Source organism: Spea bombifrons, chromosome 4 (genome assembly GCF_027358695.1).
Source record: "Spea bombifrons isolate aSpeBom1 chromosome 4, aSpeBom1.2.pri, whole genome shotgun sequence".
NCBI classification, from domain to species: Eukaryota; Metazoa; Chordata; class Amphibia; order Anura; family Pelobatidae; genus Spea; species Spea bombifrons.
The window spans coordinates 102,269,055-102,413,233 of NC_071090.1; the positions used below are offsets into that span (position 1 = coordinate 102,269,055).

Here is a 144,179-nt window from a genome sequence, read left to right on the forward strand (position 1 = left end):
CTAAAGTGCTGCCCTGCAGTATGTGCGATGTTTAGACTTATAGAAAGGAACTGATTAGTCCGTTATACATCCCACATATTACAGGGCAGCATTTTATCTGGCCTGGTCGGCAACATGTAAAAATTATGTGTCCCGGAATACATGGCCGATGTGGTCACCCTAGTAACCACGGCCTAGGGTGGCAGGTCTGCTACAAAACCAGGGGAAAGATCACCCTTTTAGGGGATCAAACGACCTGATGTCACCCCGCACAATGGGCCGGTTACAGGGGAAATCTTTGATCTCCCCAATCGGCTTACTTATGCTATGGAGGATGTGCCGGCTCTGGACAGCCTCCACAGACTGCATAGTCAAGCCTTGTCTTAAAGGCGCACAGAGCCTTTTGATACATTTGGGATACCAACTGCGGAGGGGGGGGCTAGGGGCACTCATAAGGGTCACTAATTGGTTGAGATTAGCGGCGGCCAAAATATATTTTTTCTGTTTTGTTCTAAGACACAGTCTACACATTTGGGCTGCTTGTTTAATTTTACCATGAAATATAAAATGTGGTGGAGATCAGCGTTATAATTAAGTGGATATAATTATTTCATGAGACTGGAGGGTGAAGACACACAAGTCGCAGTAACATGAAAAATCCTTTTAAATGTCTTTCTGAATATTTCTATGAACAACACTCTCCGGGAACGCTAAATCCGTTTCCTTTGTTACAACCCAGAACCTCATCTGAGGCCACATTGCCAACTATTCAGTTATTGGTCAGTGCCTTTATTTATTTATCAAGTCCCTTGCTGTTTTACCAAGTTCTACAGAATTCAGTCCCACTTCAATTGAGGTCCGGACGGGTCTTGGAGTCTGTTTGGTGCTCAATGTATTCTATTTCTAATTTAGTTGGACTTGGTCAGTGTGTGTCACATTATAAGTGGACTCTTGGGTCATGGGTGGACTATTGCCATGGGTGGACTATTGTCATAGATGGACTAATGCCATAGGTGGGCTATTGTCATAGATGGACTAATGCCATTGTTGTACTTTCAGGGAAGTAAGTCATTCAACAAAATTGTTTAAGTAAACTAGTTTGCCCAAAAGTGGTTTCTTGACATTTCAGATTAACCATCAGCTGAAGAGAATTATTTTTGTCCGGTTGAGGAATACGCTGCAGGCACCTCCTATGTGTGTTATTGCTGTTTTTGTATGTCAATTTTATTGTTCATTTTGGCACTACTGAGCCTGCTGGTGTTCTATAAAGAAAGAAAACGATTCTGTTCCATTGTGAGGTCATTGATATAGATGCCTGCGCCAGTGACATCATAGAGAACTCCACCACAAAGTCTTCCAGCATCTCTGTGGATTCTTTCTACTCTACATGATACATTTTTTAAACAGTTATATATCATTAAAAAAATAACACCAGTGACTAAAGGGTTTTTTTATGTTCCTTAGTGACCTTAGGGGCTTTGAGTAAGTCTCTAGCAGAAGTATTTTTATTTATACAATTTTATTTAGGAAAAACATGTTCTGCTGATTCTATGCACGTTATCGTGAATTCTAGAGCTATAAACCCGTCAACCCCACAGGATAGAGAATGGCCCTAGCACCACATAATGTGGCATACTATCTGTCTTCCGCATCATAAGCCTTTTTGCAGACACTGTCCCAAGAAATTGAGGACTGTTGGAAGCTATGGATAATATGGAGTTTGGGCCACAACCTGGCCACTATTTCACCAACACGCTTAACAATATAGAATTCTAAATGATTCTGCTGTGCACCGGCAGGACACCGTGTTCCACCAAAATTATGACATCATGACCACTTTATACTCTGGTTCCACACTGTGCATGTGGTCTATATTTACAGGCAATGAGTAGCAGATCCTTCAGGACACAGTCAGGACTCTCCGGACCAAATTAGCTGGCACGTATGGATCATATCGAGGGCCATCTTTACCATGGGGTAAAGGGCTGTCTCTTGGTAAAGGACCATCTTCACCAAGACGTGTGTGATCGCATAAAACAACAGGGTTTTATGTGATCACACACGCATGTATAAATTATATGTGTGGGGCCCAATAATAGGTCTGCCCAGGGCCTGTAAAAAAAATAAAAGAAAAACCGTCATAAATCTTGCCTCCCAAACTCCTAGAACTGGGTTTAAGGTGCCCGGACAAGACTTCATTTCATTCATGGGTTCTGCTGACGATGAAACCAAAATGTTTGCACCCAAAAAAAAATAAATATCTGCGTTTCAGCTGTTAGATATGGGGTGTGAAATAAGATGGGATGGTTTTCAGTAAACAGGTGATTAAATACGGTTCCATCCAGCCTGAGCAGGGCTCTCATCCAGGCAGGTGGAATGGTGTTGGTATCTACATGCACAGAAAGGACTTTCGCCAACTGCAGAAATTAATACTGCATCGGTGCCATGAGCTGAGATAACAACGTTTATGGTATCAACCATTTCAAAAGGTGTCTTTCATTTTCTGCACTATTCCAACTATAGACCACCTTGCTTTTTTTTTGGGGGGGGGGGGTACGGCTAACAATTGGGACAGTATAGTAGTGGTATCAAGAATGGAGGCTTACATGGATAAGGTTCTATCACCAAGCAAACCATGCAGTGGGAGCGGATAAGTCACAACTTTTCAAAGCACATTTTCTCTCAATTCTTTCATATAATCAGAATTAAAATTTGGAATGTCTTGAAAAATGTAACTGTAAAAGTAAAATTTGCCGTGCTGTATTTACACCATCTACACACAGACTAGGGTAGACTAGCGGTCCTGGAACTTTAAGGCCAATGGCCACCATATTATGTTTGTATGGAGGTTGGCTGGGTACCCGTGGCCCTTTTTTTATGTTGTGTTACGTTTTAATACTTTTGCAGCATATGGCCGTGCATATCAACTGGTGGCCGCACACTCCAGGACTCCAGGACTATATAGAAAATATATTTTTTTCCATAGGACCTGGTCTTTTGTATGGGTCTTTCAAACCAATACTGTTATTATAAGAGATGGTCATCCATGATCCAGTGGGTGTTGTGTATAAAAAGTGAGTCTGGAGCAAAGATCGAAAAGTGGTCTTCTGATGATCCACGCAACCAATGGATTGTCCAATCAGCAGGAGCATTCCTAATGTTTTTAAATTATATCCATATTGTGTGGGTTGGTGTGGAAACATGTATACTTTAGATGGACACCCGCCTGCTTTGGTAGACACATCACCCCTGGATGCCTTGTTTATTTGACCCCACTGCTCAGACGGGATGTTGATTGTGAGCAGTGGTGCAATAACCTCTACTTTTTTGGAATTCCTTACCATTTGCCTCCGATACTCATTCTTTACCGTGTAAGATACATCATATAAATGAGAAAAACACGTATTACATATATGATGGCTTTACCCATCCCCAAGCATGCCTTTTCACAGCCATGTCACACTTTTCATCTACACACATCTGTCAGATAAACCGGGTCCCTTTCCACAACCCTTCGCAATTGATCCTATTGTTCTTATACCATTCCGTACAGATTAGCCATCTTCTGTCCAAATTGTGATCAGGACCTTGACGTGTTTTTAATGGCTGTCCTTTTAACCACCTGATAACCAGAGAACAGGTACTGCTCGTGGTGACTGAAAAGAGGATTTTTTTCATGGCTTTGAGTAGTTCTTCATCTTCTAGTAATTCTTTGGAATTTATTATACAATTCTCTGTAGGTGGATGTTGGGGGGAAATCAGAGATTTACCACCATGATTATTTTTGGAGGCCCCTGGCATCCTTGTGTCTCTTTCCAGAGACAGATGTGTCCCCAACGCAGGATGGGACCTCTGACCCCACTCCAGACACTTGCATTTAGAGAAACATAGAATTTGAAAGCACATCTGGTCTGGCATTTCTCCTCCTGCTGTAAAAACGTCAAACGCTATTCAGTTCTTGTTATTGTCTCAGATTCAGGATAGCCCAAGCAATGCATATTTACATTTCCTCATCGTATTAACCTCGACCACTGGATGACTCAATGGAAGTCATCAATGTCCTCCAAAAAAAGACACTCAACAACCAAGACATCTTTCATAGAAGAATACAATTTAACGGCAGATAAAGACCCATCTAGTATTTGCACATTTTATCTGCTTAAAAAACAGACTTGGACTTGTTTTATAATTGGGATTTTTTGTTGCTGATGCATCTTTAAATTCCCTCACTGGAATTGGATTAAGGGTAGATTTTACCTAAGATCGATTGGATGTAGCTGAAACACCTAAGCTCAAAATTTTTGAGGGATGTCCACATACGTTTGGTAATATAGTATATATATATTATTGGTTATATATAAAATCCCACAAGGGATTGAAACATTGAATTGTTGTAGACCATGATAATCATATAAAGACTGTTGCTCTGCGATCAAAGCCTTGGCGTGCTGTCATTCTCTGTTACTATTTAATGGTTGGATGATGCACCAGGCCAATAACTAATGATGTTGTGCGTGGGACAGGAAATTGTTCAAACGTGACTTCCTGTTTCACAGGGATATAAATATTAGGTAACACACAGGCCAAGTTCCCCTAGCCATTCATCACAATGGGTAAGACCAAGGAATATAGCTTGTGACGTGCAGCAAAAGATTGTTGGGCTTCACAAAATGGGAAGTGGCTATAAGAAAATAATTTCCACCATCAACTGGAAATGTTATGAATCAGCCTGGAAGAGGATGTGTCTATATTGTCTCAACGTGCTGCGAAGAGGATGGTTTGAGTGGCTAAAAAATCTCCAAGGATCACCGCTGGAGAATTGCAGAAGTTAGTTGCTTCTTGGGGTAAGAAAGTCTCCAAAACTACAATCCGACGTCACCTACATCACCACAAGTCCTTTGGCAGGGTTACAAGAAAAATGCCTCTACCCTCAACCGTCTTCAGTTTGCCCGACACTACTGGAACTTCAAATGGGATCAGGTTCTCATCATCAGGTTCCTCATGCCCACAGTTAAATATGTTGGTGGCACTTTAATGTTTTGGGGCTGTTTCTGCCAGAGGACCTGGACATTTTGTTAGTATACATGGCATCATGGACTCCATTTAATATCTGTTGGTATTTGATAAAGACCTGGCTGCGTCTGCCAGAAATCTTAAAATTGGCCGCGGTTGAATCTTCCAGCAGGGCGATGATCAACACAAAAATGATTTACTGACCATAAAATCAAGGTCCTACCGTGGCCATCCCAATCCCCTGACTTGAACCCCTTAGATAACCTGTGGGGTGAAGTGAAGAGTCTATATATAATGGATGGAGGCTGTTTATAGGTGTCATTTTTATGTCAGTGTTTGCTGCCCCCTGATGGCAGGTGTTTTCATGACTTAAAAGACTAGCATATCATCCTTAACAGATCAACTAAACTGGGTGAAGGTAAAACGCTGAAGATATGGAGAGAGGAGGATGGAATTTATAGCCAAGAGAAAACACTTTCAGGAAATGAGGAAGGGGAGACAGTTGGAAATGTGGGATGGAATTGTGTATAAAGTGCAGGGAAAATTGATAGCGAAGCTGCATGGGACATTTGACTGCCCCTTTAAGTTACTTTAAATGTCTTGGGGGGGGGGGGTCTTCCCGGTGCATCTCATAGAAACAAAACAATATCTGTATGTGTAGGTACTGGGCCAGGCCTGGGGTAACAGGTTGTATTCAGGACAGGCTAGTGAAATACATAGTGTATTGGCATAACTCCATGGAACCAAATCTAGGGTATAATACACAGGTATAACCTTACGCTTAGTTTTCTAGGAAAAAATTATTTACAATCAAGTATAATCGCAGTCTCCAGATCAGGTCGCCAGCTGATGATCAGTGATGCTGATAAATGATCAGTGACCTGAAGAGTCTTTAATCATTGACCAAATTTGGTGACCAAAAATGTATCTAATCGGCGATGAAATAGTAATCAGTTATGTAATAAAAATGTAAAGATAATATATATATATATATATATTTTAATAATGTGTGCATTTTTTACCTTATGACCTGGATGACCCCCCTCTCTCACTCTGACTGGCACTGATGGGAACAGGAGGGGTCATCGGCTGACAGCAACTGACATAGAATCTCCTTTAAATTTGTTTTATTATTTTAGTTGCGACACAAGAGAATCACATAGAAGGAGTTAACGCTGCACAATTGCGCTAATGGAAAAAGGCTGAATTGTGCGTATTAAGGCAATGGTACTGCCATCTGCATATATGTGTCCCCATGCACCTCTTTTCCAGGAGTTTAGAATGTATGATGGGTATGGGGGTATGACAGGGTCCTACAGCAGTAAAAGTCACAATAATCTGTATAAAAACTACAGAAATTTGTTTATAAATAAAATTAACATTTTTTTTCTTTTAGAAGCTCTTCTAGACGCTTTACTCATTTGATGATTCACAACTTCTTTGTTTAATCAGCTTGTTCAGATCTGTTACTGTAATGATCACTATAGCTCTTGTTGCAAACGCAACCAGAGACACATTGGTCACTTTCAGCTTCCGTATAACTCAGCGAGGCTGCTTACATCAGAGTGAAGGCAATCTTCCCTCAACAAAGATGGCGGCAACGTCATGCATTCTCTAATGACGCCCCTCACGCAACACCAACGCCCCTCCCCTTTCCCCGCCCAGGGAAATTTGCACGAGTTTTGAGCGTCCAAGATGGCGGCGGTGGCGGAGAAGGAGGGTGTAGAGGCGGGAGGAGGAGGGGGATCTGGGGGCAGCCCGGTAGGGGGTGGAGACAACCGGAGCAGGTGAGAAAAAGGGGTGTGTTTTAAGGTCTAATTTTACAAGAGGGGAAATTGGTTCGTTATGAGAACAATGTGGTTTTATTACCCTCCACCAATCCCATTGACTGGCCGCAGTGGGTCGCAATCAGCGCTGGTGCGGAGGGGGTTAATTGAGCACGGGGTGGGAGAGGGGTTGTTTATATGTGGTATTTACTTGTATGGAGTTCATGGAAGTGGATACCAGGCTGCGGCAGGTGGGGGTGGTGGGTGAGCGGTGATGGGGTGCTGTTTGTAGTTTGTGGGGTTACCCTTTGAATGGCGGTGAGTGGCCCCTGCAGGTCCACAGACACCTTCAGAGTTCTTGTTTGGGGTCTATCCAGAACCTACAGTCCCTGTTCAGTGTCTTCCATTAGATTGTAAGCTCTTCGGTGCAGGACCCTCCCTGCCTTTTGTTTCAGGGGCAAACACTGTCTATCTGGCCAAATGGTGGCTTTAAAGTGCGCTCCTAGTTACGGGTCTGTGTGCTGTGCACGGCGGGCTGGGAGTCTACGCCCCGTCCTGTGTTTGTAACACGGCTTATAGACGTCTCCTATTGTTTATATGTTAGTTTGAGTCATGGCGGCCCCGTAACGTATGCTTTCTGATTATATGGAATGTTATTGTGGCAGCCCTATTATATCAGAATAAGTGCCAACGTATGCCACAGCCCTGTACAATACAGCGATCAGTTCAATGACTTCTTCTCCCAATGCAGGATGCTAAAGGGGGGACAAGGGCGCCAATAAAACAAGGCGTTCATACGGTTCCGGGCATCTGTCGCGCATGGCTTCATACGAAGGACATACATTATGTTTACAATAATAACGTCTACCCCTGTACAAGGAGACTGATGATGATGATCTTGTTTATGTAGTTCAGAGCGATATCCGTATGAATGAATGAATGAATGGGCTTCTTTATCAAATGATCCGCTAATGTAATTGGTATTGAAGCTGTTTCCAGGCCATGGGCCACCAAGTCATCAGATTCTTGTAGGGGGAGGGCACGTGGGTACCCCTTGCCCCAGTTTGAAATATTGAGGTTCAGAACTCCAGGAGAAATCCCCTCTTGATCGGGATCTTGCCGAGATTTAGTCCGTCTTCTAGATTTTTTGTTATTCATTTATTGTTGTTATTTATGTTGAATGTGTCTGTTTCAGTGACTCCATCCAGCTGACGACAGCGTCCGGTGTGGATCCGGAGTCTTCCAATGAAAAGGAGGGTCTGGTATGTACTGTCATTCCCTGTACCTTGTGATATTCTGTATTCATATAACGGGGCTTCAATGCTCTTGACTGTTCTTTAGTGTTGAAGATTAGAGACACGATCCAGTGTTTTTCACCTTGTGAGTCTGAATGGATGCCCATAAGGGCCAAAATACTCCAAGAGGAGGAGGTTTGAGTTGGCTTTCACAGCTCCGCTCTTGGCAAGCTGGTCCAAGGCAGACGTTGAGCTGGGCCAAGCCGCTGTAACCGTTCTTCTTCTTAAGCTTGGGTTTATTAGATGGGATGTCTCTCGCTGAGCCGCAGGACGCTGCCGGTATGCTCATAGTCTCTCTCTCTCTCTCTCTGTGGCAGGAAGGGACAGGTGATGGTGAAACCATGGACACGCAGACCGGCTCAGTTGATGAAGATAATGGGCGCCAGCTTGGGGAGATCGAGCTGCAGTGCGGCATCTGCCTCAAGTGGTTTGGCGCAGACCACTTTGGAATAGATACTACGTGAGTATTACCCCTGAACCCCTTCGTGCTTCATTCACATATACATCTCCCCGATGTGTGTGTGTGAAGGAGGTGGTGCCTGATCATGTATTCCTCAACATGTATTCATATTACTATCCAAAGCCCCTCCTGCCCCGGAGGGTGTATAACTACCCTATAGAAGAATCGATATTTTAAACTATATTAAACGTAAAGTATATTTAACCCTTGATGCTACACTGCTTATGTACCGGAGCTAGGTTTGCTGCTTTTCCAACCCTCCTCTTATTTATTGGACTGCGTGTTGTGGCACAGTGCATGCTGGGAAAGCACAAAGCAACGTATACAAAAATTATATTGTTGAGAATCTCTTGCACATACAACATGATTTTAATTTATAAGTGTGACAGAAAATGGCTGGTATATGTGAATGAATTATCGTAAAAGCTCTCGTGTAAAAGCTTATGGAAATTCAGTTTAAACATAGATTTAAATTGTTGTCACCGTTCTACTCAATCCTAAGGAATCTGTTGCTTGATTAGTTCTGATCGTTCTGTTGATGTTTTTTTTTTCTTTTTATATCATTATTGTAGCTTTTTATTTTAATAGTCCCTGTTTTATTCATCCTGTAGGTCATGTCTTCCTTTTATGACCAACTACAGCTTTCACTGCAACATCTGTCACCACAGCGGGAACACTTACTTCCTCCGGAAACAAGCTAGTAAGTGTCCTAGAGGATCACCAGACACCAATAGTGTGATCGGTAAAGCGAGCGTTCTGCTTTTAATTCAGCTTCTACACTATACACCGCCAAGGGCCGACTCCGGTGAGATTCACCTTTTAAGAAGGGTCTTGTTGGCCCTGTATCCTACTGGATTAAATCAACCCTTTTTCTTGAAGGCGTCCTCAGACTAATGCATTGTGCAGGGCCAGCTCAGCTCTTGTTGCCGTAGTAGGGTTGTTGTCCTCCACCATGATGGGTGATCTATAGTAGTCTCATGTAATGTTGTCCCCATGGGTTTTCTGCTGTCCTAAGAGGGTCTTCGTGGTTGAGGTTCTTTAGATGACACCTTAATTGTACTTTCTTTCTTGGTAAGGGTGCGGGTGAGTATTAAAATGACTGAACATGCAGGGTGGGCTGATGTAGTAACAGGAGGTATTTGAGAATGCCTTGGTAACCAACAGAACATTAGATGTGAATGCATGCAGTAGAGCGGATTCTGATGGTGCCGCTTTTCTCCAGTCCAGGACTGCTTGGTATATTTTTGTCTGAAGACCTAATGACCGGAGAACGTGTATTTGTGAATGAGAGCCCAGCCGGTCCTCATACGAGCGTTCTTAGACTATTCAGTTCCCCGCAGATTAGTGTCTTGTATAGGTGACGTTCTGGAGATCTTCGTTAAGAGTGGCCGTTACTGTAAGGAAGCCCCTCCACCGGCGATCTTGAGTGATCTGCTCCTAACTACACCTCTCTGAGGGGGCCGAGACTGTTTTACCCCGAGGGTGGCGCTGAAGAGTGACTTGTGGATATTAGCAGATGATTGGGATTCTGTTCACCATTTTAACGTGTGTGTGTGTGTGTGTATAATATGCTTTATTCTGTAACTTTGGTTTATTTCAGACTTGAAGGAAATGTGTCTTACTGCTCTGGCAAACCTAACGTGGCAGTCTCGTAACCGGGATGAGCACCCAAAGACTATGTTTTCTAAAGATAAGGTACGGTACCCAGCGGACACCCAGGGTGTGTTGTAAGAAAGTCTCACAAGTAAACGCCTGACCTTGATACAGTTTGAGGGGCTAGCTCTCACGACCCAGACACCTCATGGAGATCAGGACATGCCACGGATTGCACCAGCATGTGATGTGATCACTCAGGTTTTGACATTTTTTTTTTCTCTTTCTTTTGCATTTAAGGATATAATTCCATTTATTGACAAATACTGGGAGAGTCTGACCACCCGACAGCGACCTGGGAAAATGACCTGGCCGAATAGTATCGTGAAAACTATGGTACGCGTCGAAATTTGCCACGGCAACGATTACTGCATTGAGCATTTTACAAATATTTCTGTTTTTGCAAATATCCGCTATTTGCGGTGTAAACGCCGACGCACGCTAATGAACGTCTCCAGCGGCTGTAAGAACTGAAATCTGTTGGGATCTGCCCACCTAGCTGTGTAAACCGCTCATGATTCTTAGATCTCTTTGCTTATGTCCGCGATTCATGGGATTTAGAGCAGGACAGAACGGCATCGTCCCCGCCGCCAGCCTAACAGGCTTCCAACATCTTTACACGTTTTGAAATAGTTTATAATTACAGATTTATTTAATACACTACGTGTGTGAATGTCGTGTATATCTGTCCGCTCGCCGCCTTAAACTCTCCTCCTCGTTTCAGACTAAGGAACGAGACGTCTTTTTAGTAAAAGAGCATCCTGATCCCGGCAGCAAGGATCCAGAAGAGGACTATCCAAAGTTTGGCCTCCTTGACCAGGTGAAATCCTTTAGTTTACAGTAGTTTTTTTTTTGTTAACCTTTTTAAAGGAGATCAATGTTACTTGCGTCACTTTAACCCCTTCAATCCCAGGGGGTTTTGGTACCTCGGGTCCCGGAGCAATTTTGCCATTTTTGCAGTTTGTCAGTTCAGCGATTATTCCCCTTTCCTGTGAATAGTGTACCCATGTAAGCTATATATTTTTTTCAAGGAGAGATAGAGCTTTCTTTTGATACCATAGTTGGATGATTAGCTGAAAATTTAGGATGAGAAATTTAGTAAAAACTAAACTTTTTTTTTTTTTTTTTTTTTTTTTTTTTTAATTAATTTTTCCTCTGAATCCTCACAAAATTAGTGATGGAAAATCCCCTCCAAGTTTATCAATTCAGGTGTCCTGATTTTAGAAATCTGATATGGTGCGTACGTACCGGTACGTCCATAGGGGACTGAAGGGGTAAAGAACAAAGTTTTTTTTAATTGAAATTAATTCTAGTTTTCCATAGTGTTTTGAAAGCGCTGTATGTTTATCACGTGTGTCTGTGTTCTAGTTCTGTTATCCAAGCCCAATGTACTAGACATTAACAAAGTGTCTTGTGGTAAATAGAATGGTGCAGGTGATTCTTTATGGCAATGACCAGCTTAAGTCTGTGTGATTAAGACTGAGCCCTTCTGTTTACCCCAGCCAACATTAGTCGGGGTGCAAATGACTAATATTCAGCTTCCGGAAAATATTTAACATACAAAAGTGAGTACACGGGTGAGACAAATGTAATCTCACAACCCTTCCCCTCTCGAAACCTGTAGCCCCCCAAAGATAAGGTGAAGCCCCCAAGAGATGGAGAGACAAAAAAGGCTACCTACCCACCCCTGTGACCAAAGCAGCATTGAGAATGTGTGGAAACCTTTTCTTAATATGATACTTGATTACAGTGTGACAAACTTTGATATAACGAAACTTTTTCTGTTTCAGGACCTTGGAAGCATTGGCCCAGCATACGAACAGAAGCAGAACAGCGCTGTATCCGCTGGAGGTGGATTAAATGGTAAAGAAACGTTTATTTTTTAGCATGTGAGCCAAGGGGCTGGTACAGTGCAGCATTACCATCTACCCTACTGGTGAAAACAACCTTTATTGAGCGTCTTGGACAAACGACGCAGAAGAAGTAAATTGTGGAACACTTTAGTGTTAATCAGTAGCGTAAATATGTAAAGCTGGGTAAAGGAGATCGCTGAAACTGGGGGTAAAAGCACTAACGTGGTGCGTCGGCTTTTAGGTTCTTCAGCAGCCAGCAGTTCTGCCAAAGGACGAGGAGCCAAGCGTAAGCAGCAAGACGGCAGCTCCACCAGCGCGGCCAAGAGGACGAGGAGGTACAGCCAACGAGAATAAATGGCAATGGGTTTCAACGCTACTGTTTCCTGCTTTTAAGCTGGATTTCACTATTCTTTACCATTGCCTCGCAGCGACCCGCTCTTCTCAGCACAGCGCCTCCCTCCTCATGGGTATCCTCTGGAGCATCCATTTAACAAAGATGGCTACAGATATATCCTGGCGGAGCCGGACCCCCATGCCCCCGACCCTGAGAAGCTGGAGTTAGACTGTTGGGCAGGAAAGCCCATTCCCGGAGATCTGTACAGAGCGTGTCTGTATGAACGGGTTCTCCTCGCTCTACATGACAGAGGTGAGGAGGGGGCGCCTGGTTAACAAACCCCTCCATCTGTATAGATGCAGAACTCCTTTTCTGTTAATCCAACGTGTTGCTTTTCACAGCTCCGCAGTTAAAGATATCTGATGACCGACTAACTGTTTTGGGCGAGAAAGGCTATTCCATGGTCCGGGCGTCACACGGCGTGCGGAAGGGATCCTGGTATTTTGAGATATTTATTGACGAGATGCCACCGGACACGTCTGCGAGGCTTGGGTGGTCTCAGGCTTTAGGTGAGGAGACTTTTAATGCTCTGTACGGATCGGGCTGTTTGGGGTATAATTGTTGAGTTATAATATGAATATGAATAATGTATTTTGGCTTTCGTTCTGCAAGGGGATTCTTCCTTCAGTGGGTCTTTTTTGTTAAGGGCAGGACAGAGACCTCTGATGGCTGTTCTATACACTTCATATTTCTTGTCCTAACTAGATTGCAAAGAAGTTTTATGGTGGAGCAAATCTGTTATTTTCCAGGAAACCTCCAGGCTCCGCTCGGCTACGATAAGTTCAGTTATTCCTGGCGTAGCAAGAAAGGAACCAAGTTCCACCAGTCGATAGGAAAACACTATTCCGATTCCTACGGACAGGGAGACACCCTGGGCTTCTACATTCACCTTCCGGATAGCACAGAGACCGCGCAGGCGCTGCCCGACACGTATAAAGACAAGGTACGGCCGGTGACTGCTGCTCGCTATGGATATTGTGTCTTTTTAGGTGAAAAAGTGCTTCAATAATGCAAAAGTAATTTAATTTGTTTTATTTCCCCTCCTGTCTCTTGCTCGGTTTCTCCAGTATGGTATTTGTGTTGGGTTGGGGATTATGGTCAATGTAAATTATTTTATTTGATTTATTTTTTTACGCAAGGCTTTGATCAAATTCAAGAGTTACCTCTATTTTGAAGAAAAGGATTTTGTAGACAAAGCGGAGAAGAACCTGAAGCAGACTCCAGGTAGTGAGGTGAGTCCAGGACCCCGCTCACCCACTCGGGGTCTTTTAACCAGGCCCGACGCGGTCACGTCGTAAGGACTAGTAATGGTTTGCATGTCACCAGGGTACACGCGGCGGAGACTCTTGAACAATGTTATATTACTCGAGTAACAATCACTAGTGTTTGTCTAAACAGCATGGGAAATATTGTTGTAATTTCCCATCTCGCTGTCTTATTTGTTGCCCTTACTGAGATGGGGGGTCTTGGGTTGAACATGGTGGGGGGGGATGTGTTGAACATGAAGCGATTGTGCATATTGGACTAATGATCATTGTGGTTTATTTCATTGTCACATCTGTGTGTTTGTTTGTGTGTCTTCTCAGATTGTATTTTATAAGAACGGAGTCAGTCAAGGTGTCGCCTATAAAGATATCTTCGAGGGCGTTTATTTTCCGGCCGTCTCGCTGTATAAATGCTGCACTGTAAGTGTATATACGTTCACGCGTATGTTTCCATGCGCTTCTGTGTACAGCTGTAACTTCTGTGTTGATCCGGAGACTGTTGGCTTCTCATCGGAATTTTGAGGAACTTTTTTTTTTTCCCACCTTTTCTTTTCTCTCAAATACATTTTAGAAAGTCTACCGTTTTTTTGTCATTAGTTTCTGTTAATTTGCCCATTTCTGTCCCATTTTAACCTCGTAATGCTATAAGAATAGTTGCACATGTGATATATGCAGCCAAGTGGCACTGCTACTATGTAAAAGTGCAGACAATAAAGGGTCTTTCTGATGGGTATCTCACCCTAAACATGCTGATGTAATGTATCTGTTAGAAACCCACTTCATGTGTATAGCATGGTGCGCAGCTATCTTAATTTCCTTATCTCGCAATCTACATGATTTTTCCTCCCCATTATGTTCTCTCTTCCCCATGCTTAAGTTGTTTGGTTCAGGCAGGCTTGGTAAGAGTGGGTGAGGAGAAAAGTGGGTCTGGATAGGGAACTGAGAACTTGACACAAGGGAGAATTCCGATAAACTATTTAACTTGTGCGAAATATTAAAAAAAATATATATCTTTATAATTCTTTGTTCCTCTAGGTTTCTATAAATTTTGGGCCGTACTTCAAATACCCTCCAAAAGAAAAGTCGTTCCGTCCTGTGAGTATCTCCTTCACAGTAATCGGCTTTATTCTACAGATTTGCATCTTGACGCTAGGTTTTCTTGTCTGGATACGCTGGTTTAGTGTCTGAAGTTCGTTCTGCTAAAGTCCTGACCCCATCTCTGAATCCCCTTGCAGGTGAGCGACATGGCGTGGAAGGCTGTGGTGGAGCACACTCTAGGAGATGTCCTCTACCACGTGGAGACTGAAGTTGACGGCAGAAGAAGTCCTCCCTGGGAGCCTTAATTTCCCCGTATTCCCATTGTTCACGTTTCTAGTAATCCAAGAGCGTCACTAAACTATAATGGAAGCGCGGCAGAAACCCAAAGTTTTATTTTGTATACTTGAATGGTCGTTGAAGTTCCTTTTCCACCTATGCCTCGTGTCGTTACTACATGGTCGGTCAGGCAGGGTTGAGGCTCTTTTGGGGCTCTCAGCGTTAGATGTGTTTCCCAGGACTCTATGCTGTCGCAGTACAAGGACTTGGCCCTCTTACCATTCGTGATCATAACTCATCGCCAGCCAAGCGACTCTGCCTTATCAATCGTATCATTCACTAAAGCAGGAGGTTGCGGGAGGCAACTTATAGATCCTGCATGTATCTAGTTACATGTGAGCTAATCTTGTTTTTCCTAAGAAAAGAATTAAAAAAAAAAAAAAAAAGTCCCTAAACCCATTGAAAACAATGCATTTTGACACTTTGTCATTCAGGGGTTAAACAAAACTACAGATCTCCTGCAACCTCGCCTGCTTTAGTGAATAAACCCCCAAACCTGTCCGCTAACAATGAGAGGTTCCTGATGTCATTATACAGAAATGAAACAGTATACCCTCCCGTATTCCCGAGTAAATCAGCGTTGTGTGCTCCTGGCCTGTTAAAGCCCTTAGCAGCACCGATGGGGTGAATTGTAGCTCCGTCCCTGCTGCTGATCACAGGGCTTTATTCCAGTTCATGGCTTTGAAAATTGACTCGTTTTCCCTCACGCTCCCAGGTGCCCCTCTTTCTTTTTTTTATTTTAAGTTACAATAGGAATTAAAATATCTGTACTTGTGCTCTGATTTTGATAGTCTATCCTTCATACAGTCTATATGACGATTGGCCTTCATTTCAGTTACACTCAGAGGCAGAGACTCTTGGCAATAAGTGTTATCATCGATGGGTTGGTATTGAATGTTCTTCCCGAGTGCCAAGTCCTTCATTTACGTCCTCCAGCTATGGAGCTCCTGATGTAATGAAGAAACTTTGAAGCCATAGATGGACTTCCTGGTCATTACTGGACGTTGACCTGAACTGTATCGCTAAAAAACAATGGTTCACGGATGTAAGATATTGTTACTCTGCTAGGATATTTTTTTTTTTAATAAAATGTTTTTACTTATTTGTGTGATTTTGATTTTATCTACATTTGCAGCATCATACAGAAGTCTAAAGTGCTCAAGAGGAATTTCTAAAAATCTCACTGATCAAAATATATATCTCTCTCTCTGAAAAAGCTTACTCGCTGGACCCTTCACAATGCATAGTGTAATCAGGGAGCTGAAGTGTGGCAACTTCTTATAAGGGGCTACTCTTGGGAACTATTGGCTGAAAATCATTAGATTTATCATGTTCGGTCCACCGAAGTCCAGTTAAACCTTGTGGGAAAACTTAAAGCCGATAAGATGAATACGTGTGAAGGTCTATTGGGAATTTGCTCTGGAAACGGAATAAATGGCTGTCGCTCCTGTGTTTCCCGGAGGTTCTGCCGCTGATGTGCGTGGAGATCGCGGGCTCTGAGATATGGAAACTGTCAGCATTGGGTCATCTTTTATACTGAATTACTTATTTTTTTGTAGTCTCTATATATGTCATTGTTAAGCAGCCCTTGTATTAATAAAAAAAAAAAAATTAACATTCTCTTTTCAGAAATCAGAAATCTGTGGTGATCCAGCCTGGGATGTGGTTAACGTGTTAAGGTCTAGCTGTGAAAGCTGGTGGTGTAAGAGCTTTTGTTCTTGGGTCATGGTCAGCTGTGGGATCCACGCATCTATGATGTTCTTCATAGCCATGGATTATGGCTATTAAGCCACGTAAAAAAGTATGCCTGGTTAGGCTTCCGTGATTGCTTACGAGCTTCCACCCGCTGCGTCTTACTTTATTATCCGCAAGAATAACTGTTACTTATCTTTACTAAGAAAAACAAATCGGCCAAATGCATCGAGACACTTTTTATTACAATTATTTGCATTAATACAGGAGTTTATCGTGTACAATGTATAGGAAGCGGCTTTGATGCAGCCCCTCTTGGTGGAGTTTGCAGAATATGTGGGTTTTAATCCTACTTTTGCTCCAAAACTTTTTGTGTGCTCGTAAGAACTGCTGACCCTGAGGCTATTCATGTAAAGAATGTGAGGAAGATGGGACGTGATCGTCGTTCCTGTACATTCAGATACTCCTAACCGTTAGTGAAGAATCACAGTGGACAGTTGATTAAAATCTGAGTATTAATATCCTTCTACAAGTTAAATACATACATAAATAACAATCGTATTCTTTAACTCTTAATCCCGTGCGGCATAAATATTAAATAAAATAGAATAGCATTCTCTTCTCACAAGTGGCTCAATAAATATATACTTTAAAATAAAAATGATTTTATAAATAATACAGTGTAAATAGCAAATTGATTTCATATATAAATGTAGGAAATAGGTTAAAACGTTATTTTTAATCTGCCACCTGACTACTAGTGTTGGATAATTTGGGTCAACGGCATGAATTTTTTTTTTTTATTGCAGTCCCTAATATGGCCAGCGGGGGGCGATGGTTAACGCCGGGTATGAAATATGCTTCTGGAGCTATAATAACTCAATGACTCAAAGGTAAAGATACGCACATTTACACCTGAAGCAAAGTATTGTATGGATTGAGGCATCTGTTTGATCCTGGATAGTCTTCTAAATCACAACATTTCAGGAATTATACGTCAATCTGCGATATACAAGACATTGGAACATAGAAAACCCTTTACAATGTAAAATCACAGGGTCAGCAGTTATAATCTGTATGTATTGTTATCGCTATCCTTTTATTCGTAGAGAACCTCGATCACATTAGAATGGAACCATCTGACCTCCGGCAGGTTGAATCTATATCAAGCTTTTGATGCTAAATGTCATCATCAGTACAAGTTCTGGAGATAGCGTCTATAAAAGGTAGAAAATTTGGGCAACAAAACAGCTAAATAGCCAAATAAAGATACAGGTAGGGTATAGAATTTCAGGAGGTGCTACACTTTCCATAGCATCATCCAAGTTTTGATTAACGCTGAATCGAGGGTAACCTGAAAACCTGCCCCGTTGAATTGTCTGGAGGGAAAACAAAGCATGTCAACCTTGATGAGGTCAGACTGGTTCCTAATGTAGTTAATAGCGATAATAGTGTTAAAACAGAGCCAAGGCCAACCAGATGATTGACCTTCTTGGCCACAGCTTTCCTAGAGGTCATTTGGCGTACTGGAAATGTACTATTCTCCCGGATCATTCGGGAAAAACACGTGTTGAGTTCGGAGAAGGAAAGTGAGGTCCTAGCAGAGGGACATAGTAGGGTGCGTTGCTGTGACTCTACAACGGAGATGTTTGGCGAAATCCACTTGCGTCTGTGACAAAACCTGGTTGATGAGAGACTTTGGCAGCCACCCCTGGAAAAGAGAAGAGGAATACAGCTACGTTAGTTACCTTTACCTCTGTGAAGGTATTAAACTTTACTAACAGCCCCGCTAATGGAGAATGTCTCCATAATAACACAGCTTCCTAATATATTCCATAATTGTGCCTCCCTATAATCAAATGGACCCCCAAGCACCACTAATATCCCAAACATTAAGGATAATTCTGTTTGCGCACAGGTGAGTCAGTGTCAAAGAACGTTATACACAGGTTTAGAACTCCGAGAATTTAGACAAAGACTTCTTTCAACCTATATTACTAGGTTACTCATTCTAACTGTCCAACTGCGCTCCTCAGGGGCGGTCCTCAAAACCGACACCATTGGGGATTCTTCAGAACTAAGGTATCATTTTTTCACAAAAAAACTCTGTACTATGAGCTCAACATTAAACTGTTTTACACAGGAATTCTTTCCCAGTATTTGCACCGTGTTCCATTCATTCACATGTGTCATTTATGTATATTTAATACATACCTTTAAATCAATACTGAGTAGCCAGGTTAGTTTGGTCTTTGAGTGATCTTCAACCAACGGATGGAGTACCATACATGTGGGACCATTCTCTGCCCTGGGACAAATACAATATACATGTTTAAAGTTGTACCCTCTAAAGTAGTGGTTTTCAAAATAGTTTCCAAGGACCCACCAACAACGCAGGTTATTAGATCCCATCACCTTTGTACAGGTGGATCAATTCATTGCTCCGTATAGTAGTAATGAGCTTACCTAACGTATCCCTTCTGTTCTGGCATGCCTCCAAATCGTGTTGACATACCGGCAAGGATGCAGGTAGACCCTCTTCTTTTGCTGCACCTAATGCTTACAAAGTCCCGCGGGCCTATGATGTTTCCAGCCGTCTCTGCTGCCTTCTCATGCGTTATCACGGTGTCCTTCCCTATCTTCTGCAGGATCTGCAGGAAGAACAATAATTATATTGTAATTAATCTTAATAATAGCCAACGAGGAACACATTAAAGCCCCCTTATGTCTTGTTTAATGCAGAAGTCAAATGCAACAAGTCCACAAAGGTTTCTGAAAGGCTTGCTGGAAAAGACCAACTTAAAGGGCATCATCATCACCAACATGGCAAGGAACTTGGCCAGACATTAGTTTATCTTATCGACAAACTGATAAAAAATAAAAACCATGAACACAAGGTCTCTCATAAAAGGTCATGATTATTGTTGGGTTACAACAGCTAAAACTGATCCAATGTTTCAGACATCAGCAATTATTAAACTGGACTCTGAATCAATCTCCAAGGTAGACCAAGTACTCGTCAACAGAAAAGTGAAGCATCAGCGGAGAATGACTACTGGGACGTAACGGAAATATAAATTATCTTATGTTTCATGAACTTCCAGGAAACCTAATAAGTTTGAAATTAAAGCCAGACTGTATGTACTGTTAACCCCATAACATAAGCCTATAACGTCCTGTTGTGACCTTATTCTCTACTCAGACCTGACAGAGTCACAACCGACGTTTTTTAATGGAACCCCTAACACATTGACATGCCCGTTGGCACCGATACCTGTTTTAAATTACTATAAACAACTGTAGATTACCTTAACTTCTTTGACATTGGGGTTCCACTCTCCCATTTGCTCCATGTTGTCCACGAGTTCTTTGTAAACATTGTCCAAGGGCTGGTCTACCACTGCTTCCAGCTTGAAGACCTTACCAATGTCCGGGAGGACTTTGCTTAGAACTTTATCTCCGTTTTTCTGCAGACATTGAAAAGAACTTAGCGTAAGATATCAAACGATTCTGAGGTATCTGGAGAAAAGCTTGCAAGGCTAATATTAGAGTTGGGTCCCTGGTAAGTTTGGGCTACGCCGCACAGCAGAGTAGGTAACCAAGGTTGGGGGCACATTGATCAGGATCAGGAATGTGGTAGTACGATTGATATACAAAATGTATTGCTCTAAATTATTAAGTTGACATGGGGTTGGAATTATGAATAAAGTATAATACCGCCACAATCTCTGTTTTCCATCCGTCCTGCTCTCCAAGGATGCTCATGGACTTCTTTAAGGCCTCCTCACCCTGTGTGATGTAGGACATCTCAACGTCATTGTAGAGCTTCTCCTCAAGTCTGGAACCTTTGAAAGATAGTTGGTTGTTAAGCAAGAAAACACGGTTTCCATGGTAATAACAAGAACACCTTGTGTAACTATGTGTTTTCATTCACACCTATTTAGGGACAGACAGACGCCAAAAACATGAAGACGTTATGCTAACACGTAGATGGGGACTTCTAATAACTTACTCAATAAAGAGCTTCGCCTTCTCACTTGATTAAGCCATTTACTGGGCCCAGGCCCAACTAAAGCCAATTTCTCAAGTTCGTGTGACAGCGCCACAGCAGCAGTTCGTCTAAGGCCTGGGGGAAAAAAATTAAAGAACGGTAAAACCTTCATTCAATAACTTTTTTTTAAAACACACTAGATACAATGGTACATTTCAGCTTTATTCCAGTGATGTGCATCAGTTTAAAAAACCAAAAAGACTTTCCAATTTATTTATTAGACTAATGCACATATCAAAAAGTTCCCGCCACAGCTGTCAGGTGTACCAGGTTTCTCTTTTGACCTCTTTGATCTCAGTGGAGGTTGTATGAGGCTTTAGTGATGGACCTCTAATAGTGTGATAATTACAAAATAGACCAATAGGAAGTATATTTCGGTTAAAAATCACACAATAAATGTACAGCCATGGCTGTCAGTAGTGTCGGAATATTTTATCACAGGGCGCTCCTTACTCGCCTCATTAGTGCCTGATCATTTCTAAATGTTGAGTAAACAGAGACATAATCCCCATAATCCCATAAATCAGCATGGGTTAGAATGTTCTTTTTCAGAACAATCTAATATTGAGTAAAGACGGAGTTTGCAGAGTAACCGTTTCCATTCCCTGGCTTGGTTATGAATTATGAACCCCCAGGGGTTTCTGCTCCGGTTGAGTGTTGCCTTTCCTAGGTGGACCTCAGTTGACATCAGAAGCACCATACGTGAAGCTAGAGCATCGCCACAAATACAGACGCGTTTCGCTGTTTTTGCATGTTTTGTAATCGTGTTTACCACCATTTGTAGAGTAAATATTTGTATGATTATGTCAGGCCCAGCGTAACGTTCTGATGTTCCCATTTCCAAGCCGTGAGAGCAAGTTTTGAAAATAGCAAAGGATCAGGAATAGGCGCCTAAAAAGTATCTAAACAGTGGGGGTACAATCAGTGGGAAATAAATTCCAAATAATCATTCAAAAAAAACAAAAACAAAGAGAGGTAAAAGAGTCAAATCTCTGTTTATTCTTAATTAAATAAAATAAAATTCATATAGAGCAGAAGTGGGAAGTTATCCCGAATATGAGCAAATAATGATGAGAAGGGGTTCGATTAGGGTAGTGAACCCCTTTTCATCATTATTTGCTCATACTAGGGACGATGATCTATACGAATTTTATTTTATTCAGTTTATAATAAATGGTGATTTTAGCAGTCTCTTTCCCCCCCTCGTTGTTGTTTTTTGAATAAAATACTTATTATGCAATTTTTTTGTGACAAATATTACATATATATTCCTTGTATGGAAGTATGGTGGGAGTCCCCTACTGAGGGTGGTCAGATATCCCGATGTATGGGAGACGGCTACCGTTTGTCGCAAGAATTGTCTAGAAAAGCCTCTTAAGCATAAAAATAATGTATATTTCACGTCTTTGAATACCATGCAATGGAAGAACCATACAATAAAGACTTATTGAAAATTGCACTTAAATAATATATCATCGACAAAGAATTAAAAAGAAATACCTACTGTCAAAAGCATCCACATTCCACCCAGAGGGACTTTAAAAGAATATTGGCAGCTATGCTTATGGTACTTATATATAATTGCATAAAAACCTGGTTAGTTTAGTATGGTTAAATCTGTTACAGAAAAGTCGCCTTGATGATTTAACTATGCATTATACAGGGCCAGCTTAACCCTTCATTTAGGACAGACTTGCCAGAGCCGGCCCTTCGTTGAATCTTGCAGCTTTCTTGCAAACACTCAGTTTAGTAAATAAGCCCCTCCAATCCCCAAGCATCAGGTATATAATGAAATGTTTTAATACCCCTGCCTATTGAGAAGGATGTAGATAAGCGGAACAGCCACTGATCAGAGGTGGTAGAGGCTAATACAGTAAGGGAATTTAAACATGCATGGGATAGGCGTACGCTCCCAAATCTAAGATGAGACCAAATATTCCAGATCGTTCCAATACCCCCCTAGTCCATACAGCAAAGCCCAACAGAGGACAGCATATTTTATATATATTCAAAACATGACAACATTCAATAGTAACTGATACGCCATGCTCAAAATGCCACTGACACCAGGTTTTAAGGATGTCCCTGCTTGAACACAGGTATACACTATAGTTTAGCAAACATCACAGAATTAGATACTTTACCGGTCATGTTGCGAAGATGCCTGTACGATATCCCAGCGCAGAGTTTGAATGTCGCCGGTAACATGTCTTGGATCAGATTTCTGTACTGGAGGAATTCAGCAAGATAAGAAGAAGGAACCCCAGCTGCGTCCGTAGGTTCTATGGATGTGATCTTTAGAAGTCAGGAATCCGATGCCTTTAGATGGTTGAAATATCTGGATATATATTTATATGATATTTGGGTTATTCTCGCTGGTTTATGTATGCGTTTATAGCCGATCAGGATCTGGGACTTCTACGTCTGAAGGTCCACTGCCGGTCTGCTGTATGCGTGATGTCTCTCGTTGGGTAGGGTATCTTCAAGGGTTCTCTATAAGCGACGTCTCAAGCTGATGTGTGAGCTCTGTGAGTATATTAGATCTCTAAAGCTGGTCAGGATCCAGGATTCTGTTTAAATCCTCCAGTCTGAAGGATGCTCTACAGGAACGAGCCAGATAAGGACATCACATTATTTAGTGGAGGCCACAAGGAGCAAGGACAAGAGCTGAACAAATATGTCAGCTGATGATTAAACTGTGATACAGCACTGGAGGCGAACATGAGGCAATCACCAGTTTAAGGTTAACTATTATAATGCCAAGATGCTTCAGACATACGTATATCCATAGAAATCCATAGGAAATAGGGAACACCACCATTTGATGGCAATATTTTCCCGAGCATTATAATTGTTCAGAACTAAACAAAAGTAACCATCAGCAACATAATTGCCCCTGGCAAGTGGCTCAAACCCTCCAGTCCCTCTGCAGCCACCGTCCATGCTGCTGATATTAGGATATGACATCATAACTCAACACCCTGCCTATTAAGGGCATGTGGTGCCGGAGAACAGAATGCTATGGCGGCTGTGCAGGTTCTTTGCAGTCCTCCATAGTGTAGGTAGGGAGGTTGGGATGATCAGAGATCTCCGTTCAAACTGGACCGTTGCGCAGTGGCTCATCATGAAACCTAAAAAGGTGACCTGAGATGGAAGGGGAGCAACTGGCCCCTGGGCCTCTCTAATTTGAGACTACTAGAAACATACATTTAGACAGAAACGGAAAATTCCCCCAACGTTGGTCTTTGCTCGTGTCAGAGAAAACATACACTCGCGAGCAATGTTAAGAAACACCTTTGTAAAGTTCTTTGACTGGTGAGCCACCAGTACAGGTTACAGGATATGCTTTTTAGCTAAATAAACTGATTTTTTTTCCAGCTGTTTTAATTTGGAAATTTGTATAGTTTTTTTCTTTTGAAATTCTTTGAGTTTCTGGCCTCTCAGTAGCGTACGCGGATTGGACACAGTCCATTAAAAAAAAAAGATGTTAAGAAATTAGAGAAAAAATGTAAATAAATTCAACTAAAACTCACAAATTGAGTGCAAAAACCTCTTGATGGGATTCTCTTGAATAATTGTGTATAAATTATTAGGTGTTTTAAGACATTCTAAAAGAGAAGAACAATTGTTTTTTTCTTAGGAAGGGATTGAGAATGAGAAGAGGTCAACCTCCAGGATTAAAAAATATATATATAGCACAGGGGGTAGAAAGAGGTACCCCCCACACACAATATTTTGCCCACTGAACCTGTAGGGCAATTTGGTACATGAAATTAGGGGCAACTTAAGGGAAGTTTTAAAAAAAGGAAGGTGATTTTAACTGAAACAGATAAAATAAGTAAGGGGAGAAACGGTGGAAACCAATGAGTGGAAAAGGTGAGCTTGGACTTTCCACTTGAAAAGCCGTGCATTGAAGACGTTGTGGATTTTATGGATGGTGGAGAAGAATTTCTGGGTCAGAGTGTTCTGTGCAGCAAATTAAAACAATAACCGAGTCTGAGCCTTTCCAGATGGGTGAAGGGTAGACTTGATAAGCCAATTGGTTCTGACCTACTAAGTCATGTGATTCAATTAATGTATTTGTGTAATGATGTCAGAATAAAGCATCGGTGAAGATCGGTAGGTTTGGGGCACATGGTGGCTAAACATCAATTGAACAAACCCCATAAGAATAAACATCATGTAGCTCAGTGACAATAATATATTATTAATGTACAATAATCATCGAAATGCTACTGTAAATTCAATCAATATTCATCTGTCAAGTCAATACAAGACGTTAAGAGGGCTGCCTCCATCTCACGGAGTTCGGAAGAATAAAAGGTGATTTGGGGAGAAATTGTGAAGGTTGGGTAAATTAAATAGGGGAGAAACTAGATAATCTTTGTAGGTAGGAGATTGAGCACCACCCATCCTACCCAAATGCAGGACAGGAGATTTGGCAATGCGGGTTTAGAGGGGTGAAATGTTATTTAATAACGTGTATTATGATCTCAAAGAATATAAAAGAAATGGTATGGACTGACTCATCTGATCAATAGCAGATGAGTCAAGAAAGTGTTCCTTGAGGCTCTTTGGAAGGAACAATTTGAGTGTATATCTGTGACACATCTGTAACACATGGGCACATTGTGCAAGTGAAAGAGTCACTATGTTTCGTGGGAACAAAATGTGAAGGAACCAGGAGACACCAGAGCCAAACTAGTCTACAGAGCAGGGCTTTCTTCTGGCCGATCTGGTTGCTTAATCTATTATGTCCTTATAGATAACGTTTCTGTACCTCTGCTTATATGCTTCATCAGTGATCCACTATGGCTCCTCCAAGCACTTCTGCTTCACACCCAACCCTTCACGACATATGAAAGCACTTGCAACCCCCGGCTTCAATAAAAGCGGGTACCTGCAATCGCAACGGGGTCTGAGAAACGACGCCGCCTGGTAAAACTCTGCAAGAAGGTTTCCAGACTTATCTGTGCCGCGGGATCTTGTATCAACTTACTGCTACAAAAGAAAAGCAGCCTTTGATAAGCTAGAATCACAAGCCAGCTATAAAGATCCCAACGAAATTAACACATTGTCTAGACTGGATATATCTTCTAATAACATAACAAGCTTTATAACAAAGGTCATAGAAAGATTTTTGTACCATAGGTCATATTTTTTTTTCCACCAACACACAAAGAGTTGCTTTAGATTTTCCCAGAAGTGCCTGGTCTCCTGTTCATGGAAACGGAGATGGTAAGCTCATAAGAACGTAGAGGCATGTCATCCTTTGGCTTTTTGGCCAATCAACTCAAATTCGACAACTGGTGAAGAAACCGCAACTCAGGGAAAACAAAAGTCCAACTAATCTTAATAACAGAAAAATTTTGGGTTTTTTTACATTTATTTTTGGGAGAATTCTGGATTTTCCTTCTGAAACAGTCGAGTTGACTGGTAGAAATACACGTTATTTAAACAAACGTCCGATTACCGACACGTATACTGATTTTAATAGTAATACAAAATCTCATGTTAAGAAAATATAGGCTTAAGTAACATTGAGTGATAAGATTCAAGGATAAAATAATATTTGTGAGATGAGCGATGGTTCATAGTCCACGTACATCATCATTGCTTTCCATGACGTCAGTTCTTCCCCCTGTGTTGACCTCGACCCTGCAAAAAAATGGGATCGGATGTCTAAAAACGACATTCTGGAAAAATCTCAAAGCTTGTTTTTGTTTCCCGTCACACATGTTGTTTTAAAGTGTCTGAGATGGAACATTACGAGTAGACCTCTTTATTTTTAGATTTTTTAAAGAGAGGGATAATTACCGGTACCTTTGATTTTTGAGATCTCATTATAAATGTTATAAATGCTCCTAAAAGGTTATTTATTTATTTATTTATTTACACCACTTACTATCATTCATGGTTCCTAGTTTAATGTTTTAGAGAATTGTTAATGTGGAATTAATGTCGATGGTTTGTGTGTGAACACCAAGTGGCTTCTCCAAAAGCAGCCTAGTAGGCCGTGAGACGCCGGTGACTGCAGATGGCAAATGATAAGGAATAAGGTATAGAGGGTCAGGCAAATAAGTTGTCTTGTCCCGGCTGACAGAGAGAATCCTCAAACAAAACCTGAAAGCTGGAAAACAAGGGACAGACGATGTATTTTATCGATAATACAAAGAATAAGATATAGAGGACAGTAGGAGATAGTATGATGCCAACAGGACCGTGAAGACACCTAATAGCAAGCACTGAACAGGAGGCCTAACATGACAAGTTAGTGAGTAAATGAGAAGATTATGGAAAAAAAATAACAGCTGAACGCAATGAAGCAATCGGTCTCGTTCTGTTTGCACCTGATGATTCCCAAGTTCTCCGAGACTTCTCCTTTGTTGCCAACATTGATTGAATTTGTCCATAGGTTGTATGGCGCCCCAGTAGAGGACTGGCAGATCGTTTGCTCGTTTAATATAATACATTTACTGCTGCTTTTGGTTTTCCTGCCTCCTGGTCTTGGCTTGATGTGTCTCTGCTTGATGTACAGCTTTGCGTTTCAGTAGTTTTTCATTCATGGGCACCAAAGTTCTGGTTCGCCTGCTCATAAGCCTCTAAGTTGGACTACTGGATAGGACTGGAGTTAGAATATTATGCGGATCCAGTAAATTGTCTAAGTGTCTAGAATCCCATATCTTGCAAACTGTATTTTTTATTTTTTTTATTCATATTTTGGATCTGGTAACCTTTGAGTAATCCACTTCCCAAAAATCCACTTAACCATTCCAAGTGAACAAATTCGTACCAACTTTTTTTGCCAAGGTCTGTCTGGAATCTCTTGGCTTGCTTATCTTCCAAAGAACCATATAAAATGTTGAAACAGTGAAGTCAGATTTCTGAAGTCTTGGCAACATACGCTGCAACCTCTTTGGGGCATTTAGTAACACATCCTTGTGAATACTTTTAAGAGGTTTATGATCTGAATGGACTATTACAGGTCGGCCATATGTATTGTGATGAAATTGCTCCTTCCCCAACATTCTGTTGTTGTCAGTGTTTTCACACCACACCACACCACAAGGTCCTTCTTTGGGTTGTAATATTTTAAGACCGCCATTTGATGGCATTATGGACTCAAAGGTTGTGTTCTGTACCTCTCTCCATTTTCCAATATTCATTGTCTCCGTGATTCCCACATCTCTGCTAAATGACGTCAGTATATCGAAAGGTCATTAACCATTCCCAAAAAGCTGTGGACCGCACACACATTCATTGGTGAAGGCTTTTTCTGAATCACCTTTACCTTTTCTGGGTCTACTTTTAATCCTTGAGAAGTAAGTAGATCTCCTTTTAGTTTGATGTTTTTTCTCCAGGTTGAGCTTTTTTTTTTTGTCCTAAAGCTTTCTAAAAACCAATTTCATTTTTTTTTTTATCATGTTCCTGTATTGCAGCATACACATACCCGGGAACTTTCTGGCTACTCGGAGCCCTTCCCTTGCAGGATCCCGGTGGGCAATCCCGTAGACGTCACTGGACTTATTCCCTTGGGCATTCAAAGCCACCAATATCACCTAAACGGGGTTACAAATCTTGTCAAGTATGTTAGATTTCTCATCCAACTCTACATGCCAAAATCCATTTTTTACATCGCATACATTTAATCTTTTGGTCTTTTTTGACAAATCTGGTAAAATATCCACAATTGAAGGCTTGTATGGTATGTAACTCCAAAAGTGCCTGGCTGCCACGTGGTTCTGAGTGGCAACCCATTGCCATGATGTTATGAAATTGCACTTGCTGAACTGCGTACACCGTCTTTTACCATTTCCAACCTGTTACGTTCGCTTGTCAATTTAATTTTGCATTTATCCGCAGGTTTTAGAATGTTCTGATGAAGTTTGCAGATGATAGTTGGACCACAGTTACATTTTCTGCTTTGCGTTGTAACGGCATCCACATTATATCCACCGTCCGAGACTCTGTCCTGTGTAACCGTGTGCATCTTCTTTTTTGTCCGTTTGCATTCTAGCTGACAATGTCCGCTCTCTCTCCAGTTTGAATGGTTTTGCTAAACAGATAAATGAGTTACTCACAATGTTCTCTGCTGTATTCCAATAGGGGTTGTTTAGGGGCAGGTGGCATGACGCAGGGTAGGCCTCAGTATCTGTGCTATAGCGAGGGTAACCGCATTTGCTCCCCAAACAGCTAAACAGCGCCATCTTTACACCAACACGGCTAAACTGTGCCATATTGGTCCCCAAACAGCTAAACAGTTCCATGTTTGTCAACAGCTTCCTATAGCCATCTTTGTCCCCAGCTTCTTGTTGCCAACCATGTCCCCAAAAAAAGCTTCCCATTGCAAACCATGTCCCCAGTTTGCCGACTTACCTGACCGAAATCTTCAGAACACTGGACCTTGCTTGATCCCTCCATATGCCCTGACACCTTGCTGGTTTCCCACTGCTACACTGGCACCACTCAAGAAGATTATTGAGCGACGCTGGCGGCGTCCACAAACATTATTGAGTGGGGCTGGCACCGCCCACAATTCATTTTCCCGGATTAAGGGTGCCCAGGGCCAGGGATGTGAAGTCCCATCGTGGGACAGTCCCGGCAAATCCAGGACATGTGGTCACCCTAGCTACAACCATACCTGGACACTCTGTAGGAGGTCCTGTTGACGTCATGGGACACAAGCCATTTTTGGAGGGGAAGTGGGAGGGGAGTGTGGAGTGGCGCAACACCGCTCCCACGACCCAGAGCTTCCCCCACAGTGATCAAGAGAACCAGAGCGTTCTCAGGCATGGCTATAGCTTCCTCCAGTTCCAGTTTATCATCCCACCCCTATCGCCATGTTTAGATGCCTCATGATCCACCAACTGCGGTATACCCTTTGATGATGAAACCAACTCCTTTATTGCAGGGCACTTTGATAACCAACATACTGGATTCTCCGTAGGGCAGAATAGATTTTTACCTAGGGACAGAGTGTGTGTAGGATGTAGTGGGACGGGGTCTTCTGGCATTTGATTGATTTAAATATGGCTCTGAATATCAAGACAGATGGCTATCCATCTGCAGCCTTCTTACTACTTGCAAACGAAAGTTTTAGTTTATAGTCTACCTCTGCGTAGTTAAGACCAAAGACCAATAAATGTTTTCACAGCAGGAAACATGGGCAGACTAGGTGATCTGAATGGTTCTTATCGGCCATCAGATTCTATGTTTCCATGTTACACCTCCATACCTGGGAACTTCTGAGCTCCGGCTACCCGGAGCCTTCCCTTGCGGGCCGCGGCCAGGACTGCCCACTGACGTCAGCGGGCGGTCCCATTGACGTTGGTGGGCGGATCCGCTGATGTCAGTGGGCGGATCTGCTGATGTCGTGGGCCTTCCCGCTGGGGAAATGGATGGAGAGCAGGGCATGTCAAGAACCAGCCACCCGGAGGATTTGGGTGTCAAACCCGGAGAGTTCCCAGGTATGGTCACCTCCTTCCCCTGAAGCCCCACTGTTTTTTTGGGGGCACCCTATAGTCCTTCTATGACTCCTATAAGTTTGATGTTTTAAAGGAGATCCTAGTCATACCAGCCACGGAATCTTAGCCCTAATGTCGATTTGATGTTATTATCCAAGGACAGGCAGACATTGTCACTCCAGATGCCAAGCACTTCACTTCCAATAATCCTCTAGGTCTTCCTTTCATCAAGGGGGGTTTCAATCCAAAACAGCTGGTTTGGCGGAGGCTGCCGTGTCCCTGACATTTACAGCGCTAGCAAATTAAACAAAAAAAAAATCAAATGCGTGTTTCTAAATCGTTTAAAATCACTAGACGATTATATGTAAAACACCTTATGTAACATAGCTGTATTCGTTTTTCTAATCTACACGCACACACACACACACACACACACAAATCCACACACACATTCACACATACATACACACAAACACACAAACCCACACACACATACACAGACACACACACAAACCCACACACACATTCACACATACATACACACAAACCCACACACATATATACTGTATTTATGGACTAAAGATGTGGTCTATATGACATTCGGGTCTGGATCTGTGCTGTTGCAGTATGATGTTCATATATATATATAATTTTTTCTTTTTCTTAGCGATGTAGCCGCGAGGTGATGTGTTTCCAAAGCAACCACAATCATGAATGTTTCCCTCGCTCCTGTTCTTTTTTTTTTATCTCCCTGTGCCTCTGTATACTCTGCACAGGCGCCAGACTGTATACAGATGCGGAAAATGCAAGCGAATTCCCACCCCGCCGGCATTCAGCGCTGACTCGGACCCCCTAAAACCTTACAGGTAACGCATCGTACATCAGTGCTTTATTTGGGCTACGGGATAGAATGTATTGTAATGCATTGGTCGCCCATCTGCCTCTGAAAGGGTTAATTAAAAACCAGAAAGAGGAAACCGCTGGTGTCTTCTGTAGATATGGATAGAGACATTGATTCAGGGTATAGAATATATAGGAATGAAAGGGTTGATAAGACCGAGCCTCACTAGCCAATATGATGCGCTCGAAAGAAAGCAACGCTCAAAATTCTATTGTTGGATTCCAACTGAGATATTTCTGTGTGTGTCAGCATTAGGAAAAATGATAGTTATATATATTGTAGCCAAAAGAGACATTTCTGACGCTTGTTCTTTTATTTAAGGGAATTAAATGATTATTATGTAGGTAAATTGGTGATTTTTTTATGTCACCTCAATACACCTTTGAGTGACCTGGTGACCCTCTTTGAAACGGGGCAGTTGGCTAGTACAGGGTGGGTTTCTAGACACATAGACCGGGGGGGGGGGGTTCATTGTAATCCACGAGCAGCCAGTCTTATGATCAGAAGCATGAGGATGACAGAAATGGGGTTTATTCAGATCTCATCCGAAGGGAACGTATTCAAATTCCCGATAGTTTGGGTTTTTTTTGCTCAGCTATCACGCTAACGGGCACTCGGCCGCTGTATGCACTTTAAGGCATATGATAGCGCCTTTGCAAAAGCACAAGAGGGATTCGGCATTTGCCCTCTTTCCTCCTCCCCAGGTCGTCGGATTTCCGAACACATCTGCTCTGTCCCTGCGCACATGTAGTATATTCTCCGCCAGCTCTAGCGTTGGCTCAGGCTGGAGTTTCAGGGGGTCTAACCAGAGCCCCCACCCCCCCGCTTAAATGCACAGAAAGCGCTCCCATTGATTTCCGTTTCTGCTGCTGATCGGCTGCTTCAAGCAGTCTAAGGTGGCTTCAAAACAGGAGACCATGGAGGGGGTAATGCCCTGCAGCCCTAGAGCTGCAGCTTCTCAAAAAGTAAATTCTCTTTTTCTTTCAGTAAACAATTGCGTATTAAAGTAGCAAACAGTAAGAACTACTCGGCCCACCTAGTCTGCCTATTTTTCTGCTACAAAGACCTCTAACCATTTTGGGTTCTTTGTCTTTGGTTTATGCGTATCCCATACATTGTTTCAATTCCCTCGCTAATTTAACTTCTACCACTTATGGTGGGAGGCTGTTCCCCTTATCTGCCACCCATAAATGCATGAAATTAGTTGTATGGTCTTCCTTGCCTCCAGAGGTCATGCGGTTCCTTTCTCGCCAACTGAAGCACCTGTGCCTAAATACATTTTAATATAAATATATTATTATTATTATTATTATTAAAAGATCAGTTGCTGGAAGTGCCCTGCTGGTCCCCTCCAGTATGCTATTTGAAGGGTAGGCCTGCTGTAATGGCCTCAGAGATACCATCTGGTTTCCAAACCCCACTTCACTTGGGCAAACATCCGATATTCAACAAGAAGGCGTTTTTATTACTAGTCTCAAATTAAAGTGTATTTTCAAAAATATTATATTATTTTAACAGTCCTAGTTTTTGTATAATATAATGTTTTCAGGCAGCGGTATATTAGCCATATCGCTGTTATTTTAGCCCGATCTACAAGACAATCACCCTGACTCCTTATTATAATACCTGATAATAACAGTAGAATGGCTCAGTCTTAATTCCTCAGTCAGAAACTCTACTAAAAGTTTATGGAGGAAAGGACTTTACTAGCATGGCCATAAAGAATTAGCTCAGTGTGGTGATTGAGCAGGGAAGGTCACCCAAAATATCACATGACCGACAACAATGGCCGCCTCCAGGTCTGCAGGTAAAGGAAGTTTATTGGAACAAAAGGAGATAAAACCAGGTTTTTGGGAACGATAACTTGCCTTACTGTATACAGCGCTGGGGTTTATGCTCAAGTAGAAAAATAGATCTTTTACCAAATTTTGAAATTGATTAAACCTTTATATTCCATAAAACACGTCTGTAGAGGTGGATTTAAAACATTAAGTATGAGCTGATTCGATGTAAAATGAGGACCGTCTGTATGTTTACATTGCAAAAAAAAAGCCATTTGCTTGGCCTTGAAATACCCAAAAAGGCACGTTTTACAGCCTTCAATTACTGCAGCCATGAAATCTGTCGTCTGGCCGGGCATCTCAATGAATCCGGAAAGCACAGCTAACGAGCTCATAACGTGTCCAGAAATATTCATCGATTCTATGCAAACGTGCCAAATTTCTAATGACATTCCTTTAAGAATATGTGAAATTAATAAGGGGTGTCTTGGAAGAACCCCGATAATCTGCTTCAGAATGCGGCGTATTGCTCTCTTCTTTAAGGCCGCCTGTTTGGCAATGAGCAGCATAATCTGTGTTTATTTGCAGTCACTATAAACAAGATGTTGGCATTTATCATGTTTCTCTTGTTCTGGGAGGCTAGACAGACGGGAAAGAGAGCGCTCTCCATTTTTTTGGATTCAGAAGGCTGGGTGAAGACCCAAAATCAGGCCTTTATATATAGGGGGTAGGTTTACTATATTAGGGATGCTTGACTTTCATATAAACCACCAGTTAGCTAAAATGTCAGTGACGTAGGATTGTAGATCCTGGGATTGAGCTGGCGGAACTACGGCAGTATATGTTAAAACTCCAATAAGAATACTTGCATTTCCATATGATGTTGAATACATCTCAAATGTGTTTCTAGGAGTTAGGGTGCAGGTCACTCGAGTCCCTCCGCACCAAACTCATCCAACCATGTCTTTATGGAGCTTGCTTTGTGCGCTGGGGCGCGCTCATGCTGGAACAAGAAATGGTCTTCCCCAAACTGGAGCCACAAAGTTTGAAGCCTACAATTGTCTAGAATGCCTTTGTATTCTGTAGCATTAACGTTACCCTTCACTGGAACGAAGGGGCCCAAACCCTGAAAAACAACCCAAAACCATTATCCCTCCTCCACCAAACATTACTGCGGGCCCTGTATATTCCGGCAGGTGCCGTTCTCCTGGCATCCGCCAAATCCAGATTCATCCATCAGACTTCCAGATAGGGAAGCGCGATCCATCACTCCAGAGCTGCTCGGCCTTGGAAACCCATTTCATAAAGACGCTCCAGACGCTGATGTTGCTTCCTGGGGCAGTTTGAGACTCTGTAGCGAGTGATGTTGAAAGCAGCGAAGCTCTTTGAGTGATCTACGGCTTCGTGGCTGAGCTGTTGTTCCTCCCAGACATCTCCGCTTCTAGATAATAGCACAGGGAACCGGGGCTGACAATTCATGAACTGACCAAAGGTGGCATCCTATGACAGCGCCATGTTTAAAGTCACTGAGCTCTTCAGTACGACCCCTTCTACTGCCAATGTCTATGGAGATTGCGGCCTGTGTGCTGTATACACCTGTTATCAATGAGTATGACTGACACTCCCCTCAATAAGGAGGGGTGTCCCAATACTTTTGGACATATGACCTGCTGACCACATCGGCCATGTTTTCCAGGACACATATCATTTTTACATATTGCTGACCAGCCCAGCCCAGATAAAAGCAGTATGTGGGATGTATAGACTCATGGAAAGGAACCAATTGCTCAGCTATACATCCTCCATGCTGCAGGGCAGCATTTTATCTGGGCTGGTCAGCTATAAAATGATATGTGTCCTGGAAAACATGGCCGACGCGGTCACCCGATCACCGAAACTCACCTATAAATCCCAGGGCAGGACTGAGTGCTTTTTATTTGGGATACATAAATATGAAGCCCAGTAAGAGGGAAAAAAGCCCCTCTCTATCTGAGAACACAGTTGGAAACCCAAACAAAACGTGATTATCTCCACAACGCAGCCAGTTTTAATTAGCTCGGCCTGTTTCTGAGAACTTCATTTTTGAAGGAACATTCCTGTCATAGCAGGACATCCCAAAAAATTACATTTACTAATAAAACGCGATTTCGCGTGCACAACGCTATAAAAATGCCATTACGATAAAAGCAGCTGGTTTCCTGTTTTATTTTCTATTTTGCAAACGGACCATATATTACAAAAGGCTTTACTTTACTACTTTTATACATAACTCCCAAGTGTCCCATTTTAAGTTGGACAGTCCTGATTTTTATGCACTGTCCCTCTGCACAGCTGGGTTAGCCCCCCATATTAAGAATTTTAACAAAAGATCATTCAATTTGTTAGATCAGGTTAGATCAACTGTTTTTTTTTTCCGTTAGATCTACTCTAAAATATGCAATATTAACAATCTTTTTCAGGGGCGGCTAACCCGTAGCCAGCCCCCCTCAACAAAAAAATTCAACAAACTTATTGATTATGATAGCTCTGCATTAGATCAGGTTTGATCAGACAACATTTTTGTTAGATCTAGTCTAATTACTGAGATATTGCATATTTAATGAGGGGGGCTGGCCCTCCGCAACTGAAATTTGATTTTTTTTTAATTGATTTTGGTAGATATTCATTAAATCCGGTAAGATCAACAGTTTTTTTCATTAGATCTATCATGTAGGAGGGGGTACTCACAATCCTATTTTGTGTGCGGGGGATGGGAATACATACGGTTGGCCCCACCTCAACTGAAATTTGGAATTATTTTTATTGGTTTTGGAAGATATCTGTTAGATCCGGTAAGATCAACTGTTTTTTTCCGTTAGATCTATCACGCAGGGGGCGATATTCACAATCCTGTTTTGTGTGCGGGGGCAATAGGAAATAAAGCATTTAGAGAAATAAAACCTATCTTTTAGCTTTGCATAGCCCCCCCCCCAAAGTTCACGGTACAGAGGTAGAGCTCAACGGGACAAAACTCCAAATTCAGTTGAGGGGGGCCAACCCGTATGTATTCCCATCCCCCGCACACAAAATAGCATTACAAATATCGCCCCCTGCATGATAGATCTAACGAACAAAACAGTTGATCTTACCGAATCTAACGAATATCTTCCAAAACCAATTAAAAAAATTCCAAATTTTTGTTGAGGGGGGGCCAACCCGTATGTATTCCCATTCCCCGCACACAAAATAGGATTGTGTATACCGCCTCTTGTGTGATAGATCTGTCCATGGCTCGATAAAGACCGTAAGGTAGAGACGTTGCCCTTGAATTAAATGCACCTCACTTTACTACCGGATTGCTGAGCGACTTTATTTGTGGTATTTTGGGGTGCTGGTGGAGCCCGGTTCGAGCACCGGAAATATCGGAGTGCAGAAATTACATCAAACCTATATGTTATTCTCCTGCCCACCCTGCTTACGACTTGACTGAAAAAAACCATTCATGAGGCCACTTCTGCCTATGATCTTCTCCATCTCCTCCCATGCATCCTACTTTAAAGCCTTTGCAATAGTTCTTAGGGGTGCTGGTACAGCAGTCCCACCATGAAGTTTGGATGAAATCTTTAGTTCTCATTTGTATCTGAGAACCTTTTTTTGTGTTTATTAAGCAGAATTGCAGGAAATGGGTCAGAAGATCTGAGAAAACACTTACTTCGTGAGGCTGTTGAGTGGGTAGATGCTAGCACGGCGGGAATCGAAACATTCACACTCAGAGATAGTATGATAACAGTAGTTATGTGCTTAGAGGGCATCATGCTAAGCGAAAGAACAACGACGAGCGGAAGGCATTAAATATTGTAGGGTGACCGGCATTATCTGCTGACCTGGGTCTCACAATTGTAGGTTATCATGAGATATTTGTGGTCAAACCTTGTTTTTTATGCGTCATTGTGTACCTCAATGAGGGGCACTTGTGTTTTAAGGTCGTGGTTAGGGGGCAGGACTTTTTTACGTAACTTTGTGACCTATTGATAGCTGCGCGTTGTAGCCTCTATAGGGTAAATGGGCCAGTTGGGCTAGACTTGTGCATTTGTATTCGGGCGGAAACGGAAACGAACACAAAGGGTGCGTTTTTGTTGTTCAGCCTGAATACCGAACATGGAGGCAGCAAAGCGTACACGAAGACAAAGACACACAGCACAAAGAATCTTCGTGTTCGTCTTTGTTTACTAATCTCCTTGGTCCCTTCCCCATCTAACGGGAGCGGAAATCCGCAGGTTCGCCACCAGGAGTTAAAGGGCCTTGGTTGATGCTAGAAGAGACCCCTGCGGACGACCAAGAAAGTCGTTCTTATGGCCCTTTAACTCCTGACGGCAAAACTACGGATTTCCACTCCTGTTAAACTTTTCACTCTTGGAGCGGGGAGACAGGCCGTCAGGAGTTAAAAGGGCCGTGAAAGCAACTGTAAGCGACCAATAGAGTCGCTTGCACTGCCCTTTAACTCCTGACGGCGGAACTTGGCCTCCAAGAGTTTTTTGCCATTTTTTGTAGAAGGGGTTAATACACGGTTAACGCAGTATGCACTACGCAGCAGCTTTGGCGCCGCGATTTTAAAGGTCCGTACCGCATTAACCCCGTATTAACCCCTTATACAAAAAAAGAAACCAAACACGAATATTCGCCTGAACTGAACACAGGAACGGGCGAATATTCGCGGAATTCGAAGATTTTTTTCCCCACAAAGACGAACACGAAGAGTTGGCCGAAGCCCAAGTCTAGTTTGGGCAGATAAGAGATTTCTCTTGTAACTGCTCTACTGAGCAGGGACGCCAGAGGGCGATCTTCCCCCAGTTTTGCATTGGCCTAGGCCAGAATATGTCACTGGTCATGAAGTAGCAGTGTTTTTTTTGTAGTCGTTGTAAACTTTGGGGTTTTTTGTGTCTCGCCTGTATTAAAGCCGACAATAATAATAAAAAAATCTGAACCATTTGTTAGGAACTTAAATATTTTACCCCCAAAAAGTCGGTCATCTGACAGCTTGGTCATTACAATGGTGTTTTTCACAACAGCACCATGGGCCCATTGGCTGCAGAGCTTCTGCTCAGATAAACATAACTTAGTCTTATTTATGTATGTATTGCAGGACACATGATGAGTAGCGGATGACAGAACCTGCGCCTTGTTACCAGATCACCATGAATCTCTCGCCAGCCCATCACTTAAGCCGAGGAAACGTCACCCAAAAGCAGATGGAGGTTGCTGTGGACCCTGGGCCGTGGGAGCCTCAAACTATCGTGGTGGTGGTCATTTTTGGCCTCGTGTGTCTGCTCCATTTGACCGCGTTTCTCTACACCCTGTGTTTCCAGAAATATGGGAATTCGGAAGCCAAAACCTTGGTACATTCCTTACCCCAAAGTGGAGAAGACGGGGAAGAGTCAACGACCCAAAAATATCCATCCCATTCAGTCACCGAGCCCACCTATATTCCACATAAAGACAAAAACCCAATACTGATATACTTGTAAACAGGGCCCAGGACTAACATTCTGAAATGTCTTCAAATCCATAGCCTGACATTCTCTTCTTAAAGCGGACATATTGTTTAAAAAATGGAGTCTGGTTGACGCTCAAAAAATTTAATTGGGCCAACAATAAAGACCGTAAACGTACGTAAGCCTTTTGGGACCTCAGAGGTCTCTTCTTTAGATGAAAGGTCCCAAATGCTTGTGTAACTTTACACCTTTACTTTGTATGCCAAGTAAAAGGTATTGACGTCAACCACAGCTTTAATTTCCTCTTGGGCTAATACAGCTTATCTAAAAAATAATAATATTTAATAGCATAAGATCAAACTTCTCAACAGTTTTCAGAGTCTTGCACCACATCAGCACAGGTTCATATTCAGAGCTCAGGGTATGGAAACTGAATGCTGGACCTCTAGGACAGTGTCCTTTATTGCCAAGTAGGAGGTAATGCCCAGGTCCTAAAATAAAACATTTTTATTACCACGTCCAGCTAGTCCTGCCTACCGTGACCTGGTTTTGTCCTGTTCTGGCTCCCGTATGAAAAGGCAGGAGGCGATCTCCTTATTTATTTAAAGTTTAAGAATAATTTCTCTAAAGATATCTTTAAAACCCGAGCTATGATGATCAGCACTGGGGGCCATTAGCCTGTGCTGAATGAACTAGAACCGGGCAAGCTGGCTTAGGTCAGATATGAACCAAGTTAGGGCCAAGCCAACCCTGAACAAAAATCTTGAGATCTTGAGCCAGGTTGCTTCAGCTTCTCCTCTCTTTGGGTTTTATTCACTAAAAAGAGAGTTGGCAGGAGAGTTTGCTAGAGAGTGAAGGTTTCAACTCCCTCACTTCGCCATCCATTACGAAGGGCGAACACCAGCAAGCGTCTACAGAAAGAAGGGCCCTGTATAACGCATAATCCAATGGATTTCAAGAAATCCACCAGCCAAGCTCACAGTGGTTGGCCCTTCATAATATATATAGTACAGTCAAAGAGATGAAACCACAGTTCTCCTTCGAACTCTCTGGTCTACTCTTCCTTTAGTGAATAAACCCCTTTGCAGCCCAGACTGAGTTGGACGTCAGGCTAGGCCAAGTAGAGCCAATGCCTGGTCACCCGGCTATAATACTAACGTCTCGAATGGCCCGGTTTAGAAGGAGGGTTAATCTCTTTCAAATTTGAAGACGTCGTCAGAATATACAACGCATTTAAATATACAGCTTGGAATTCATTGCAATAACGACATGGCCACACTCCGATTCGCTTACTTAGGACGGCAAAGGCGGAGTGACTACGGACAGCGGGGCGGTGGCAGGGAAGACTGTTCCTTCTATGTATTCGTATGTTTGTGCTTTTGGGGGTAGGGGAGCCTAGGTGATGGCAGCGTGATTTTGCCTTATTTTGGTGTCGTACTGTTTGGGACCCAGCTTCAGTGAGGGGCGGACATGCTGTTCCCGTGTTCTTTTGCTGGTAACTTGTGCAAGCAGTATGTCAAATCGGGTTTCTCGTTCGTGCTCATGACTGTTTCCTTATTTTTGAAAATAAAAATGAATAAAAAGATTTTAAAATCCATGGCAAATTTGTTTTCTTTTACCGTACATTGACAAAAAAAACCTAATCTATTTAAAATTAAAGTGATGTTTAAGTAGAAAACAAATATCTTATAAGAACCATATTTATCATCTTAGATGTGCCCTGGGAAATATGGCACAGATACTAATGTAATACTTAGTGAATAAAAATATTATTTTCATGATAAATGCCTTTTAAAATAGGCTTCCTATTAATTATCTGAAATACCAGTTATTATCTGAATTATCTTAAGCACCAAATAAAAAAAATACATCAAGGGTATTTACTTTGTTTCATATTTGAATTAGAGTATCCCAAGGGGGTAAATTGTCCCTGTTGCCAGCCCTCTATTCCAGGACCCCTGCCACAAACCAATGGAACTACCTGACTTCAAGGACAGTAAGAGTGAAATCAAATGTTCAAGTATGCTTCTGAAAAAGATATTTTGGAAGATGATGGCTCCATTGGATATACACTAATTGGCCACTTTATTAGGTACACCTGCTCAATTGCTCGTTAACACAAATAACCAACCACATCACAAGAACTCAATGCATTTAGGCATGTAGACGTGGTCAAGACAACCGAGCATCAGGAGGAGGAAGAAAGGTGATTTAAGTGAACATCTCTAGGGTTTACAAAAAAAAAGAGAAAATATCCAGTGAGCGGCAGTTGTGTGGATGAAAATGCCTTGTTGATGTCAGAGATCAGAGGAGAATGGCCAGACTCGTTCGAGGTGACAGAAAGGCAACAGTAACTCAAATAACCACTCGTTACAACCAAGGTATGCAGAATACCATCTCTGATCGCACAACACTCCGAACCTTGAAGCAGATGGGCTACAGCAGCAAAAGAGCACACCGGGTGCCGCTCCTGTCAGCTAAGAACAGGAAACTGAGGCTACAATTGGCACAGAATAATCAAAATTGGACAATAGAAGACTGGAAGAACGTTGCCTGGTCTGATGAGTCTCGATTCCAGCTGTGACATTCAGATGGCAGGCTCAGACTTTGGCGGTTCAGGCTGGTGGTGTAATGGTGTGGGGGACATTTTCTTGGCACACATTGGGCCCCTTAGTACCAATTGAGCATCGTTTAAACACAACCGCCTACCTGAGTATTGTTGCTGACCATGTCCATCCCTTGACCACAGCGTGCCCATCTTCTGATGGCTACTTCCAGCAGGATAATGCACCATGTCACAAAGCTCATATCATCTCAAACTGGTTTCTTGAACGTGACAATGAGTTCACTGAACTCCAATGGCCTCCACAGTCACCAGATCTCAATCCAATAGAGCACCTTCGGGATGTGGAGGAACGGGAGATTCGCATCATGGATGTGCAGCCAGCAAATCTGCAGCAACTGCGGGATGCCATCATATCCATATGGACCAAAATCTCTGAGGAATGTTTCCAGCACCTTGTAGAAAATACACCACGAAGAATGAAGGCCGTTCTGAAGGCAAAAGGGGGTCCAACCCGGTACTAACAAGGTGTACCTAATAAAGTGGCCAGTGAGTGTATGGAATGGATGTTAGTAAATTACTTATCTGCCATGCAGGACAATAATTATCCAGAGAATGTAAAGAATGCTGGGAAATCCCTAATTTGCATTATGAGCAAGCAAATCACTGGGGTAAATTATTTTTTATCAATAAAAATGAGAAATCATTTGAGGGAATCAGCGAGGGCACATGGGAAGATTATGGAAGATCGGCATGGAGAACAGCAAAATCTTTACGTACGTGGCAAATTTTCAGCATAAATAACATGGGTTAAGTAACAGACATATAAACGTTTAACAAACCAACAGGCGGTATATCTGCAATTCCAGCCATGAAAGCGGTGAGTGCAGCATGTACCCCAATTAAACAGTCCTTAAAAGAACAAGCCCTTGGAACGAGATACGGTTATCGCACAACAGACCACACATTATGCGAGGGATGAAAATAACACGTATGGGCTAAAAATGCCCCTCCCCGTAGGCTTTTTATTTATTTTACTAAAAACTGTTTTTATTGAAACTACCTGTTTTTTTGCTTGTCAACGATGTTAAGATATGTAATCAAGTTGCAGTTCTGAAGCTCTCTCTATTCTCACCAACCCTTGCAAAGGCTGCTTTACCTTCCAACCATCAATCAGTAACTGAGCATAATGTAATGAGGAATTCATGCATTCATACATACACACACCTATACACCCACCTATACACACACACACCCCATCATATTTTTATTTGGTGCACTGACCTTTCAAAATTGAGCATTTTTGAAAAGGGACAGATCCGCAGATATCGGTGATAAAAGCCTTGTAAAAGAGGAGCGGCACAGTCTATAGCGTAAGAAGCTCATGCGCAGTCTGCTAAGAGAAAGCAGGTGGACCTCATCCAAGCGGGACTCGAGCGCAACCTGCAGTTTCAGATGATCCCGGTTTTTGTTGCACAGAAATGTAAGGCTGTGAAACTGTTAAGCAAGGATTCTAAAGAAAAATACAGTTTTAGGATGTGGAATATTCGGCACCTTTATTTCTTTAAAATAATGGTTTGAAACGTACATACACGTCCAAAAAGAACTAAGAATAAAAGTGACAAAGACATGGGTTTGTGGGAACAATATATATATATTTTTTACTGCAAATTGTATTTTATCTGACAGTATATAATGTGGTTTACCTTTATGGGGAAGAGCCAAATCTGGTGTGATATTGTGGTCTGGCTAAACATTTTTTTTTTCTTTTACTTAAGATTTTGCAAAGATCCAGATAGTTTTTACAATGATGTGGATTAGTAAATAACCACAATATTAACTACAGGAATAAAAATATTGTAATTTGCAATCAATGCAGAATGTCTTGTTATGAATTGGTGAGACCCTGAAGGCTCAAATTATGCTAGGGATATCCAACACGGCTCTCAAAGATTAAAAAAAAAACACACAAATAGGCATTCAAATAGCTAGAATAATAAAAACAAAAATCCTAGAACTTAATGAATTGGTATCCATGACTACAGGACACTATATGTGTAAAAAAATAAATAGCAAGCATAAAAGCTTTTTTTTTTTTCACATTTCCCTTTTTTTTATATATTTTAGATACATGACTTAATACTTTTATATACTGTCCCTTTAAGCTTCTTCTGTATATGGATATTCGAAGCTTGACGATAATAACCTTTATTACATTTCATAACCATCGACAGTTTGTACATAGGGTCACGATGTGAGGCTATAATTACCCTTTTTTGCATTTGATACAGAATATTCGTGAGGGTTTTTAATACGGTATTTTCAGAAATAATTGCGTTTGTTTCCTTCTCCATTTGGTTAATCGACAATACCCTAACAAGCAGAGCTCGGCGGCCATTTTTAGCACCATTTTCTGGTTACCAAATATGACAACTTTTAAATTGATAAAATACGTAGACCAAGCTTCCTTGGATCCTACCTTATATACCCAAATGATAAACATGGCTAACACATTCTCTCCTTGCCTTCTGGGTTATAAATATATCTATCCCTAATCAAAATGGAATTTCAATACTAAAACCATTTAAATATGACATTTTCTCTGGATCGGACATCGAAGATCAATTGGCGACCAGGAGAATTCTCATTGGCTGAACGGTGAAATCACCAAAGCCAAAAGCATGAGGTAACTTGTAGGGTTCCATGCATGAAAAAGATAGAAGTTTGGTAAGGCCTGGAAAAAACGGTAGCTTTAGCGGCCATATTTATTAAGGCAATCAGGAGCTCGATTCAGGGGCAGATCCTATACCTGGAACAATCACGGAAACCGGCTGAAAGTTTCTCATCATTGCTTCCAGTTTTATACTTCGCAGGGTGAAGGGGTTTTAAATATGTGCCAACGCGTTTTTAACTTTTTTAAAATTCACGTTTTAAAACGATATTCCTATTACGTTTATAAAGAAATTCCTCGTTGGATCATCTGTAGGCACAGCGATCGCTTTTAAAATGGGTGCAGAGAACACAATCGTTCAGTTAGGGAATTCAGAACCCCTTTTCAGGTTCTATCAAAATGCCACACCAAAATGGAATAAAATGGCGCCATTTGCGGATGATTTTTTTTTTTTTTTACATGTTGTCTTACCAAGTCATAAAAAAAATTATACAGAACATAAAAAAAAAAAACTTGTATATCGTTAGCTGAACATAAACCTTTTTGCAGCAGTGATCTGCATTGAAGTGAAAAAACAGTCAAATATCCATCCCTCCAAAAAGGGTAAAATTGTTTCCGCCTGCAAGAATACATTTTTTTTTCTCTCTCAAGTCCTTTGGGTCCTGAAGACCTAAAATATATATATATATATGTATATTTTTTTCATGTAAAAAGACAATTTTCACTTGCACAGTTCATGGTTAAACCTGAGAAAACAGGGAAGGGATAACAAAAGGACGTCTGATATGGAGGAGTTCCACAAATTAAAAAAAAAAAAATAATAAAGTCTGATATGTTCTTAAATTTCCCTTTTTTGTCAAGAGGGAGCACTGGCGGTCGCCATCCTGCCTTGGAAGTGGTGGTTTGTGGTGTTGGCATTGGCGACGGAGGAGTCATTTGCATCAATGGTATAATCTGTGTGCTGAGGGCAAAAAGAAGAAAACACTATTTAAAACGGGGAACAACGGGACGCCCTAAAAACATGCGCTGACAATTCCTTTAAATGCCTTGTTAGACCTCAGGCTTGTCCGAGGGGAGCCCCTCCATGCCCTTTGTCTAACTATCACAACATGTTGGTGCGTATCCAGCGTATATATAACTATAAACATTTCTGCGCACCCATTAGCCTTAACTCGATGTTATTCAAACCACTGTCAAACCCAAGTCCCACACCCCTGCTTCAAGAATGACAGTATCCAAGGGTCCCTAGGATTCTGCTCTTCATCCTTAACCCTCATAAAACTAAAGAGAGTTTTATTAAAACAAAAAGCATAATCAAGAATATAGCATAACTTGCTTATAGAACCTGTAAAACCAGGCCATCTTCCACCATCATGCAAAAAGCTTTCTTGAGCCATTCACATAGTATATTCCTCTCCTAAACTGCCTAGATCACAGACTGAAGACGGATCATCAGCTCAGTAGATCGGCTTTAATCTGTGTTGTAGCAGAGCCGCCCTCCTGTTTCACTATGGTATTGTTTTTCACCCCTTACATGTCTCCGGAAGATCCTTTGCAGTAAGCTCCTCTTCGGGGGCTCAGGAAGCTGCCTCCAGTCTAGGTCAGGAGAACGTGTCCCATTTGGTCCAAAGACATTGAGGTCCTTAAAGCACTCTGTCTCAATCATCTGTGAATTCAAAACGATCGGTCAGGAGAAGGATCCCAGCATGAAATGGATCAGTACGGTTTGCAGGGCCAACAATAAATATAAAAATTGGTGTACTTCTTATGCAGCCCTTTCTAGGTTGTGGTCACATCTCATATGACCCCGCCGAAAATCAGACCAAAGTGGTCTGTCTCCAACATCTTTTACAAATAATAAAAATAATCTTTATTTGTAGAAAATGAAGAGGTAGAAATAAGTTTTTTATGAAGTGTTGGCAATTGGTAACTTCACCAATTACTATGAAGGGCCAACACTGTAATTTTTCTTGAGCAAGAAGGGTTAAGCTGGCCCTATATAATGTATAATTTATTGGGCTAGGATACTTTGAAGAAATCTCTAGATTCAGCTATACGTTATACAAGGCCAGCCAAGATGCAGCAAAAACATTTACCCACCTCGTTTTGCCACGGTATCGGCACACAGCCCGTTGCAAACTTGACATAGAAATCATTATCGGTTTGGTCCAAGTTGACTCCTTTGACTGTAGAAAACTGTTCAATATCCAGGACGTCCTTACAGTATACGGCTCGGGGCTGCAGGGGGCAGTAAAGAGTTAATTACAAACCAGTAATCTTAATGAATGGAGCATGCAAATCGCCTATATGCTTTGTTGACATTTGTGTAAATGGTTCATCACCGCTTAGCATAGTTTAGTAACAGATTTCCAGCAAATCCCATCACACCTAAGCCTGATTTGTGCACCATTTATGTTATAGATATGCAATCATATGTATATATATATATATATATATATATATATATATATATATATATATATATATATATATATATATACACACATATACAGCGATTCTCCCACCCACTCTAGACTCTCCAATTTCACGGGTATTTAAATATCCTCGGTTCTTACGTCTGGCACAAAGGACGGTTTCATTATTCCGGCTTCCAGCCTCTTAAAGTTGATGTTCCTGAGAAAGGGATGCTGCTTCACCTGGTGGGCGCCATGTTCCCCGCAGCCCAGCCTCTGCTTCGGGTCTTTGGTCAATAGCTACCAACAGGGAAGACAGAATTTAGAGAGAGAAGGAGAAGACCTGACCATCCTTGATCAAAGATCGTTACAGCACTTCTATCCTGACATGTAGTATTGTAAGCATCTCCCCACCACCATGACAGTAATATAGAGACTGAGAATGGATGAAAGGAGGTACATAAGTGTAATTCACAAATTCTCCTATTACAGCATAACTAAATTAGTTTTTTTTTTTTAAATAAAAAAATATTAAGACAGATCTATGCAACCTCGCTTTAAAGTGAGAGACGGGCGCATGAAGTGATTACGGGGTCGCAGCCGCTGGTCAGGCAGCACTCACCATCCTACAGATGGATTTCGTGTGTTCTGAGAATTTATCAGAATAGGATTCCTGCTCTTCCTGCACTCGCTTCTCCACTTCTTCTCTTTTCACCCGTTCTTTTCGCGCGCGGAACGGAGACTGTCCCTCGATCATCTCGTAAATCAGACACCCCAGACCCCACCAGTCCGGGCTAAATGTGTAGCGCTCATTCTTAATCACTTCTGGAGCTGGCGGAAAGACAAGATGTTTCAAAAACGATGCTTTGTACATAAAATGATGAACACAGAGGGGAGAAAAACAACAAACAAACAACAAAACACAAAACTACAAGCAGAGAAACCCCTAAAACGGGAACAGCTATTAATCCAAGCAGGCTGAGAATGTTGCTTGGTAATATATATTATATATACACACACACGCTATTATATATAGGACCTTGCCTTGTATACCTTATTGTTGCTGGGGGGTATCTGTCCGTTAGTGAAAGCACTTACCCATGTAACCCACCGTTCCCACTCTTCCTCTGATGCTCTCTCCCTCTGGAATTTTAATGGCCAATCCCAGGTCAGAGATTCTGATGTGACCTTAAAGAAGACAACACTGTTATCAAAACCAGTATTCCGTTTCCATAGCGACTGCTCAATATGTAGAAATTTGCCCAGGTGTTATAGCTCAAAATAAATGAAATGCCAGTCAGCCTTTCCCCCGTCAAACCGGCTTTTGACGGAAGAAATTCAGGTGCATTTGCCCAGATACTACCATTAACCCTTACTATCCCAAAACCATTTAACCCCAGGAAGATCTTTAATTTACGAATGCACCGACATGGGGAAAAATGTTCTTATACTGTATGTATTCCTAACTCATTATGCTGCAGGTAAATAGTATTGTCTGAAATGCTTCCAGAATGTACAAAACATTCATCTGGTGCAGAGTTTGAAAAGTGATGTGATCACTATTGTCACCGTTCTGTTGGTTGCTATGGTAATAAAACTGCTTTTCAAACTCCAGTCTGTCTGGGATGTATCAATTGTTCTTGAAATTTCTGGCCGAACACATATTAAGCCTCACTTTTTACCTTTATTTATTGAGCCAGACCCTTACTTCCAAATGCAGAAAATAACGGGCAGATTATACTTGCAGCAACATGGCATGACGTGTCTTTGATGTCGTAATTTCTAGTTCTATTAACCCATAGAACACACAAGAGCCTGAAGCATGAATACAGAACGCAGGGACTGGGCCAACCACAGCATGACACTTACCGTCATCATCTAAGAGAATATTTTCTGGTTTTAAATCCCTGCGGGAAGAAAAGTAGTAAAAAAAAAAAAAAGTTAGAAAAAAATGTTTTAAAACATATCATTAAACAAAGTATTAAAAACTACCACCTCCCAAAAACGTGTAATAGTAGAACACAAAGGGGTAAATAAAATAACATTTATTTAAAAGGCGCAGCGTACTGACTTATGGACCAGCAAACAGAGGAGTACATGTGACCCGTATGAACGACTGTCTATTCCCTGGGGCGGTCTGTCTTTCTGTACGTGTTCACCATGTTCTACTCCCTAATTCATTCGCTAATTCATTCGCTATTGTGGAGCAATAACCTCCCAATTCTAATGGAAACATCAGGCTGGGCAATGGCTGGCTAAGGATCCTGCGAGTTGCTCCAAGCTACCCGTTACCTACCCTAGACACCCAAGTCTTGTTCCCTAACCGTACTTTCCTCTAACATTAACCCCTTCATGACAAAGCCCGTATATGTACTGGCTCACAGTTTTAAAGGGGTTAAAGAGTTCCTGTGGTATTAAAAGTCTTCCCGTTTCAGACATTACCAGCCGAAGAGGAATCTCCCTGCCTGTAGTGTTCTAGATCCAGAACCTGAAGCTGTCAAAAGTCTGATCTGGAAGGGTCTGCATGCTTAATGGACTAAACTTAGTTCTCTGCCATTTATAATAGAAGACCCCTGTCTATTAATCAAGGGCCAAGATTGTTCCAACATCCACATACTCTCACTTTAGGCCTTGTGGGTTGTGGTTTAGTCTAGGAAGGCTGCTTAACAACATTAAAAAAAGTTTTTTTTTTTTTTTTTTTTAAATAAAATGCAAGAGAAAGTATACAGTGCCTCCCACGCTTTGCCCAGAACTGCATTCATTTAACATTCAGGGATGCAGAATCCGTGATCAGGACAAAGCTGTTGGCAAGTGTCCGGTCCCCATTGTGTATCTGCAAGCAGTGCAGGGGTTAAAAAAATCATATGGTTTTATTGTCTCTGCTCAAAAGGAAATAATAAAAAAAAAATCTGGTTTTAGATGTACATTGTGGCTCTTAACCACCTACCTGTAGACAATGCCTTCCTGGTGTAGGTGGTCCAGACCACAACAGATCTCGGCAGCGTAGAACACCACGCGTTCTTCCTCAAAACCAGGGTTGCCCATGTTGTAGATGTGGAATTTGAGGTCTCCTCCATTCATGATGGTTAAAACCAAGCACAGGGCATCTTTTGTTTCATAAGCATAAGCCAGGCTGACCTAAACCACGAGAGAGCCACAGAATGAGCAAACGTCCCGGGTCTTACCCAAACAGAGAATAGCCAGGGAGGCTCTGATAGAGGCAAAGCATGTCTGACCTTTCAACACACCAAAACTACACACACATACACTCCCCAGTAATTGTCTGACCACACATGCACACGGCTTTAAGCAAACTACAAACTACAAGAGAAGGAATTCTTTCAAAGAAGAAACAAAGACAACTAATGAGGGTCATGGACGCATTGAAGTGCACTCCAGCACAGATGGCTTTGAACTAACCAGCTACACCTTCCTTCTAGAACCCCAAACAAGCGCGGCTTTTAACATGTTTAATTCAAACTACGTATTGCTTTTCTTTGTCAAATATTCCAGCCACTAGGTGGCAACCCAATAAATACCATAGTTGCTCGATTTTGAAGACGACCCTGATTATAAGACGACCCCCCCAAAATTTGAATATTAATTTAGGAAAAAAAGCCTGAATATAAAGACTACCCTATAAGAAAAACATTTTACTAGTAAAAATTAATTCATGTAAACTATTTTTCACATTTAATAAAAACTAACTTTTTATTTGCCAACCTGCCCCCAGTTATGCACAACTGCCCCCCAGATATGCCTTATACACCCCTATATGCCACTCTGGCCCCTAGAAATGCCTTATAGCCCCCCCTATATTCCACTCTACCTCCCTGATATGCCTTTTAACCCCCTATATGCCACTGCCTCCATGATATTCCTTTTAACCCCCTATATGCCATCTCAGGCTAGAAGAGCTTCCTCTAAATGATAGTGAAATGTCAAATTTTGATCATTCTTGATATAGGGCTGTGTCTACCCCTATTATAATTAAGACAGTCCATCTATGAGAAGAGGATGGGGGTGAGTGGATCAAATTCATACCACAAATCGGCTGTTCACTTTCTCCAGGATCTGCTTCTCATTTAGCGCCATCGCCTCCCCTTTCCTCTTCTTGATCCTCTTCTTCTCTAGCTTTTTGCACGCGTACATTTTCCCAGTGGCACGAACCTGGCAGGCACATACCTGAGGAGAGAGCGACACCTCGCTTATTAATCAAGGTACTGACCGAGGCGTTATATGACAGGAGCGCGTACCGGAATACAATACACTTACCTCCCCAAATCCGCCTTTGCCCAGCACTCGGTACTGCCGGAACGTGTCCTTTGTGACTGCTTGTCTGCAAGAAAAAGAGAGAATTATAATGTATCACCATAACAGAGACCATCAGCCCCAAAAGTTTCATATTCTTAATGAGAGCTATGAAGGGAAAAGAAAAATCGTATGAAATTTTTTTTGCAGAAATCCAATATATTGTTTAACCATCAATCAACAAAATTTTTTTTCCCTCATTTGTATTGAAGTCTACACCGCGCTTACTCTTTAAGAACCGTAAGCTTCCAGTAGAGCCAGTAGAGGGCGCCGCTGGGTCTACTAATCTACTCTTAGCTGTAAGAGGAAACGTATCGGGAGCGCAGACGCCCAGAGCTACGGACAAATCAGCTGTCAGGCAGGACGCGGCCAACGGGTAAGGAAACGGGCAGCATTTCCGACTGCTTGACTTTTACTAGAACAGGGACAGCACGCTTTATTAACAGATTAAGAATAAAATAGGGCAACGCTGTTAAAGGGACTGTCCAATATATCAAACAGCCAAGGAGGAATGCATATTATTTTACACAGTACTTTACTATGCATTCTTCACTTTCTGCAAATAAAATCCCCATCACCGAACTGAAGTAAATCACCGTAAAAGCACTCCCATTGGACCCCCGGGAGCCAGCGCTAGAGCCACATCGACTAAACGCATCTCCTGCAAGACAAGGAGCTGGGCCTAGGAAGCAGCACCAAAGAGAAAGAGGATTCTGCCGATTTCCTTTATGCCGGAGTATGGGGAGGGGGGGTGATATAAGGGGACACTCGGCTATCAAATCCATTAACGTGCAAGTTAAGAATCTTCTCCAACTTCTATGGTCATAAAAAGTTTGGCCGTAGTATACATTTTGGGGGTGTGGGTGTGTAATACTTTAGTCTATGGGAACTGGATCCCCCCCACCCCCACCCAGACAGATGCAATCATAATGCCAATGCAACACTACATGAGCATCCCACAATCAGAACCGCATGCTGGTGGATTTTCATTAATTCATTATAATAAGTTCATTAATATACCTTTCGAGACTTTTCCACTGCAGGAAGCGGTCAAAGTACATGCTTTCCTGGTATTCTCGGAAAGGGGACCCTCGCAGAAATTCATGGAGGTGGCTGGTGAGAAAGGGTGATTAGGATTAATATCAACTGAGCCTCCTGGTTCTCAGCAAACACTGGAAAGTATGTTTAAGATATCATTGTGTTCAGGTTTGCCGGCTTACCTAATGCATTTGGTAAATATGTCTTTGCATGGGTTTTTTCCAAAGCTTTCTTTGCATTCTTCCATGTGTGCATCTGTGATCTCGGGAACGTAGTCTGCAGACTGCGGGGGGGGGGGGGGGAATAAGGGACGTGAATAAGAAAAATCTATTTCTTAACAATGAAAACATTTATAGAACATTCCAAACTGTAAAAGTCAACATTTTAGTAAAACGGTTTAAATAACTCCGCTGCATCCCTTGTGACCCCTACAGTTACGCCAGGCAGCTGGAACGCCTTTGGTGCGCTCACCATGCCACCCCAAGGCCAACTTGTCCACCTCTTCTACTCTTTATTATCCACCCTTTCCACATCGGTACAAGTTAGCTCTGTTTCTATATCGTCGTCACGCCATCTAATCCTGACCTTCTGTTCCTGCTTCAGTGACCAATATTTCCACTGTGCCGAGGGGAGGATTTCATCGCTTGAAGCTTTTTGCAAGCCCCAGGGGGGGTCACATTCTAATAACGTGGCTATTTTAAGGGGATTACGCGATTGAGATGAGCTGGAAGGGGTGGGCTGCACGGCACATCTGGCACTCAACCTTATCGCGTAGGGTTATGTTTGACAAAACAACATGTATGGAGGCCAAAACCAGGGACCTGGGATGACACCCAAACGAGTTACGAGAAGTCTTCCTACTCTACAGCTTCAAAAGTAATAAAACTAAAATAAAAGATCAAATCAGTTTAGAAAAACATGGAGATGTCCAGCAGACTCTCTGGCCTTTAACCGGACACCTAGTCCCATCAAGTGATGCCTCCTTAGATGGCCTATCATGGACCAGAGCTCTACTCGGCACTCGTGGGAACCCACGCATCTCCCACTCCCACACCTGGTCCCTGCGAGCATCCGTACGGACATAAGCTAGGAGTTTCTGTATCTGGCAGGCAAGCCTGGTTCAGCTTGACTCATGGCTCGACGGGCTGCACTTGGGATTTGGCGTGCTCATCCCCCCCACCGGTATGGGGGAGAAAAACAAAAAAAGCAGAAGTCAAACCATTTCGGCGCCGCTGCCTGGAAACCGGCCCTGTGTTTACTGAAATGTATGCATTTTCGAACCAGTTTTCCTTGCAACCCGGAGGAACACAACGGCGTGTAAAAATCATGCAGATGCTAGGAAACGGAGGTTACGATGGTTACATAGCATATAGCAGCCGTGGGAAAGTAGTCATTTTTGGTTTTCATTTGCAGGAAACCCGCTGTATAAACCTTAAACCGTTTTTTTTTTTTTTTGGTTTCATGCCCTTACAAGCAATTACATCCTGAAACAAAAAATTAAATGCTTAAGTTATTAGTGGGTTTTAAAAATAAAATTATATCCTTTCTGAACAGCAGCCGATTATTGACTGAATGGTTTTGATTGCTGAAAGAAAAAAAAAAAAGTTTTTTTTTTTTTTTTAATTTCCTGTTTCCGTAGTTCTTCTCTGTAAATGAGAACAGGTCCGCGATAAAAAAAAAAACAACACTTTCTGGGCTGCTAGTCAAGCGTTTAAAGAGGCAAGATCACAAAAAGTGAACAGGACAAAGAAAACGAAAGCAAAACGCTTGATTTCTCACCACCGACATGAAGAACCTTCTGATAATCTCCTCTCCGACTTCCTTCCTCTTCTCATCTGGAGCAACTTCATATTCTATCTAACAAGACACAAGACCACAAGTTACACGTCGCCTCCAAGCGTCATATATAAAACTTCCCACTGTGCATTCCTCCCCGAGAAATGGAAATCCTCCTAAAAACAATGATTTTGATTTAAGCAATCAATGTTTTCACATAGGTCAGTATCTGGAATCAGGGGCTGCCATCACAAGGCCTGACTATACAGCTACCAGGGTCCAAGCCAAGACCTCCCCGTGTCCAATGGCACCTAAGATAAGGGAGAACGCTACACAGACACCAGGTCCCGAGGAACGTGTGTGACCCAAACGCACACTGACACTTTTTAGGACACGCATCTGGCGGTGCCTCGGGCAGGAGCGCTGGAGCTAAAGGAGGGTCAATGATGAGCAAACAGGAACAACAGGGTAAAAAGGTAAAATAAAAAAGGGGAATGGGCAAAAAAAAAAACATTGGGAGAGGGCTAACTGTGGGGGGGGTGTCTCTGAGAGACAAGAAAAATGTGAGACACTCAATTAAAATGTAAGGCAAAAGGTGGGCTTCCATGACCATAAGAAAATACTGCAGCCCTGTCTGGTGGCAGGACACGAGATGGCACAAAATATGGAGTTTTAAGTTTTGGACAAAAAAATGTATGCCTAAATACTAACTTACAATATGTTAAGAAACACACACAATTTTATATATATATATATATATATATCTACAGTGAAAAAGTTCTTTATTTCTTAAAGAACATAATAAAAAAAAAATTTAAAGATGTAAACCATTTACCACTGCGTCGAGGAAAAGAATACATTTAAAAAGATGTTCCCTTGTTTCACAGAATTGGCGGAAAAGAAGGCGTCCAATTGGCTGCTTCTCGCACAAGCTCGTATAGTCTCTTTCTGGAAAAGAAAAATGGTTTTCTTTTAACGTTCTGTTCTATACAGAAATAACATTTTTCTTAAAAAAAATACCCTTTTTCCGTATATTTTATGAACAGAGAAAATCTTGGAAAAGAAAAAAAAGCGCATATATAAATATAATTTGTCTTTAAGCAAACAAAACGACATCATCACAAAAAAATATGCAACATGAAAAAAAAAGTTCCCTAACCAGAGGGTAGAATACCTCTCAAAACTTAGATGTTGGGAAATTGTCAACTTCTTAAAAAAAAAAAAAAATATTATAATATATATACAATATATTATTATTATAACAAAAATGATACCTTAAGTATACATATATATACATACATTATATATCTATATATACATACACACACATATATACATACACACACCACTTTCAAAAAAGTTGTTGGTTCTGTTAGGTTTGCTTCAGATACAGAGTATAAGTTCACATGCCCATAATGGATCCTTCTCTAATGTAGGGTTCCGGGTCGATGTGAAAAGGGGCAGCCTTATGTTGGCTACGAAGGGTTTCCCCGTAGAAACTCTCTGCCGGAGGTGGGTTGGTTGGGATTATGAGGAACGTTCGGTTGGATTCGGTCCCCACTTGGCATTGGAACTTCAGAAATAGCCAAAGAATGTTGCAGGGTCCTTCATGTGAGCAAAGCTAAGCAACCATGATCACCATACATTTTTGTAGTCAACCTCAAAGGAATAATCCAGAATCAGATTCAAACCAACATGTACGAACTGTTCTCAAAAAATCACCAAATAAGGAAAATTTCCCAAACATACGTTTTTTTTTTAAGAGGTTGATTTAAGTATTTAAGTTGGAAGAACATGCAGCCTTAAAATTAATTTCTTAAGAGCCTTTTCATGTTTTGGTACACAAATTTAACACAGAAAAGTAGAGGGGGGGAAAGAATGCGTTCTATCAATAGTATTTGGGCTGGATGCCAATGGCTCCAGAAACACAAAAGATAAAGTAGAAGTGACCATTTAGTAAACTGGTTCCCAGCCATGGGCTTTATTAACAAATAGTATTGGAATGGGCCGGTAACACAAGCTACATAACCGGTATAAGTCCGTCGGTGGCCGGGCACCTCTTGTTTGAGGTTAGATCTAGATTCTACCATTTACTGGGAATACGTCCCAGCTCTTAAACCCGCTGATATCCCTAGATCTCTGTAAATTAGTGTTATGGTAATAGGCGTTTGGTGAAGATAATCCGAGGAATTAAAGGCTACCGAGAGATCAGGGCTCCTTCGTCACAGCGCCTGGTAATTGTTCGAGGCTTAAGGAAGACCTAGCAAGATAGAAACGGTGGTGCCCTACTAGTCATAAATATGGACTGGATTTTGGTTGTTAATGGGTTAAAAAAATTCTGGGGAAAAAATGAAAAGTTGCCCCCCCCCAAAAAAAAAACAGGAATAGGAAACCGTGTGGAGCCCTCGTACTCATCTATATGGTACAAGCCAAGAACAGACAGGGTACGAAAGCCAGTCACGGCACTTTAAGGTTATCAGTTGATAAAACACGTGCGTGTTATTTCAACACGTGTGAATTACAACACGTGCCGCGTCAATACAACCTTTTAATGTCCCATATGAGTTACTCCAGCGAATGAACTCACATGCACACAGGTGCCAAGCACCAAGAAAAAGGCTAGGGCAGGAGCGGCACTCTTCTGTCAATCATCTATCCGCATAAGGTGGGATATGAAACAAAGAAAAGAAAACTCAACGCTTTTCACGCCACCAATGATGATAGATGGTGGTCCCACTAGATACCCATACATGGAGGATGGGGCAATTACCTTCCAGACCCCCCTGGCCGGCTCGGTCTACATTCTGCTCCCACTGCCAACACCCCTCCTCTCAAAGCTCCAATATATAGAGAGACGAGGGATCACCCGGTCCACATATGCTGAACTTCCCAGGTATGCCGATAACCGTTCTTCCAAAACAGCGTTTAGAACTTTGATAATGTGAGTTCATTCAAGTCTCAATTTTGAAAAGGAAGGAGAATGGTCCCCAACCAAGCAAAGTCGCCTGTTGAAACAACCAATCAACTACAATCAACAACTTAACAACAGGGAGAGTGAGAGCTTAATGGATAGGAATAATCACGCAGAACAAAAAGTTAAGGTGTCTGCACCCATGGTATATACATAAGGTGGGTTTATTTAGTGGTAGTCCTGCCAAGGAGATCAACAAGATCCAACGGGAAAAGGTGTCGTGCCGCCATTGTTCCTGGGCTCAGGAGTACATTATGGGTACAGGGAGAGGCACGCAACATGGATCAGGTCACTCTATGGAGCATGATGGCTGTCTTAACAGTCAGGGGGGCTGTGTACAAAAACTTGCCAGATTGTATTACCATAGCAACCAGTGGAATGTCTCAGTTGTTTAGAACATTTCTTAGTTGCTATAGTAAGACTACTTTTTATACTTTGCATCGCAAGCACTTTTTTTTTTTACCCGACTATTTTGAAGCCAACTCTAAAAACCCTCAACGCACAGAAAAAAACCCTGATATATCTTTGAGCAGCTCATATAGGGTTAAGTAAAAATACATCAAAGTACGCCGCGACTCACCCAGCTGTCTTCGCAAGTCTTCACATTGGCTGATATGTGGAAATTTTAAGATTTCCTTCCATTTTTTACTACGTCCCTTCCGTTTGCCACCTCCGCCTGAAGAGGAAAGAAAGAATGAATTGTAGTCATTTAGAGAACATTTACAACTTATCCCGAACAATTCAATACGATATTAATAAATAATACCTCAGCTTCAGTTTTAAAAAAAGGCTTAATTATTTACGGCGCCAAAGCAGTTTCCGCAGCGCTTCTTACAGTCCATACATTCAAAGGGTCCGACAGAACAATAATCAGTGTAATCTGAGTGTAAGTATGAATGTATGTATGCTACCGGGCGTGTAAGTATCTCAGTGTGTGTGTAAGTATGTCTGTTTGTGTGAATATGTTCCTGAGCGTATGCGTGTTTAAGTAAGCATGTTACAGTATGTTAGAGTGTGTGTTAGTATCGTTGGAGGAAAAAAAAATACTACATTTTTGGGTGGCCCCAAAATCTGTCAGCCCCTGACATGGACGGACGTGGTGTTGTATTGGTGGCAGATAAGTTCTAGCAGCAAAGATTGTATGCTTTTCTGAATAAGTGGGTTTGGAGGTTTTTCCTGAATGTTGGGAGGAAGGGTGAAAGAGTCCTAGAGGTACGGGGCAGCACGAGCGACGTCTTGTATGCAGGAAAATGAAGAGGCGATGAGAGAAGGAAAGCATTGCTCACCGGAGGAACGTAAAGATCGAGTAGGGGAGTATTTTGTTATGAGGGCAGAAATGTAGGGAGGAACAGTCTTATGGAGGGCCTTATATGTTAGTGGAAGGATCATAAAGGTAATTCTTGAGGTAATAGGGAGGCAGCGGAAGGCTCCAGAGCAGGGAAGCAGAAGAAGAGAGCGACCGGTCAGCATAACGCGACTTCTTGTTGAAGAAATTTACACTGATTTTTAAGGGAAGCGCTTTCCTGCGACTGCTTGGCTGCTTTAAGGGACCTTGTAGTAAATATGCTGCAATATTAAAAAGGAAGATGGCGTTCTCTAAAAAAGTCAAATGACAACTTTTTTGTACAAATTAGTACGGCATTAAAAATAACTGGCACGCCGTTCAGAAAATTCAAATACTTTTTAATAGAATAATTGTAATCCCATGACTCTCCGGTGTATATAACTATCATCAACACACACCGGTGACGGGCCTACTTTTCATGTCAGACATGGGTGCCATCTCTTGGCGACGGGTGTGAGGTGCCAAGCTGACAAAACATGCCAAACCCAGAGAAAACCTGATTTATTTATTAAATAGCATTTATTAATTAATCTTGATAACACACCCAGATACTTAACTCCATGTTCCACAGACCGCAACTTTATTTACAATACGCAGACAATGCTGATGTATCGGCTCAAGCAACTTGGTCAGCAACGCCTTGTGGTAATCTGCTTCGAAACAGTTACCTGCTGGCAGGTATCAAAAAGATTGTATATCTTCTTGACACCTTCAGTGGGAAAGCTGGCTCGGGGAGGCCTGTACTGTTTAACCGGCTATCAAAGATAAACATTACATGAAGAAATCTAATTCAACAATGGCTAAAAAGCCCGATTGTGTTATCGTTTCCTTTTGGAAGGTAGTCAGACCTGGTGACATAAGGCTGGGGTTTTGCCAAAACCACCAGAATAAGGTACACAGAAAGCAACAGCGGACGGGCGCAAAGCACTGGAGCGGTCGCTACACTCTTCCAACCAAATACCAGCAGTAACAGAATATAAAGAGCAGTGTCTGGGTGTATAAAGAGACGGATAGGGCAGTGAGGGGGGCAGCAGGGTGTCTGGGTGTATAAAGAGACGGATAGGGCGGTGAGGGGGCAGCAGGGTGTCTGGGTGTATAAAGAGATGGATAGGGCGGTGAGGGGGCAGCAGGGTGTCTGGGTGTATAAAGAGACGGATAGGGCAGTGATGGGGCAGCAGGGTGTCTGGGTGTATAGAGAGAGATGGATAAGGCAGAGATGGGGCAGCAGGGTGTCTGGGTGTATAAAGAGACTGATAGGGCAGTGATGGGGCAGCAGGGTGTATAAAGAGATGGATAGGGCGGAGAGGAGGCAGCAGGGTGTCTGGGTGTATAAAGAGATGGATAGGGCAGGGATGGCGCAGCAGGGTGTCTGGGTGTATAAAGAGATGGATAGGGCGGTGAGGGGGCAGCAGGGTGTCTGGGTGTATAAAGAGATGGATAGGGCGGTGAGGGGGCAGCAGGGTGTCTGGGTGTATAAAGAGATTGATAGGGCGGTGAGGGGGCAGCAGGGTGTCTGGGTGTATAAAGAGATGGATAGGGCAGTGAGGGGGCAGCAGGGTGTCTGGGTGTATAAAGAGATGGATAGGGCAGTGAGGGGGCAGCAGGGTGTCTGGGTGTATAAAGAGATGGATAGGGCAGTAAGGGGGCAGAAGGGTGTCTGGGTGTATAAAGAGACGGATAGGGCGGTGAGGGGGCAGCAGGGTGTCTGGGTGTATAGAGAGAGATGGATAGGGCAGTGATGGGGCAGCAGGGTGTATAAAGAGATGGATAGGGCGGTGAGGGGGCAGCAGGGTGTCTGGGTGTATAAAGAGATGGATAGGGCGGTGAGGGGGCAGCAGGGTGTATAAAGAGATTGATAGGGCGGTGAGGGGGCAGCAGGGTGTCTGGGTGTATAAAGAGATGGATAGGGCAGTGAGGGGGCAGCAGGGTGTCTGGGTGTATAAAGAGATGGATAGGGCGGTGAGGAGGCAGCAGGGTGTCTGGGTGTATAAAGAGACTGATAGGGCAGTGAGGGGGGCAGCAGGGTGTCTGGGTGTATAAAGAAATGGATAGGGCAGTGAGGGGGCAGAAGGGTGTCTGGGTGTATAAAGAGACGGATAGGGCAGTGATGGGGCAGCAGGGTGTCTGGGTGTATAAAGAAATGGATAAGGCAGTGAGGGGGCAGAAGGGTGTCTGGGTGTATAAAGAGACGGATAGGGCAGTGAGGGGGCAGCAGGGTGTCTGGGTGTATAGAGAGAGATGGATAAGGCAGAGATGGGGCAGCAGGGTGTCTGGGTGTAAAAAGAGACGGATAGGGCAGTGATGGGGCAGCAGGGTGTATAAAGAGATGGATAGGGCGGTGAGGGGGCAGCAGGGTGTCTGGGTGTATAAAGAGATGGATATGGCAGTGATGGCGCAGCAGGGTGTCTGGGTGTATAAAGAGATGGATAGGGCGGTGAGGGGGCAGCAGGGTGTCTGGGTGTATAAAGAGACGGATAGGGCAGTGAGGGGGCAGCAGGGTGTCTGGGTGTATAAAGAGATGGATAGGGCAGTGATGGGCAGCAGGGTGTCTGGGTGTATAAAGAGATGGATAGGGCAGTGATGGGCAGCAGGGTGTCTGGGTGTATAAAGAGATGAATAGGGCAGTGAGGGGGGCAGCAGGGTGTCTGGGTGTATAAAGAGATGGATAGGGCGGTGAGGGGGCAGCAGGGTGTCTGGGTGTATAAAGAGATTGATAGGGCGGTGAGGGGGCAGCAGGGTGTCTGGGTGTATAAAGAGACGGATAGGGCAGTGATGGGGCAGCAGGGTGTCTGGGTGTATAGAGAGAGATGGATAAGGCAGAGATGGGGCAGCAGGGTGTCTGGGTGTATAAAGAGACTGATAGGGCAGTGATGGGGCAGCAGGGTGTATAAAGAGATGGATAGGGCGGTGAGGAGGCAGCAGGGTGTCTGGGTGTATAAAGAGATGGATAGGGCAGTGATGGCGCAGCAGGGTGTCTGGGTGTATAAAGAGATGGATAGGGCGGTGAGGGGGCAGCAGGGTGTCTGGGTGTATAAAGAGATTGATAGGGCGGTGAGGGGGCAGCAGGGTGTCTGGGTGTATAAAGAGATGGATAGGGCAGTGAGGGGGCAGCAGGGTGTCTGGGTGTATAAAGAGATGGATAGGGCAGTGAGGGGGCAGCAGGGTGTCTGGGTGTATAAAGAGATGGATAGGGCAGTAAGGGGGCAGAAGGGTGTCTGGGTGTATAAAGAGACGGATAGGGCGGTGAGGGGGCAGCAGGGTGTCTGGGTGTATAGAGAGAGATGGATAGGGCAGTGATGGGGCAGCAGGGTGTATAAAGAGATGGATAGGGCGGTGAGGGGGCAGCAGGGTGTCTGGGTGTATAAAGAGATGGATAGGGCGGTGAGGGGGCAGCAGGGTGTCTGGGTGTATAAAGAGATTGATAGGGCGGTGAGGGGGCAGCAGGGTGTCTGGGTGTATAAAGAGATGGATAGGGCGGTGAGGGGGCAGCAGGGTGTCTGGGTGTATAAAGAGATGGATAGGGCGGTGAGGAGGCAGCAGGGTGTCTGGGTGTATAAAGAGATGGATAGGGCGGTGAGGAGGCAGCAGGGTGTCTGGGTGTATAAAGAAATGGATAGGGCAGTGAGGGGGCAGAAGGGTGTCTGGGTGTATAAAGAGACGGATAGGGCAGTGAGGGGGCAGCAGGGTGTCTGGGTGTATAGAGAGAGATGGATAAGGCAGAGATGGGGCAGCAGGGTGTCTGGGTGTATAAAGAGACGGATAGGGCAGTGATGGGGCAGCAGGGTGTATAAAGAGATGGATAGGGCGGTGAGGGGGCAGCAGGGTGTCTGGGTGTATAAAGAGATGGATATGGCAGTGATGGCGCAGCAGGGTGTCTGGGTGTATAAAGAGATGGATAGGGCGGTGAGGGGGCAGCAGGGTGTCTGGGTGTATAAAGAGACGGATAGGGCAGTGAGGGGGCAGCAGGGTGTCTGGGTGTATAAAGAGATGGATATGGCAGTGAGGGGGCAAGCAGGGTGTCTGGGTGTATAGAGAGATGGATAGGGCAGGGATGGGGCAGCAGGGTGTCTGGGTATATAAAGAGATGGATAGGGCAGGGATGGGGCAGCAGGGTGTCTGGGTGTATAAAGAGACGGATAGGGCAGTGAGGGGGGCAGCAGGGTGTCTGGGTGTATAAAGAGATGGATAGGGCAGTGAGGGGGGCAGCTGGGTGTCTGGGTGTATAGAGAGACGGATAGGGCAGTGATGGGGCATAGAGAGCAGGGTAACAAGGCCACGAGGGGGCAGGAAGGTTTCTATGTAATGAGGATTATGTTCAGTGAAATATCTATTTGGAGACGCGGAATAAGAACCTGTGCGGTGTTTGAATATAGATACATAAAAAACAAATATCCTGGTTTGAAGAGACAACAAACCCGCGGCCGATAAAGCAAATGAATCAAAGTCTGTAAGTGACAGCTGTCCATGGAAGTAAATCGGGTGATGTAGGCGACTCGCGCCGTTTGTTCTCAGAGATATTTAGCTTAAAACTTTTACTGGTGGAAGTTGGAATCAGAATGTCTCCAAATGTCAGGGCCAGCATTATCTAACCAATTTCCTGCCATGGAGTTCTTTCCCTCCTCCTTCCTCACCCTTACAAAAGGGCTGCTCGAATCAATCAACAAGGAAACAATAATCTAATGGGGAGGAATAATCACGCCGAGCCTGAGAAAAGTGGGTTTATGATTCACAGACGTTGTTTGTTATCCTGAATCGGAAAACACAGCCGAGTAGATTTATTTGGCATATAGGACAGAGAAAGGTTTGAGAAAAGTGAACATTTAAGCACATAAAAAGGGGATTTAACTTGAAAAGGGGGAGAAATCTAAGAACAAGAGGCCGTAATCTAAAACCAGAGGGTTGGAGGCTTAGGTGTAACGAAGGAAAGTTTCACTTTTACGGAGGCGGTAGTAGATAAGTGGAACAGCCTTCCAGCAGAAGTGGGCTTATACAAAGAGGGAATCTAAAACATATATACGGGATAGGCATATGGCTTCTGAATCTAATACAAGATCGAGGTCAGATCTTTCACACCGGGGAAAAACGGGCCGACTAGATGGGCCGACTGGGTCCGATCCGCCATTAAATTCTAAGTGATAGGTCAGATTGAATCTCTTATAACTGTCCTGTTGCTAAAAGAGCGAACCCCGGCGTCCTATATTCTGAAGATTACGGCACTTGCTTAAGGTAGTGTTTGTTTGCTCACCTCCACACTTTATTTATACTTCTATTTTTAACCCACATTTGAATAGAAAATGACAAGTAAGGTCATCCATGCCAACATCAGCCGCATGTTTACCGCTCATGCGTTTCCTTTTTTAGCAGCTAATATTTAGTGGGATTAGAGAGCTATTATTTTATTATTATTATTTTTTTTTTTTTTAACACGAAACAGCAGATAAAGAAAAAAGATAATATCTATTAACAGCGGTAGCCAACACACCGCCGTAGCAAAGCCACAACTCCTATCACGCTCAGCACACACATCGCCGGCGGATTACGACAGGGGTATTGCGCTCCGGCAGCAGCTGGGAAGCGTTGAGAGAAGGTTCTAGGTTTATGAACCCACCAACTGATAGTATAGGCAAAAAAAATACTAGAATCAGAATTGCAGTTTGTGCAGGTTCTTACTATTTATTTAAAAAAGCACCAAAATAGCACGAAGCGTGGGGGAGGAAGAGCGCACGTACGTTAGGCAACAATTTAAACAAGTGCGAGCGTACAACTCGGAGAGAACAGCTCACACACAACGTCAATGCAAATGATACACGAAGATAAAGCTGCTGTTCCACTTCTACTGCTAATTCATTTTAGGCCGGATGGGATAGACTAAAAACTAACAGTATTAGAGGGACTCGCCGGTGTCCCCGGCAAAAAAACACATTAAAAGTACGCTGTGAGTGATATGCATTCGTTAGCTGGAAAATAATACTTCTCAGGAGAAGCTACAGCAGCTCCAGAGCTGCAGCTTCCTGCCTCCTCTGGCTGCTTCAGTCGTTGGCCCGCATTTGGCGGCAGGAAAGATGCTTACGCTGCATGGCCGCGGGGCAGGAGATTGCAGTCTCAGTAAGTGCGGGGAGCTGACCGCGGGGGCCAAACATCTCCTCCACGGCAGAAACCTCCAAAGCATCTGCAAGCAGGGGCATCGTGTATATTTAAAGAGGGACCACTCAGCTATTCTATAGCTATACTCACTGGTTGTCGGAGGCACTGGTTGTCGGAGTGTCCCTTTCAGGATACCGAACACACTTTCAATGTTATACGAGATCGCTTTAGGGTTCTGCTCGTACGTCCGATAAAGATACAGGGACAGAATCCAGTCCGGAATAATAATCCAAAATATCGCGCTTTTTGCTCCCATTATTCATATCAACTGAGAAAAAGTTTTTCTAGGCAGTACTTATTTTATACACACAGTACCTTCTCCGCAGATAGATTATTTATTTATTTATATAGATATATATCTTTTTTTATTTTATTGATTTATTCATTTTTAACTACTTTTAACCACTGGAGAGGCTGGAACACCAGCAGCATGGAATCACGTTTTGAAGCCGGCACTAATAACATCTGATAATTTTTGTATTTATTACCAGACACAAGCAAAACTGTATTGTTATCATATCACTAGATTATTTACATGCAAAACTGGCAATTATTGGTTGCGTAATAAAACTTCACATAAGCGAGCAGTAAAATTTGCACGGAGTGTATTCACTCGAGTCCGCAGGTTGACCGGCTACACTATGATGGGTCCACGCTAGAAAGCTTCTCCAGCAACAAGTGCTGAGCTGGCCCTGTGTAAAGTATAATGATACCGAAGAATTCTACCCGGTTTAACTATACATTATACAGGGCCAGCTTTTATAATGTATAATGAAGTCAAGGAGCTGAAACAACTCTCTTCCAAACTCTCCTGCCAGCTCTCAATTTAGTCAATAAACCCCACAGCCATTTAGAACTATCACAGGGTATAAGATTATATCTGGGGCAGAATTGTATTACGCCACAGGCTAAAGCCCAAGATAAAATATCGGCCCTATTTCTATGTGTTGGAATGAAACTACATTTCCCCCAAAAAGCTATGCAGGAAAAAAATACATACATACATACACACACACCCACACATACACAGCCACGCACACACACCCACGCTTTAACAACTTGCAGAGGTCTCAAATACTTTCGTAATCCTCACGGCCATTACCATCACGCTTGTCCGCCACTATAAGGGTTAAAAACTGGATGGGTGAGGATCGATGTACAAGTGTTACTTTTAACCTTTGCTCTGAAAAATATGTTGGGTTTTTATAAGCAGAATGATAATAAAAACAGCATTTTTCAAAAAAAAAAAAAAAAAATCTGACCGGATCAGAGTACGCGTGAAAAGAATACGGAACATACGTGTGGGACGTACGGAAAGACAAGGCGTTGCATGGCTGGTTGCCTTGAATTTACTTTTTCCTGCTCAAATTTGTACTGGCAAAACCCCACCGGGGTATTAAATAATGCTTTACCGCCATAACAAGTAGATTAACTCGCACAGAGCAGATTAGAAGTAGATTTCGAAAGGATAAACCGTGGGGTCAAATCAGATTTTATTTGGCAATGAGACGCAGCCAGATGGTACGAAAAGCCTCTTATTAACCCATCTAAGCTCAGCCAAAAAAATAAATAAAAAGCCCCGCAAAAATGTCAGTGAGCAGCCACTCCAGAATGACCACTAACCGTACAGAGAACTCTGACCTTAGGATCCATTAAAGCGGATTACAACGGACCTGCCACCACCCAAGATGCTCACGTTACACGGATCGCGCACGTTGATCCGAATTATGTGATAATCTCGCCATTAAAGGGTTACTGATGCTTACACTTAATTTAGCTTAAAAAAGGGGGGTTAAACAGGTACAAGAAAGCCAGCAGACGTCACTATTCTGCCACGCGCCGATGACGCAAGAAGAGCTGCATTTTGGAGAAAACTGGTAACGAGAAAGGCGGCAAAACACAAAGAGAAAATATAAAAGCGATCAAATGAATTAGAAACGAAAAGCCAGGTTCTGATTGGCTGGAAGCACCAAGAAGCCAATCAGAAAATAGCTAGATTTCAACTTAAAGTGATGTCAGTCCCACTTATGATGCAAAACAGAGCGATAAAACTAGAAATACCATTCTTTACTTTCAATGGTATAAGTACTAATGCGAAGGCAGATGAATGAATACGTTTCTAGAGCTTGTAAGAAATCATACTAACATCTCGTCTCCCCGTTTTCTCGCTGTAAAAACCTCAAATTTGGTTTGACCCCCCGGTCTTCCACCTAAGGAAGGGACCGCTGAGGTTCTGAAAGCTGATGTAACGTTACTATTGGCCAAAGTAAAAATTGATCAACTTGAACTAACATTGTTAATGAATGAACGAAACCTTCCTTGTTGATGTATCTGGGATAAAATATAATTGGTCCGGCTTCAATCACAAAGCCCAGAACTCCACATATACTGGAAATGCTGGGCTGACCGCAAGCTCCTAGACCTTTTGGACTTGTTCCATTTTCTCCGGTGACCAGAGAAATGGTCATGGCGTTCAGCTCATGAATGAAGTATATATGCCATGAGCTCTAAAGCAAGCAGGAACGTCTTCGTTCCTCGGAGACTAATAAATCCGCTGAGTTTTAGTTTAATCTATCAGCGTTTTGGGGTACCGCCTTGTCCTGCGTACAACGGATACAAATATAACTACAGGGAACCACCTACTTCATAACACGCCCAGCATAGCTTAAGGACAGGAGAAAGAATTAAGATGCACAAAAGCTCCTATTAAAAAAAATAAATCACCTTTTATTAGCTTAGAATAGGTTTTTTATGAGTTGTTTCTGTACACGGAATACAGAATACGGCATCTTACTCTGCATTTGTTATTAGGAGAAAATCTGAAATCATTTTAAGAATTCTGCATCAGAAGCATTAGATCGCATGGCGTTCCATGAGCACGGCGAGGCTGTGACTCTACCCCTGGATTTACAATGCCGTGAAAAAGTATTTGCCCCATTCCCAATTTCTTCTATTTCTGCATATTTGTCAACACTTAAATGTTCCAGATCATCCACCTAATTTTAATATTAGACAAAAAAACACTGAGTAAATGTATAGAAGAGAAGAAAAAAATCTATCCCACCCTACCTGGCCCTTAGTAACTGTTCACGATTCTGTAATAAGAAAGACTACGCAAAAATGGCGTCCGCGGGAGAGCTGGAAGTCAAAAACCATAGCTGACTAAAGAACACAAAGGCTCTTGTCACATTTGTCAAAAAGCCTCTTGTTGGCCCCCAAGACTTTTGGGATAACATTCTGTGGACTGGCGAGTCAAAAGTAGAAGCTTCTGGAAGACACGGGTTCCGTTACGTCCACAATAAGAACGTCATACCAACAGTTAAACACGGTGATGGTTGTGTGATGATCTGGGGCTGCTTTGCTGGTTCAGGACCAGGACGACTTTCCATAATCGATGGAACCATGAATTCTGCTCTACTAGAAAATCCTGAAGGAGAATTCCGGCCACCGGTTTGTGACCCAAAGCTCAAGCGCAGTTGGGTTCTGCAGCAGGACGATTATCTGAAGCACACCAGAAAGTCCACCTCTGAATGGCCCAAAAGAAACAAAATGATCGGCCGAGTCAAAGTCCTCACTTGAATCTGATTGAGATGCTGTGGGCCAACCTTAAAAAAAAAAGGTAGTTCATGCCCGAAACCCCCCAAATGTGGCTGAATTAAAACAATTCTGCCAAGAAGAGCGTTTGAGGGCAGTTGTTGCCGCCAAGGGTGGAACAACCAGTTATTAGGGTTAGGGGCGCAATTACTTTTTCACATGGGTAAAATAGTTTAACTCTTTACCGTCTATAAACAAGATGATCGTTTTAAAGCTGCATTTTGTATTTACTCGCGTTGCCTTTTATTAAAATTAGTTGTAGTGTTTGACCGGACACATCCGTGCCTCGGGGAGAGCTGCCCGTAGGAATTTTGCGTGCAGGAGATGTCTTTGGCCACATGCGCCATCAATCAGCTCCAGCACTGGCTCACCGAGTGCACGCTGGGGGTCTAAAGCGAGTACCCCACGGGCATGACTGGTAAGCGAGGGGTTCAAGCTGCCAAAGCAGTGGCGAGAACAGTTGGACCACGAAGAAAGAGGGCAGCTGCTGCGGCAGGGAGGCCTCTTTATTTTCTCTCTATCTTTTTGTTGGGAGAATGTATGTTGAAGAACTCACAAAGTGCTTTAATTCTTCTACAGTGGGGATGTCAGGGACTGTCCCTTTAATTCATTTTCTGTCTCTCTTAAGATCTCTCCTCCCATCTATAAAAAGGGTGCCTGAACGGACCAACCGCAATCAGCAGCTTAAAAACAGCAAAGAAATGAAAGAGGAACTTTTTAAATAAAAAAAATAAGCAATACATATTTAATGCTTTAAATATATATATTTATCTTTTATACTAGCTGCCATGAATACTCTCCTACTCATGATGGTCTGGCACTAATTCTTCCCACAGCAGAAATGACATCACATACAATACAGCATATGATGTCATCACATAAGCATGGAGGCTGCGCATTGCCATACCTATTGCCTTATTTACGTTATTACGAGGCTTCACGGGAAGTGGCATCTGAAGTCATGAGGAGGTCACCTCCCAGTTTGGTCTGTGATAGGACTGGAAACGGCAGGCCCTGGAACACTGTGAAGACCGGTTTGATTGGCCCTCAAAAATCAATTGGAGCGCCTTTTATGCATGAGCACAGGGCACAGGGTCTGAATGGACCCTCGTCTGCAGCCTTCCGTGAGCTAGTGCTGGAGCTTATCACATACATGGAGAAGCGTTCACATGAACATATCTCGTGTGTGTGTGTGTGTGTGTGTGTGTGTGTGTGTGTGTGTGTGTGTGTGTGTGTGTGTGTGTGTGTGTGTGTGTGTGTGTGTGTGTGTGTGTGTGTGTGTGTGTGTGTGTGTGTGTGTGTGTGTGTGTGTGTGTGTGTGTGTGTGTGTGTGTGTGTGTGTGTGTGTGTGTGTGTGTGTGTCCGCTTCAGGCAGAGATAATCAGACAATGCTTATGAACCCCGCACCGGCGACTGCTAAGTGCACGCGGCAAAGTATGTTACCATTTCATTGTAAAAATCATACTTTTCGTGTAAGTAAGGGATAGCTTTTATAATTTCTATTTTCACAAATCACAATGATAAAATTCTATATATATGGAAACAGGCAGCCACGTGGAGACGTCCATCCGGGTACAGAAGCTTCATCCGCATCATAGGGCATTCAAATGATGCTTTTAATGGTTTGCTTTCCCTGACTTTGATATACCCAGTGCTCAAAGGCGTATACGCCAGCCGCCGGAGAAGGTGGCAACATCTATTTTTACAGGACTAATGTATAGCTAAAGTGATCTAATTTATAATCACATCATTAGAAGTCATAGTTACACATCTGAGAAGACTCAAGGAAATCCTTCCCGCTAATCATACATTATGCAGGGCCAGCTCAGCACCATTTGCTGGAGAAGCTCGCTGGGCCCCCCATATCGCTCCGACGGGTGACCGGCCCCCATATCGCTCTGCAGGCCTTAATGGGTAGGTTGGGGGAGATCAAAGATCTCCTTTGTAACCAGACCATTTAATCCATGGAGGTCTGTGTTTACTGTGAACTCGTGTCCTAGCACCCTGCACAAGAAGAAGAGTGGAAGGGAAGGCGCTCCTTGGCATGGTTGGTCTGTAGAAGCACGGCCCTTGGTCAAGGCCTAGGACAGCGTGTAGTACTGAGCCACCAGGGAGGACCAACTGAATAATTACAGCCAATAGGACACAGCTTAACAACATGTAACAAAGTAAGCAGTGGAAGTCTATAGCCAGATTCTAGTGGAAGCTATGAAGAGTCAACCTTATGACTGTAGCAACCAAATAGAAGGCTCCTGCCGATTGGTCCATTTCACTTTTCGGACTTTATAGTTTTTCATACCTAAACTCTGAAAAAGTCTTCAACGAATATATTTTACCGCAAAAATTAATTAAAGGGACACTCAAACCGTCATACGCGCTTGACGGGTATGAAAGTCGAGTGGTCCCTTTAAGTATTCCTTCTGCAAAGCATGGGGGGATTCTGCACAATCTCCTGTATACATTTGCCCCATCCTCTGCCCCTTAGCTCTTTTGCACGCAGGAGATGTGTTCTTCAAACCGCCAATTGGTAACAAATAATTCCAGACACCCCCCAGGAGAAGGGCAGCTGCAGCAACAGGGCTGCAACTTCTTGGTCAGGTAAGGTTTTTTAGTTTTTTAAATTAAAATACTTACAGAGGGTTAGGGTTACTCACAGAGTACTTTAGCAGGCATTCTTCTTTAAATGGGGGTGTCAGGGGTATTAAATTGTTATCTTGTCTCGCTCTAACCTGGGCCAAAACGGTTAAAGCTTCCAAGGAAGGCTCCTGAATACAGTAATTAAAGGCATCGTTCCACCGCCGTGCTTAATTTGATCCTTTTGTAACTAAAATGCATCGTTGGGATCATCCCCTGTAGCGTTGAATGCCCAAACCCTCCCCGGAAATCATTCTTTCAGAGGCTAAGATGTTGCCTAATATTTTTGCTGGATACGCTTGTCACGTGACAACCGAAACAAAACGTTACTAGCTCGTGGTGTTTTCATGCGATCAGAACGCCAATGGAAAAAAATCCGATGACGGATCTGCTACGGTTTATTTGCGTAAGAGCTATAAACTTCTGTGTAAGTGGAACAGCACCTTGAATTGGATGAATTATCACAAGTCGCCGACTAATAAAAGAGCCACCAACACATGATGGGCGCAATATGTGTAACCCTTTCAACGCCTGCTGTAGGTGGCATACCACCCCTTGGGATGCAAAAATAACCATTATCAATGCATCCTTTCCCTTTAAACAAGGCATTCTACAGGGCCAGCTCTTGGTTGAGAAACCAGCCACAGTTGGCCGGTCAGGAGATCAGGGATCTCACTTTGAACCGGCCCGTTAGGCCGTGGCAGAGGGGAACAAGTCACCGGCGGGGTCGTGTAACATCAGGTTGGTTCGGTCACCTTACGCATTGCGTTATGCATTATTCAGGGCCAGCTCTGTTCTTCATACTGGAGGAACTTGGTAGTAATGGCCCGTCGTAATCAAACAGTGAAGTGAGAGAATCAAAAGCAAATCTATCCGTTTAGTGAATAAACACTTGTGTATTTTTGTTCACAGATAGCCCCCTGCGAGTCCAGGTAGCCCGATATGAGAAGGGCCTACATAGCTCAGGCTGGTGGGCGACCATGGATGGTGCCCCTGAATGGCCGTAGGCCTACAGACCGCCTGCTCCTGCTTTAATATCATTGTCTTTAAGGTTATTAAGTTTTTCGTGCAGTTGTCTGCCTTACTTAATGAAAAAGGGTTAAAAAAAAAAGATTTAAAGACACTTAAAGGAACAAAGATGGAAACAAAAGTAACAGGTAGCACAAAACTCCTGGCTTCCCACCAACCCCGTCGGAAAAGAAGTCACCAATTTGGCTCCTCATACGCTTCAGGGTTACTATGATGTCAACGTACAATTAAGAAGACAAGCCGGCCCGCAGAAGAGCTTAGCTGGATTTTCTGCACGATACCAAAGAAAAGCAGATTGAAGAAAAGCGCTTTTTTTCCTAATTTCTTTGATCCACCAAGTCAAGAAAAAAAAACAAACAAAACAAGCGGAAAAAAAAAACCTTTTTGATGAAGTATGATATCATCAACGGCCAAATTAAGAGAAAAATATTAGGGTCTCATACTATACTTTAGAACAAAAAAAAGTGTAAATTAAATTAAAAATGTTACAAGTTCTGGCTCTATCCAATGCGCGGAACATACGATTTATCATCGCTTCAGGTGAGGTATTGCCCTAGAATTTTATCGAGATTTATGCAAGTTATAAAAAAAATAATAATAATAAAAAAAAAAAAAAAGAAAAAAAACACTCCAGAGTTTAGCGCAATTGTGACTGGACGTGAGGTCAAAAATATATTATAACTAATTTAAGAAAACATTATAAAGGGCTATAGTTATAATTATCGAGTAGGCCCCGCTTAAGGCATAGTTGAGCGGAAAGGTGTCATTCTGCCATAACTTAGTAAATAAAAACCCTCTATTGGAAAAACAACCAAATCTCCATCTTTCTGTGCAAAAAATTGTAATAAAATAAAAATAAAAATTTAAATCATTAACTTAGAGAGTTAACAAAAGTTGAAAAACCCTGCATCCAAAAATATATTTAAAACATTGTGCTGTTAGTAAGATTTTAAAGAAGAAATTTCATTAATTAATTCAAACAGCTGGCAGGAAAAAAAAATTGTGTAAAATAACATAAAATGCACGCCGTATTAACATATGTTTCACGGCGGACAATAATATAGCACAAGAAAAGTTTGCTTTCTTACCTTCCCTGGCTTTTAGCAAAACTGTGTTTGCCACGATATTCTCGAGCTCCATTACTTTCCAAATTCCCCAGAACCGGCACAATTCATTAAAAATACACGTTCGGATTTCTCGGGGTCGGAAGCGAAAATTTGAATGAAAGAATTGGGTGCTGTAAAGCGTGCCATGCAGGGAATCATCTACAGTCCATTTTTTTGTCCCAAATTTATTTTTACCATTATCGCTAATTATAAAAAAAACAGGAATTAAAATTGCGGATTTAAGTGGGGTTTTTTTTTTTTTTTTTTTTTAGAATATTTCCTACAGGTCCTTGCTCAATAACCAAGGACTTTAATACCACTTATAGGGCAATAATGATTCCCAGGGATATAACCAATAAAAAAAAAAGATCTAACACTGCATGAAGCAAAGATCAGGCAAAAAATGTGCAATTTCTTTCCAAATTCCTTAAAAAAAAATAAAAAAAAAATTGTAAGCCCAAAATTTGGAAAGGGGTGTGTTTCCAGCAACACTCTTGAGGCAAATTAGGGTTTTTTTGAGGGGGGGGTGTCCTATAGGGTGGCGAGCCTTTTAGTTGCCATGGATATAGTTAAAAGTAATTAAACAGGCGATCAGATGGGGTACCCCAATTCCAGCCATATGCTGGGGGTCGCCTGGGATGCAGCACCGGGTAATGGGTGGTAGATCGTCCCCGTAGGGCTATCATATGGGGGGTATTAGAGAGCTGAGGGCAGCGGCAGGAAGTGAAGCCTCGCACACTAACAGAATAAGCAGATAATATGTCCCTTGATGGTGGTTTCGGGCCGTGGGGAAACCTCCGATGTGTCCCCCCCACGCGTGAAGAACCCCGGGGAAGCTGCAGCAGGAAGTAACATGGAACTGAAAGGCTGGATACACAACGTTCCAATTAGGGCGGGGCTTTGCTCTTGACGTCATCGTGGGGGACGCGCAGAGGCTGCCGGGAGTTGTAGTTGAAGGCAGTACCTGCAGGGGAAAGGAGAGTCTTTCTGTCAATGAGCGCCGGGGGACCGCCTCCTCGCGTTTTGCTGAATGGGAATGCGTTGTAGTGAATGAAAGTATCCCTCCCTGAGGATCGGTAATAAATAAAGCGATTCCGGTAAGGAGAGAGAGCTTTCGGTGTGCGGATCCGGGGGAAACATCTGATGGGGGTCACCCTAGTTGTGATCGTTTTGTAATGCAATGCCTGGCAGGTTGGTCTGGCCAGAAACAGATAGGAAGCCTTTGCCCCATTTAGTCTGCGCATTTTCTGCTACTTGAAGCTTGTTCTTGTCTTATATTCAGGGTAACCATATGCCTATCCCATGCATGTTTAAATCCCTTCACTATATTAACCTCTACCACTCCTGCTGGATGGCAGATCCACTTACCTACGACTCTCTAAGTGACATTTATCACCCTCTATAAATGTCACCATTCCACGTTTGCTTAAAATTCTGTAATTTCTATAATCCTTCATTGTTTGGCGAACGGTGATATCCAGCACACTATTGTCACTAACATTCTGAACCATGTTTACGTTTCTATATGGTGTCCAGTTTTTGCATTATCTCTGGGTTATCGCCGGCCCCTGATGGTGTATAAAACAAAATGATGCTGGCATTTGGTTTATTAAAGCTCCCTATAGCTTGTGCTTGTTTCAGTCAATGGTTTGGAAGTGTTTCAATGGAAAGGAACTATTTTACAGGAAAGTATTTTATAGGAAAGTAGTGGACAGATGTCAGCTGTATCGTAATTCCAGATGCAGCCCCGCTGTATGGTTCTTTAGACTGCTTCCCACCCCTCTGAAGCACTTGAATAAAGCAGACAAGAAGACTGATTGGCAATTCGCGCATGCATGTTGGCAAGGCGGCCGCACAAAGCCAAAAGAGGCACCCAAGGGCCAGCACTAAGGGGAGCGCTGGCCCTTTATAAAGACTATGAAGGAGCTGAAACCCCAACTCTCCGTTTCATGAATAAACCACACGGCTCAGCTGTATTCCTAGGATGTGTGGTGTGAACGGCTCTCTTGAGGTCAGTCCGCAGCATCTCTCACGGGTTAGGGTCTGGGCTCTGACTGGGCCGCTCCAAAACACAGATTTTCATTTAAGCCATTCTGTGGCGGGGTCATTATCCTGCTGCATTATAGAACTTCTACGGAGCTTCAGCGGGCGGACAGCCTGTCATTATCCTGTATGATACTTTCATAAACCTGGAAAGTCATGGTTCCCTTGATGATGGGAAGCTGATCAGGCCCCACATCATGATGCTCCGTACACCGCACTTCACCGTTGGGATGATATTTTCATGGGGGGACGCGGGCGCCATTTTTATTCCATACATAGTGCTGCGTGTTCTTCTCGAACAATCCAACCTTAATTTTATTGTCCCACAAAACATTATCTCAGTAGCGCTGGCGTCACGGTGCTCTTTGGAAAACAGCGATATTGGGGAGCAGCTTCCTCCATGATGTACTGCCACGGACTCCATGCCTGTTTAATGTTTTGTGTATGGCAGACACACGAACACGGATGTTAAGCAGTTCCAATGATTCCTTCAATCGTTTAGCTGTTACTCTAGGATTCTTTTTTACCTCATTGAGCATTCTGCATTGTGCCTTTGGAGTCATCTTGGCAGGGAGCCCACTTCTAGGGAGAGCAGTCACAGTGATAAATAATCTCAGTTTATGAAAAGATTGTCTAATTGGGGACGGATGAATATGTAATCTTTCAAATAACTTTGTAACCCTTTCCAGCTTTTTGTGAGGCACGGTTCACATGAACCCATGCTTCTTCTGAATAGAAAATTCCAATTCATTGTGTGTTTTTTTATGTGAAAGTAGCTCTAAAACACACCTTGAATCCTGTTTCATTGATTGAACTCCAGGTTTGCTATCTCCTGACTCCAATTAGCTTTTGTTGAAGTCATTAGCCTAGGGGGCTCACCTTTTGTTTTCCCTAACCCACAACCCGGATGTTTGAATGATGTATTCAGTATGGACAACAATGATATCTTGTGTTATTAGTTAAAACACATTGTGTTCATGATGGTAACTTAAAGATCATATATTTTAAGATTAAATTTATACTTAACCCCTTAAGGACAATGGGCAGTCCCTTTTTCTTTAAGGGGTTAAATGCTGGTAATTCAAAAAGGGGTAACTTACTTCGCCCTGTGCGTAATTATATATATATAATATATATTATAAATCACCATACTACCTCACGCTCCCGTCATTGGGAAGACCATACATTAAAACCTTTGCCTGTTACTTTATATTATATAAACTCTTTGTAAAGGCTGTGCATTATTTAACCGCGCCACATACGATTTCTGACATCCGAGCTGTAGGAGCCCGGTCTAACCGGTGGATCCAGTCCCCGCTATAGATTGGCTTCCTTCAAAGGAAAGGAAAAAACTAAGATCGATGCGAGATACAGCGCCAGTTTACAAGAGTTATAAATAGCGCCTTCAACTACAGCAAAACAGGTCTAACCAACCTAAAAATAAGCATAGTTCCATAACGATAGCTAATCTTAGCACCTGTAAGCACATTCTTCTCTGAAAAGAAGCCATTGCAGCCCTCATGTAACCCGCAGGACACTTTAACCCTGTGAAAGGTAACCAAGGAATTTTGGCGCTGGGCAAGGGAAGAAAAGAAAGGAAAAAAAATGTAAACCGCTCAGTCCGAATATCACATTGCTTAGCTTTTTAAAAGTAGGAATGGATAGAATATTGACTCATAAAGTTAAATTAAAAACACACCAGTCAATATATTTGAAACTTAGCTTGAAATGTGAAAAGAAAAATCTTCCTCCTCAAGCCCATGGGCGTTTTTCTATAACATTGATAAATAAAAATCAAGGGGAGTACACACTCAACAAGCAGGAGCAGAGAGTGAATACTCACCACAGCATCCTCAGAGCAGTTCCCCGGTGGCTCTAAAGCTTCCTTGATCTCATTTGCATCAGAAGCCGGGTATTGCCGCAGTCCGCGGCTTCTAAGCAAACCAACAAATCCCCCCTATCCCCCGTCAGTGAATAGCATGCCTCGAAGGATACGACCCGGCCACCGCCGTCCTTACCCCACGGTTTCCAGTAACTGCTTTATGCGAGAAGCAACCGTGTTCCTACCTATAGAAGGTCATGGAGCGGCTTATAAATAGAAATATAAATAGAACAGCCAACGCTACTTCATAAATATTAGACAGCAGACGCGGTTTCAACAAGGCTCTTTGCATATAAAAGACCAAGCCACTTCCCATGATACATAATAATACCTCTTTTTATGAAAGAACATCCGCAAGTAAAGCCGTCCAAGAACAAAAAATAAATAAGACGACAACAGTGCTCGATTCAAAAATAAAAACAGACAAAATAAAGTGTTTTAATGGTGGTTTTTTTCCACAGCCCCAAGCATACCTGCATGTTTGCTCCACCGCAATAAGTGCTCCTGGGCTAGCATCGTTCCTAGCTGCATCTTAGAGTTTCATAAACAGAAATCATGATTCTTTGCTGTAGTACAGCCGCGATAGAGAAGTCCAAACAAGGATACAACTAACCAAAAAAAAAGAGAATCCACTTTGGGACATTTCTAGAAGTGCGGAAATATTCATGATTGTACTGTCCACGGTGAGCGTTTAATATTCGTCCAGGGTGTCTGCCCGAGGAATGGACAGACCCCGTTCCTTCAGGGCCTGCACTTTGAGCTTCTCGGCCTCCTGTTTGCTTTGTTGTTCGACGCGCTGCTCCTCTAAGATTTCCTCGATGGACACTTGGAGTAACGGGGTGTCGCTCTCCTTCTCCAGGTCCTAGAGGAGAAGAAGAAAAAAAAAAACAGGACATCAAGGATGGGGAGCGGAGCGCAGTACTTCAACCTACCGGTATATTATTACAGATCTACACAAATTAATACACAAAATCAATTTAGACTCAAGATGAAGTTCTACGCATGTAGAAAAAGTCACGACTCGGTGTTCTAGGTACCCTCCGTCCAGAGCCTAGGGAGGGTCTAAAGCCTATCTATGAGCTATAGATAATGTGGCACAGACAAAAGCTAGTTAAGCTCTTACTACTCCGATATCTCTATCCCACACTCCCCTGGGTTATTAGTATGAATATACATATTAAGAACCAACAGATTCAAAGTATATTAGGAAAGGAGGTCCCTGTACCATAAGAGCTTACGTTCTAAATACTAGGGAGTGGAGATACCTCTTCCCCTTGATTGTAAGACCGGTACTACCTACCCTGCCAAGAGGCAGACTTACAGGTCAAGCAACTTTTTATCTTGATGTATGGTGAAGCAATTATCAGCTGGGGGGATGTATGTATTGAAATGTGTAGATATACATAGTGCACCATTAGAAAGAGACATTGGCAACGATCATTAACTCCACGCAGTGATAGAATAAGGGATAACGGGAAACCGGACCCAGACAGGATTTATTGTAAACACTCTGTTTGATAGGCACCGTGTAAATAGAACCCATGGGACCAGAGAGATTTCTCCTACCCAGGTTAAGAGCAACCTAATAATTTGAGCTTGCTTAAAGGCAAGAGTTTGGGGGTTGAAAGTGTAAAGAAACAAAAAAAAAAAATACTATTGAATGCCATGAACTCCAAACAAATCGCATCATATTCTGGCCTCTTGCCAGCACAATGCTTTTCCAGTTTTTGTATTAGCTTATCACCCCGTCAAGAGGAGGCAGCGGCTCATAATACTCAGCTGCTTTGAGCTTCTGTGCTGACAAACTCTTTGTAAAGTCACCTTTATATTATTAAAAAGCCCCCCCCAAGGCCCAGCGTCATGTTACACGCACACAGCTTATTTTACATTGACTATAATGCATTAAACGGCATTCAAGTTGGTGCATATACTTTACTGTAGACCCCCGTATCTACTGAAAGCAGGAAGCATACTTAAGTACACTTCCTGCACACGCCTCCTGCCAGCTAGCATACATGCTATTGGCTGCCACAGACTATAAGTGTGCTACAAAGCATGTTCCAGAAGTGTACTCCAGTATCAGTCCAACATCCAATTCAGATTAATTATAGGCAGACTCCAATAACAGATGTGCGGCGCGTCTGAATTCAGTTTAACCCAGACTGGTGGAGAAACCAGTTCTATGAGGGTATTTTTAGAGGCGAGCAGCTCTCTTAAGGAACAAACTGTTGACAACTTCCACATAGGAAGCTTGATGAGCTGATTAGAGGATACATAACTCCTCCAGGGCAAATAGTACATTTCATTTCGTTCCAATAAACTCCCTTTATCTGCAGGTTTGGAGGCTGCCATTGTTCAGTCATATGATATTTTGGGTGCTTTCCTTCCTTCATAGGCCTTCCTCGGTCAGTGTCCAACTGAGTGATTAAGTCCGAGCCATTCCAGTGTTTACTACAAGCAGCACGATCAGGAGTCAGGTTGTTTGTCTAGTAGATTGGACCGAGACTCCACAGCTAGCACTACTAATGATAAATATGCAGCTGCATGAGAACGTTTAATAAGGAAAGCATTATTTTAACCACTGCGTGGTAGCATGAGACTACAGCAATTTGTTAACGACTCCTTGGCATAACGTTCTGAGCTGCTCGTCACACGTGTGCATGGACTTTGTATAGCAGCTCCCCCTGCAGGACGATCACTCAGTCTCCAGTTTATAAACACAATCAGTACCCCAAAGAAGACCGTTGCTCTTGTGGGGCTTCAATAATTATATTGAGATAGATAGATAATCTATTTCCGTGTTGGAAGAAACTGAAACGTTACCTTTGTTCTGTACTGTACACATGTTCTGTGTCGAAGCATTACTCTCAAAATATTTCTTTCATGCCAGAACGGCTCTTTACTATATCGTGTAGATTCAAAGAAGTATCTCTCTACTTACAATCTCTCCAAGTAGGACCACGTTCTCTCCTCTGACAACAAAAATTCCTCTTGGGATGTCGCCATATTTCTTCCCGACGTGGATACGTTCCACAGTCTGATGCAGCACAAGGTTAGCTGGACAAAGAAAGATTGAGGAAGAGTATGTCATCTGTATCAATAATCTAAAAGACAGCTAAACCCAGCTGATAGCTACCTATAGAGTAACTGTGCTGCTGATCGAGTCTAAAGGTCCTATGTTTCATCAAGAAGCTTATCCGTTAAATCCCCCCATACAGTCATCACTATAGCAGGAGGGGCTTCCCGTTTCATCACGATTTGCCCATCGTATGATGTAAAGAAGCCCCTTCAATACTATTCTAAGGCTTCCGTCCCACCCTTGCTTTTCTCAGTTTGATCGCGCATTACATACACGGACATCTCAAAGCAACCCTGGCCTTCCTCACCGTTTACAGGGGGAACTCAGCCTTTCCAGTATCAAAGCGCAGGGCAACAAAGACCCCTTACCCCGACTGGAGGAAACATAGCTAAACACACAGCCAGAGAGATAGGTTGTAAGCTCTTTGAGCAGGGCCCCCCCTCACCTGTGTCTAATTCAAATCATTATGTAATACATATTGCTTATGTCCTGTGTACTCATTGTACAGCACCACAGAATATGATGGCGCTATATAAAGCAAATAATTAAAGAGATGGCACTCACCAAACTGGTCGATGCTCCTCAGGTACCCAATAAGTGTTCTACCGTCTCGAAGGAGTACCAAGTGTTTTTCTGGGGAGGAAATACACAAACAGCATCAATGTACAGCAGTTCAAACGGGGGGTACAGACCAGCACCACCAAAGACTGGATGACAATTAAAAGGCGTTACCACAGACGCTAATTACAGCATACGCTTCCTTTAACCAATGACAGCTCTAAGATATATCTACACCAGCTTCACTATCACAGCACACACCAGGCATCAATATGGGATAGGGTCATACATCACTATAACCTATGTTAACAAAATGCATTCTAAATATATATATATATATATATATACACACATATACACACACACATTATATATACGCATCATTATATATATATGTATATATACACCCCCACAAACCGTTGGCACATTAGAGCCCACCCTCCAGGCTTGCATTGCCTACAAAACTATAACTCATATTGCCCGCAGCCAGATGTAAAAGTGCTGCCGCCGAACCTGAGCGTTCAAACCATTAACGTGAAACTCATTTTAGGACTATTAGTAGTTAACTATCGGTAGACATTAGCAGTGCACGGGGCTGATACTAACTGTCTATATCCTCTATGAGGCTAGCGGTCCCAGGCATGTAATTCATTCTCTCTCTGCCGCCCCTGCCCGGGGCAACACTTCACACCGGACACCAATCAGCAACAGCAACCGGAAGTACCGCCATCTCCAAAAGAAACACATCCGGGGGCGAGACCTTTTAGGGGCGTGGAGAAGGAGAGCTGTGACGTAGCAGCGCCAATTGCCAAGGGTGGAGGCGTGGCTACAAAAGCCGGTTACTTCCACGTTCTATTGTGGGCGTAGTCAAGAGATTATGAAATACCGCCCCATTCGTCTTCCATTTCGTGTGTGGTTAACGCGACGAGAGAAGGGCGTGAGCAGGAATGGTCACATTATACGCATGCGCAACACTATTGGCCAAGCACTAAAAGTAGGCGCGGTTACGCGCGTCTTTCTCTGAAATTCTCTGTCTCTCTCAGACGCTCCACTGACAGATGGTAAGCTAGTTCCTGCTTATTTTACATTGGCTGTGTATAGTCTTAGTGGGCGGGTAAAAGGCTTTCTGTTCACCCGCAATTGGCTGCTCTCAGCTATTCGTCTCTGATTGGCTAGTGGCTGGTTGCTATGCGATGTCCTGCTCCGCTCATGCGCATTTGGTGTTAGCCGCTATCAGTGGTTGAATTTCGCCAGTCCTATGTCGGCCGCCCATACACACGGGGATGGAGGAGGCGGCAGCGGGTACTATTCCGGTGGTCGTGGGGATGTGCTGGCCCGGCAAAGGCAAGATGAGGCAGCCTGGAGGTCCGGTTATTACCCTCAGGAGGCGGGGGCAAACTGGGTCGGAGGAGGAGCGGGGGGAGGAGCTGCAGGCACCCAGGTAATGAGGAGGTGAATTAGGGTCACTACCTTGCTGCTATGTATCTTTACACGGTCTGCTGCTGAATCATGCTGTCTGCAGATTGATTAGCAATGTCTATTGAAATCATTGCGTCGGGGCATTTAATTGCCTCTCATGCCGCAGAATGAATGGGTAGAGCCGGAAGTCTGGCTCCGTGTGAGTTTGTGGAGACAGATTAGCAAGAGATCGTCTGGCAGTGGGAAGCTGGCGTGGAATAAAATGAAAGTTCCTATTGGCTCTGTACTTCCAATGCCCCCTAATTGCCCTTCAGCCAATAAGCATTCTGCAGAAAGTGCCCAAGATTCTTATTGGTTGCACGCTGTCAGTGTCCTACGTTACATTTTAATAGTGAACTTGCAGGGGACATGGTATTGGCTGCACACTGTTAAAATGCCAACTGATCAGCCAATGGAGGATTAGCAAGGGAGAGATCATAAATCCAGTTTGCTGCATGTTTTGTTCTAAATCACTGTGTAGCCAATGGGAATCCTGCAAAGAGAGGCATCCTCCCGCTTTGCATAGTGTCACCGTCCTAAATGACTGAGCAGGGAGAGAAGTAGCTCCTATTCGCTGCTCGCTGTGTTAAGTCAATATATATGTAATATATATATATATAGGTGTCTGCAGAATCCCCCCACATGCATTTTTCTCTTTCCCTGCCTCTCCTCCAGTCACCCCCGGGGCTGACTCATTGAACGCAGCATGCGGGGGTCATTGTACAGAGCTTTGGAATATGACGGTGCTATATAAAGCAACAAATAATAATAAATCCTGTTGGTCTATATTTCTATAGTAGACCTTCACTCAGCGGTTATATTTACCAGCAAGCAGAGTCTCGTTACAGGTGATTCTTCTTACTGGGCTAAAGTAGAAAAAGATGTTAGCGGACACTCCGGCCCCTGTGTGCACGTCAATGAATATTGAGAGTGCTTTCCTTGCACAGACTGCATCCTTGGACCATGGCCGAGGTGGGCAGCTGCAGCTTATGTCTCAGGAAAAATCAAAGTCTTATGTGACTTTACGCTAAAAGGTATCAATTTTAACCAAGGGAAATTTCTTTTTCTTACAAATAAGATTTTTTTTCTTTTTTTTTTCTTTGTGTCTTTTACACATTTGTGCTATCTTATTCACTCAACAAAATGCTCAGAGGTCTCTTCTTCAGAGCTACTAAGGTCATATATATATATATACATACATTGTTCCTGTTGGCCCAAGGTTGGCAACGTCAACCTAAGAGCAACTTTATGGATTCCGTTCCATTATATTTTTTTAATGGAGCTCCGTCAGACTCTGTAGAGCTGTTACAAGCATGACCATGAAAAACCCACATTAAAGTCGGCGATGATATTAACACGCGTGAAGAAATACTTGTCTCGCCTACCAGTTGAGTCTTGCAGAATCCGTCGCTAGCTGCCAAGTCTCGATTAAATGCCCCACGGAGCTCTTCTGCGTATCGCCGAAGACTTTACGGTGTGAACAGCTCCAAGTATGATGTCATTAGGACAGAAGTAGTTGTCTTACAAAGCTGCCGGTACCTTCATACCTTCCTGCGCTCCACTTCTCCGCCGCGCTTATGATAATTACTGCTATGGGTTGGCCCTTCACCGTGGCACCCACGGGGACGCCGTTCTAGAACTTCTCAGGAAGACGGCGACTTATGCTTCCGAGGTAAGAGCTTCGAGGCGTTCGCGGTATACGAGGCTTGTGAGATTAGGAATACACACATCTGATCTGTCAAACCCGTTCGTTCTAGAGGGATTCTAGCCACCCAAAGCCGGTGGGAAGTAGGTGGATTATTATATTGTTCTGATTTATTAACATTAAGTCTCTTTGACTTCTGGTTTGGGGCCACACTACGTGATCTATGCACGGTGTATTAAGGAGAGCCCCTTCTAATGTAAATAGATCACACAGCGTGGCCCCTTCCCTTGTGTACCAAGGCGAGGGCATTATGTCCATCAGGGCACATGTGAAGGAACGGTGGTATCACACGGGACTTAGTACTCGTGATTTGTACTGGCAGAACCCGCGCTTATCCGTTCCCCATCCGGAAGTTTTCTGTCTCTGTCTTAACCCTAAGGATTAAAGGGGCACTTTACTGTCCCACGCCGCTCCACCAACAAAGACTTTTAAAATGCATTCTTTACTATCAGAAAGGGAAAAAAAAAGTTTACCTTAAGGAGAAGCTGCAGCTCCGTACTTGCCGCCTAACCCCAACCCCCCCCCCCGGGAGTCCATGTTTCACAGCACTTTTGGATGTAGGCAGTCGGGGCAGGTACATTTTTCCGTTGAAGGCACACAAGCCTGGAGCTGGCCAGAGGCGAGTGTTACACACATGCGCGCTGCCATGCAATAGAGTGTGTGTATATATATATATATATATAAATATATATCATTGGACTCCTCTTTTAACGAAACATAGAATTTGAAGCCTGAAAAGAGGCATTTGGTCCAAATACAATATATAATTTGTACTCGGAGTGTAGTCCTTGGGCCCCCAGAACCTTTGGAGACGCAATTAGTGTTTAGGAATAAATGTGCATAAAATAATAAAATTCCATAGAAGGAATTCTTCCCTTTTCCTCTCCGTGTTAAGTTTTAGAAATAATTATGTATGTGTGAGATATATATATTATATATATATATAATATGTATATAAATATGTGTGTAGTTTTTCTCCTGATAAATATACAATTGATGGAGGTGGTCCTTGAGGTTTGGTACATTTCTCCTCTGTCCATCAGTACTTTAACCATATACAATTTTATTATAATTAAACAATTATGTGTTATTATATAGAAACACAGAACGACGGGAGAAAAGAACCATTCAGCCCGTCTAGTCTGACCACCTTCCCCGACGTAGAGACTTGGACTCGAATCGGTTGTTGGTCTCCTTAGATTCCGGAGCCTCATCTCATGCATGTTTAAATTCCCTCACTGTCAGCCTAAACCACTTCTGCTGATAGAAAGTCCTTAAATTCCATCCACGCCTCCGACCCTCTCGCCTGCATGGTTTGGCATATTTGTGGATATGGCGGGTAAAATGTCCCAACCCGTGGCACTCAATGGCCTAAACTGGGGCCATTCAATGCGACGAGCCTGGAGGGGAGAATCCCAAATCTTTATGCCCACACCCCAAAGTTAGTAGTTGTTTTCAAATTCTGAAAGAAAGCTATACCCTGGAGCCAGTCCGTTATTCTGTCTCCTTACCCTAATAAAATACCCCGACACATCTATCCTACTCATACAATATGTCTTTATGAGTCACAAGCGGATGAGGACACGCTTTTTATAACGCAGTCATACGGTTTGTAATTCATTGATGTGAGCCGTGTGTTTTTTATTTATTAATTTTTTTGCTTATTTTAGTCAGTAAACACCATTGCGATAGGGTTGTCTATTGAGCTTTAAAAGAAAAAACATAGTTGCATATGGCAGGTTAATGTTATTGAGCCCATATTTACCAAGTGGCCATTGTTTGATTTTGTGTAGCCCACATTTCTAGAGACCCCCCCCCAGCGATGCTAAGCCAAAAGACGGTAGCCCAGGTTCTTGAACCCGAGCGTGGAAAACATACTGATTTGTTCTCTTTGTCTCTCTCCAGCAGAATTCACCATATCCAAACTACGACCCGAACACCTGGTCCTGCTCCGGACATCCGCAGCCTCCTTACCCTCCCCACTATCCAGCTGGAGGGCCGGTATGTAATCTGCGGGCGCTGTCGATGGCATTGAGCTGATTTTGAGCAGTTGTAGTCGTTAGAATAGAACCAGAACCTGTAAACCGCAAAGTATCAATATAGTGTACTTCTGTATCATATGCATTAGTTCTACATTATTGGTTAAAAAAAAAAAATCTGTATTAAAAAGAAATACTAAGTATAAAAAAAGTATAAATTCTACTTTGTGTGTGTGTAAACGCATTGAGGGCCAGACCATCATCCTATATATAATATTAGAATTAGTGTATGGACGGTGTCGGCCATGTTGATCCCTTTGGCATGTTTGTGTTCCCTTCGCAGAGGATGGAGCCGTATACAAATGGTTCATATGGGCCTCCTTACACCCAGCCTTCGATGAATTCTCCGTACCCCAACCTCCCCCCGCAAAACCACTACTTCCCTCCGCCTGGACAGCCTCATTACCCAGTGGACCCCTACAAGCAGTCGAGTGGGAACTCGCAAGCTCCCCCTCCGTGGGGGATGTCTCCGCACGCTTATCACAACGTATCTCCACAGGCTCAGGGATATCCACAGTACCCCGCTCAGCACGTGAGTGCCTGCTCTGCGCATGTCTGCCATGTCTTGTTAATGTTTGTAATGGGTAGCGGAAGTTCCCTGCATAGTTAACATTGTTAAATCTCTAAATAGCTTCAATTTAGCCACATTATGATACATTTTATATATTGGCATATAAAGTGTTTTTGCTTGTAGAATTTAGTGGAATAGGCTCTAAGCATAAGTGGAACAGCCTCCCAGCCGAAGTGGTAGAGGCCAAAAGAAAGATTAGATTAGCTGGGCTTCAAGTCCAAGTACTTCACTAAGGGTTGGGACGTGTATACATCAAGTTCAACTCTTCCAAGTACCCATTTCTGTTGCCAAAAGAAAAAGAATATTTTATCAATTTTTCCCCCAAAGTGTTAAAAAAAAAAAAACAAAAAAAAAAAAACCCTTTCTGGCCCCAAATGCGGACAGATTTTTCCCTACATTAAGAGACTGTGATAAAAAAGATGGTAGGTTTCATATGCCTCATCCATGGATCTTATATCATATGGCATAATTGTATGACCACTTTTTTTAAATATGCAAACCCAAGTAGTGGCTATCCCTTTCAACCCCTTCTGGCTTCTTCCAGCAGACAATGCCTCAGCAGAGCCCCCAGGGGGAAGGTTGGGGGGTTTATGGTGCCCCCAACCCTTATCAGTGGTCGCCAGCACCCCCTGTACCCCCAAACCAAGCTGGAAGTCACTATGCAGGTGGAGGCAGAACCTCTTGGCAAGGAGCAGACGTGCAATCCGCTGCCTACGATACAAAGGTAAGTGACTAACAAGGGTCAGGGATAAATCGGTTAGTTTTAGTATTTAAACGTTGGCAAAACGGCTCCCAAATTCCTGGCTAAGGATCATGGGAAATATATTCAACTGCAGCCGGAGTGCCAATGAAATCGCCGCTCTGAACTGTGCCTTTATGCAGAAAAGATGCCGGGAGGGATTGCCTCTGAATCTGGAGCGTGGGAACATTCTTCCTTAACTCAGATTCCGATAGACCAAGAGTAAATGTGGCGTAGAGTACAAAAAAACTACATTTTTAACACCAGATTTTAACCAATCTCTTGTGCGTTGGTTTCCTTTGGCTCAGGAGGCCCTCACTTAATAATTATATGGGGCATTGCGGACAAGCACTTTATTTCATTAACAATTTAGTTGTTAAATTAGAAAATTAAGTAAGGGACATGGCTTTCAACAGTGATACTTCTTTATGCTTCTTTTTCTCCTTCATACTGAATTATTTTCATGGCTAACTCCAGTGTTCTCCTGATGTTTTTTAGGATGCTTCCCAAACACCCAGCTATAACCAACAAAGGCCATACCAAGGTTACCCTGATCAGCCCCAAGCAGCACCAGCTAGTGAACCCAAGCCAAATCCACCCAACCCCCATTACAGTGCTTCTCCCCAAATGTACAACAGGAACGACCCTACGACCCAACCATCGAGCGCGAAGACCAGTGAACCCAACCTTCCCGCGGCGGATTCGGTAAATGTCCATCCGGGTATCCTCAAGATCAACCAGGTGTTGGAGAAGATGGTGGATCTGGAACAGGAGGTGGATGAGTTTGTGGGAAAGAAGAGTGACATGAGCTACCGTTGCTTAGAAGAACTTCTAACAAAGCAATTATTGGAACTGGATTCGGTGGAAACCGGCGGACAGGAAAACGTTCGCCAGGCACGGAAAGAAGCCGTGAGAAAACTACAGTCCATCCTGGAAAACCTCGAGAGGAAGGGATTGTGATTGCATGCGTTATGCTTGGAAGGTTCTGGACAAACAGGACTGGGAAATGTGTTAAGTCTTGGGATGATTGGAGCTTTCCAGAAGATTATTGCTGGCTGGTCTTTGACAAGTGGGTGCGAGGGCATAACGGATGGAACAGAAGCACTACCAACAAAATTAACATTACAGAATATTTTGAGAATTTAAAAAAAAAAATAATAATAATAATAAAAAAAAAATCACACGTTGACGTACTTGTCATTTAAAAGGGGCATTTAATGATATTAAAGGATAATGGATTTATCATCTGTGCTAAACCTTGTTTATTGCATATAAAGGCAAAGACCGTCATCAACGGTGAATTATTTTCAATACCGTTGTCCTCAACAACTGGGGGGGGGGGGTACTTTCTTTCTAAACTTATAGAGTATCTGACACATCTCAGACAAGAAAGCATATATTTATGAGATGAAACCATAGAAATATGGATTTCAACCACAAAATGATGCTTCGTGAGCATCAGTCTCCAATCGAAACCCTTTTATGGGAAGAAAAGTTGCTACATTATGGTAATTACCTGAAAATTCTGGGGAATTTATTATAATTTCCCTTTATGAATAAATCCGCTCGTGAATACTACTTGACCCACGTGACGACCTGCGATCCAGGTACGTGGTTTATGTAAACCTAAAAATCAAAACTTAATTAAACTGATTTATGACAATCATAATCTTCAGGGAAGGGGGTTGCATCCATAGTGTAGTTATTTTGAAGATAGGAAAGAAAAACAAATCTCAGGAAAAAAAATGATCTCACTCCCAAAATCACATAAATACCAGTAACATTTATGATGTTTATCGGTTGGATATTACGTTATGTGGACTGACTGGGACACAGGGGGGCTGTTGTTTTAAAGAAAAGCTTCGTGTCACGTGCCGCTGTTTAAAATATTTGGGAATCACCGAATGCCATGCTCGCTTTGAGACAGCTAGATGATTTTGTTGCTCGTTTGGGGAAATACAGGTTACTATGGAAATGATCCTGTAAAAAAGAGACTGTTGAGTTTAAGAAATAAAAGCCATACTGGGATTGTTGAAATGCTTTAAGAGTGTTTTGATTTATTGTTAGCGTCAAATCACAGTATATAACTAGAGGGCCAGTGGCAAATAATACAAACGGTTTGCTTATTGTAATGGTACTAAAGTGGAATGTATATGGGGGGAAAAAATGCATTTTATGAGTACATCGTGTGAGCAGCCAGTGTAATTTCCTGTTCTCTGGTGCTGCATGATTATTCTTCCCCCGTTAAATTATCTTTCCTGTCTGGGTTCAGTCAGCCTTTTTTGGGGTTGGGGGAGCTTCAGGGCAGCAAATTGGTATCTTGTTTTTGCATTTGGTTACAAAGTGAACGGCATTAATGTATAAGCGGCCATTCCTAATGTCTGTGAGTAACAGCAATGGTAACACATGGTGAAAACTGCAAACCGGGCAAGGTACAGCCTGCCTGCCGCATCACACAGTCGCCTATGTCTGGGCATCACAGTATCGCTTGCAACATGTTGCCTGCTTTGTGTCCCATACCCTCTTGCAATTAGCTGGGGACATGGGACATCTGGGGTGAAGAAGGGATGAGATGGTCCTGGATAATATCGTTAAAGTGTCTGGAGTGCTTTCTGCACGGGGTATTTTCTTAGCTCCTTTCTCCGACCCAGTGCTGGAGCTGACTGGCAGTGAGTATACAGTGAGGGTTACCTGCAGCTCATTATTTAGCGAGTACATATGCTGTGGCGATGTGGTAGGAGCAATACAATGGATTAATGTATGTGGATGAACCCAGTTCATCGCATTATGCGGGTAGCCTGATGCTGAGTTGTCCTCACGATTAGGGTTGCGTCTTGTTTTACGTGTTTAAACAAAGCCCCGTGATTGCCAAATACTGCACAGTTGGGTGCGTCCTTCCTTTAGTGAATGAGTCACGCAGCGGCTCCCTTCCCCCGAGCGCACAAAGTTCAAGCCTTTTAACAGTACAATGTAAGCTTAAGTAAAACTGTACAATGCGGCTTCTATGTTATCACAACATGTGGTAACAGAGTATAACGCAATATACGAGAAACAATAATTACCAAGTACGTTGAGGGTACATTGAGCAGGAAGTACAAAGCCACTTCTGAAATAACATATTCATCCAGAATGCCCGCTACCCGTGGCATTATCCAAGGCAGTGGTAACCAACACTTATCTGTTCAACTCCTGATAACAGCACCCAAGATTCTAAGTTCCAGTTTACCGAAAGCTCGAACACTCCCTTGACTTGTTTGCAATTCTCTCGGGCCATACGGTACCAAGGAATAACTTTTAGTTTCCCAAACATTCTGCTTATCGCAAACGCCTCTTTCTCTCTCTCTATTCCTCATTCAGTTTCTGCTACATATGTGCTTATTGGCCAAAAATGATTAGTTTCCTATCAACTCATTTTAGACAAAAAATTGAGAGCATTTGAAATTCGGGAAACAAAATTTGTTATCTGACTGCCACATTTACTCTCATTCACTCTGACTCTCATTCACACTCTCATTTTCATTCACTCTCTCACTCCCTGAATGTCTCCCTACCTTCCCTGACAACCATTTCTGCATCTCACAGCTCTGCTTCCTTGTCTCGCATCTTATTGTTCTCCTCTCTTCTCGCTCTTCTTTCCTTGTGCCATCTCCGCAGACATAACCCCCTGGTGAACTTCTGCCAAACGGGTGGAGAGGACGTAACCAGAAGCTCTGCCATTTTTCTCAGGGCAAAATGATAGAGCTTCCGGTGATGTTCCTCTATCCCTATCCTGTGACGTCACCCGTAGCTCTGCCATTTTGGTTTGCTGGTCGGTCACGTCCGCAGAGATGTGGACGAAGTAAGAAGAGAGAAAAGAAAAGAACAATAAGATGTGGACGAAGTAAGAAGAGAGAAAAGAAAAGAACAATAAGATACAAGCTAGGCTGCAAGTGGGAGTGAAAGAGCCCATGGATTTCAGATGAAAATCCAGAGCTTTTTGATTTGTCTTTGTTTCCTAGGGGGGGTCTGATCTCGTTTTCGGAGATCCGTATGAATTAATGAAATTGTCAAATCATGTTAAATTTGCGATTCATACGAATCCAAAGTCTAGTTTCTGCCACTGTAGGAATAACATTCCAAACCGCCCAAGGCACAGAGCTTTGTTAAGCTTTATTAAGCTCCTGTCCTGTAATTATATCCGTTTTCCAGGAAAGAGGATTTCACAAATCTTCTTCCTCTAATTTAACTTCAGTCCTCTCTGATCCCACTGAAGCCACCTCCCTATTGTCTTATAAGAAGTGATTCTATTATGTACTTCTGTGTTTCTCTTGTCTTGAATGTTTTATTTTGTAAATCTTACAGATTACACAATAAATTAACTGAACCAAATACACGTTTAAAAAAACCCCCAAAAAACAGCCAACAGCCGCGTGATCTATCGTTCACTTGTTTCTTTTATAATCTTTTAAAAAAAATGAATTTACCAAATTTTGTACTATTATCTCAGAACTTAGGTCCTCAAACGAGAAGGTCCACAGACCAATTCAAATTACTATCTCTGCAAGAATGTCCACTTTAATACCTGTAATATTTATGCATTTGTTTCTGGTTGCCACAGTAGGTCATTTGAAGACTTCTATTGTAAGCGATACTTCATGTAGGCACCATAGCAGTCTGAAATAGCCTCTCCCATCCTTCCTATGGGTCCCATAAAAGAAAGAATTAACGAATATGAACCAAGCCTGGTTGGAAATTGCAAGAATTGAAAGAATTTCAACAGCTGGATGATGACTGAATAGTTGGATGGATTTTATTGTTGGATGTGTGAGGCTGCGCTAGACGTGAACATCGTAAACGTAAGCTTAGTCCTATCAGCCTTTAAACAAATTAAAAGCCCACCATTCTGTCCACACGAGGATAAAGGATAGCCAAAGGACAGTGACGGTGATATCGTCTGTGTTATGGCTACACACAAAAAGGGTATCAATGGCCAACATTTTGGGCTGCAGCATTTCTGCATTTTCTGTCATAAAAGAAGCAGGCACTAGTGGTGTTGGTGGAGGTATTGGCAATGATAACATTGAAAGTGATGATGATGATGACGGCGATGACAACGTGAAGGGTGTTCACCACCACGGAAGGCACATTTGCTGGATTCTTCAGAAACGTTCCTTCCACGTGTTAAAAGATTTGCTTTGGGCAAGTTGGATGATGATGATGAGGAGGTGTAGTCTGAGCTTTTGAAGCTGACATAGCTTTTTTTGCCACTGCTTCTACCTGGATGTCATAATAATGGGTGGGGAGCTGCGGTGCAAATTATACATATGTATTACAAGTACATATGACTACACTACACTAATTTTACTTCGAGTGTCAGTAGAATCAAATTGTACAGGATATATTCTGATTTGTTCACGTCATCATCATCAGTCTTTTCTTACTCACCACCCAACACTCCTCAGTCCTTCTTCAGTAAGACCACGGTGATAAACCCTGTTTGGTGTTTCTCTACCAGTCGCAAAATTCAGGAACACAGTGACCTCTGTTCTTGTTTATTTAAATCAGGGGTGGGGAACCTTTTTTCTACCAAGGCCATTTGGATATTTATAACATCATTCGCGGGTCAACCAGAATTATCAACTTAAACATTAGCTCCACGTTGTATATTTATCCCACCACCCAGCTCCCCTTAAGTATTGATGTGATACCACCTACCAGCCCCCCTTGTGAATTAATGCCCCATTGTCCCCCACACCCTTGTGTATTGCCCCCAGCCAGCTCCACATTGTGTATTTATCCCACCACCCAGCCCCCTTTAATATTGATGTATGTGATGCCCCCAGCCAGCCTCCCCTTGCCTATTGCCCCTAGCCAGCCCCACATTGTGTATTTTTGTCACCCGGTCAGCCCCCTTTAAGTATCATGTCAGCACAGATTCCATCCTCAGGACCTGCCTAGCACCCACACTGAAAGCATAGGACTTGCCGTGTTTCCCCCAAACAGCCTCCCTGTGGCATCTTTGCCTCAAACAGCCTCCCTGTGCCATGCTTCTCCCCACTTACACATCCATGCTATAACACACATATTCATTCACTCATTCACAAATATTCCCTCATTCAGATATTCATTCATACTCATGCGTTGAAGTACAGTTGAATATCATCTTTCTTTCCTGAAGTAGGTTTACAAATACAATGCTCAATCTTTATAGTTTGTGCAATGAAAGATAACATTCTTCAAAAATGTTATGGCTTCAAACGACTACCCTACAAAAAATAGAACAGTTCTAGAACATTCTGCTTCAGTCTTCCTTGGCTTTCTTACATCTTTTACGCATCCTCGTTGTTGCATAAAATGGTGGCTGGATATGGTGTCTATGTGCTGTTTCTTTTCGCGCGTAGGATCACTATGTCCTGTCACCATTTCACACGGGTAAGAATGCATACAAGTCATAGTCATAGATTTGTTCAGGGACACAACAACCAGCTGATGAGGATGACATATCATACAACTGCTTGGCCTTTTTGCCATGCTTCTAAGGTATTTCCTACTTTGCCTTTCCCCAAGTCACTTATACATCTATAATACACTCAAAACACTTATACAGTCACTAACTCATTCACTCTGTCATTAACATAATTCATTCACACAATTATTCATTCTCACACTCATTTACACATATTCATTAATGCATTCTCACAATTCATCCACACATTAATTCGTTCTCTAATTAATTCACACAAATTATCCACACAATAATTCATTAATTATCTCACTCATTCACACAATTTATCCGCACATTAATTTATACTCTCACTAATTCAGGCAATTGATCCACACATTAATTCATTTATTCTCTCACTCATTCACACAATTCATCCACACATTAATTAATTATTTCACCCATTCACACAATTTAAGATTCTTACCACCCCCTTTTCTCACAATCTTTTCCCCTCTTCTACCCTCTCACTATCTACCCCCTCACTATCTACCCCCCTCCACATCAATGGTCAAAAGACTTTTTGTAATGGCACTTCCTCTTTCAGGACAGCAGGTGGCACAATACCACACATTACAGCACTCTGGGAAGGCAGACATTTATTTAATTTATTGCAATTCCACTATGTGTCATAACATGGTTATAGTAATTTTACATAAAAAAAATTACTGTTTTGACCTTAATAAAGCCCCCATCTGTTTTCCTTAAATTAATTAGCCCCCAGAACTAGTACTCAGCCCATATTCAGAAATGTATAATATTTACTGATATGTACTTCTGAATGCACCTATACCAGCCTTTGTGATATGATCCATATGGTGTTAGTTCAGCAGAATTTAGTTTGAAAATAAAATGTATAAGAAAACGTTCTAGATAAAATGTATTTCATGTTTAAATGAGCTCAAATGTTAAGGGTGTGACAAATTTTACATTAACTTAATTAGCCAACACATAAAACCCAGAGTCTAGGGTAGGGCTCCTCGAGGGCCGCAAACAGACCACTCTTTTTAGATATCCCAGCATAAGCATGATTAAAAGTTCATAAAACTAGTCGTATTCAGGCAAGGCTACTTAGACTTTCCGGCCTGTTTGTGGCCCCTGAGCACTGGTGTTGTACAGCCATGTTCAGAGGGGGGAGAATGTATATACAATGATATTTTACACAGACTATTTCATTGTTTTGGACACATATTACAGTAGTGTGAAAAAGAAAGAGCACTGTCTTTGATTTCTTTTCACACATGGCTTCTCCATTTTGGCTTTATTTTTGTTGATTGGATTATGACACGGTGTAATAGGTTGTGTTCTTGTTCATCTAAGGTTGTATTTACCAAATTTTTAGACCTGCTAAGGAACAGATGATTGTTATAATGTCCTGGTTTGTAAAGCCATAGAATTCTAAGAGGGTGTACTTTCTTTTTCACACAACTCTAAATGGAAGGCTGTAGATTTAACTATAGTTTTTACGACATGTCAATTTACCAACTTTTAGAAAGGCTAACAGTACATCCTTATTCCTCATACTATATATGATTGGATTAAGCATTGGTATTACGACGGTGTAAAAGACAGACACCACCTTGTCCTGATACCTTAAGTAACTTGAGTTTGGGCGCATGTACATGTAGAGCAGGGTCCCAAATAAAATCCCAATGGAAAACAGGTGAGAAGAGCATGTTCCGAAAGCTTTTCGACGTCCTTGAGCAGATTTGATATCCAGTATATTGAAGAATATGCACATGTAGGATATGACAACAAGTATCACTGAAGCAGAAAAATTTATTCCAACAATGGCAAAAATCACAAGTTCTGTATGCGATGTATCAGAACAAGACAGCTTTAGGACAGGGGGTGGTTCACAAAGGTAATGGGATATCCGATTAGATTTACAGTAGATCTGAGTGAAGGTGTTTCCTGCATGGATCATAGAATCGAAGAAACCACAGGCATAGCACATAGCAGTCAATGATATACACACCTCTCTTCTCATTATGATGTAATAAAGTAGTGGTTTACATATGGCCGCATAGCGGTCGTATGCCATTATAGCCAGTAAGAGGCACTCAACGTTAGCAAAGGCAGCAAAGAAATACATTTGGAAGGCACAAGCCACAAAGGAGATGGCTTTTTCAGCGGAGAGAAAATCAGACATGGTTCTCGGAATAATGACAGACGAGTAACAAATGTCTACGAATGAAAGATGTTTCAAGAAGAAGTACATGGGAGTGTGCAGAACGGGTTCATTAACTATAAGAAAAATAAGCCCTCCGTTCCCTAACACGGTGAAGGTGTAGACTACCAAGAAGATAACAAAGAGGGCAATCTCCAGCCTTCGGTTGTCTGTTAGTCCCTCAAAGTAGAAAACAGTAACCAAAGTTTCATTTTCCCCAAACATTTATTTAAAGACTAATTATTCAAATTCTACAGAAGAAACTGCAGTACAGGTTAAATTTATCAGCCAAGTAGATGCAGACTCAAAGAAGGCGAGTAGGAGAGCATTAACAGAGAACAAAATACCCCCATGTAGTTTTACCTATTTCATTGTAGTCTTCAAGGGTGTGGAAAAGAACTGGATTCTCCGTAATGTAGGGTTAGTTTGTTTTAAACAGGTATGTGTAACATTCTAGGAAATTCAATCCTAATGATAAAAAAAAAACAAAAAAAAAAAAAAACAAGGAAATAGCAGAAAACAGCATTAATCTACCTCCATACTACTGATATGATCTTGGGACAAGTCAACTGTAAAATCAATAAAACAAAACAACAAGAGGACAATGACTTAACCTTATTTTATTTCTGCATGTTCCTCAATGACTGACTCTATGTGGCTAGTATTGATAGATAAGATAGATAAGATCTAAGGTAGGCAGCGGGAGGCATTCATCTCAGAGAAAAGACCCATTCTCCAAGGTCTAGTATAAAGAGATATTCTTCAGGTTCACACTGGGCTTTCCCTTAATTCATGTGAGCTGATTTCCCTTTAATTTTGTTATACTACTCATGGTCCCTTTTTCCTTGTTTTCTTTTTCCTTGCTCCATTTCCTCCGTCACCTTCTTTTCTCACATTCTCCTTTTTCTAATATATAATCTAATATCCACAGATTTAGTGAAAAACATCCAAGTGACTATTAGTGAATGATGCCAAGGCAAGCCCTTCCTGGGCACCGACATGTAGTAGGATCATACATTGCTGCCTCCACAATCTTTATGTATTCGATGTGGAAAGACTACCGGAAACTCTATTAATTTGAAGAAATGTTACCTTTTGTATACTTTTCACTTGAGCTTCTATTTGCTTGTGTCGGGCATATCGCTAGTTATGGAGCTCAGTCAGTGAGGCTGTCAAACATAACCTTCTTAGTGAAATAAATCTAGGACATCTTAACACTGGATTTTATTATCTGATATCCCATCGGGACAATAGGGTGTTGATATAGTGTTGTAATTATTAGCATTGGTCTCAATGGGTAACAACAACTGAGACCCATTCTGCTGTGAATTAATTTTCATTTTTAATGAGGTCCATGTTGTATCTTTTTCAGGTCTTTCTCCCCTAAGAATATTTTTGCCACCACAGACTCACAATGAAGAATCAGAATTTTATTATGAAGTAGCGTCTAACATTTTACAGATTGTTCAAGGGCTAAATACAAAATATATTTACATATATCAATAGAAAGATAATAGTTAAAATGTATAAATAACATTTATTAGATAATTATATATTTGATACAAAAATGTTATTGTACACTTGTACACAACTGTAGAGTCTTGTGACTATTTTACAACTATTCAAAAAGATTTAATATTATCTATACGCATGAGTTGTTTCCATAGGCAGTGTGGTTAGTACTTCATCATATGATATAAATATTATATATAGTAATATAATTATTTTTAACATTCCATGAGTGTTCTAAAAAAATCTAATAATTTCCTTATTTAACATAGTTTGACTAAAGGAGCTGTGCAAGGACAGGAAAGACATCATATTTTTTATTTATTTATTATATTATTATGCATTTTATCAGTGTGAATATTTCACATGATATTATGATATGATAATATTTACTATATTTTACAATTTTTTAAAAAATGTTTGCTACTATCTAGTACTTCTTTGTTATTTGCTCTTTCAGCAGGGGCATAACTAGAAACCTCAGGGCCCCGGTCCGAGAACCGAGAATCTGTTAAGGGCCCCCCCACCCCCAACCAATCTATCCCTTTCTCACTATCTCCCCTCTCCCCCCCTACCCCCCTTCTCACAATCTACCCACTCCCTCCCTACCCCCCTTCTCACAATCTCCCCTCTCCCTCCCTACCCCCCCTTCTCACAATCTACCCACTCCCTCCCTACCCCCCTTCTCATGATCTACCCACTCCCTCCCTACCCCCTTCTCACGATCTACCCACTCCCTCCCTACCCCCTTTGTAAGTCACTTACCGGCGTCATGACGTCATATGCCGGCGCTCAGCGTGAAGCGCCGGCACCCGAGACAAACGCCTCACGCTCCCAACACTGCACTCTGGGCAGCGCTGAGGGCGGCGGCGGCAGCATCGGCGGCGGGGAGCAGAGGAGTCCTGGATTTCTCTCAGTCAGGGGGCCCAAGAGTTGCAGAGCGGTCGTTCTCAGCAACCGCTCGGCACCCCTTGGGCCCCCCTGACTGGCAGAACTCCAGGGCCCGGTCGCAGTCGCGACCCCTGCGACCCCGGTAGTTCCGCCACTGTCTTTCAGTCTTGATATTTCATGAATGGCAGTGGTTTCCTTGAACTTGTGGCCACATTAACAGACGATATTGATCAGTGAAGGCAGTATTCTTTTGGAAATAGTTGTATTTGGGGGGGAAAATAGGCAGGAAAGAAGGGTATATAAACTTAATAACCTGATTTCTACAAACTTTCATTTCAACAAATTTTGTTAAATTCATTAATTCACACAAATGTCTGAAAACGAGAAGGGAGCCCCCAACAAAACAAATAAAAAAAAGCTCTGAATTTTCATTTAAAGTTTTTTTTTTCCTCACTCCCCCTCACTCTCTTCCTACCTACCTACTCCGACAGTCACTTACCCAGTACTCAGAGTACTTATGCAAGGGTGCTCTGAAGAGCGATGAAGAGAAGGGAAGAATGTATTACTGCACATTTACTGCAGTTTTACTGCATTTGTACTTCACTGTACTGCAGTTTTACTGCACATTTACTGTACTTTTTTTTTATATTGCAAACCTACAGTTGTACTTCAATGTACTGTAGCTTTATTGCATTTGTACTTCCGTACAAAAATAACTGCAGTACAACTGCAGTACAGTGAAGTACAAATGCAGTAAAACTGCAGTAAATGTGCAGTAATACTGCAGTAAAAGTGCAGTATTGCAGTTTTTTCATGTCCAAAAAATAGCAGTATTACTTCAGAAAAACTGCAGTAATTTTTTTGTAAGGGCGTGGCTGTACGTACCCCTTCCAGACTTCGGCCAGGTTTGTATGCCACCGTATATACTCCACAGACTTGTCATGTTCCAATGTTCCAAGGAATGCACCAGGGAACTCTCCTATCAAACCCTGCTGCCTTTCAAGAGACTCTTTTGTCTCTCGATCACCTGGTGTCTGCGTCAGCGTAAGTCCAGTACCCTCCGAGTGGGCTGCTACCTGCATTTCACTCAGCTGGCTGTCGCTTAAGATCTCCTGAGGTCTCTCTGTTGTTTTCTTCCCTCTTGCCTGTTTTCTCCGTCTCAACTGGACTCCCAAGAAAAGCAGAGGGTAAACTACCACCGTAGGCCTGATCCTCCTGTCCACTACTACTCTGCTGACCAGGTCCTGCTCTGGGGGTCCTTCTCACATTACACTTTAATATGCATTCATGTTTAGTGAGGCTATTTTGAGTAGCAAACTGCCACTTTAAAGGATAAATTGTTAAATATACAGCAACATAAATGTGAGCAACAAGAGCTAATATGGGCACACAGGGTGAGAAGTACTGGATCAGTAACAGTTCATATGAGCGCTTAAGGGGGATAGTACTAGAGCAACAACAGTTAATCACAAAGGGAACTGCAAGGAGAATCCAAGTTCATATTACCATCTTGCTGGAGGTGATTTCTAAAGTTGTGGAAACTGCAGAGTGGAATCTGGATGAAGTCAGAGGTGATAAGGGCAAAATAGGGCTAGAAGGAGAGCTTTGGCACAAAGGGTCACCAAGAACAGTCAGGAGCAGGTGCAAACAAACACAGGAGTCACTCTGACCAAGCAGGTAAATAACACTATAATAATGCGTGGAGAGTATGGTTTCAAAAGATAGAAGAAGGTGTTGCCTGCAAGTGTTCCATTCTAGAGCCATAAGACATAATGGTTCTTGGTGCATTCTTGCTGTTGCTTCTTCCTTGGCCATCTTGCCATTTGTCTAGCCAGCTCGTCTCTTCTTCTCAGCTCTTTAATTCAGCTCCATATCCTTTCTGTGCTGTCATTCATTATGCGTACAACACTAATGTCTCCTACTTGAAGCTACACATATTGAGCTGTCAGTCGCACCTACTTTATTAGGAGGCCACCGGCCTTAAAGTGCCAAAGCTGCCTCGTCATTGCCATTCCAGCCCTGAGAAGCTTTGTAGTCACATTTGCATTTGTGTTACTCTTCCAGTGACCATGGGCCAGGATATGCCTGCCAACTAAACATGACCATTAATGATAAAGATACCATTCATTCTAAACACTACTTTCTAGTCTTCCAAATAATAATATTTCGCAATGACATTAGCAATTGTTGAGAATTACGGATATGGTTTGTATGATCCATGAAACAACACACGCCACTAACCACAACGGTTATGGGAAGGATGCTGAAAAAATGTGATGACCACCAGACTACCTTGAATGCAGTAAAGTATATTCCGGATACAAGTAGGTGTAGAGAGACAGGCCTGTCAATTTTAGAAGATCACACAATATACAGTATTATATTGATGTAGTGGCAGGCTCAGCAATATATGACCATATAGTGTGATGGAATCCCCAATATTTATGCCCCAGACAGCTGCTTTTATATATTTTAGAGAGAAATCTTTTTGTCTGACATCATAGAAGTCCATCATACTTATTTTTTTAAGTACATTATTTTTTGAAAGATGAAATTGGTTATTCCCGTTTTAATGTCTTCATTTCTTAAACTGTATATAAGAGGGTTCAATAGTGGGGTCTCGATAGTGTAGCAGACAGAAACTATTTTTTGTAAACCTACGAATTGTCCTTTAGAAGGAACTACATAATTAAACACAATAGACCCATAGAAAACACAGACCACAGTCAGGTGGGAGCTGCAAGTGGAGAAGGCTTTTTGCCTTCCAGCTGAGGTAGAGATGCGGAGGATAGCGATGATAATATTTATATAAGTTAAAGAGATAAAAATGAATGGTAGAAATGCCATTGGGATAGCACTGACAACACTTACCATTTCAATAGCTGATGTGGCTGAACACGAAAGCCTGAGGAGTGGAATCAGGTCACAAAAGAAATGGTTAATTGTAGTGGATCCGCAAAATGTCAACTTGTACAACAGAATAACATGTGGCAAGGCAACAAGTATCCCACATGCCCAAATTAAAGTTGTGAGAAGATTACAAAGTTTACGGTCCATGATGGAGGAATAACGCAATGGGTTACAGATGGCCAAATATCTATCATAGGACATCACCGTGAGGAGTAAACACTCATTAGCTCCAGATAAAGAAAACAAAAAAAACTGAATAAAGCATCCAGACAGAGAAATAGCTTTTCCTTCTCTCAATATAATCTGGAGCATTTCAGGTTCAATGGTTGAAGAAAGAAAGATGTCATTGAATGACAGGTGGCTGAGGAAGAAGTACATTGGAGCATCCATGTGGCGGCATGTGACGACCAGTAATATGATTGTGAAATTAGCCAATAACGTTAAAAGATAACTTAGGAGAAATAAAAGAAAGAGGACAATCTTAGTGCTGTGGATATCCTCAAATCCCAGAATCCAGAATTATTTGATTACTGTCTCATTCATGAGATGCTGAAATTTTCATGTAAATAAATGCACAATAAAATTAATATCCAAAATGCTAAATTTGTACAAATAAAAAATTGGGAAGGAAAACTTGAAATTTGATTACCTAAAACGTTTTTGGTTTATGTTTGTTAAAGAGTGGTTTATAGACGTCTTGTTCTAACATATCTAGCCTTTTGAAATAAACTTCCCTCCTGGCCCTTGTTAAACCCCTGTATGTATTTAAATGTTTCTATCACATCTTTTCTCTTCTTTCCTCCAAGCTATTCATATCAAAGTAAGAAGTATTTATCAAGATACTTTCATCAGATGTTCAAACTAGTGATATACAACATGTCAGATATATTTCAAATGTGCCAAATTATATATGGAACATACAAGAGCGTTAAACCTTTACATTTTATCTATGGGTACCCTCATTTGATTATGTACAACACAGGTTCGGAATTATATGATCCTGAGCATTCCACCTACAGACAGCTGTCTTGATCTTCTTTGGTCATTTTAGGATGACATCTCGACAACGATTCAGTATCTCAGTAAGTATTTACTTTTCGCCCACATTTCTGTTTCTTTTTTCCTTTAATAAACATTGAAAATTATAAAAGAAAAATCATTTATGTACAATGTAATATGCTACCACGGAACCCTTTATTGTTAGCTTGTTGAACAAACAATATTTTTCATAACTCTTACCATGTCCATGATGATGATGACATGACGCAGACACTTTCTTATCAGAATGTTTGTCTCGGCTGGAAATAATCTGCTTTTTATAGTTTTCGGTGTTATCCTACCGTATGCTCAAGAACTCTCAGAAGTCTGCTTAAAGCATGAGAAGTTACTCCAGAGAGACTAGACGGCTAATCAACCTAAAGTTGTTTTAAGCTAAATGTCTTCTGTATTTCTGCAAAAAAACAGATCAACAATCTAAATCTGTTCAGCTCATAGGAAGTCCTTATAATGTATCTGTTGACATTATAAAAGGGAAGGCATGCTAAAGGGGAAGACTAGAGAGCGACAGAAGTTAAGGGAACAAAACATACCCATATAAATGTGGGATATGATTGAAGCTGGAGGATTTATTTGTTTCAGTGGTGGCACCAAACCTGTTAAAGGAATCCTAGGTAAAATTGTGTAGGTCGATTAAGAAGTAAAAATGGAAAAATACGAAGTGGGGCCTTTACTCTCCCTTACTTATATAAGTCCGTCTTTCATAATAATGGGGCCCTGGGTAAGCCATCTTGTGGATCCCGAAGTCTAGTGATTCCTGCCTCAAGCAGCCACTGGTAGTGATTCCTTCTTTCACAAAGGACTTGAAGAGGGCCCAAAGTAAGCCTAGGCAGCTGCCCTTTTTCACCTATGTTAAAAGATAACCCTGTATCTACACCTTCTCTTTAAGTTCATACATTTGGGATTCAAGTATCACTTTGTGCTGATGACAGTCTACTCCCTTTCTTCTCTTGGCCTTTTTACCCCTCTTATAACTCGTATTACTTTTTTTCTGGAATTGCATCCTAGATAGCATCCTCCGTTTCCAAGACTCAAATATTGGCCATTGCCCTTTTCCAAATATCTCTATCACATTAGAGAATTATTGGGACTACCCAGCAGCCCAAGCATGGTCAAAGGGCATCACCAGAAGCTCCGCCATTTTGGCAGAAGCTTTCCAAGAGGTTTTGTCAGTGGCCGTGTGGACAAAAAATGAAGAGAGAATAGAAAGGAGAACAAGAAAATGCAAAACAAGAAGTTGCGAGGCACGGAAGCGGAAGTGGTCGTCACAGAAGGTATGGGAGATTTATGGCTTGGTTGGAATACAGTCAAGTTATTTTAAGTTTGAGGGGTAATGAAGCCTCCTCCTTAGTTTATACTTATCTGTTTGCAACCGGAACTAAACAGTTAAAATATTGCTCAGCTACATCTGAGTTAATTTGGGATCACTTCCGGTTTGGGATTTTTACTGTTTGAGTGTGTCACAGTATGGTTTATGTTTATTAAAAACGTGCTGCGGCCTTTCAGAAATCCAGCATGGTGTCTGGTCTTTATTTTGAGCATGGGATCAGGAAAAGCTATACAGTGCACAGGCCATGACGCCCCTGTGGCTCATCCGCTAATAAAAGCCTTTATAAATCGTGATCGTCTCCTGCTGTCTGCCGGTTCCTGTCCTTGTCCTGTGCCTGTTGATGCTACGCCAAAATAAGTCTAAGGCTGCAACAGACAGCTGTCTAATCAGATGCTTCTGAATTCACCAGCCCTATGCAAGGACCTAAACAATCACCTGTCCTTGCACAAAGACTGCTGCCTGACCCGATGCTCGCAGTCATTAAAGTATTTATATACTCTTTTTCCTCCACCTAATGTATTGGTTTGTCTTTTCTTGTCATACTCCTTGAATATATGTCGTGTAAGAAGCCCTGCATAAATTGGTCATCTGTTTCCCGCCTGTAGCGTTCCTGAAGCACCACAAGCCCTCTTCTAGCCGCCATCTTAAGAGATCTTGCAACACATCAAAAGGTATTCAACCTTTGGTAGATCTACAAGCAAGTACCGGTATATTTAATATTTTGTCTTATGCATGTTTTCCTGTACATGCACTAAATATATATTTTGAGGACCTTGTCTTGCCGGCGAAACCCGCGTCGGGTTTTTCTTTGACTACTATAGTTCAAGAGGCAACCTGTTAGGGAACTATTCTTTGATAGTATAGCCTTCAATATAGCTTTGCTTCTTAGGTAGGGTAGGTAGGGCTTTCTGGGTTGAATGAAACCCTTACTGAGATTAGGTATAAACTCCCCCTACCCAAGTTTTATATCCTTTCTTTGTCCTTTATTTTGTCTTTTAGACTTTATTGGTGGAAGGTGATAGTAGGAATTTACTTCGGTATTTTCTTAGAGCTTTAAATGATTCATTAAATGTTTTGTCTTATATATATATATTTTTGTTCATTGTTTCTTTTTGGCCAAATGTTAGTTACGGTTCAAAATGCACACTCCTTTCTTCCTGATCCTCTGTGGCCTCCTACAGCCATAACGCCTCCCCTCATTTTTTGCCTCAAAAATGTCCGCTCTCTCTTTTTATTATTATTATAATTTCTTTTATTTATATGGCGCCAACAATTGATTGTAAGCTTGCGAGCAGGACTCTCCCCACCGAATGTATCGGTTTAAACAAAGGTAATGGTGGTGCGACCCACCATCAGTGAGTGGAGCATAAAATAAGGACTCCCTTGGAGTTAATACAACTGACCCCAATCTATGTCGTCTAGTGTGATATAGGAATCACACACCCATTTATAGCTGGAATGTGGATATCTGCAATGTATAAAAGCCTTCATAGAGCAGTACAGCAACGATGTTTAGCAGCATAAACAGAAAAAGGTGGCCAAAATGGGCTCTCACCTTACCTGGAGCCTGTAGCCTGGCTCCAGGTGTAAACAGTAAATATTCTTTTAACCCTACAAGGGTGAGTCCTTATTTTACACTCCACTCACTGATGGTGGGTCGTACCACCATTACCTTTGCTTATACTATTGTTATTATGGGATAGTGGGATTCCCATAGAGCGTTGTAGCGTGTGTATGCTTTTACCTATTGTTTTTACTTGTGTTATGTGTCGGTTTGTCTTAGTCTTTCAGTTCTAGCGTCAGACCCCTTGTATATATGTATTGTAAGAAGCGCTGTGTAAATTGTTCATCTCTTTCCTGAAGCTTTCCTGAAACACCACAAGCCCTCTGCAAGCCACCATCTTGACACAAGCACACACCTATACAACTTCCAAGAGCAACTAAAATGTATCCCTTCACACCTTTGTAGTCATATTTGTATTTTTTGTTACCCAGACAGTGACCATGGGCCTTTCAGGCTAAAAATTATTCAGTAGCTACTCTTAAGATACACGGCAGAGACCAGCACAAGGGAGCCAATAATTTCCACGAACCTTGTTAACAATAAAAGACAGGCCTGTTCGGTAGAATTTATTAAAATAACTTATTTTCAGTCGGCAGGACTGTTTTGTTCCCAAACAACGCAAAAATAAATATACTCCGCACACCAACTAGTGCCACCAAACATTTATTTACTATATAAAATGGCTGAAAACTTTCCTGGGAACAGAGGGAAAAGGCTCTTAAAACCTTCCAGGCTTAATACAAGTCTTCCTATAGCGTTAGTATTGCAAAACTATACTGTCTTTAATGATATAATTTATATCACAAAGCTATACATACATAAACTTATATCTTACGTCAGAGGATTGGTTGTTGAGAGGAGATATTTTGGACCTTGACGTTTCTCCAGCAGATCACACATCAGTTCAACATATACATGCATACAGACACACACATTTAATATTGTAGCTATATGTAGTGATATGCAACTTAAGACGTATACGATACAAAAAAAGTACTTGAATTTAGTTGAAAGTAAAATCTCGTTAATGCCCTTGTAATCTCTTCATTTCTTAGACTGTATATAACAGGGTTCAACAATGGGATCACAACCGTGTAACACACAGAAATCATTTTTTGCAATCCAATATATTGTCCTTTAGACGGAATCACGTAGTTAAACACTAATGTCCCATAATACATACAGACTGAAGTTAGGTGAGAGCTACAGGTGGAGAAGGCTTTCTCTCTCCCAGATGAGGTAGAGATCCGGAGGATGGCCACAATGATGTTAAAATACGTTATGGAGATAAAACTAAATGGAACAAATACCATTGGGATAGAACCTATAGTAATTATTTCTTCATTGGCCGACGTGTCTGAACAAGAAAGTTTGAGAAGTGGAATGAGGTCACAATAAAAATGGTTAATTATATTTGACCCACAAAATGTCATCGCGTGTAAAATAATAATATGTGGTAAAGCTATAAGTATTGCACATTCCCAAGATAAGGTTGCTAGAAGAATACAGAGTTTAACGTCCATGATGGAGGAATAACGCAATGGGCAACAGACAGCTAAATATCGGTCGTATGACATCACAGTGAGGAGTAAACACTCATTAGCAGTGGGCACAAAGAAAAAGTATAATTGGGTGAAGCAGCCGGGCTTGGACATAGCAGTTCCTTCTCTCAATATGATCTGGAGCATTTCAGGTTCAATGGTCGTAGACAGAAGTAAGTCATTTAAAGACAGGTGGCCGAGGAAGAAGTACATTGGAGCATCCATGTGGCGGCATGTGACGACCAGTAATATGATTGTGAAATTAGCCAATAACGTTAAAATATAACTTACCAGGAACACAATATAGAGTATGATTTTAATATTGTGGATGTTCTCAAATCCCAGAATCCAGAAATCCTTGATTATTGTCTCATTCTTATGATGCTCAGACTTTCAAATATAAATAAATGCAAGTTAATCAAGTTAATCTCTGAAACATGAAATTGGTAAAAATAGACAAGTTTGGAAGGTAAACTTTAGGAATGTGTTCAACTATTTTTTGTCATTTTGTTAAGTAAGGACCCAATAGTTTTTTTTTTTTTTTGAGGGGGGTTTAAGCCCCGAGGTCAGTGGTTCCTCAGTGAAGAATAACAAAAAAGTGACTAGTGCCAGCGTGCCGTAGGGCTGTGGTGGACACCAGGTTGCACTCCACAAGGGTAAGGACCCAATAGTGGTTTAAGGATGTAACTGACTCCTACGTGGTAGGACACTTCTGCAGAGAAGTCAAGGAGAGCGCACGGAGGCATTTATGAGCAGGTAAGTTAAGGGGAGATTTTCTCCATAATTCTTAAGTGGATGATTGAGCAAGCCTTTCTTTAATGTACGTAAGTTTTTCTTATACATTTTCTTAAAAGTACAAAAAAAAATTAAAATTAGTTTAGTGCTACGTTAATATTAAGAACCACATAAACATACAAACAGGAACACTTGTTGGAAGACATCATTCCAATCTACTCTGACAATTTTCTTTCCTATAAGTGTTCAGATCTTACTTGGTCGTTGACCTTCTTTTAGGTTAAATCATTATAACAATAATTCTAGATTGTCAGCTGCTAAAAACAGGAATCACTCCAAGCAGTTCAGTAATCCAAGTTAGAAAATAGTGATAAGATATGTTAACGATAACTTAATGTTTATCTAAATTATATGTGCTAAATTATATATGAAAGATGCATAGGTAACATTTTATTATTATTATTATTATTATTATCTTTTATTTATATAGTGCCAACAGTTTACGCAGCGCTTAATACAATACATAAATTCAAGGGATATGACAAGACAAGAATTGACAGACTAAGACAAACCGATACATTTGGTGGAGAGAGCCCTGCTCGCAAGCTTACAATCTAGAGGGAAAATGGGGTGATAAACATAAGGCATAGAGAAATGAATATGTACATTAATTTCCGTTTGCTTTCCCCTTTAATGTACATTGAGAAGTATAACAAGAAAAAAAGCATTATGATGCTATTGTTAAGCCTTGATTTCTAGATAAATTAGATTTAAAAAAAATCTTACCATGTCTTACTATGTTTTCTAGACCTCCTTGCAGCGAGACAAATGTGTTTGTCCAGGTAATCTGCTTTTTATAGTTTTTATTGACCTACTGCCGTATCCTCGGGAATACTCAAGAGGTCTGTCTAGCACAAGAAGTTATTCTCAGGAGGCCAGACACCTAATTATCTTCCAGCGGTTTTAGAAATGTTTTCTACAAAGTCTTGTGGATTTCTGCCAAATTACACAAGTGATAGAAGTCATGTGCTAGGCAGAAAACTTCTTAGCGACACTCTGTGGGGCTGTTTCAGTTGGCTTTAACCTGGATTTACGTTAATCACAGAACATGTGGTTGTATGGTGTAATGAATTGTAACCAAATAATAAATAAAATACACAGACACAATTTCTTTGGATGAACAAAGGCCGTGGTCTTTTATTTAGCTTATAACAAATTTACCACCATAAACACTCAACCATTAACTTAGTATCAGCTTTATAAATAACCAAAAACTCTTGGTCCAAACCACAGAGTTAATAAATTCAATCAAGGCCGACTGCCCCAACAGCCGGTCGGCCTACCACTGAAACAAACCCCATGTTCACTCTCTTTACAGAAAGCAACTTAACCCCAATAAAAGCCACGACATGAATAAATATATAACTTTTTTTTTTTTTTTAAATATATAAAAAATAAACATATACATAAACATAATTAGGGAGGGAGGGCGGGCGACAATTCAGCAGCTCTTCCATGCTGCTCCCCGAGGCTTTGCTGAAAACCGCCGCTCACCAGACTCAAAAGGTCAGTGCAGTCAGTTAACGCTAGCCTGGGGTCGTGAAACGAACTCCTCAGAAACAGCGCTTATATAGAGAAAAATCCCGCCCAAACTATAGCGCGAGCTGTCCGCGAGTGCAATAGGAATGCAAAAGCATGAGGCAAACTAAGCGGCGCGAGCTGCCAACGAGAACATTCCCTCAAAAAAAGCGGGCAAAACTAAGCGGCGCGAGCGCATTCAAAACAAAACCAGGCTGTCCTTTGCCTGACCCCTGCAAAGTTAACCCTTTCCCACCACTTAGCTTCCCCAACAACCACATGTAACCCTGTGCTATTTACACAGGGTTTTTTTCAGTAGTTTGGTAGTATAGCTTTTCTAAACAATCACATTTCATTTTTGTTCTTCCCAAACTACCAGGCCAGTTCCTTTGTACAAACCTTGGTCTAAACTATGGTTATCTACATGACTTAGGCAAGTCCAATTTTCCTTCCCATAATTTTATTTTTTTATTTAAGAAAAACACTGACACTTTTGTTGGATCGAGAAGGCCACAGCTTTATTAACATGAAATAGGAAAATATTAACATGAGTGGATAAATATCAATATATTTTCATAATACCACAAATGGGGGAAAGACAGGCAAACCTGTCACCCGCGGCTAAGCACCAGCCCTAAACGAAATGTTATTTTTTAACCCCCTAGCTGCCAAACACCAGCTCAGAGGGCCCAATGTACTAATCCAATAAGTACCACCACCTGCTGGCTAGATATTGAAGTGCCCCCCCACCTTATTTATCCACCCCTTCACCGCCAATACCCGGCTGTGACAAAGACGCAAGAAGAACACCCACCAATAAACAAGGCGGGCGTGTTCAGCAACGAGGTTAACAAGTTAACTGAATGAAGATGTTATCTCCTCATGTATCTTTATACCTTTTCCAAATCCGGTGACCTCTGCTTCACCTTACTACATCCTCTACACAACCCTGCTAATTAGATTGTTAACCCCTTCATGGTCAGGCTGCACTGCCCCAGTCATGCAGCCCTTCAACTAATCATTTCCAGGGCTTCCAAAAAAAAGTCTATACCAGCCCTCCTCTGAATTAGGTGCTTGATTCAGAAGACCTTTTACCACTATTTCTTAAGTTACTCCTTTCGACTGCCTTTTCTGACGAAAATACCAAATGTTTTCCACGAGTCTCTCCTAAAACAAGATCCAACATCTTGTTTATCATCACCGGACAGGCTCTGAGAAGTTTCACAGGTTTGCACCCCTTTGAATGCTAAGGTTGTGGATGGTGATTTTTACTATCCTACCTCATATTACCCTTAGGATGCTTAGGTTTTTTTTAATTTATTTCAGCATTATCCCTATTTCCCAGGACAGGTGGAGAAGGGGAAAATGGGACAGTTCTCATCCCTCTCTAAAAATATTTAGATCTGAATTAAATTAAACTTCCCTTCATTTTACCAGGAACAAGATGGAGCACGAGTGAGAGGCAAGTGGACTGGGCCTCTCTTTGGGTATTTTTGCTAATTTTTACCTCTACAGTAGAGGAAGAAAGTGGAGGGTATATTTGGTCACTATATTGCCTTGCAGATGAATTGATTCGTATGAAGTTTTTGTTTTGTTTTTGGACAAGTTTCCTGGCCTTCCGTTTTGGATGAAATTCTGAGGGCTTTTAATCCCTAAACAAAAAATCTGAGTAATATGTTCAGTGGGGAAGGTCTCACCTTTCACTCACAGCAGCAGTATCTTAGGGCTTAGGAAGAAACCCGGACTAGGTTTTGCATTGTAGGGTCACCGGCAACAGCAGCACTACATCAATGGACAGATACATCAAGCAGCATGCTATAGGACTGAATTTTCCCAAAAATGTTACCATTTTGAATTGATCTCTCAGAGTAAGAGCAGCAGCAGCAACACTAGAGCACTGGGCAGGACTGGCAAACAGATATACCAAGCCATGTGGTGTAGAACTGAATTTTCCCAAAATAAGACAATTTGAATGACTTGATCCCTCAGAGTAAAGAAGGTGATACAGCAGCACTAGAATCTCACTAAATTCGCATAATTTGCGCTGGGTAACCTAATTTGGGCAAATGGCAATGGGATTGGGAATTGTACACCTGGGTGATGTCGTCAAGACCTCATTGTATTCCATGACGTCATTCATTTTCTCGAACAGGTGAGTAAAGGGGATGACCGAGCAAAAACTGATAGTGCTTTGACTTAAATTCTGCTCCAATGTTCTGCTCAGAGGACATTTTCTTGTGTGGCATTATATTATATACCCTTCATTTGACATCACATCCTGTTGGCAGTGTATTCATGCATCACTTCCTTTAAGCACTTGAGTCTTGAACTGTGAGAGGGAAGGAAGGATTCTAAGAACGCCCACCTAAACCTTTTTGCTTTGTTTATGGAGATCACGAAGACAAGACAAGTTACCACACATACCACCAGATGCAGTATATGTGCCATGCAACGCAAACCCACAAAGGCCATGGTGTGCCTGCCTGTGGTCCAGCATCTTTCTAAGAACTCATATGTGGTGCTCATCCATAACATCAGCATGGAGTAGAAAGGATTTATACTCCTGCTGCCCTTCTGACCCAATCACCCCACCATAACCTGCTGTAACCTGCATGGCTACAGTGGCACCCTCTTCATACTCCTTCTTTGGGCTGCCAACAGTGCACCAATGAAAGAAAGGCATGCTGTGCGTTAGTGATGTGTGCTGTTTGCTCCTCGGAGAACTAATCTTCCACCAATGACACACAAGAACGCTACAGGGAGAGCATTATGTTGCTGCTGACGGCAATGAATAGGGGAAATGGTAGCAGCAAGCAACGGTCTCTTGAAACTGCCTGAAGGTTTCCCTGTCAATAATGGAGAAGGAAGCCCACAGCGATAAAATGTCCAATCATGTGAATTTAATTTTACTGCTGCTTTTGACAAAGGCCCTTTGGATGGAAAGCCCCATAGTGTTCAAGGATAGGTTGGTGCAGTGAATACCTTTGGTTCAGCTTTCTCTGGGTGCTACACCACCATCAAGATCAGGTGATGGGACCCTCAGTGTCTGGCTCACTATATAATGATAGGAGTTATTCTGTACAACCCTCAGTGTCTGGATCACCATATAACGATAGGAGTCATCCTGTACAACTCTCAGTGTCTGCCTCACTATATAATGAGAGCAGTCATGATGTATGACCTTCAATGTCTGGCTCACTACATAAGGAAAGGAGTCATCCTGTACCACCTTCAGTGTCTGCCTCAGTATATAATGATATGTCATCCTGCACCACCCTCAGTGTCTGGCTCAATATATAATGATATATAATGAGATTGTGGCGCCGATAGCCTTCATTAACCCTAAGCTCATGGTTGCTCTTATTGAAGCTGATGTGGAATAGTCAGCTGGCTTTGCTGGTAGTGTATGTGTGCTACTGAAACACCACTCAAGAGCAGTATAAAACTGGTTTCTTTGGTGGCCTTTCTTTGATACGTTCCAAGGGGACTGCTTGGACATTCCCCACGTGCACAACCCCCTTCTTTGGCCTGTTTAACAATTAACAAAAATGAGGCTTTAGTTTTACTGAAACACAACCCAAAGATAGTACTTCAAGAAATTACACACTGCGCAATTAAGGAAATCAGGCATCTGGTTGTGCAGCAGAGGGGCTGCTGCCCCCATTAAGAATACACCATTGGCCCAGTGTAATGTGCTACCACTGAACCCTTTATTATAAAAATGTTAAGTGCATTCAAGTAATTAAGATTTATTTACAACACATCTATTTGATTTTCTCAATGTTCTTGCAATGATAAACACATGCTGATACTATTCTGGTCCCCAATGTTTGTCCGGGCTGCTAATAATCTTAATATAGTTTTCGATGTTATACGGCCATATCCTCAAGAACCCACAAGAGGTCTCCTTAGGGAAGTGGCACTGAAGAGACTATGTCGCCAATTATCCTCAAGTGATTTTTACAAGAAATGTTTTCTCAAATGTATTCTGCAATTGTTCAAAATTACACTAATGGAACAGGTCAATCATTTTAATTGGATTTTTTCATATGAAACAAAATATGTTATATATACACACATACAATGACTTTCTAAAAGGGATATTTGTAAATGTGTATGTCATTTTTACCATCTTTCGTTTCTATGTATGAGCTTTGCTAATATCCTCCTTTGTTTTATTCCCATACAGACTCCAGTACACCCTGGCACCACTGTTTGTCTGCAAGCCTCAGCATCTGACTCCTGTGTTGGGGCGCTAGCCAACTCTTCGCGATCGTCTTCGTGTGGGGGGGGAATCTTCGGATTCCACTAATATTCACCTGTTCCTGTATTCGGTTCGGGCGAATATTCGTGTACATTCTTCGTGTTAGTTTTTTTCTTCGTTTTTTTTTTTTTTTAGAAGGGGTTAATATGGGGTTAACGTGGTACACAGCAGCTTTGGCGCCAGGATTTTAAAGGTCCGTACAAGCAACTCTATTGGCCGCTGGCAGGGGCCTCCTCTGCCATCAACCAATGAAGTGCACATGCTCTTCATTGGTTGATGGCAGACGAGCCCCCTGCTGGCAACCAATAAAGTTGCTTGTACGGACTTTTAAAATCCTGGTGCCAAAACTCGCTCCAGGGGTTTAAGGTCCATACGAGTGACCAATACAGTCGCTTATATGAACCTTTAACTCCTGAAGGCGAAACTTGGCCTGGGGAGGTTCCAGGAGTTAAAGGTCCGTGCGAGCGACTCAATTGGTCGGCAGGGAACCTTTAACTCCTGACGGCGGAACTTGGCCTGCGGAGACCATTGGTCTCCCCGTTCCAATGTATCTTTCAGTGTTAAAAAAAAAACTCAACACAAACTGCAAATATAGTTAACAACATCTGTAGCTAACTTTAATATTAAATATAATATATTAGGAAAAGAGCCCCAAAAAACGAATAACTTTTAATCAAACCTGGTTAAAATCTGATCATACATAATCACTCTGTCACAGTCCCGGGTCCCGGTCGGTACCGGCAAGAGTTTGCCCGTACACGGCAAACTCTGGGATCCCGGGCTGCACCCTCAGGTCCCGGCAAACACAGGCAAGCTGATGCCTGTGAACGCCGGGCTCCGAGATCGTGTGTCACTGACTCGGATCCCGGCAGACACAGGCAAGTCGATGCCTGTGAACGCCGGGCGCCGAAGTCTAGTGACACAGACACGGATCTCGGCAGACACAGGCAGGCTGATGCCTGTGATCCACCGAGCTCCGCAGCATATAGGGCGTCCTCCGGGGATCTTCCTACTACACTACAGCAGCCTGCCTGCAGCAGTGGAGACCCCCGGAGTCGGGAACTTACCTATTCGCGGTCCCTTCCTCGCGGCAGGAGCATTTCGTTACCACGCAACTGGAGGCGTGGTTTGGATGGCCGACTGGAGCCTCAGCACTGACGTCATCTTAGGGGCGGGGTTAGGTTCTAGCGCCAGATTTAAAAGTCAGGAAGTTCTCTAGCCAGTTACCCTGTTGTGGTCTTTATGCTCGGTTGTGTTTTGTGTTACTTCCAGTTATTTTGACCCTTTGCTTGCTTGACCTCTCTTTGCCTGCTGATTTTGTACTGTGCCTTGCTGATCTTATTGCTGAACCTCAGATTGTCTGACTACCCTCTCTGGATCTCGACCATGGCTTACCTGACTACCCTCTCTGGATCTTGACCACGGCTTACCTGACTACCCTCTCTGGATCTCGACCACGGCTTACCTGACTACCCTCTCTGGATCTCGACCACGGCTTACCTGACTACCCTCTCTGGATCTCGACCACGGCTTACCTGACTACCCTCTCTGGATCTCGACCTCGGCTTGTCCATATCCTGCCTCGGCTATCCAGCCTTTGCCAAGCCTTACACCTTGTACTGCCAACTCCGTATCTTCTACCTATACCTACCTTACCTGGCCTCCTTGCTGTTGGGATCATCTAAATCCTTGGGTGCTGCTGCCAGGGGCTCCTCCTTTGGTCGTAGTGTTCCAGGTGGAATAACTTCCGCGGTGAGTGCCAGTGTAAGGGAGGTCGTGACAGTACAACAGGGTCATGGATCCATCGGAGTTGCACAAGGTTCTGTCCTCTCACGATCAGCGGTTGGAATCTCATGAATCCAGATTTAAATCTATGCAAGACACCCTGGAGCAGATGGCGCATGCTGTTCAAGTTCTGGTATCCCGTTCTGACGCAGGTTCAGCTGGTACGTCTTCGGGGGCCGATTCATCATCTACACCGGCTTCTACGCCTCCAGACGCTGTTCCCATATCGTCTCCTGTGAAGTTACCAGCTCCTAACAGATACAGCGGTGATCCTGAATCCTGTCGTGGCTTCTTCAATCAATGCTCCATCCAGTTTGAAATCTCTCCGCATATGTTCTCTTCGGAAAAAGCCAAAGTAGGATATTTGATTTCTTTACTCACCGGTAAAGCCCTGGCCTGGGCTTCTCCATTATGGGAGAGGGACTCTCCCATGATTTATAACTGCAGTTCGTTTATATCTGCCTTCCGAAAAACTTTCGATGTTCCGGGCAAGGCCGCTACTGCTTCCTTATCTCTGCTACATTCCGTTCAGGGGGCTCGTTCTGTGGCTGAATATGCCATTGAATTCAAAACTATTGCAGCAGAGGTTAATTGGTCTAATGAAGCTCTGATTGCGGCCTTTTATGATGGACTTTCGGAGAGGTTAAAGGATGAGTTATCCACTAGAGACCATCCTGATGAATTGGAAGATTTTGTTTCCTTGGCTCTCAAGCTAGACAAGCGGATGAGAGAAAGACAATCGCAAAGAACCAGAAGATGGGAGAGGAATTCCTATCGGTTGCCTCAAGTTGTTCCCACTTCTAGTCCTTCTACCCCAGTTTCCTCTCCAGAGGAACCTATGCAATTAGGGGCTACTAAGTTAAACTCTGCCGAGAGGAATCGTCGCAGAATGGAGGGACATCCTGATTCATTCCTCGGATTTACAATCTCACCGAGAACATGTCCGTATCATGCTACAGCGGTTACGTCAGAATCTACTTTATGCTAAACTCGAGAAATGTGTTTTTGAAGTTCCCAAAGTCTCCTTTTTAGGATTCATAATTTCAGCCTCAGGATTCGAGATGGATCCCAAGAAACTTTCGGCCATCTCGGATTGGCCTCAACCCCAGGCTTTAAAACCCCTTCAAAGATTTCTCGGGTTTGCCAATTATTACAGAAAATTCATTCAAGACTTCTCCAAGATTGTGGCTCCACTCACTAGCTTGACTAAGAAGGGGGCGGACTGTAAACGTTGGTCGGAAGAAGCGGTTCAAGCTTTTGATAAATTGAAACATGCCTTCGCCACAGCTCCGGTCTTAAGACACCCAGATGTATCTAAACCATTCATTATTGAAGTTGATGCTTCAGAGATTGGGGTAGGTGCTGTGCTTTCCCAAAGAAGGGAGTTTAACGACAAGCTTCATCCCTGTGCTTATTTTTCGAAAAAATTATCTCCGGCAGAAATCAATTATGATGTGGGTAATCGTGAACTTCTGGGTATAATCATGGCCTTACAAGAGTGGAGGCATTTATTAGAGGGGGCCAGGAATCCCATCACTATTTTGACAGACCATAAGAATTTAGAATATCTCAGCACAGCTAAAAGACTGAACCCTCGGCAAGCTAGATGGTCTTTATTTCTCTCTAGATTCCAGTTCATAATATCCTACCGGCCGGGTTCCAAGAATATTAAAGCAGATGCTCTTTCACGTCAGTTTCTTAATGACTCTGATAGTAAGCCTTCTCTGGAACCTATGATTGCGCCCTCTCAAATTGTGGCATCAGTTACTACGCAGCTATCCTCGCCTATGGTTTCTCGAATTCTCAAAGCCCAAGAAAGAGCCTTTGTTCATAGTAAATGGCCTATGGACACTTTGTTTGTTCCTGTGTCTGAAAGGGATAATGTGTTAACCTGGGCGCATGCATCTAAATCCTCGGGACATCCTTGCGCTTGTCTTACTCAGGAAGTTATAAGACGACATTTTTGGTGGCCTACTTTGGGGGAGGATTGTAAGGATTTTGTTGCTGCGTGTGTTCCCTGTGCCACTGCTAAGAGCCTTCATTCTAAACCCGCAGGTTTGCTTCAGCCCCTGCCAATCCCTTTTCGTCCTTGGTCTAATCTGGCTATGGATTTTATTGTAGAACTCCCTGTGTCTGAAGGGAACACTGTTATTCTAGTTATTACCGATCGTTTCTCGAAGATGGCCCATTTCGTTCCCCTTCCCAAGTTACCCTCGGCTCCTGAACTAGTTCCCATTTTTGTTAAAGAGATAATTCGGCTTCATGGTCTTCCGCAACAAATTGTCTCCGATAGAGGAGTTCAATTCACGGCTTTGTTTTGGAAATCTTTCTGTAAATCCCTAAATATCTCTTTAGCTTTCTCCTCAGCATACCACCCGTAATCTAATGGGATTTCGGAAAGAACCAATCAATCCCTTGAACAATTCCTCCGGGTATTTATTAATGATCATCAAGATAACTGGACACAACTTTTACCTTGGGCGGAATTTGCTAGAAATAATTCTTGTCATGAGGCCTCTAAATTGTCCCCATTCTTTTGTAATTATGGATTTCATCCCACTATGTTGCCGCACTCCTTTACACCCACTCTAGTACCTGCAGTGGATCATTACATCTCTCAATTACCTGCTCTTAGGGACTCTGTCCAGCTGTCCTTGTCTAGGGCGGCTGATATGTATAGGTGTCAAGCTAATCGACGTCGCAGGTTAGGTCCCTCTTACTTAATAGGAGATAGGGTGTGGTTGTCGACTAGAAATTTTAAACTCAAAGTCCCTTCGATGAAACTGGCTCCTCGATATATCGGTCCTTTCCGTATTTCTCGTAAAATTAACCCGGTCACATATGAATTACTCCTCCCTTCTTCTCTGAGAATGCCTCAAACCTTTCACGTCTCCTTGCTTAAACCTCTTGTGTGTAATAAATTTACTAAAGATACTCCACGTCCCAAATCCGTTTTTATTGATTCCCAAGAGGAATATGAAATCCAGTCCATCCATGATTCCAAGAAACTACGTAATTCCGTTCTTTATCTTGTTCATTGGAAAGGATATGGTCCTGAGGAACGATCTTGGATCCGTTCTAGGGACCTTCATGCCCCCGCGTTGCTCAGGAAATTCCATAAGAAATTTCCCCATAAACATACTAGACACGGTGTCTCTTCAAAATGGATGGCCGGGACTTTGCATGCAAGCACACCAGCCGCAATGATTCCACTGCTGTACGGAAGCGCGGCAGTTTCCACTTTCCAGCCTCTCCCATCCTTCCTATGAGTCCCATAAAAGAAAGAATCGAGGAATAAGAAGTTAGAACCAAGCCTGGTTGGAAATGGCAAGAACTGAAAGAATTTCAACAGCTGGATGATGACTGAATAGTTGGATGGATTTTATTGTTGGATGTGTGAGGCTGCACTAGATGTGAACATCGTAAATGTAAGCTTAGTCCTATCAGCCTTTAAACAAATTAAAAGCCCACCATTCTGTCCACACGAGGATAAAGGATAGCCAAAGGACAGTGACAGTGATATCGTCTGTGTTTTGGCTACACACAAAAAGGGTATCAGGGTGCAGCTTGTTGTCATAAAAGAAGCAGGCACTAGTGGTGTTGGTGGAGGTATTGGCAATGATAACATTGAAAGTGATGATGATGATGACGGCGATGACAACGTGAAGGGTGTTCACCACCATGGAAGGCACATTTGCTGGATTCTTTAGAAACGTTCCTTCCACGTGTTAAAAGATTTGCTTTGGGCAAGTTGGATGATGATGAGGAGGTGTAGTGTGAGCGTTTGAAGCTGACATAGCTTTTTTTGCCACTGCTTCTACCTGGATAATAATGGGTGGAGAGCTGTGATGCAAACTTTACATTATTACAAGTATTACAAGTACATATGACTACACTACACTAATTTTACTTCGAGTGTCAGTAGAATCATATTGTACAGGATATATTCTGATTTGTTCACTTCATCAGTCTTTTCTTACTCACCACCCAACACTCCTCAGTCCTTCTTCAGTAAGACCACGGTGATAAACCCTGTTTGGTGTTTCTCTACCAGTCGCAAAATTCAGGAACACAGTGACCTCTGTTGTTTATTTAAATCAGGGGTGGGGAACCTTTTTTCTACCAAGGCCATTTGGATATTTATAACATCATTCACGGGCCATACAGAATTATCAACTTAAAAATTAGCTCCACGTTGTTTATTTATCCCACCACCCAGCTCCCCTTAAGTATTGATGTGATACCACCTACCAGCCCCCCTTGTGAATTAATGCCCCATTGTCCCCCACACCCTTGTGTATTGCCCCCAGCCAGCTCCACATTGTGTATTTATCCCACCACCCAGCCCCCCTTTATTATTGATGTATGTGGTGCCTCCAGCCAGCCTCCCCTTGCCTATTGCCCCTAGCCACATTGTGTATTTTTGTCACCCGGTCAGCCCCCTTTAAGTATCATGTCAGCACAGATTACATCCTCAGGACCTGCCTAGCACCCACACTGAAAGCATAGGACTTGCCGTGTTTCCCCCAAACAGCCTCCCTGTGGCATCTTTGCCTCAAACAGCCTCCCTGTGCCATGCTTCTCCCCACTTACACATCCATGCTATAACACACATATTCATTCACTCATTCACAAATATTCCCTCATTCAGATATTCATTCATACTCATGCGTTGAAGTACAGTTGAATATCATCTTTCTTTCCTGAAGTAGGTTTACAAATACAATGCTCAATCTTTATAGTTTGTGCAATGAAAGATAACATTCTTCAAAAATGTTATGGCTTCAAACGACTACCCTACAAAAAATAGAAGAGTTCTAGAACATTCTGCTTCAGTCTTCCTTGGCTTTCTTACATCTTTTACGCATCCTCGTTGTTGCATAAAATGGTGGCTGGATATGGTGTCTATGTGCTGTTTCTTTTCATAGTCATAGTCATAGATTTGTTCAGGGACACAGCAACCAGCTGACGAGGATGACATATCATACAACTGCTTGGCCTTTTTGCCATGCTTCTAAGGTATTTCCTACTTTGCCTTTCCCCAAATCACTTATACATCTATGATACACTCAAAACACTTATACAATCACTCACTCATTCACTCTGTCATTTACACAATTCATTCACACAATTATTCATTCTCACACTCATTCACACAAATCATTTACACATATTCATTAATGCATTCTCACAATTCATCCACACATTAATTCGTTCTCTAATTAATTCACACAAATTATCCACACAATAATTCATTAATTATCTCACTCATTCACACAATTTATCCGCACATTAACTTATACTCTCACTAATTCAGGCAATTGATCCACACATTAATTCATTTATTCTCTCACTCATTCACACAATTCATCCACACACTAATTAATTATTTCACCCATTCACACAATTTAAGATTCTTACCACCCCCTTTTCTCACAATCTCTTCCCCTCTTCTACCCCCTCACTATCTACCCCCTCTCCGCATCAATGGTCAAAAGATTACCGTATTTGCTCGATTATAAGACGACCCCGATTATAAGACGACCCCCCAAAATCAAAATATTAATTTAGGAAAAAAACAAAAAGCCTGAATATAAGACTACCCTGTAGGGAAAAAGTTTTACCAGTAAATATTAATTAATGTAAATTATTTTCATGTTTAATAAAAGCTATGATTGAGAAAAATATATTTTTTAAATTTCCTTTTATTTGCCAACCTGCCCCCCCCAGTTATGCCACTCTGCCCCCAGAAATGCTTTATACCCCCCTATTTGCCACTCTGCCCCATGATATGCCTTATACCCCTGTATGCCACTCTGGCATATAGGGGGTTAAAAGGCATATCATGGGGCTGAGTGGCATATAGGGGGGTATAAAGCATTTCTGGAGGTATATAGGCATATCATGGGGCTGAGTGGCATATAGGGGGTTAAAATGCATTTCTGGAGGTCCAGAAATGCATTTTAACCCCCTATATGCCACTCAGCCCCATGATATGCCTTTTAACCCAGCATGTACTGGCTGCCTTGGCTTGATAGGAGTGTGATTGCTGTTAGCAGTTTGATATATATATATATATATATATCAAACTGCTAACAGCAATCACACTCCTATCAAGCCAAGGCAGCCAGTACATGCTGGAACCTGGGGATGATAGCAGTGGGATTACAGCCTCCATATGCCATGCTACAACCCCCACCCCCCTTACACATCCATGCTATCACACACACACTCACACTCATTCACAAACATTTAAATACTCATTCATTCCCTTAATCACACACTTCACACATACTCAAAAACCCTCCCCCACCCCCTCACCTGAACTGCAGATCTCCCACTCGCAGACTTCTGCAGGGGACCGGCTGTAGCAACTTCTCTGGCCCCGCCCTCAGAGGAGGGAGGGGGGAGATAGAGTTCTGTGAGGACGCTGCAAGCTTCCTGCCCTGCTTCTAACAGAAGAGACGCTGCGCGACCGGTAAGCAGCATGGCGCCAGCATTTTTTTGGGGTCTGATTAGAAGACGACCCCGATTATAAGACGAGGGGTATTTTTCAGAGCATTTGCTCTGGAAAAAACCTCGTCTTATAATCGAGCAAATACGGTACATATTTTTGTAATGGCACTTCCTCTTTCAAGACAGCAGGTGGCACAATACCACACATTACAGCACTCTGGGAAGGCAGACATTTATTTAATTTATTGCAATTCCACTATGTGTCATAACATGGTTATAGTAATTTTACATTTAAAAAAATACTGTTTTGACCTTAATAAAGCCCATCTTTTTTCCTTAAATTAATTAGCCCCCAGAACTAGTACTCAGCCCATATTCAGAAATGTATAATATTTACTGATATGTACTTCGGAATGCACCTATACCAGCCTTTGTGATATGATCCATATGGTGTTAGTTCAGCAGAATTTAGTTTGAAAATAAAATGTATAAGAAAACGTTCTAGATAAAATGTATTTCATGTTTAAATGAGCTCAAATGTTAAGGGTGTGACAAATTTTATATTAACTTAATTAGCCAACACATAAAACCCAGTGTCTAGGGTAGGGCTCCTCGAGGGCCGCAAACAGACCACACTTTTTAGATATCCCAGCATAAGCATGATTAAAAGTTCATAAAACTAGTCGTATTCAGGCAAGGCTACTCAGACTTTCCGGCCTGTTTGTGGCCCCTGAGCACTGGTGTTGTACAGCCATGTTCAGAGGGGGGAGAATGTATTAGGAGCTCAGGCTCTTTAGGGTACGGGATAGCTGAGTGTAGTGAGACAGGGAATTCTAACATTTCCATGGATACCTAACATTGTGAATATACAATGATAATTTACGCAGACTATTTCATTGTTTTGGACGCATATTACAGTAGTGTGAAAAAGAGCACTGCCTTTGATTTTTTTTCACACATGGCTTCTCCATTTTGGCTTCATTTTTGTTGATTAAATTATGACACGGTATAATATGTTGTGTTCTTGATCATCTAAGGTTGTATTTACCTAATTTTTAGACCTGCTAAGGAACAGATGATTGTTATAATGTCCTGGTTTGTAAAACCATAGAATTCTAAGAGGGTATACTTTCTTTTTCACACAACTGTAGGTGGAAGGCTGTAGATTTAACTATAGTTTTTACGACATGTCAATTTACCAACTTTTAGAAAGGCTAACAGTACATCCTTATTCCTCATACTATATATGATTGGATTAAGCATTGGTATTATGACCGTGTAAAAGACAGACACCACCTTGTCCTGATATCTTAAGTAACTTGAGTTTGGGCGCATGTACATGTAGAGCAGGGTCCCAAATAAAATCCCAATGGAAAACAGGTGAGAAGAGCATGTTCCGAAAGCTTTTCGACGTCCTTGAGCAGATTTGATATCCAGTATATTGAAGAATATGCACATGTAGGATATGACAACAAGTGTCACTGAAGCAGAAGAATTTATTCCAACAATGGCAAAAATCACAAGTTCTGTATGCGATGTATCAGAACAAGACAGCTTTAGGACAGGGGGTGGTTCACAAAGGTAATGGGATATCCGATTAGATTTACAGTAGATCTGAGTGAAGGTGTTTCCTGCATGGATCATAGAACTGAAGAAACCACAGGCATAGCACATAGCAGTCAATGATATACACACCTCTCTTCTCATTATGATGTAATAAAGTAGTGGTTTACATATGGCCGCATAACGGTCGTATGCCATTATAGCCAGTAAGAGGCACTCAACGTTAGCAAAGGCAGCAAAGAAATACATTTGGAAGGCACAAGCCACAAAGGAGATGGCTTTTTCAGCAGAGAGAAAATCAGACATGGTTCTCGGAATAATGACAGACGAGTAACAAATGTCTACGAATGAAAGATGTTTCAAGAAGAAGTACATGGGAGTGTGCAGAACGGGTTCATTAACTATAAGAAAAATAAGCCCTCCGTTCCCTAACACGGTGAAGGTGTAGACTACCAAGAAGATAACAAAGAGGGCAATCTCCAGCCTTCGGTTGTCTGTTAGTCCTTCAAAGTAGAAAACAGCAACCAAAGTCTCATTTCCTCCAAACATTTATTTAAAGACTAATTATTCAAATTCTACAGAAGAAACACCAAACTGCAGTACAGGTTCAATGTATCAGCCAAGTAGATGCAGACTCAAAGAAGGCGAGTAGGAGAGCATTAAAAGAGAACAAAATACCCCCATGTAGTTTTACCTATTTCATTGTAGTCTTCAAGGGTGTGGAAAAGAACTGGATTCTCTGTAAAGTAGGGTTATTTTGTTTTAAACAGGTATGTGTAACATTCTATGAAATTCAATCCTAATGATGATAATTAAAAAAAATGAAATAGCAGAAAACAGCATTAATCTACCTCCATACTACTGATATGATCTTGGGACAAGTCAACTGAAAAATCAATAAAACAAAACAACAAGAGGACAATGACTAAACCTTATTTTATTTCTGCATACCCCTCAATAACTCTATGTGGCAAGTATTGAAGATCTAAGGTAGGCAGCGGGAGGCATTCATCTCAGAGAAAAGACCCATTCTCCAAGGTCTAGTATAAGGAGATATTCTTCAAGTTCACACTGGGCTTTCCCTTAATTCATGTGAGCTCATTTTCCTTTATACTACTCATCGTCCTTTTTTCCTTGCTCCATTTCCTCTATCACCATGTTTTCTCACATTCTCCCTTTTTTTAATATATATTCTAATATCCACAGAAATTTTAATTTTAGTGAAAAACATAATCTAAATGTGTTTTTTTTGGTTTTAATGGTGCACATTACAAGCGCACACGTATCTATGCAAAGGAATCTAAATATGTTTTCGTTTTATTCTTTTTTTTTTAAATTCTACATAGATTTTAGACCAGTGACGATCCAAGTGCTGATTAGTGAATGATTCCAGGATCATACATTGCTGCCTCCACAATCTTTGTTAAAAGACTACCGGAAACTCTATTAATTTGAAGAAATGTTACCTTTTGTATACTTTTCACTTGAGCTTCTATTTGCTTCTGTCGGGGATTTCGCTAGTTATGGAGCTCAGTCAGTGAGGCTGTCAACAAAACCTTCTTAGTGAAATAAATCTAGGACATCTTAACACTGGATTTTATTATCTGATATCCCATCGGGACAATAGGGTGTTGATATAGTGTTGTAATTATTAGCCTTGGTCTCAATGGGTAACAACAACTGAGACCCATTCTGCTGTGAATTCATTTTCATTTTTAATGAGGTCCATGTTGTATTTTTTTTTCAGGTCTTTCTCCCCTAAGAATATTTTTGCCACCACAGACTCACAATGAAGAATCAGAATTTTATTATGAAGTAGCGTCTTACATTTTACAGATTGTTCAAGGACTAAATACAAAATATATTTACAAACTTAAAGACCACGTAAGATAACATAGAGCCGGGATCTTCAATAGATAGATAATAGTTAAAATGTATAAATAACATTTATTAGATAATTATATATTTGATACAAAAAAAAGGCAGTATCCTTTTGGAAATAGCTATATTTAGGGGGAAAATAGGCAGGAAAGTAGGGTATATAAACTTAATAACCTGATTTCTACAAACTTTAATTTCAACAAATTTAGTTAAATCCATTAATTCACACAAATGTCTAAAAACGAGAAGGGAGCCCCCAACAAAACAAATAAAACTTACAGAAAAAGCTCTGAATTTTCATTTAAAGTTATATTTTTCCCTCACTCCCCCTCACTCTCTTCCTACCTACCTACTCCGACAGTCACTTACCCAGTACTCAGAGTACTTATGCAAGGGTGCTCTGAAGAGCGATGAAGAGAAGGGAAGAATGTAGACTGAGAAGTGAAAAGTGGAAATGGAGTAAGCGTAGACAGAGAAAGCGGAGGCAGCCAAGCAGTTGTCGGAGAAGGTAAAAATTTTTTAAAAAAGCCCACGGAATTTTGTTCCATCGACAGGTAGTTTCTCCTGTTCCGTGACGGCATCCTAGACACAGCGCCTCTTCAAAATGGATGGCCGGGACTCTGACTTCACATGCAAGCACACCAGCCACATTGATTCTACTGCTGTACCGAAGCGCGGCAGTTTCCACTTCCGTTCAGCCAGTTATTAAAGACAGAGAGTCCAATTGTGCTCCACACCTCGCTGTGGAGGTGGGGTTTTTTGGATTGACACCTTATTTAAACGCTCTGTAGACCTCAATGTCTGTCATGCTTCCTACATCTTTGGCTCTATTTGTGGGTTGACTGATCATCTTGACCTCGGCTTGCCTTTGATGTGGGTTATGACTGAACCTGGAGGATTTATTTTTTTCAGTGGTGGCACCAAACCTGCTAAAGGAATCCAAGGTAAAATGGTGTAGGTCGAGTAAGAAGGAAAAATGGAAACAGTGACTAAATAAACATTTGGTTAAAACACAATAAAGCTCAGGTTACCGGCTTGTTTGCAAGTTGATGTGCCTAAAAATACGAAGTGGGACCTTTACTCTCCCTTACTTATATAAGTCTGTCTTTCATAATAATGGGGCCCTGGGTAATAATGGATCCCGACATCTAGTGATTCCTGCCTCAAGCAGCCTCTGGTAGTGATTCCTGCTTTCACAAAGCACTTGAAGAGGGCCCAAAGTAAGCCTGGACAGCTGCCCTTTTTCACCTATGTTAAAAGATAACCCTGTATCTACACCTTCTCCTTAAGTAAGTTCATAAATTTTGGATTCAAGTATCACTTTGTGCTGATGAAAGTCTACTCTCCCTTTCTTCTCTTGACCTACAACTCATGTTACTTTTCTCTGAAATTGCATACTAGATAGCATCCTACTACCTACATACTGCTCCATTTCCATTTCCATTGCCCATTGCCCTTTTCCAAATATCTCTATCACATCAGAGATTTCTTGGGTCTACCCAGCAGCCCATGCATGGTCAAAGGACATCACCAGAAGCTCGAAGCTCGCCAGGAGGTTATGTCAGTGGCCATGTGGACAAAAAAAGAAGAGAGAATAGAAAGGAGAACAAGAAAATGCAAAACAAGAAGTTGCGAGGCACGGAAGCGGAAGTGGTCGTCACAGAAGGTATGGGAGATTTATGGCTTGGTTGGAATACAGTCAAGTTATTTTAAGTTTGAGGGGTAATGAAGCCTCCTCCTTAGTTTATACTTACCTGTTTGCAACCGGAACTAAACGGTTAAAATATTGCTCAGCTACATCTGAGTTAATTTGGGATCACTTCCGGTTTGGGATTTTTACTGTTTGAGTGTGTCACAGTATGGTTTATGTTTATTAAAAACGTGCTGCGGCCTTTCAGAAATCCAGCATGGTGTCTGGTCTTTATTTTGAGCATGGGATCAGGAAACGCTATACAGTGCACAGGCCATGACGCCCCTGTGGCTCATCCGCCAATAAAAGCCTTTATAAATCGTGATCGTCTCCTGCTGTCTGCCGGTTCCTGTCCTTGTCCTGTGCCTGTTGATGCTACGCCAAAATAGGTCTAAGGCTGCAACAGACAGCTGTCTAATCAGATGCTTCTGAATTTACCAGCCCTATGCAAGGACCTAAACAATCACCTGTCCTTGCACAAAGACTGCTGCCTGACCCGATGTTCGCAGTCATTAAAGTATTTATATACTCTTTTTCCTCCACCTAATGTATCGGTTTGTCTTTTCTTGTCATACTCCTTGAATATATGTCGTGTAAGAAGCCCTGCATAAATTGGTCATCTCTTTCCCGCCTGTAGCGTTCCTGAAGCACCACAAGCCCTCTTCTAGCCGCCATCTTAAGAGATCTTGCAACACATCAAAAGGTATTCAACCTTTGGCAGATCTACAAGCAAGTACCGGTATATTTAATATTTTGTCTTATGCATGTTTTCCTGTACATGCACTAAATATATATTTTGAGGACCTTGTCTTGCCAGCGAAACCCGCGTCGGGTTTTTCTTTGACTACTATAGTTCAAGAGGCAACCTGTTAGGGAACTATTCTTTGATAGTATAGCCTTCAATATAGCTTTGCTTCTTAGGTAGGGTAGGTAGGGCTTTCTGGGTTGAATTAAACCCTTACTGAGATTAGGTATAAACTCCCCCTACCCCAAGTTTTATATCCTTTCTTTGTCCTTTATTTTGTCTTTTAGACTTTATTGGTGGAAGGTGATAGTAGGAATTTACTTCAGTATTTTCTTAGAGCTTTAAATGATTCATTAAATGTTTTGTCTTATATATATATTTTTGTTTCTTTTTGGCCAAATGTTAGTTACGGTTCAAAATGCACACTCCTTTCTTCCTGATCCTCTGTGGCCTCCTACAGCCATAACGCCTCCCCTCATTTTTTACCTCAAAAATGTCCGCTCTCTCTTTTTATTCTGACTCCGATTGTTGTGATAGCGATCTATCCCTTGTAAGACCTCTATGCCTGGCCTGAATAAGTAGATATAACCACTGCGGACAATCCTTGTCAGATAGCTGAACTCACCAATACCGGTTTTCATCCAAGAGCTGGTTTATTCTGTACAACAAGCAACTGAATACAGCAGAATGAATGGATTTCAGTATTATGCGGTCAAAAGATGATGCTTTCCTAGCTTAGCATGCAGAATACATGTGTCCCTGTTACATGTGGCAGATACAAGCAGCCATGATACAGGAAGTGCCTCACTAGAGAGCAGGGGTGGGGTTTACATGCAAAGGAAATGTGTGATAAGTGCATTACCAAAAAGGGCCAGAAGATGGCAGCTAACTAACCATAGAGAAATCCATAGTAAATGGATTAAAGAATAAACTATGTAATTCCCATCTACAATAATGAGAATACTAACTGTGTAACAGCATACTCCCCGTCTGACAATGTAAATGTCACTATTTACACCATAACGGTAGTTATACAATTTCAAATAAACAACAGTGCAATTTGCTTGATGTCTTGAAAACCTGGAAAACATAAAAGAGAACATGCAGATAATGCAACAACTATAATGTAAGACTTCAAGTTGTAACAATAAAGTTCAAGACTCTTCCTTCTTGAAGTCACAGGTAGGATTCAGCAGCATACGCAAGCAAGTTCATTCTCCAAAGGGCAAGAGCAAAATAAGTTCCGTGATAAGTCTGATGACAGTCCCTTGTCTTGCAACTTTCACCTTCAGCAATGTCCCTTGCAGAAAGAAGCTTGCGATGGTTCGTACTAGCCTTATCCACTTGGAAAAACGTCCAAAGCGCTGACAGTCCAAGACGAGTCTTTGTTTAGTTCGGGTAACGAGGATTTTAACTTCCGGACGAATCTCTGGATCTTTGTCAGGTTCTAGAATACTGAAGACATCAGCTGTGGTTTCTTCTGGATGATCCAGAAGGAATTCAGGACCTGTTATCCAAGAAGAATTTGCAAAGGCACTTGCAGACACTGGCCTGGTGGCATGATCTGCAGGATTCATTTCAGATGGGACATAATGCCATTGTTCAGGTTTAGATGATTTCCTGATTCTTTCAACACGGTTGCTGACATACACATAGAAACGTTTAGTCTGGTTGTATATGTAGCCCAGAACAACCTTGCTGTCTGTGTAGAATTTGGTGTCATCTATCGGAATGTCCAGCTCACGTAGTATGAAATCTGCAATTTCTACAGCTAGCACAGTCCCACAAAGTTCAAGCCTAGGGATAGTGTGTTCTGGCTTAGATGCTAACTTAGCTTTCCCAAACAGAAACCCTATGTGGGTTTGATTAGAGGAGTCTCTTACCTTGAGGTAGGCAACAGCTGCTATGGCCTCAGTAGATGCATCTGAGAAGATGTGAAGCTCTTTTCTCTTACTTGTAGTAAGAGAAGCTGAAGTGTAGCAGCGTGGTATACGGATTCCATCTAAGGCATGTAGAGATTGTTTCCAGGACTCCCACTTTGGAAGCTTGTCTGTTGGCAATGGAGCGTCCCAATCTTTAATAGTCTCTGAGAACTGCCTGAGCAAGGATTTGCCTTGTATAGTGATGGGAGCCACAAATCCCATCGGATCGTATAGGCTGTTCACTACTGACAGAACACCACGCTTGGTAAACGGCTTCTCTGCAAAGCCGACTTGAAAACCGAAGGTGTCCCTTAATAAGTCCCACCGTAGGCCCAGACTTCTCTGTGGCGGCATGTCCATCCCCAGGTTTAGGTCTTTGAACCCCGTGGCATGATCGTCAGGTTGAAAGGCTTTCATGACGGCAACACTATTTGAGGCAATCTTGTGTAGTCTAAGGTTAGCCTCAGAGAGCATACCTTGTGTCCTTTGGAGCAGATCTATGGCTTCTTCATCTGTAGGTAAAGACTTAAGTGCATCGTCAACATAAAAGTCTCTCTCAACGAAGTGTCGAGCGTCCACGCCATACTCCTTTTCTCCATCAAGGGCAGTCCTTCGTAAACCATATGTTGCAACAGCGGGTGAGGGACTATTCCCGAAGACATGTACTTTCATGCGGTATTCCATGATCTCATTGTCCATGTTGTTGTTACGGTGCCACAAAAACCTTAGGAAGTTCCTATGGTCTTCGCGTACAACGAAGCAATGAAACATTTGCTCAATGTCGGCAGTTACCGCAACTCGCTCTCTTCTAAACCTCATAAGTACACCTACAAGATTGTTGGTTAGATTCGGGCCCGTAAGAAGAACATCGTTCAGGGACACGCCTTGATACTTGGCACTGGAGTCAAATACTACCCTGATTTGTTTAGGCTTGCGTTGGTGATATACTCCGAAGAAAGGCAGGTACCAGCACTCATCGCGTCTTTGAAGTGGTGGCGCTGGTTCGGCGTGATCATTGTCGAAGATCCTTTTCATAAAGGCGATGAAATGGTCCCTCATTTCAGGCCTGTTCTTTAATGTTCGTTGAAGTGAGTTGAATCTGGATAGAGCCTGTTCACGATTGGTTGGGAGTTTGGCCCGTGCAGCACGAAGAGGTAATGGCGCAACCCAGCTGTTAGACTCATCCTGGAAGAATTCTTTATCCATTATTTTTATGAACTCTCTGTCTTCAACTGACAATGCTACTTTGTTGTCATCACTGGTAGTACTAAACACTGCAGCACCTAGGTTGTCATCACAAAGGACAGGAGTAACATGCCGTACTTGGATAATATCAAGAGGCTTCTCCTTTACTTCATAATGGTGAGGGCATCGTTTGAAGTGGGAGGCACGTCCATTCTCCAACACGTAAGTTTTGAAGGAGCGGACCTCAGATGACCTACGCATCCTGCCCAAGCACACATCGCCCACTATTACCCAGCCTAAGTCAAGTCTTTGCGCATAAGGAGCGTCGTCAGGTCCATCGCACTGTTCACGTACTTTATGTACTCTGAGAATGTCTCTTCCTAGCAAAACCATAATTTCAGCACTTGTGTCCATTGCAGGAATCTCATTAACAAGGTGCCTTAAGTGAGGATGATGATATGCGGCTTCTGGAGTGGGAATCTCTTCCCTTTCGCCTGGTATCTGGTCACACTCAACTAATGTTGGTAGGGATATGCCCTCTCCCTCCTTGATGTGAGAGACCATGAACCCATCGACCCTTCTGCCGAAGGTCTCTACTTCACCAGAACAGGTTCTGAGAGTATACGGTGTGGCATGACCTTCTATGCCAAAGATCTCAAAGAATTTAGGCTTAACCAGGGATCTATTGCTCTGTTCATCTATTATGGCATACATTCTAGTAGCTTTCTCAGGATGGTCCTTCGGGTATATCTTGACTAGGCATACCTTGGCACAGCATTTGTGATCCAAGCCCTCTCCACAGACTTCTGTGCATGAAGAGAAAACATTATCTTTGGCTGGAGCATGACCTTGTTGCTCCCCGCCATGATTTAAGGCAGGGGGGAAGGTAGGTAGCTGCTGTAGGTTGTCTGGAAGTGGAGTAGGATGCATTGCTGTAACATGTCTGTCGCTACTGCATTCTGTGCACTTGATCATGACTTTACAGTCTTTAGCGAGATGGCTATAAGAAGAACAGCACTTGAAGCAAATTCCAAGTTTCTGGAGAATCTCCCTGCGCTCTTGTAAAGTCTTTGCCCTTAGCCCACGACATTTCTTAAGTGGGTGAGGCTTCTTGTGAATAGGACACTGACGATTAGGGTCTTTAACTCTGTCATCCACAACACCCTGATCACTAGGTGAGGTAGTGGAATGTAAGATGTCTGTTCTCTTGACAGATATTGCTCTATTATAGTCTCTACGTTTAGGTACAGTGTTATCGTACCTTGATGATGATGAGGATGAAGCAGGCAAGTTGGGTTCACTGAAGCTGAAGCTGGGGTCGTTTCTCATCCAGGCTTGATCACTAATGAACCTGCAAAAGTATGAGAATGGAGGAAAGGATACGTTATTGTCTCTTTTGTACCTTGAGCCCTGTTGTGCCCATTTCTCTTGCAGGCCATATGGGAGTTTAGACACCACTGGGTTGACACCATGAGCGGTGTCCAGGAAGCTTAGTCCAGGTAGACGTGGGTCTGTCTTTGCCAACTCTAGCTCCATGAGGAGGTCACTCAGATCTTGCAGCTTGCGATAGTCTTTGTTTGCTAATTTTGGGAAGTTTTGCAGTCTCTTGAATAGAGCGCTTTCTATGGCTTCAGAGCTACCATAGGCTTGCTCAAGTCTTGCCCATGCAGCAACAAGACCTGCATCTGGGTGGTCAACGTGTACTGTTCTCAGTCTTTTAACACGTTCTGCAGATTCTGATCCCAGCCACTTTATGAGCAAATCAAGTTCTTCCTTAGCAGTAAGGTTGAGATCAGCAATAGCAGCCTTGAAGGTTGATCTCCAGGCCCTGTAGCTCTCTGCACAATCGTCAAACCTTGAGAGGCTAGTGTTAATGAGCTCACGGCGTACCATATATCTGGCAAAGTCATTCAAATCTGATTTCTCACTCTTTGGTGCCAAAGTAACTTATGGAACCCCTTGGGTGTAGAAGTTCTCTGGTGATGTAGGGTGAGGTTTACCAGGGTAAAATGATGTTGCATGAGCGTTTAACTGTGGTGTACTCTCTAAGGCTTGTGCTGGCTGTGGCTTGAGTTGCAGCTTGTCACTGGAAATCACGTTGTTGTTGGCAGGAGTTGATGTGGTTTTCTGCATAGAAGCACTTGTGTTATAGAGTTGAGAGGTCTCCGTGTTGAGAGTCAGAACAGTGTTGTTAGTAGGAGGTGCAGGGGATGACTCTGTGTCTTTGGAAATGTTATGCTTTAGTACGTATTCACTGGTGCGTGCAACTGGATCTTCCAGTTCTGCTGGGATAAAACAGTCCGAATTAGTGCTTTGTCCCATTGCTTGTTCAAGGACTTTAAGCCTTGCCAGGGAAGCTGCTTCCTCCCCTTCCATTTGCAAAATCTTTATTTGGGAATCTAACTCTGCTTGCTTTCTGGCGAAAGAGCTTCGCGCTTTTTTTGATTCGGCATCAGCACGGGCCTCTATTAGCTTGTCGCTTAATGTAGAACTTCTGGAGCGAGAGGATCTAGAAGAAAGTGCAGTGCGCTTGGTTGAAGTGGATCTGTGAGATCTGGTCTCCTGCAGTTGAATAATGCGGAGTTCTGCCTTAAGCTTAGCATTTTGCACTGCGAGATCCCTTTGTTGGTTCAGTGCATTGATCCTGGTCAGTTCTGCTGAAGAATCCTCTATATTAGAGTCCTGCAAGAAAGCTGAGTATTTTATAGACAGCCGCTGGTAGCGTTCATACGCAGCAAATAGGCGATTTATAGAGTCTCTTAATTCAGCTGGTTGATCAATAAAGTGTGACAAAACTGACATGCAGTGTGAGGTTCTGTCCCAGAGGTCTGACAGATTACTGGAGAACTCATCTCTAGTGGCTTCAAAGTTTTCCCTGAGTTTCTGTGTTGGTATTATTGTACGTTTGGGTCGTACACTCTGTTCGGTAATATCTGCCGGATCTGTTCCCTGTACGACTACCGGTTCAGCAGCATGATGTATCTGCGTTGATTCAGCCATAAAAGAGTGTTCAGAGCCTTGTCTAGACATTTTGCGAAAAATGGTACTGTCTCTTTAAGAAGACGAACAGCAGCTTAGACAGGCGAGGTAACGCAGTTTAATGTAGAGAAACAGTTTTCAACATTCACATGAAGTGCAGTAAGCTTACACGACCATGTGCTTCACAAGATGGTGGATAGCACTGAGCTTGATTGCAGATTAAGTACACACATATACACAGCAGGCTGTAGAAATTCTATGCATCTTTTGACTATTCTGACTCCGATTGTTGTGATAGCGATCTATCCCATGTAAGACCTCTATGCCTGGGCTGAATAAGTAGATATAACCACTGCGGACAATCCTTGTCAGATAGCTGAACTCACCAATACCGGTTTTCATCCAAGAGCTGGTTTATTCTGTACAACAAACAACTGAATACAGCAGAATGAATGGATTTCAGTATTATGCGGTCAAAAGATGATGCTTTCCTAGCTTAGCATGCAGAATACATGTGTCCCTGTTACATGTGGCAGATACAAGCAGCCATGATACAGGAAGTGCCTCACTAGAGAGCAGGGGTGGGGTTTACATGCAAAGGAAATGTGTGATAAGTGCATTACCAAAAAGGGCCAGAAGATGGCAGCTAACTAACCATAGAGAAATCCATAGTAAATGGATTAAAGAATAATGTAATTCCCATCTACAATAATGAGAATACTAACTGTGTAACAGCATACTTTTTATTATTATTATAATTTCTTTTATTTATATGGCGCCAACAATTGATTGTAAGCTTGCGAGCAGGACTCTCCCCACCGAATGTATCGGTTTAAACAAAGGTAATGGTGGTGCGACCCACCATCAGTGAGTGGAGCATAAAATAAGGACTCCCTTGGAGTTAATACAACTGACCCCAATCTATGTCGTCTAGTGTGATATAGGAATCACACACCCATTTATAGCTGGAATGTGGATATCTGCAATGGATAAAAGCCTTCATAGAGCAGTACAGCAACGATGTTTAGCAGCATAAACAGAAAAAGGTGGCCAAAATGGGCTCTCACCTTACCTGGAGCCCGTAGCCTGGCTCCAGGTGTAAACAGTAAATATTCTTTTAACCCTACAAGGGTGAGTCCTTATTTTACACTCCACTCACTGATGGTGGGTCGTACCACCATTACCTTTGCTTATACTATTGTTATTATGGGATAGTGGGATTCCCATAGAGCGTTGTAGCGTGTGTATGCTTTTACCTATTGTTTTTACTTGTGTAATGGATCGGTTCTAGCGTCAGACCCCTTGTATATATGTATTGTAAGAAGCGCTGTGTAAATTGTTCATCTCTTTCCTGAAGCTTTCCTGAAACACCACAAGCCCTCTGCAAGCCACCATCTTGACACAAGCACACACACCTATACATCTTCCAAGAGCAACTAAAATGTATCCCTTCACACCTTTGTAGTCATATTTGTATTTTTTGTTACCCAGACAGTGACCATGGGCCTTTCAGGCTAAAAATTATTCAGTAGCTACTCTTAAGATACACGGCAGAGACCAGCACAAGGGAGCCAATAATTTCCACGAACCTTGTTAACAATAAAAGACAGGCCTGTTCGGTAGAATTTATTAAAATAACTTATTTTCAGTCGGCAGGACTGTTTTGTTCCCAAACAACGCAAAAATAAATATACTCCGCACACCAACTAGTGCCACCAAACATTTATTTACTATATAAAATGCCTGAAAACTTTCCTGGGAACAGAGGGAAAAGGCTCTTAAAACCTTCCAGGCTTAATACAAGTCTTCCTATAGCGTTAGTATTGCAAAACTATACTGTCTTTAATGATATAATTTATATCACAAAGCTATACATACATAAACTTATATCTTACGTCAGAGGATTGGTTGTTGAGAGGAGATATTTTGGACCTTGACGTTTCTCCAGCAGATCACACATGAGTTCAACATATACATGCATACAGACACACACATTTAATATTGTAGCTATATGTAGTGATATGCAACTTAAGACGTATACGATACAAAAAAAGTACTTGAAATTAGTTGAAAGTAAAATCTCGTTAATGCCCTTGTAATCTCTTCATTTCTTAGACTGTATATAACAGGGTTCAACAATGGGATCACAACCGTGTAACACACAGAAATCATTTTTTGCAATCCAATATATTGTCCTTTAGACGGAATCAGGTAGTTAAACACTAATGTCCCATAATACATACAGACTGAAGTTAGGTGAGAGCTACAGGTGGAGAAGGCTTTCTCTCTCCCAGATGAGGTAGAGATCCGGAGGATGGCCACAATGATGTTAAAATACGTTATGGAGATAAAACTAAATGGAACAAATACCATTGGGATAGAACCTATAGTAATTATTTCTTCATTGGCCGACGTGTCTGAACAAGAAAGTTTGAGAAGTGGAATGAGGTCACAATAAAAATGGTTAATTATATTTGACCCACAAAATGTCATCGCGTGTAAAATAATAATATGTGGTAAAGCTATAAGTATTGCACATTCCCAAGATAAGGTTGCTAGAAGAATACAGAGTTTAACGTCCATGATGGAGGAATAACGCAATGGGCAACAGACAGCTAAATATCGGTCGTATGACATCACAGTGAGGAGTAAACACTCATTAGCAGTGGGCACACAGAAAAAGTATAATTGGGTGAAGCAGCCGGGCTTGGACATAGCAGTTCCTTCTCTCAATATGATCTGGAGCATTTCAGGTTCAATGGTCGTAGACAGAAGTAAGTCATTTAAAGACAGGTGGCCGAGGAAGAAGTACATTGGAGCATCCATGTGGCGGCATGTGACGACCAGTAATATGATTGTGAAATTAGCCAATAACGTTAAAATATAACTTACCAGGAACACAATATAGAGTATGATTTTAATATTGTGGATGTTCTCAAATCCCAGAATCCAGAAATCCTTGATTATTGTCTCATTCTTATGATGCTCAGACTTTCAAATATAAATAAATGCAAGTTAATCAAGTTAATCTCTGAAACATGAAATTGGTAAAAATAGACAAGTTTGGAAGGTAAACTTTAGGAATGTGTTCAACTATTTTTTGTCATTTTGTTAAGTAAGGACCCAATAGTTTTTTTTTTTTTTTTTTTGAGGGGGGTTTAAGCCCCGAGGTCAGTGGTTCCTCAGTGAAGAATAACAAAAAAGTGACTAGTGCCAGCGTGCCGTAGGGCTGCGGTGGACACCAGGTCGCACTCCACAAGGGTAAGGACCCAATAGTGGTTTAAGGATGTAACTGACTCCTACGTGGTAGGACACGTCTGCAGAGAAGTCAAGGAGAGCGCACGGAGGCATATATGAGCAGGTAAGTTAAGGGGAGATTTTCTCCATAATTCTTAAGTGGATGATTGAGCAAGCCTTTCTTTAATGTACGTAAGTTTTTCTTATACATTTTCTTAAAAGTAAAAAAAAAAAAAATTAAAATTAGTTTAGTGCTACGTTAATTTTAAGAACCACAAAAACATACAAACAGGAACACTTGTTGGAAGACATCATTCCAATCTACTCTGACAATTTTCTTTCCTATAAGTGTTCAGATCTTACTTGGTCGTTGACCTTCTTTTAGGTTAAATCATTATAACAATAATTCTAGATTGTCAGCTGCTAAAAACAGGAATCACTCCAAGCAGTTCAGTAATCCAAGTTAGAAAATAGTGATAAGATATGTTAACGATAACTTAATGTTTATCTAAATTATATGTGCTAAATTATATATGAAAGATGCATAGGTAACATTTTATTATTATTATTATTATTATTATCTTTTATTTATATAGCGCCAACAGTTTACGCAGCGCTTAATACAATACATAAATTCAAGGCATATGACAAGACAAGAATTGACAGACTAAGACAAACCGATACATTTGGTGGAGAGAGCCCTGCTCGCAAGCTTACAATCTAGAGGGAAAATGGGGTGATAAACGTAAGACATAGAGAAATGAATATGTACATTAATTTCCGTTTGCTTTCCCCTTTAATGTACATTGAGAAGTATAACAAGAAAAAAAGCATTATGATGCTATTGTTAAGCCTTGATTTCTAGATAAATTAGATTTAAAAAAATCTTACCATGTCTTACTATGTTTTCTAGACCTCCTTGCAGCGAGACAAATGTGTTTGTCCAGGTAATCTGCTTTTTATAGTTTTTATTGACCTACTGCCGTATCCTCGGGAATACTCAAGAGGTCTGTCTAGCACAAGAAGTTATTCTCAGGAGGCCAGACACCTAATTATCTTCCAGCGGTTTTAGAAATGTTTTCTACAAAGTCTTGTGGATTTCTGCCAAATTACACAAGTGATAGAAGTCATGTGCTAGGCAGAAAACTTCTTAGCGACACTCTGTGGGGCTGTTTCAGTTGGCTTTAACCTGGATTTACGTTAATCACAGAACATGTGGTTGTATGGTGTAATGAATTGTAACCAAATAATAAATAAAATACACAGACACAATTTCTTTGGATGAACAAAGGCCGTGGCCTTTTATTTAGCTTATAACAAATTTACCACCATAAACACTCAACCATTAACTTAGTATCAGCTTTATAAATAACCAAAAACTCTTGGTCCAAACCACAGAGTTAATAAATTCAATCAAGGCCGACTGCCCCAACAGCCGGTCGGCCTACCACTGAAACAAACCCCATGTTCACTCTCTTTACAGAAAGCAACTTAACCCCAATAAAAGCCACGACATGAATAAATATATAACTTTTTTTTTTTTTTATATAGAGAAAAATCCCGCCCAAACTATAGCGCGAGCTGTCCGCGAGTGCAATAGGAATGCAAAAGCATGAGGCAAACTAAGCGGCGCGAGCTTCCAACGAGAACATTCCCTCAAAAAAAGCGGGCAAAACTAAGCGGCGCGAGCGCATTCAAAACAAAACCAGGCTGTCCTTTGCCTGACCCCTGCAAAGTTAACCCTTTCCCACCACTTAGCTTCCCCAACAACCACATGTAACCCTGTGCTATTTACACAGGGTTTTTTTCAGAACTTGTAGTTTGGTAGTATAGCTTTTCTAAACAATCACATTTCATTTTTGTTCTCCCCAAACTACCAGGCCAGTTCCTTTGTACAAACCTTGGTCTAAACTATGGTTATCTACATGACTTAGGCAAGTCCAATTTTCCTTCCCATAATTTTATTTTTTTATTTAAGAAAAACACTGACACTTTTGTTGGATCGAGAAGGCCACAGCTTTATTAACATGAAATAGGAAAATATTAACATGAGTGGATAAATATCAATATATTTTCATAATACCACAAATGGGGGAAAGACAGGCAAACCTGTCACCCGCGGCTAAGCACCAGCCCTAAACGAAATGTTATTTTTTAACCCCCTAGCTGCCAAACACCAGCTCAGAGGGCCCAATGTACTAATCCAATAAGTACCACCACCTGCTGGCTAGATATTGAAGTGCCCCCCCACCTTATTTATCCACCCCTTCACCGCCAATACCCGGCTGTGACAAAGACGCAAGAAGAACACCCACCAATAAACAAGGCGGGCGTGTTCAGCAACGAGGTTAACAAGTTAACTGAATGAAGATGTTATCTCCTCATGTATCTTTATACCTTTTCCAAATCCGGTGACCTCTGCTTCACCTTACTACATCCTCTACACAACCCTGCTAATTAGATTGTTAACCCCTTCATGGTCAGGCTGTACTGCCCCAGTCATGCAGCCCTTCAACTAATCATTTCCAGGGCTTCCAAAAAAAAAAGTCTATACCAGCCCTCCTCTGAATTAGGTGCTTGATTCAGAAGACCTTTTACCACTATTTCTTAAGTTACTCCTTTCGACTGCCTTTTCTGACGAAAATACCAAATGTTTTCCACGAGTCTCTCCTAAAACAAGATCCAACATCTTGTTTATCATCACCGGACAGGCTCTGAGAAGTTTCACAGGTTCAACCCCTTTGAATGCTAAGGTTGTGGATGGTGATTTTTACTATCCTACCTCATATTACCCAAAGGATGCTTAGGTTTTTTTTAAATTTATTTCAGCATTATCCCTATTTCCCAGGACAGGTGGAGAAGGGGAAAATGGGACAGTTCTCATCCCTCTCTAAAAATATTTAGATCTGAATTAAATTAAACTCCCCTTCATTTTACCAGGAACAAGATGGAGCATGAGTGAGAGGCAAGTGGACTGGGCCTCTCTTTGGCTATTTTTGCTAATTTTTACCTCTACAGTAGAGGAAGAAAGTGGAGGGTATATTTGGTCACTATATTGCCTTGCAGATGAATTGATTCGTATGAAGTTTTTGTTTTGTTTTTGGACAAGTTTCCTGGCCTTCCGTTTTGGATGAAATTCTGAGGGCTTTTAATCCCTAAACAAAAAATCTGAGTAATATGTTCAGTGGGGAAGGTCTCACCTTTCACTCACAGCAGCAGTATCTTAGGGCTTAGGAAGAAACCCGGACTAGGTTTTGCATTGTAGGGTCACCGGCAACAGCAGCACTACATCAATGGACAATGGAGTAAGAGCAGCAGCAGCAACACTAGAGCACTGGGCAGGACTGGCAAACAGATATACCAAGCCATGTGGTGTAGAACTGAATTTTCCCAAAATAAGACAATTTGAATGACTTGATCCCTCAGAGTAAAGAAGGTGATACAGCAGCACTAGAATCTCACTAAATTCGCATAATTTGCGCTGGGTAACCTAATTTGGGCAAATGGCAATGGGACTGGGAATTGTACACCTGGGTGATGTCGTCAAGACCTCATTGTATTCCATGACGTCATTCATTTTCTCGAGCAGGTGAGTAAAGGGGATGACCGAGCAAAAACTGACAGTGCTTTGACTTAAATTCTGCTCCAATGTTCTGTTCAGAGGACATTTTCTTGTGTGGCATTATATTATATACCCTTCATTTGACATCACATCCTGTTGGCAGTGTATTCATGCATCACTTCCTTTAAGCACTTGAGTCTTGAACTGTGAGAGGGAAGGAAGGATTCTAAGAACGCCCACCTAAACCTTTTTGCTTTGTTTATGGAGATCACGAAGACAAGACAAGTTACCACACATACCACCAGATGCAGTATATGTGCCATGCAACGCAAACCCACAAAGGCCATGGTGTGCCTGCCTGTGGTCCAGCATCTTTCTAAGAACTCATATGTGGTGCTCATCCATAACATCAGCATGGAGTAGAAAGGATTTATACTCCTGCTGCCCTTCTGACCCAATCACCCCACCATAACCTGCTGTAACCTGCATGGCTACAGTGGCACCCTCTTCATACTCCTTCTTTGGGCTGCCAACAGTGCACCAATGAAAGAAAGGCATGCTGTGCGTTAGTGATGTGTGCTGTTTGCTCCTTGGAGAGCTAATCTTCCACCAATGACACACAAGAACGCTACAGAGAGAGCATTATGTTGCTGCTGACGGCAATGAATAGGGAAAATGGTAGCAGCAAGCAACGGTCTCTTGAAACTGCCTGAAGGTTTCCCTGTCAATAATGGAGAAGGAAGCCCACAGCGATAAAATGTCCAATCATGTGAATTTAATTTTACTGCTGCTTTTGACAAAGGCCCTTTGGATGGAAAGCCCCATAGTGTTCAAGGATAGGTTGGTGCAGTGAATACCCTTGGCCCAGCTTTCTCTGGGTGCTACACCACCATCAAGATCAGGTGATGGGAGTTATGCTGTACGACCCTCAGTGTCTGGCTCACTATATAATGATAGGAGTTATTCTGTACAACCCTCAGTGTCTGGATCACCATATAACGATAGGAGTCATCCTGTACAACTCTCACCTTGGGTGCTGCTGCCAGGGGCTCCTCCTTTGGTCGTAGTGTTCCAGGTGGAATAACTTCCGCGGTGAGTGCCAGTGTAAGGGAGGTCGTGACAGTACAACAGGGTCATGGATCCATCGGAGTTGCACAAGGTTCTGTCCTCTCATGATCAGCGGTTGGAATCTCATGAATCCAGATTTAAATCTATGCAAGACACCCTGGAGCAGATGGCGCATGCTGTTCAAGTTCTGGTATCCCTTTCTGACCACGGTTCAGCTGGTACGTCTTCGGGGGCCGATTCATCATCTACACCGGCTTCTACGCCTCCAGACGCTGTTCCCATATCGTCTCCTGTGAAGTTACCGGCTCCTAACAGATCCTGAATCCTATCGTGGCTTCTTGAATCAATGCTCCATCCAGTTTGAAATCTCTCCGCATATGTTCTCTTCGGAAAAAGCCAAAGTAGGATATTTGATTTCTTTACTCACCGGTAAAGCCCTGGCCTGGGCTTCTCCATTATGGGAGAGGGACTCTCCCATGATTTATAACTGCAGTTCGTTTATATCTGCCTTCCAAAAAACTTTCGATGTTCCGGGCAAGGCCGCTACTGCTTCCTTATCTCTGCTACATTCCGTTCAGGGGGCTCGTTCTGTGGCTGAATATGCCATTGAATTCAAAACTATTGCAGCAGAGGTTAATTGGTCTAATGAAGCTCTGATTGCGGCCTTTTATGATGGACTTTCGGAGAGGTTAAAGGATGAGTTATCCACTAGAGACCATCCTGATGAATTGGAAGATTTTGTTTCCTTGGCTCTCAAGCTAGACAACCGGATGAGAGAAAGACAATCGCAAAGAACCAGAAGATGGGAGAGGAATTCCTATCGGTTGCCTCAAGTTGTTCCCACTTCTAGTCCTTCTACCCCAGTTTCCTCTCCAGAGGAACCTATGCAAGTAGGGGCTACTAAGTTAAACTCTGCCGAGAGGAATTGTCGCAGAATGGAGGGACTTTGTTTCTACTGTGGGGGCAAGGGTCACTTTGTCCGATCCTGTCCTATTCGGCCGGAAAACTATCGCACCCAGTTCAAGTGAAGGAGCCTGGGCTGGGTGAAATTTCTCGTGCTCCTGATTTCAAAAATAAAGACTGTGTTCTCCTCCCTATTACTTTAGAATGGAACAAGGTTAAGATTTCTACCGAGGCTATGCTGGATTCGGGAGCTGCGGGGTCATTTATTGATCTTACCTTCGCTCGCACTCGCCAGATTCCGTTGTGCAAGATTTTTCCACCTATTGCTATCACGGCCATTGATGCCCAACCGCTCCATCCGTCTTTCATTACAAACTACTCCGTTGCTACTTTCGGTGGGATTACTGCATCAAGAAACCTTGAACTTTCATGTCATCTCGTCTCCTCGATGTCCGGTCATTCTGGGTCTTCCGTGGTTAAGGTCTCATAACCCCTCCATTAATTGGCAGTCGGGGGGACATTATTGCTTGGGGCTCGTCGTGCTCTAGTCACTGCCTCTCCTCGGTGATATCTCATAACAACTCCATCTCTGCAATTTCCACGTCTGCTATACCCTGTGCTTATCAAGCATTTAAAGATGTTTTTGACAAGAGACAAGCGGAGGTTCTCCCTCCTCACCGCCCGTACGACTGCCCTATAGACATTCTTCCGGGTACCATACCTCCTAGAGGACGCACTTATCCTTTATCATTACCAGAATCTAAAGCTTTGGAAGAATATATTAAAGATAACCTTAAGAGGGGGTTCATTAGGAAATCTAACTCACCGGCGGGAGCAGGATTCTTCTTTATTGCAAAAAAGGATGGAGGTCTGAGACCCTGCATTGATTATAGGGGTCTTAACCGTATTACCATTAAGAATAAATATCCGTTACCGCTCATTCCCGAATTATTCGATCCTCTCCGGGGGTCTACCGTGTTCACCAAATTGGACCTCAAGGGGGCCTATAACTTGATCCGTATTCGTGAGGGGCATGAGTGGAAGACTGCATTCAATACTCGTATGGGGCATTATGAATACACTGTCATGCCTTTTGGATTATGCAATGCCCCAGCAGTGTTTCAAGAGTTTATTAATGACATTTTTCGGGATATCACGTTACAATTTGTCATCGTATATTTAGATGACATCCTGATTCATTCCTCGGATTTACAATCTCACCGAAAACATGTCCGTATCATGCTACAGCGGTTACGTCAGAATCTACTTTATGCTAAACTCGAGAAATGTGTTTTTGAAGTTCCCAAAGTCTCCTTTTTAGGATTCATAATTTCAGCCTCAGGATTCGAGATGGATCCCAAGAAACTTTCGGCCATCTCGGATTGGCCTCAACCCCAGGCTTTAAAACCCCTTCAAAGATTTCTCGGGTTTGCCAATTATTACAGAAAATTCATTCAAGACTTCTCCAAGATTGTGGCTCCACTCACTAGCTTGACTAAGAAGGGGGCGGACTGTAAACGTTGGTCGGAAGAAGCGGTTCAAGCTTTTGATAAATTGAAACATGCCTTCGCCACAGCTCCGGTCTTAAGACACCCAGATGTATCTAAACCATTCATTATTGAAGTTGATGCTTCAGAGATTGGGGTAGGTGCTGTGCTTTCCCAAAGAAGGGAGTTTAACGACAAGCTTCATCCCTGTGCTTATTTTTCGAAAAAATTATCTCCGGCAGAAATCAATTATGATGTGGGTAATCGTGAACTTCTGGGTATAATCATGGCCTTACAAGAGTGGAGGCATTTATTAGAGGGGGCCAGGAATCCCATCACTATTTTGACAGACCATAAGAATTTAGAATATCTCAGCACAGCTAAAAGACTGAACCCTCGGCAAGCTAGATGGTCTTTATTTCTCTCTAGATTCCAGTTCATAATATCCTACCGGCCGGGTTCCAAGAATATTAAAGCAGATGCTCTTTCACGTCAGTTTCTTAATGACTCTGATAGTAAGCCTTCTCTGGAACCTATGATTGCGCCCTCTCAAATTGTGGCATCAGTTACTACGCAGCTATCCTCGCCTATGGTTTCTCGAATTCTCAAAGCCCAAGAAAGAGCCTTTGTTCATAGTAAATGGCCTATGGACACTTTGTTTGTTCCTGTGTCTGAAAGGGATAATGTGTTAACCTGGGCGCATGCATCTAAATCCTCGGGACATCCTTGCGCTTGTCTTACTCAGGAAGTTATAAGACGACATTTTTGGTGGCCTACTTTGGGGGAGGATTGTAAGGATTTTGTTGCTGCGTGTGTTCCCTGTGCCACTGCTAAGAGCCTTCATTCTAAACCCGCAGGTTTGCTTCAGCCCCTGCCAATCCCTTTTCGTCCTTGGTCTAATCTGGCTATGGATTTTATTGTAGAACTCCCTGTGTCTGAAGGGAACACTGTTATTCTAGTTATTACCGATCGTTTCTCGAAGATGGCCCATTTCGTTCCCCTTCCCAAGTTACCCTCGGCTCCTGAACTAGTTCCCATTTTTGTTAAAGAGATAATTCGGCTTCATGGTCTTCCGCAACAAATTGTCTCCGATAGAGGAGTTCAATTCACGGCTTTGTTTTGGAAATCTTTCTGTAAATCCCTAAATATCTCTTTAGCTTTCTCCTCAGCATACCACCCGTAATCTAATGGGATTTCGGAAAGAACCAATCAATCCCTTGAACAATTCCTCCGGGTATTTATTAATGATCATCAAGATAACTGGACACAACTTTTACCTTGGGCGGAATTTGCTAGAAATAATTCTTGTCATGAGGCCTCTAAATTGTCCCCATTCTTTTGTAATTATGGATTTCATCCCACTATGTTGCCGCACTCCTTTACACCCACTCTAGTACCTGCAGTGGATCATTACATCTCTCAATTACCTGCTCTTAGGGACTCTGTCCAGCTGTCCTTGTCTAGGGCGGCTGATATGTATAGGTGTCAAGCTAATCGACGTCGCAGGTTAGGTCCCTCTTACTTAATAGGAGATAGGGTGTGGTTGTCGACTAGAAATTTTAAACTCAAAGTCCCTTCGATGAAACTGGCTCCTCGATATATCGG

General features: G+C 42.3%; 8 protein-coding genes and 1 long non-coding RNA gene across 11 annotated transcripts; 3 read left to right on the forward strand and 6 right to left on the reverse strand.

Annotated features, from left to right (window-relative positions):
* Positions 1–6,686: 6,686 nt before the first annotated feature.
* Positions 6,687–15,428, forward strand: ASH2L (ASH2 like, histone lysine methyltransferase complex subunit). The gene is made up of 16 exons (XM_053464438.1): positions 6,687–6,779; positions 7,954–8,020; positions 8,371–8,513; positions 9,125–9,213; positions 10,114–10,208; positions 10,407–10,502; positions 10,891–10,986; positions 11,957–12,029; positions 12,261–12,354; positions 12,448–12,665; positions 12,755–12,922; positions 13,163–13,356; positions 13,553–13,645; positions 14,000–14,098; positions 14,714–14,773; positions 14,914–15,428. Exons 1-16 carry the CDS (start codon positions 6,688–6,690, stop codon positions 15,019–15,021), a joined length of 1,785 nt encoding a protein of 594 aa, XP_053320413.1. The 5' UTR covers position 6,687; the 3' UTR covers positions 15,022–15,428.
* A 2,719-nt stretch (positions 15,429–18,147) lies between these two features.
* STAR (steroidogenic acute regulatory protein) lies at positions 18,148–23,317 on the reverse strand. Its single transcript, XM_053464439.1, has 7 exons — positions 22,940–23,317; positions 20,757–20,870; positions 20,462–20,589; positions 20,053–20,211; positions 19,211–19,395; positions 18,959–19,052; positions 18,148–18,455 (listed from the first exon to the last, which is right to left on the reverse strand). The coding sequence occupies exons 1-7, from the start codon at positions 23,001–23,003 to the stop codon at positions 18,342–18,344; spliced, it is 858 nt and encodes a 285-aa protein (XP_053320414.1). The 5' UTR covers positions 23,004–23,317; the 3' UTR covers positions 18,148–18,341.
* Positions 23,318–30,915: 7,598 nt separating this feature from the next.
* On the forward strand, positions 30,916–38,750 carry LOC128492035 (uncharacterized). The gene is made up of 2 exons (XR_008354057.1): positions 30,916–31,125; positions 38,064–38,750. It is a non-coding gene; the product is annotated as an uncharacterized LOC128492035 (long non-coding RNA).
* Positions 38,751–42,504: 3,754 nt separating this feature from the next.
* Positions 42,505–72,194, reverse strand: LOC128491986 (G protein-coupled receptor kinase 5-like). The gene is made up of 16 exons (XM_053464395.1): positions 71,991–72,194; positions 56,737–56,832; positions 54,021–54,133; positions 53,189–53,266; positions 51,592–51,692; positions 51,392–51,484; positions 50,336–50,399; positions 50,105–50,245; positions 49,008–49,198; positions 47,930–47,967; positions 47,159–47,248; positions 46,683–46,891; positions 46,223–46,360; positions 45,747–45,884; positions 45,181–45,312; positions 42,505–44,607 (listed from the first exon to the last, which is right to left on the reverse strand). Exons 1-16 carry the CDS (start codon positions 72,040–72,042, stop codon positions 44,503–44,505), a joined length of 1,779 nt encoding a protein of 592 aa, XP_053320370.1. The 5' UTR covers positions 72,043–72,194; the 3' UTR covers positions 42,505–44,502.
* Positions 72,195–76,347: 4,153 nt separating this feature from the next.
* LSM1 (LSM1 homolog, mRNA degradation associated) lies at positions 76,348–80,333 on the reverse strand. Its single transcript, XM_053464399.1, has 4 exons — positions 80,177–80,333; positions 79,577–79,645; positions 78,875–78,990; positions 76,348–76,795 (listed from the first exon to the last, which is right to left on the reverse strand). The coding sequence occupies exons 1-4, from the start codon at positions 80,220–80,222 to the stop codon at positions 76,625–76,627; spliced, it is 402 nt and encodes a 133-aa protein (XP_053320374.1). The 5' UTR covers positions 80,223–80,333; the 3' UTR covers positions 76,348–76,624.
* Positions 80,334–80,477: 144 nt separating this feature from the next.
* BAG4 (BAG cochaperone 4) lies at positions 80,478–87,324 on the forward strand. 3 transcript variants are annotated; one of them, XM_053464398.1, is made up of 5 exons: positions 80,478–80,631; positions 84,642–84,734; positions 85,056–85,304; positions 85,888–86,067; positions 86,581–87,324. In XM_053464398.1, exons 1-5 carry the CDS (start codon positions 80,629–80,631, stop codon positions 87,040–87,042), a joined length of 987 nt encoding a protein of 328 aa, XP_053320373.1. In that variant the 5' UTR covers positions 80,478–80,628; the 3' UTR covers positions 87,043–87,324. The 3 variants fall into 3 exon arrangements, with proteins under 3 accessions (XP_053320373.1, XP_053320371.1, XP_053320372.1); XM_053464396.1 differs by lacking the exon at positions 80,478–80,631 and adding an exon at positions 80,662–81,011; XM_053464397.1 differs by lacking the exon at positions 80,478–80,631 and adding an exon at positions 80,662–81,011 and having other exon boundaries at positions 85,891–86,067.
* Positions 87,325–94,013: 6,689 nt separating this feature from the next.
* Positions 94,014–94,958, reverse strand: LOC128491531 (olfactory receptor 5B12-like). Its single transcript, XM_053463850.1, has one exon. The coding sequence runs from the start codon at positions 94,956–94,958 to the stop codon at positions 94,014–94,016; it is 945 nt and encodes a 314-aa protein (XP_053319825.1).
* Positions 94,959–121,519: 26,561 nt separating this feature from the next.
* Positions 121,520–122,464, reverse strand: LOC128491533 (olfactory receptor 5B12-like). The gene has a single exon (XM_053463851.1). The coding sequence runs from the start codon at positions 122,462–122,464 to the stop codon at positions 121,520–121,522; it is 945 nt and encodes a 314-aa protein (XP_053319826.1).
* An 11,881-nt stretch (positions 122,465–134,345) lies between these two features.
* Positions 134,346–135,143, reverse strand: LOC128491534 (olfactory receptor 1009-like). The gene has a single exon (XM_053463852.1). It carries the CDS (start codon positions 135,141–135,143, stop codon positions 134,346–134,348), a length of 798 nt encoding a protein of 265 aa, XP_053319827.1.
* Positions 135,144–144,179: the final 9,036 nt, after the last annotated feature.

Coding starts and splice junctions, on each gene's coding strand:
- ASH2L (XM_053464438.1), top strand. CDS start 6,688: ATGGCGGCGGTGGCGGAGAAGGAGGGTGTAGAGGCGGGAGGAGGAGGG. Junction 9,214..10,113: donor CTTCCTCCGGAAACAAGCTA/GTAAGTGTCCTA, acceptor GGTTTATTTCAG/ACTTGAAGGAAATGTGTCTT. Junction 12,355..12,447: donor GCGGCCAAGAGGACGAGGAG/GTACAGCCAACG, acceptor ATTGCCTCGCAG/CGACCCGCTCTTCTCAGCAC.
- STAR (XM_053464439.1), bottom strand. CDS start 23,003: ATGTTACCGGCGACATTCAAACTCTGCGCTGGGATATCGTACAGGCAT. Junction 19,396..20,052: donor CCAATGTCAAAGAAGTTAAG/GTAATCTACAGT, acceptor TTCTTCCTGCAG/ATCCTGCAGAAGATAGGGAA. Junction 19,053..19,210: donor GAACAGAAGGGATACGTTAG/GTAAGCTCATTA, acceptor TATTTGTCCCAG/GGCAGAGAATGGTCCCACAT.
- LOC128491986 (XM_053464395.1), bottom strand. CDS start 72,042: ATGGAGCTCGAGAATATCGTGGCAAACACAGTTTTGCTAAAAGCCAGG. Junction 51,485..51,591: donor ATATTTACCAAATGCATTAG/GTAAGCCGGCAA, acceptor CTTTCTCACCAG/CCACCTCCATGAATTTCTGC. Junction 44,608..45,180: donor AAAGGATCTTCCGGAGACAT/GTAAGGGGTGAA, acceptor TTTTGCCCTCAG/CACACAGATTATACCATTGA.
- LSM1 (XM_053464399.1), bottom strand. CDS start 80,222: ATGAATTACATGCCTGGGACCGCTAGCCTCATAGAGGATATAGACA. Junction 78,991..79,576: donor GAGGAGCATCGACCAGTTTG/GTGAGTGCCATC, acceptor TTCTTTGTCCAG/CTAACCTTGTGCTGCATCAG. Junction 76,796..78,874: donor TGGTCCTACTTGGAGAGATT/GTAAGTAGAGAG, acceptor CTTCTCCTCTAG/GACCTGGAGAAGGAGAGCGA.
- BAG4 (XM_053464396.1), top strand. CDS start 80,829: ATGTCGGCCGCCCATACACACGGGGATGGAGGAGGCGGCAGCGGGTAC. Junction 81,012..84,641: donor GAGGAGCTGCAGGCACCCAG/GTAATGAGGAGG, acceptor TCTCTCCAGCAG/AATTCACCATATCCAAACTA. Junction 84,735..85,055: donor ACTATCCAGCTGGAGGGCCG/GTATGTAATCTG, acceptor TTCCCTTCGCAG/AGGATGGAGCCGTATACAAA.
- LOC128491531 (XM_053463850.1), bottom strand. CDS start 94,958: ATGTTTGGGGAAAATGAAACTTTGGTTACTGTTTTCTACTTTGAGGGA.
- LOC128491533 (XM_053463851.1), bottom strand. CDS start 122,464: ATGTTTGGAGGAAATGAGACTTTGGTTGCTGTTTTCTACTTTGAAGGA.
- LOC128491534 (XM_053463852.1), bottom strand. CDS start 135,143: ATGGATGCTCCAATGTACTTCTTCCTCGGCCACCTGTCTTTAAATGAC.